Here is a 104,474-nt window from a genome sequence, read left to right as displayed (position 1 = left end):
AATATTCAATTCAGGAGGAAATGTAATGTATAGGTATCTGCTTCAATGTTTCAGTGGTTAGCTTTTGCGGGTCCGTATTGTGAGGTTCAGAATTCGAGTCCCGGTCGAGCTAATAAATTGGGCGCTGTTTATTCATTATCAAACTATTTTAACGGCCCGGCCTCCCTCCTTATAAGAGAGGGGATAGCAACCCACCACGCTGCTGCCATGCGGGTTGGCGGGATTACGATTAGCTAATGTAGGAACAGACGTTAAAATAACGGCCACTATCAGGTTACCAAGGGTAAGTAGAAGTCACAGGACATAGTCTTTATGTATTAAAAAAAAACGGACTGTCGAAGTCGAAGATGGAAGCGGGCTAACTTATTAGGAGGAGGATGAAATTCTACACCCCTATCGGTTTCTACACGACATCATACCGGAACGCTAAATCGCTTGGCGGTACGTCTTTGTCGGTAGGGTGGTAACTAGCCACGGAGAAGCCTCCCACCAGCCAGACCTGGACCATTTAAGTAAACCTCAATCGGCCCAGCCGGGCATCGAACCCAGGACCTCCGTCATGTAAGTCCACCGCGCATGCCACTGCGCCATGGAGGCCGTCGAATTCCTGTCTTTGGTTCCGAGCTGAAAGAGATTTGAGGAAGTTACGCAGGACCAGACTAGCCCCTGTATGTAGCCAAGTGGCACGGCGGCGATTCTCTTTCTACGATCGCATACTCTTTGAAAAGTAGAGAAATGTATGGGATTGACAGATCTTGATCACGTGACCTGTCGATAGCAAATGTCATTTCTATAAATAAGTACATTTTTTTAGTTTTCGAAGCGTATGCGATCGTAGAAAGAGAATCGACGTGCCACTTGGTTACAGGTGCTGGGACAAAAGCTGACAGTAGACATACAACGGAACGATAATCACTGTCTAGATTCTTATCTTTCTACGCTGGAATCTTTAGTCTGTGGTTTTTATTTGTGTGCGCTTTAGATAAATAATAATTGTTTAAATTTATATATAGGTGTCAAAGAATTTTTCATTCTATTTGATGGAAAGTTTCTATTTTTCATCTTTAAATAGTTCTACAATTTTATTCTGCAATGTAATGTCAAACTGGCTTGTCTCAGTTTCTTATGGTTGGCAACACTGGTTCGCGCCATAATTGCGTGAAATGTCAAGAATAAGAATGTCAAATGTCAATTGTCAAACAATTATTGTTTTTTGTCGTCGACTTCAAGTTTTGTAAATTAAAAAAAGTACATGCTTAGTCTAAAAGTGAATTTATCGCAATAATTATTGTGCGTTTTCTAATAAACGGTAATATTTAGTGGTTAAGGTTAGTTTAGTTTTGTAGATTGCTTCGATGATGGTTTAGTGAATAAATAGTACTGTTTGTTTGTCGCTGGACGCCTTGATGCTTTATGCCCGGCATAATTGTACCAGTACCAGAATATGAGTACCTATACAAAATATTATTAGTCGTTAATGTGATTGCCTTACGAGTGTTCACTCGTAATTGACAGTAGTTGAGTGCACTTCTGTTAGAATATGTAAAACCAAATCTTTAACCTTGCACCGCAGGTAACAAATAAATGTTTTGTGAAACAGTACTGTTTTAAACAAGCCAAGTCCGTGTCGGATTCGCCCACCGAACGTTACGTACGATTTTGTAAGTTACTAGGAAAGACTATTTTGACTGATTTATTATTTAAATAATAATTAAATAACCAGGCCAGATATGTTTGTGGCACTCTAGCTATTAGCTACAAGTAGTAATTTTCTAATCTAGACACATCATTTTTCATAGGCCTTTTCTGCACTTGGCCATTAAAGCTTTGCTGTTGTATGTAGGTCCATTTGGTGCTGGTCCACATAGGATACACTCCAGCCAACACTAAACACATATTTGACATCATGTCATCTTCTTCTTCCTTCTGGGCCATTTCCACACTTGGCCATATGATTGGCCATTGTGCATGACGGACACAGATCCTTCTGTGTAGGTCCCCACTGGATTCACTCCCAGCCCAGGTTGCCGATAGTCTTATTGAGTGTCACTGAGGAACTTAGATAGGTTGCTTGTTGTTCTGTTACACATTACAACTGTGCATAATGTGTAGTGGTGGCCTGTTTTCATCAAAACAGGCTTTGCACAGAAGACTGTCAATGACATTAAAGTAATTAAAACAATTATTTTTTTCAGATCAATTTTGGACCTTGCCTTCTTGAATTAGTCGCCTAGCTTATTAAATAGTTGTAACAGCAATCAAATATTGTACTTTTAAATTTTATTATTGAGTCATGCCTGAAGAGTGCATGACAGAGCGTGATCTGTTGGTAGTAGTCAATGATTTGGAAGACTACACACTCAACATACAAAATTATAAAACTCTGCAAAACACATTAGATGCAGTGGATCAAATTACTGCACAATCAGCGGAAAAGTTGTTGTCACTATGTATTCGAGATGGGATCGAAGACTTGAAGTATGCAGCGCATACTATAAAAATTATTACAACACTAATTACAAAAACAAAGGTAAGTTTATTTTTGAAGAGTTTCAAAAACTATAGTAGGTTACAATGTAAATGAAAATGAATGTTGGACGCTGTAAGTGTATATTGTCCATTTAGGCATACAGGTGAAATCGAAAAAAAAATGTGTAAGAATCAAGATATTTTTTTTTTTGCAGAACGGACAATGCTCCTCATCACCTAATTTTGTACCTTCAGCAGCAGCATTAGTAAATTTACTTAAAACCTCCGCATTATGCACTACTGTTGAAGCATTGAAGACTCTTTGCTTTGAGACTCTTAATTCTTATCCTGATGAAACTCTTGTTGGTCTATGTGTAAACCATTCAGATGAAATATTAGAACTTCTTAAATTATACAATCAGCAATTGATACCACATGAAATCAGGGTTATGGTAAGTCAATTTATACATAATTATTTTGAATAGTGAATAATAATTGAATTATTTTGCTATTAAATGAAATTCCACAAAGCAACTTAAATAATAACTTGCTAAGCAAAACTACTTTTTAATAAAATGAAATGGATGAAGAATAAAATGTTGAAAATAAATAAATTTATAACTAATAAAACAATAACAAATTATAAAAAAATAATTATGTTATTGTGGATTATTTTGTTAAAAGTAATTGTTGCTTACAATTAATTACAATTTATTTTCAGCCCATAATTCTAATAGGAAAGCTCCTCAAAATACTACCCACAAATGAAAAAGCAACATTTGTACAACATGGAATTGATGTCTGGTTTACACAATTTATTCCAATTGTAGTTCAAATGACGACTGAAACAAAAAACATGGCAATATTGGAGAGCCTGGAATTGTTGACAGATGAACTTGTAAAATATGATTATCAAAAGAATGAACATTGGCTTAAAGTGTTTGAAAATATTTATACACCAATAAGGTATGGTGGGACAGACCATCTATTGCTCAAACATTTTTTATGAATTTAATAAGTATTTATTTATATGTTTTAAAATTTCGTTGTGTCGTGTGGCAGATTATTATTGTAGATATTTATAGACATCACATATTATGTGCTGGAGCTATGGAGTGTTGAATTTGAAAAAGAATAAGCTAGTTTATTTATGTTATTCTCATGAAATTGCTGTGGTTTATATTAAAATTTTAGTTCTTCATGGTTTATATAAATGTAATTTTTTTTATTTAATAATTTTCATAGTCCAAAACAACTATAGAACTTATTGTATGCATATTAATATTAATTGATATACATATTTTTAGGTATCCAGCCCTAATTAAAGACATCTTAGAAAAAGGCTGTGATTATTGGCATAGATTGTGGATAATTTTCATAAAATTGCTAAAAAATCAAATAACAATAAGCATTGCAACTGCTAGTCCTATCAATGTATTGCTGGGGTGTGTAGAGATGGCCTTCAAAATGGACATTGCGGAGAGGCGCAGAGCTTTCCTATGTTGGGATGCTTTAATAAATGTCTTCTCTAAGGAAACTAATGAGGCTATGCTCAAAAAAAGGTTAAAACTTCTGATGGTACCTCTCACAGCTAACAATGCGAGGGTAGAGGAAATAGTGCTGGCAAAATTTAACACTTGGTGGCATTTGATTAGGAGTTTTGAAAGTAAAATAGATAAATTCTTGGAAGTTATACTCATGCCCTTCCTAAATTTCTGTTTTGGAATGCCAGGGAATGTTTTCACACCAGGAAAGATTTCTGAAAAGGTTAAAATTCGATGTGTTGAAGCATTTATTAATATAGTCGGACACACAGAATGTGAAGGATGTGTTCCGTTGCCGAAATTGAATGTAACGGTTTTTAATACATCACTATTGGTAAATTATTGGAAAAAATGGATTAATTACCTCGGAAGTGCTACAAAAATTTGTGTAGAACAAAAATTAAGGCAACAGAATCAAATTTCTGATGTACAAATCAAGTGTGTTTGGAAATCATTCATATTGACGATAGGTGATTTACCAGAGAACAATGTAAGAAGAGATCTTTTTAATGAAACACTATTATTGTTGGATTGGATAACAAAGGTATTAATAGAAATTATTATACCTACTTATATTATTGAATTTCAAAAAAATATTAAAAAAAAAATATATGGCAAATATTCTTTTTTTTTTTTAAAAATATTGAAATGTTTATATTAATTAACTGGTTTGAAAAAATTAATTTTTTTAATAGTCCAAAACTACTATTTCTTTGTTAAAACTATGCAATAAATATAACTTAAACCTGTCCACAAAGTTACTGAAATCTCTGTCACAAATGCAGTTTGCAGGACATTTTTTTTTGCATCATTGCAAAGATAAAATGATATTCTCGATTTTTCCCCTATTGGTTGACAATATGTCTTTCTCGTTCACGAGATATCTCGTGATGCAAATACTGAAGAGCACACCAACTACTGTAAAATGAGACTGGTCCTAATTTGTATCTTATGTCTAAATTTCAGGACTATGATGGTCGATTTATAAGTGTGATTGTAAATTTGTTGACACCAACATTGTTTGAGAATAATGAGAAGATTCAATCACTGATGAAGTCGAAAGATGAACAAAACGCACCGGCATACAAAATTATCAATGTACTCAATAAGCTGGAGCTCAACAATGTGGAAGACAGGTTTGTATTGCCTTTCTACTACTAATACCTCTGGAAGTGTTAATGGCTCAACAGTAAGAGCGGTCAGACTTATCCCCCAGGGGTGGTGGTTCGATCCCTGCCCGGTTAGTACATTGTCCCACCCATTCCTAGCAGTCCTTCCTGATATTCTTTAAAAAAAAATAATTATATAAATATGTTTGTTTGTAAAGATGGATAATAAGGGCCAGTGCTCCAGATAAGTGTTTGATAGTTTAAACGTATGTTTTGTCACATTATTACTTTATCTGTATGTGTTTTTTTTATATTTTTAATTGATTTCTGAATATAATGACAACTATGATGAACAAAATCCGTCCGCTAGTATCACTATTAGAATATTTGCCATAGATTTTGAATATGACCAATATTCCTATTCCCCACCAACTAGTCGGGAAAGACTGCATTAGGAGAGGGTACGACAATAGTCCAATGGGTCAGGGATTGAACCACCACCCATTGGTGATGAATCTGACCGCTTTATCATTGATCTATATTAAGCCTCATACTGTAAGTGAGTGAACAAAAAGAAATTAATCAATAAAACTCTTGTTTCAGGCGTACAGTTATAAACAATTTAAAATTACTAACTAATTGGATGATGCAAGATTCCATTAAAACATCGACCAAAAAGATTGAGTGGTATGTGAAGACATTGCCGTCCCACAGCATGGTTCAGTGGACTGCCCTGGCCGAGTCGATCAGGTCCTGTGACAGATGGTGTCCAAACGTGCTTACCAAAGTGCTGCTCTGGCCATTGAAGCATATGAACAATTTTGTTACAGTAAGTCGCTAGTTATTAAAAAAATAATTAATAAAAAATACAACCGACTTCAAAAACATAAAACATACCGACTTAACTAATAAGCGAAAAATAACATCAAATTATGTTACATTATCATTATCATATTACCTACTGATCAGTTTGAAGGCGGTGCTAACCCGATGATGTATTAATTCAAGCCATGTATGAAAGTTAAAGCCTGTATGACCAAGGTTTGGTAGAAATATGTACTAAGTCACTAGGATTAAAAAAGCTTACCTCTGCAGCTTTGAAATGATCTTTAAATAGTTGTTCCTCATGGGTTTCATTTATAATATTGGATTTTGAGTAGAATTCAAAGATAAAAAAGTGTTTTATATTATAATTTCTTATTTTAGATAGAGGAAGCAACAGCTGCTTGGCACCAGCTACACAATCTAAGGCCAATGTTGGAACAATCATTTGACAATGAGGTTGTCAAATTAATGGGCCAGAGTGTGGATCAACAGTCATGTGTATTTATTTCGATTACTACAATCGCTATACTGCAACAAAAACTACAGAAGGAAGGTTTGTTTCATGATGTTAAAATGTATGAAATCAAAATCCAAATATTTTCCATTTTTTTTTTGTAAGAAAATGAACCTAATAAATTTTTTGACATAACCACATTGACAACTGGCCAATTTTGTTTTGACAGTTTTAGAATTATTGGTAAAGAAAATTATACCTAAAGGCCTTTAAATATAGTCCAATCTATACTAATATTATAAAGAGGTAAAGTTTGTAAGTTTGTCACATTTTTTAAATGGGGTAATCTTCGGAACTACTGGTCCGATTTTAAAAATTCTTTCACCAGTAGAATGCTACATTATCAGGGAGTGCTATAGGCAATATTTTATATTGGTATCATATATATTAGCCGAGTTATCACAGTTTTTGTCATACAGGTCGGACTGAAAATTCTCTTAAACAGACATATTCGCATGCGCTGCCTTAACTATTGTGTAAAATTGAAATTAATGTATGGAGACTTTATGTATCTTTAAAAGTTCTACAAAAAAGTCCGCGACACCATATATCTATCTTCTATATATTAGCAGATATAGTACCTTTTGTGTTTTAAAAATTATAAATTTTATATACTTAGGTTTGCGTCATTATTTATGCTACTTAACTTAAATCCTTATCAAAATAAATTATTTAATAATCACAAGGATATTATGGAGATAAGATTTGCCCTTTACAGTATGTTAATTAGTTAAATAGTTTCGGAGATAATACAAAATTTCTAAAAGACGCAGAAATTCCGCTATATGACGCCCGGCGCTTTCATTTACGTAGTTCCCGTTCCCGTGTGAATATGGGGATCAAACATAGCCTATGACACTCGCAAATAATGTAGCTTTCTTTTGGTAAAACAATTTTCCAAATCGGTCCAGTAGATCCAGAGATTACCTCCTACAACCACACGAACTTTACCTCTTTATATTATTAGCATAGAAGTCTCTATTTCTCTTGGTCATACCACCACTCTCGAAGGACTGGACCGATTTTGCTAAGGGTAGGGTACGGGTAGGGAATCGTAGGGGTGGTGTAGGAGTAGGGTAGGTTTAGGGCCGGGTTTAGGGTAGTGGTAGGGTAGGGGTAGAGGTAGGGTAGTGGTAGGGTAGAGGTACGGGTAGGATAAGGAAGTGGTAGGGTAGGGGTAGGAGAGGCGTGAGATAGGGGTAGGAAAGGGATAGGGTACGGGGAGGGTAAGAGTAGGATGGGGGAAGGGGTAGGATGGGGGTAGGGTGTAGGTAAGGTAGGGGTAGGGTAGGAGTAGGTTTGGGGTAGGGTAGGGGTAGGGTGGGGTAGGGTAGGGTAGGGGTAGTATTGACATCGAAATTTACGCGGACGAAGTCGCGGGCGTCCGCTAGTATTCAATAAAATCCCAAAATCAGAGTAAATTCAACCTTGAAGATTGAGTTTAAGGTTGAATTTGCAAATGTGACTACTTGAATGGAGTGCCAAGAAGTTGTGTTTGACACTAATTGAGTGGGGACGTTTTTGGTCGCAAAATATTAACCAATATTTTTTTCGTAGTTAGTCTTTATTATTATAGTGTAGTGCGGATTGCAGGTGTCATTTTAACGTAAATAGAGATTAAAAATATTTTGAATAAACTATGGTTTATGTCACTTGGTATTTGACTATACTCTGCGCCACGAAACAAGTCCCATAGTTGCGGTGCTAATGTCTAAATGGTGATCATTGTATTTGGTAATGGCTGCCTTATTGTCATTTGCCATGTCAATTTTAGTTCAGGTTTTAGCCGCGGGATTTCTTTCGTGGCGCGGAGTTTAGCACTTACTTTTATTGATGTTATTTAAAAATATAATATAAATGAGCAATATATGATTAGAAAGGCGTGCTGAAATCACTGCTAACAGTGAAATAAGCTAGAGATTACCCACGACCCGCTCATTGCAATCTTGGTGGCTTTAGCTGTTATCTACAGACCATTGTAAAACCAATGAGACATAGATGATAAATAACTAAATTTTTACATTTTATTAATAAATTTATTTTAATAAAAAAAAATCCAGATAAACTATAACTTTGTGTAACATAAATTCATTCATAGTTAATTTGTAATTTTTTTGTTATTTCTTTTGAATTTTTGACAATTTTTTTTTGTTGTTAAGTAATTTATCTTTTTTTATTGAATTTTTAAATGTAACAGTTTAGTAATATCTTCAATATTTTTTTGCTTATATAAAAGTTTCTGATTATGAGTTTTAAAACAGAAATTTATAAGGATATTGTACAATTTAATTACAATGTGGCAACTTGGGTAAGGCTTAATCACTGTGGTAGTAATGTGATGTATCTTTAGTAATATGATATTGCTCAAAACCTTACCATTTATATATATATCACTGTTGGTATGTCATTGTATAGTGTCTCATTATTTTTTAGATACTGATTTGTCTGAAGAGTTAACATTAATTATTTCGTCGACGGGTAATATGAATGGAAAACAAATGGAAGAAATAATTCCATCGCTTTCTAGTATTATAATTATGATTCTGAATAGATTGAAAAATAGTGAAAATATCAAGATAGCAGAACAAATAATATCTATTATTAACAACATAATGAAAGTATACAGTTTAATGATGAAGGAACAAACTGATAATGTAAGTAATTAATAATTTTGCATTTCATTACTGTAATTCAAACAATGCTTTTTTTTACTCTTTAGCCCTTGACTACAATCTCACCTAATGGTGAGTGATGATGCAATCTAATATGGAAGCGGGTTAACTTGTAAGGAGGAGGATGAAAATCCACACCCCTTTCGGTTTCTACACGACATCGTACGCTACGCTAAATTGCTTTACAGTACGTCTTTGTCGGTAAGGTGGTAACTAGCCACGGCCGAAGTCTTGTCCACTCCACTGCGCATACCACTGCAACACTGTGACATCTTTATATATTTATATTTTGAGCTTTTGCCGTCTAATTGCATTTGTTTACATGATTGGACTTAAATTTGGTATACCTCCTTGAGTATCTACGACAGCGCTATAATGGATTTTTCCAGTATAAAATGCAGCTTATGTTCTGCTCCAAGGTCCTATTTATCCCTATACCAATTTTCATCCGAATCAGTTCAGTAAAAAGGTAACAGTTTTTCGTTCGAATTTATAATATTAGCATGATTATAATATACTAATATTAGTAAAGATTATTGATATGACCAGTTTCCTTTTCCCCTACAATTAATTCTATAGACTGGATTGTCTACGAAAATAGTTTTACAACTGTGGATTGAACCCAAAGATTGTCGACATAAAATCTGGTTACCTATCCATTAGCTATTTTAGAGCTATCACAAAGAAGTCATATATGAATTACCATGCACATTTAACATTTTTATGTATGCTTAGGCTTTGTTTTTTTTACATTGTTTTAAAAAGTACATGCTTGAATAGAGGAAAAAGCAGATGTCTTTATTTTAAATATTACGGTTTTGCAATTAGAACTTGATATATATAATATAAATACAAGTAATAATAGTGGAAAAGGTGACATTCATTACCATTGACATAATTATTATATACTAAATAGCTGTGCATGTTTACCATTTACTAACCTAAGAAGGACTAGCAATAATGTAGTTGTTGATTTTTCCAAATAAATAATAAACATTGTTTATTGTTTCAGGTTAATCTCGTTAAAAATCTGGAAAATATTTTTAATTCATTACAAGCTACCTTGAGCTTAGAGGTCAACACAAAACTAAAATCACAACTAGTAGATCAGTTGAAAGAATGTGCACCATATTTCAAACATGAAAAAATGCTTAAGAAACATATTTTATCCATTTATAAATTATCATCAAATAAAGACATTCCGGATCATATTGCTAGAGAAGTTTTACAAGCATTTGATATTGTTGGCGAATCGAGTACTCCAAATCAAACCCAGAATCAAAAAGCAGAAATAGATAAATTTACAATTCCAAGTGGTAAAGTTGGAAAAGAAATAAAAAAAGAAGCAAGTATAATAAATACTGTAGTGGAAAACGGAGAAGAGTTTGTAGTTGTTAAATCAAACTGGAAATTCAATCCTAGAAAATTAACAGATAATCAGAAAGAAAAACTACAAAGAAAAAGAGAAGATATACCAGCGTTATATCAAGATCTGTCTCAGTCACAAGATCAGTTTAAATTAACAACTTGGAAAACAGATTCACAAGACACAAATACTACTTCAAGTAAATCGACAAATACGGTGGATAATGAGGATGTTTCTTTGATCCTTAAAAATATTCCTAATTCTGAGTTTATACCCAAAATAATAGAAAATGTCCTTGTCAAACCAGAATCAAATGTCATATTACAAAATAATGAAAAGCAGATAAACGCTAATAATGATAAACCTGAAAACAATAAGACAAAGAAAGTAAAAACTAATGTTAGAGATTCTAAATCTCCGCGGATGGCATTGAAAGATCGGGTTTTTCGTAATATGCGTAATTTGATGGAAAATTCCAATTTAAATCATGACTCCAATGTTATAATTTCCAATAGTACAGAAAACCTCCTAAAAACTCCTTTAAGTAACAAAGAAAGGCCGTGTACGAATGTCACAAATTCTGCACCTTCACAAATTAATTCAGATAGACCTTCACGAGTAAAAAGGAAGCCTAAAAAGTTCGATGACTTACAATTGATCTCTTTGGGAAAAAGACGGAATTCATTAATTACAGTCGATAATGGTGCTGACAGTAATGATAACGTGGATACTTTAAGTAAAGGTGAAAAAAATGAAGTAGAACAAGATCAAGATGTAAAACATCGTAAATTGATAGATAACTCCATTAAAAATTCTTCAGTTATTATTAACGGTATCGATTCTCCAAACCGCAATGAAAATAACAAATCAGAAGACAATACTAGTGACACCAGTGATTATGTTACTGCAAATCGAACGTTAATAATCAAAAAAGAACATGAACATGATTCAATTAAAGCAAATATATCAAATGTGCTGATAAATGAAAATAATAAACCAATAGACAACATTTCCAGACTTCATGATATAAATAATATTAACCCCACTCCAACGGAAACAATATCTATTGACGACAAAGATGAAGAGCCTTCAGTTCCACACAAAACCAATAATAATAAAAATGATTTGATAAGACCTAGTAACAAAAATAATGATATGTTTACACCTAACTCTGAAATAGGAGATGCTAATGAAAAAGAAAAAAGTGAACCTGATATTATACAAATATGCAAGGATGGTATAGAAGAACCGACCTGTTCTGGTGATAACAGTAACAATGTCGATAAATTGTCAAACAAGCAAGTACATTCAAATAAAAAAATATACAAATCCCGTATTGAGAGAGAATTGGCAATCGACATGGTTGAAGGGCATCCATTTTTGAAAGCTCAATCTGAAAAGCGGTCCACGAGAAAGTCTTTGGTAAACTCTCCCAGGAAGAAACGTTTATCATTTAATTCAGATAATGCTAAACCTAAAAGAAAAGTAAGCAGTAAATTAGAAAAAAAAGTAAAAGATAAAGATAAGGGAAATTCAGTGACAGATAGTCAAAACAAAGAGGACATTTCTGCATCACAAGATTTTATAGAAAGTTCTCAAGATTCAACTGTCACTACAATATCTGTTAAACCTTTCAAACCCCAAGAACAGTTGAAAAAGATGCCTATGGTCGTTGTACACGATGTCGAACTTTTAACGCTTACAGGGACGCAAGATTTTACAGATGTTCCAGTTGATATAGATATAACAAATATAGAAGGTAACAGTGATATTGAATTATCTTCTAATAAGACAAACTTGGCTAACCTTACTGAAGAAATGGATACACAACCTGTAAATTGTACTGACTTGAAAGAAACAATTGATTTAAATGAAGGTGCTGATATTCCGATTGTTGAAAATGCTGGACTTGTTTCCTTAGGAAAGGACACTCAAAATACGCCTGATGCCGATACACAGCCTGTTGATCCTGACACGTTTTTGAAAACGAATGTATCCTATTTGTTTGGTGCAGAAGAAAATGCACAAGTTGTTGATATTTCCAAAACAAGTGATATAAATGACAAAACTACAGCAACTATGGCCGTGAACAATGACGTTAATGTGTCACCAACAGCAACGGCTGAAGATTTAACTGAAACTTTATCTGCATCTGTGTTAATGGATGTCGAGAAGGAGGACTCTAGTTCTTCATGTAATAATGAACAACGAAAAAAGGACTTTTTCGATAACACATTACAAATATCGCCAATAAAATCAATGAGCCCCGTTCGAGAACATGAATCGCCGTCACGTGAAACCAGTAGCGATTATGTTTTGATAAAACTAACTTCACCAGTACAAAGCAATGGTGAACCGTTTGAAATTTGCGAATCCCCTGAAGTGTTCACGGAAGACAAACTGTCACCCGATAAGAGAGACTTATCACCGCCACGGGAAGAAGTTTCCATAAAGAATACAAGCCCTAGTTCAGCTTTGTCATTGAAAAGAAATAGACCCACAATGAGACCCGGTGGTAGAGCGGCACAAATGTTAGGCCTGTGTGTACCAGATAGATTACAAACGTTGATGACATCAGAGAAGCCCACAGAAGCTGAAGAATCTAAAAGGAGTCCTTCACTTAATACATCTGTGAAAAGAAACTTAAAAGCTCTATATCATAATAGTACTAGTGGAGAAAACAACGATAACATAAATGATACTGATGACAGCAATAATTTTCTCAAATTTGAAAGAAGTTTGCCTGCTACAGACTGCAGTCCTTCTGGACCTATTTTAAAAAGAAAATTAATGGACATCACAGATGAAGCCACTGCGTCACCGGCAAGTAAAGTAAGTAACAATTTATTTTTCTTAACCTTTATTATATTGTACTTATTTTGTGATTAAATTTCCTTACTCTGTTTTGTTATTTTAGAGAAAACGTGTGAGTTTCCACGATCCTCCCGTCTCCACAACTATTTGCGTGAAAAAGTATTTAGAACCTAACATAGTTCGGTCTCCACAAAATTCAGCCGCCAAACGATTAGAAAGGCAGGCGCGCGCACAAACAGCGATAAAATCAGTTAAAAGATTGGACAACGCTTTTAAATTGGAGTCCATATTAACGAAAGCTGTTGAAAGTTTCTCTGAGGCAAACGAAACCCAAATTATGACTGACGACACGGAAATGAGTTCTCTAGAGGATACGCCAGTCGTAGAAGTGATCAAACCCAGCGACTTGAATGATACGGAACCAATTTGCAAGGAACTTGTTGACTGTCAAGAGCAAATAAAATACATAGCAGCAGAGCTGTCATCACCTGCAATGAAAGACCTATTGGTAAAAGATTTTGAAGGTAAAGTGGAGACTATTGGGGACTTGGCGAAGATGACTGAGCTAGAGGTCAATCGGCTTTGCATTAAGGCACCCAAAGTTGAGGTCGCAAAGACCGCTTTGTTAAAATATTTATCAACGATTAGTGAGAATAAGGTTAGTGAGGAAATAACCCCTAACTCTGAAGTAGCTGTCAGTGAGTCGAATGACAATATTGAAAATAATTGCACAAAGACACAGGTATGTTATTGTTTTATAATTCATACATAAATTTATAAATGCAAAAATCTTTTTTGGCTTATAGCCTTCCTCAATAAATAGGCTATCTAACTCTGTTCGAATCTGACCAGTAGTTCCTGAGATTAGCGTGTTCAAGCAAACAATCAAACTCGTCAGCTTTATAACATTAGTATAGATTAAGTTTGTAACTTAACTTTATTTATTTTCAGGAGCCAGATGTAGTTGAATTATGTGATACATTATTGGAGAAGATAAGTAACGGAGACGACATACATAATATGTTGTCCATTCTAAAGGACAAAATGGTCAACACCTTGCAATATGATGATCTCATGTCATTCTGCATCAGTTTGCTATCCCAATTACATGACAAACATAGACTACTAAAATAGGTTTCTTTTGAACCGACTTCCAAAAAGGAGGAGGTTCTACGTTCGGCTGTATGTATGTTTTTTTTTTGTTTTGACTTTAAGTTTTAATATTTGACCATTAAATTGATTTTATGGTTGTATTTGTTTTTATGAAATTTACGAATGTATTGTGGGGTGTAAATGATTTTTATTATATTAATATTTGTGGTAGGCTTAGGATTCGCTACACGAGACGTCTCGTGACGAGAGATTGTTGAACAATTTGTTGAGCTTCGGAACGAGATAATGTACCACGCAATTTGCAGGACATTGTGCATATTTCCATACCATCAAAGCTAGCTACTCAATTTACAGCGTTACGACCGGTTGTATTATTAGCTGCTTTTGTGTGTGACTGTCGCGTCCCAGCATGACGTCCGGACGTATCTCCCAATTGATTTACAATTTAATGAAGCCTGGAATTGGTGCCAGTGACTAAATAGTTTCGGAGTAAAATGTTAGTTTGATTTGGACCTATAATTAAAGTCAAGGAGATAAGGAATATGCTGATACTATTGCAAATGATAACAATGTTTACGTATCTTCCATACGGTCAGCTTTTCATGACTATTTAGTTTTCGAGACGAAAATATTTGACCTCGATTCGACGCATTTTTAAATTCAGTTATCAACGAATGCGTATTGGTTGTATCGACTAATTTTTTATCCGACTAGCAAAAAAAGGAAGTAGGATTTAGCCGTCCGTGTAAGTTTGTGTTTGCGTATATTCCACATAGTCAAGTATTGTCGATTTTGATGGGTCAATCTGAATATTCTATTCCACCATAGCATAACAATTATGTCGAATTTTGATGTGTCAATCTAGAGCTAACTAGTAATTTTGTTTTCTTTTATATTCTCTGTCTAACTGAACAAATATACTCTCTGTATACTGTTACACAGAAATATGGAAATGAGGCTAATATATTGATTTATGAACGTCATTACTAAAATATAATCATAATACTATCTTGTTTTAGTTTATTATAGTATGTCTCGCTTGCTAGGCTTTCCCAAGGATGCAAGTGAGCCCTAAGCATTTTAAATTTGTCTACATACTTATATTTTGTATGAATTTGTCTGTTGCGGTGACCCGCTATTGGACTCGAGCTGGAGTGATCTGATCTACCTCATTTTATAAATGCTGAAAGGGTGTAAGCTCATGTTCTTACCATAAATAGGCAAGTGTGGAGTTTGAGTCTTGGTGAATTTGGGAAGTATAGTCGAATGCAATCTTTATGACTTTTCCGAAATAAGGTGCGGTGGCGTGCACGAGGTTTTTAACTATGTTATGCACTATAAATAAAAATTTGAAAATTCCTTGTCCAACTAAATCTGTGGTCCTACGTAGATTTATATTGAGTCTTTAGGGTAGGCAGTGCATTTTTGCATCTATGAAGTGCGCGCCACTGCCTACGCGCAGGTTGTACAAAAACTAAGACGCGTGAGGCGACTTCGAGTGGGCTTGGGATCGCGCGCGAGGTGTATACCTACCGCCGCGCTCCTGCGTAACCGGTTATGCCTAAAATCTTGTATTTCGCAGCTTAACGATGTTCGGAAATGTCACAAGGATTGTATCCGACTCAGGTTTCAAGGTTCTGATCCTGAGTAATTGTCTAAGTATAAAAGGAGGTGGTCCATAATTGTAAGGAGCCCAGGATTAGATCATTGTACCCTGGCAGAAATAATAGAAAATGAAATTTTTAACTATTTTCGATTACACAAATCTACGAATTTAATTTATTTATCTCCCAAGAAATGCAACACTAATATGGGTAACAATGGCGGATTGATGAGGTTTTCAACGCAATAGTCGTTTTGACGTTTGGTGTCAAATGTCATGTCATAGTTGCTTTAAGGGCGCCATCTTGATATAACTCGAAAATTTGGGTTTTAATTTTATTTAGAATTTCCCCAACAATTTCCCCGTATTTTTTAAATTTAATGATACGGGGTACAAGAGTGGACCTAAAATGGACCATCTCCTTTACTTTTTATATTTATGTTATGGTAGGAATACGGGCTGACCAACTTTCAGCTTTTACCAAATGAGAATGTTCTGGCTCTCGTAATATATCGTAGTCTGCAACACGTGTTTTATGATTGCTATAGTCTTTAATATTGTAGGGTAGTAACGAAAAAAAATGCAAACCAAACGGCAGCCAAGGATATTTTTTCACCACTGTTGATGGCTCGTTTGTTTGAAATTTAAAACCAGGTACAACTGATATTTATTGTGTCATTTATATATTGTCATGTCGTTTACGGATGATGCAAATTAAAACGCAATAAATGTTATCAAAACTAATTTTATTTTTATATAAAACAATTCAAATATTTACAATATTCAGTCATGAGTTGCAATCGTGTCTGATCACGATATCATACATAACAATGGGGTTGTAATAACAACAAATGCAAGGCAATATCGTTACTGTATGAATGAGCTCTTTGTAAAATATAGTAAGGTAGTTATAGCTTATAGATATTAAGGTTGATTTTTTTTAAAGGATGATTTATGCTAGACCTTATTTTACATACTTTACATATATTTTGTATGAAATTCATATAATACCAGTCCAGAGAAATCTCAGAGTCCATAGAACGGTATCGGCCCGGTCTTGGCCCGCGTAACATGAACGCCCTTCTGTGCTACAGACGCTAGATGTAATACTTAGACTAATTAGATCAGGACCTGACTCGCTAAACAATATCCTTCTGTCAAAGTACAAGATCAATGATCTAACACGTTTATAAAAACGTTTTCTATGAAATTTATGTTCCATTGTTGTAATCGTCGTGTAAGAAATGATCAACACCTAGTTTACTAATAAATGTTTACTATTAGTAACGAGTTACGTTTCATTTGTATTTCTAAACTTACTTAGATTGTAATAAAAAAAAAATATCTAAAAATAATCGATTCTTTAGCCGAACAGCAAAACATCGATCAAGTAATCTAAATAATTCGGTGTAACCAGATTAAACGATGGGTTCGTTAAAATTTTATTAGTGTGTGTAAATTTATAGTTTGTGTGTGTGTAGTGTTGTTGTGTAAAGACACAAAGTTCTTATATTTTATATCGATGTGAGTTTAACTCGTCCTCTTCAAAAACCACATGCAATTTTGTTGGTGAATTTGGATGCGAAACAAGTCCATATCCAATTAGTCTAAGGTGTAAAATAGACTGCGCCACAAAAGAAGTTCCACGGCTAAAACCAGAACTAAAATTTACAGCGCCAAACACAAATGACAAAAAGGCTGTCATTACCAAAAGACAACTGGGCACGGCTCGTTCCAGCCACGTAGCATAAATCATTCTTTTCTCGAACGGTACATGGCATCGGCAATGTATCACAAATAATATAATTATATACAGCGATCTCTAAAATACAGGTAACGTTAAAGCTTCGTATATCAATGAAAACTTATAATTACGATTTATACTTGAAATACCCACAATATTTACATTTTTCTAAGGTACATTCCCTATATTGTTTTCTAAAAATAATTATCACACTACAGAAATGTTTCTATCGAGATATCAGTTGCCGCGGTTATCTGCGATCAATATTCGTTATTGTAACTATTTGTTAGCATATGCATATTATATGACAAAAAATTACATCTATATTCAAAAACATTGTGAGCTTTGAATTAATGTAATATAATATGCGAAATTGTTATACATTTTTCCAAAATCATGTAAAAATTGTATAAAAGTAACATATTCTGGGATATGAATCCCATTTCTTTGACGTTTATCTTGAAATAATGCATTTATTGCAATATTAAGTTAGTGTAAGTTTGATGACTGACATCATGTAATTTACACGTTATGTTTAGGAACTTAAGTTTAAATAAATTATTATGAAAAACATTGCTAAGTTTCATTATGTCTTGTTTGTAATATAAAATACCTATAATAATATTATACAAATATAGGCCTAGCGTTGAATTACCCTATTAAAACGAATATGAAGTTCGTTAAAATGAACGAACTTTAATGACGTTACTGTCCAGAAAACAATTTTTGAGCAATTGGCTAGGCATTTATAACTCAGAAAGAACAGCAAAGTTAATACATCATATAACAAGTTCTTAACTAAACAAACACACATTTATGTCACTTGTGAGAAAGGATAGTATATTAAGTGCAAGTTCACAACTTAGCGGCAGCACTAAGCGTTTGCGCGGTAAGCAGAAATTGCAAACATTTTTAACGCAATCTCAAACTAATGATGGCAATAAGAGCCCTTTGAAATAAACTGAAATTGGCGATTTTGAGATTAATCAATTTTTATTACCGATGACATTAAATAATATCAATAAAGTACAATTATAACATTTATATCGCATGGATATAAACATTTTTAATGTCAAATAAAAATGTTTAGATTAATATGATTTTGTTAGTTTAAAGGCACGGACTAATAGGTGGTCTGTGTCTGAAGGGTTGAACTTTTCTGCTGCTGTGTGATATTTGCGCTCTAATGAAAAAAAAAACGTCGCATATAGGCGTTAGTATGCCGCAAGCGTCATTATGCGTGAACAAGCATTTGGGCTATTTTATTCTTGCTTTTTTCCTTCCATGGTTGGCTCTGCTGAACCTGCCTCAATTCTACTTTAGATACTAGATATACATTTTACCAATATTTAATTTTTACTTAAATTTATCATTTGACACTTATGCACTCTTCATTTTTATCAACACAATCATTTTATGATTTGCAAACTAGCAACAGGTTGCAAAGCAATTTTAAAACTTCTTATCCTAAATTGACTTATTAAATTAACTGTCCACACGTTCTAATAACACTGAGAATACAGTTTTTATTCGTCCACAAGAGAAATTTTAATACTTTGGTCCACAATTGAGCACTTGGTTTAACGCCTGTAGCTAGTAGAGGTTGTACGGTCAATGTCAAGGAAATCGCATTTCTGCGACGTAGTCTAAATGTTCGAGATTTTGGTGCGAGTTTGTGCGTCTCGGTGCTCTTGCCCTGTGGATGTTGTGGTGCGAGTGCGTTCGCATTACTCTGTACGGACCATCTCGTTGTGGACCTGTGTCGCTTGTTCTCCGAGCCATAACAGGGTCCTCGACTCTGTGCCCTGGAGGGCTTCTGAGGTTTTCAAAACGCTCGCGGTGGTTACTTCCGCGTCTCTGCCTGTGCCAAACCCGATCGGTCTCCGGCCCATACAAATCTAACTCGCCGGACGGTTGGAATTGACTTGTACTCTGATTGTATTTCTTCCATCCATCCACATATTTCTTTCTCGTGTTTTCGTCACCGCTGATCTGACGTCTTTGTGACTGATTCGAGCTACTTTCACTGGTGTCTTCGCCTGATGTTCCTATGCCTAAATCTTTATCGTCCCCGTATATTTTGTAAACGCCATGCGGGCTTATATTCTTGCCATTGTAAATCTGATCATTAAGTACTAGTTGGGGATGGGGTAAACAGTACGGATTTGGAAATATCTTTTCGACTTTCGATATTTTTAAATCTTTCTCATGTCTGGTACAAGATCCTGGACCAAACAGAGATAGTAACACGGGCAAGAGGAAGAGGCCGTGCATTGCACCAAAGAAGATAACCATGAACACCATTTTAAAGAACACAGAGAAAATGTAGCTATCGGCCAGGAGCAACGCAACGACACCCAATATTGTGCTGAATGATCCTTGAACGATCGGTAATCCTAAAGAATACAGACATTCGCTGACTCTTTCTTTAGGGTGTTTCGCTTTAGATGCCATGTACGCGTAGCAGATGTGAGCTGTGAAGTCCACTGAGAAACCTATGCACATGATTAGGTTTATCATTGATATCGAGTCCAGATTGATATCCCAGAGGGCCATATAACCCACAACGCCGACTTCTATGGATATGATGCTAAAGGCTACCCATAAGGAGCACAGTATGTTGGGGATGAATATGAAGGATGTTATCATCATCATCAGTGCACCATAACAGAGATTCTGTATTGAAGTCGGCCTTACAAGCTCGAACTGTAAAAAAATAAAATTATGTAGATTTATTTTAACACTTTATTTGTACACAAAAAAACAGGGAAATAGACAATATAACAAACAAATTCGAGAGAAAAATAGAAGAAGGATACAACAGGTGGCCATTAAAAAAGTAGATTCCTTAAACAACTTGATATTATATTGCTTTAATAAGATTATTTATGCTATTTACCTGATCGAAGAATACGAAATACGGATGAAACACGGAAGCATTTAAAGGTGACTGGGCCACTACGTCTCTAAGAGCTTTAACCATTTCTTTCTCATGGTTAGTTCCGCTTATGTTGATCGCCTGTATTAGGAACCTTGAAGCTAGAATTTGGTTTCCGGCTTCGTTGAGCTTCACATCTAGTGAAAAAGGGTTAGCCGGAAACAGCCATAACTGAAAATTAATAATGAAAACTTTGGTAAGAATGATAACTTATGCAATATTGGAACTATTGTGAAATGAAAAAATTCACAGCTTTTACAGTAATTGTGTAGGCATTAGGTATAAGTACTTACTTCTTTAAGATTATGTATGAAATCTTCCTCCGTGTCGATTGATACGTTTAGGTAATCGTTATTTCTCTCGACATAATTAACAAATGTTCGCAACCATGACTCTGTGTACAATGAATTAGATATATACGACGTATTTTCTAATCTTTGCGTTAAGGTTTCCACTTCTTCTTGAATTTTGGGGTCTGAGTAGTTATAGTTGCCACTAATAACAACCTGAAAAATAGAGAAAGTTCATCAGAAATCTGGAGTATTTTATATCAAGCATCTATGGTATTTTACTGTCTCTTCGCAATGTCGTCGAACACGGTTGTTATCGCGTTCAGTTTATCAGCTGATTATTATCGTTACTTTAACTTGGAAAGTTAATTTAATTTATGTTCTAAATGTCGTTATCGGATTTTAAGGAAGTCAAACGTTAAAAGCTGCACCTACGCTAATAAAGAACGTATTTTGTGAGACTAATGATGTCCGCATTAGTATGTAAGGCAAGCATAAATTTTACCTGTATTCTGTACGGAAATTCTCTATAATATAGATCTTCACGATCAAAGAACACGACAGAATACGAATCTACTTTCGATAGTTTCCTCCTCTCTAAGCCCTCTTGTAAGTTAGTGACTCCGTATCCTGCGCCAGCCAAGTACGCCAAAAATACTAGGATAACTAGAGCCTTGATCAAACTGTTGTTGAGACAATCCGCCATTGTTGTCCTAAAGAATCCCATGATGCAGTGTTCTTTGTTGTCTATTGGGTTGTCTGGGTCTACGTGGTCAATGCCGCCGCTGCAGAAAATTCTGTATATCCAAGACTTTTCTTCTGAAACAAATATACATTTCTATGTTAGATTTCCGTATGTACCTAAATATTATTGAATTTGTGTGGGCAACCGTAACTTACACGTTGCGTCAAATCATAAAATGGTGTATATTTATGTGGGTATATAATTATTATGATGATGAGTCACGGTCATTTGATTTAATCCTATGTAAGTACTTACCTAGCTCATCAAAAATAGTCTTTGGGAGAAATATAAAATGTTTCTTACCCTTTCTGGCTCTTGATTCTGGCAACACTTTTAACATTGTGATAGTATGCCGATTCTGTTTCTCCCGATATCCTGATACAGCTACGCAGCCCGAGAAGAATGTGAGATGCCAAACAAAAGTAAAGCAGACAGCCAAACCTATAATTCAAATAAATAATGAGTATAATAAATATTAAGTGCAATACTTTGCAGACCTCAGACTAATTAGATAAAGACCTGCCTCGCTAGACATTATTTTTCTGTCAAAGTATATGATCAACGATCTTATGCGATTATAAACACTCTCTACATTATCGATGTTTCATAGTTTACAATCTTGTCCGTCGGTTAAAAACCTCCGTAAAAATACCTTTTTGTGTAGTTAAATGGTGTAAAAAACGAACAAAAACTGCTAGTTTAGTATAAGATATGTATGAAATCTAAGCTCGTTTTCCTTAGAAAATGGCAGAAAATTTTGTTCGTGAATTTGGGTGCTATACTAGTCCTTATGTATTTAGTCTGAGTTGCAGACTGACTTGAGATTTAAATGGTACTTAAATTGTTTTAAAGTAAGTATTATATTTATTTAAATTTACCAATAGATGGTGTTTTGCACCATCGTTAGGCAAATTGCTTTTCTTTGTTTCGCTTTTTAACGTAATTAGCTTGCTTGCATAAAAATGCGTACCTACCTACTCCAAACAGTTGTATTTGTTTAGGTCTTTTTCATTTTACATTAGTCATCATCTCGAAAATACGATGAGTAAACATTTAGTTTAAAAATACTAGCGGATGCCCGCGACTTCATCTGCGTTACCCTACCATACAGAGGATGAGTAGGGATTCAACCCTACCCCTATTCTACTCCTACCCTAAGACGGAAGCTTGAAAAATGGAGTAACTTCTCCCGTTTTCCCAACATTTCCCTTCACTGCTCTGCTCCTATTGATGCGTATGCGATAGCGTGATGAAAGTATACTATAACCTGCCCAGGAGTATGAAGAATAATAGTAGCAAGTTTCTTTAAAATCCGTCGAGTGGTTTTTGTTTCTATAACGAACAGACTGACAAAAATTTTACTGATTGAATTTTTGGCATCAGTATCGATCATTAATAATCTGTAACCTCTGATAGTTATTTTGGAAATATATTTCATGTACAGAATTAACCTCAACTCGTACAGATTTATTATAAGTATAGCATCTACGGATTGAATATACCTGAATACATGCAGAAAATCTGCACCGAAGGGAAAGGCGAGAAAATTCCGATGAAGAAGGATAGCATATCCGTCACGGACGTGATTGTAATGGACACGGCCGCCTCTGAGAGCATTATAGCCATCCGCTCTGGCACTGAAAGCTTTGGCGAGGTGCGTCTCCAAGCTGCTAGCATTACGAACGTGTCGTCGATCCCGATTCCTGAAAAAATATTCTTAAAATGTAGGAGTCTAAAAATTTATCGCTTAAACTTAGTCAACTATTTTTCTTTTGACTGCTGAAGTCGGTTATCATCTCAACATCTTTAATGGCCTGGCTATTACATGGCCAGTTTGCTCTCCGTATAGTAAAGGGTGTTTGGAGATGTCCACCGCGCTTTTCCAATGAGGGTTGTCGACTTAATTTTATATTGTTTGACTTTGTAAGGATTACTGATAGTTGTTAATGATAATTAACGGGACGGACCGTTGTGATCTCCGAGGCACTGTAGTTGACACCACCGACTTCCACACTACAAGAATTTTTTGGAAGAAATATAAGCTCAATATTTGAAGCCTGATCCCAGGGCCTTTAATCCAAGACCTTACGATCTAAAGCAATTCAACTAACTAGGCAGTTGCCTAAGATTAGGTACAGTAATTTTTTTCAGCTATAATTAGTCCAAGAATTAATTTTACTTTTAGACTGCTTTATTTAGCACAATTCTAAATAGAAATCAAATAAACTTTTAATAGACTGGCCCTACCAAATTACTTACTCGTTTAGTGTCAAATACGTACCAATCATTAAGAACGGCGCGGCAAGATTGATCCCGATGAAAGATATGCCTATATAAATAGCACAGCCAAAAGCAGCCGCTGTCGCCATCACAGCCGATATATTCCCCAATAACCCTAACCATGGTTTCGATCTGACCCAGTCACCCATCATACAGGTAACTATAGAGAAAATCCCCATCAAGATGAACGTGGAACTGAAGAATGGTATCACGGTCTTGGTGTTCTTTTCGAGCTCGTGGTCGAGTGTCCGAGATGCGAACCGCGCTATTGATATATGCTTGAAACGTCCCGTGTCTTCTGCTATACCCACAGCGTCTAGAAATGCATCTTCCCATGCTGCACCTCTGAAAATAGAAACGATTTTTTCATTTCTCTTGCTCAAAAAGTCAAAGTAAAAAATATATAAGTATTAAGCTTTAGGATATAAAGTATTATTTTGTCTGTCATCATACATCATAGTCGGATGAAATCTATTTAACGTTACGGAACATCGTGCGTTAAGCTGCGTAGATTTTAGATATAAATTCGTACTACCTGTATTATATTGTTGCTGATCACATGCAATGAAACAGTAGATATTGAAATGCAGTTGAAATTATCTTTACACTTCGTAAGGTTATGAGTATGACATCATTTAAGTAGGTAACATTCTCAAGTACTTACTAAAACTTTAAATATAACTTTAGAACACAAAGTGTAACCCATTAGCGCAACCAAACAAAAAGATACCAGAGCAATTATAAAACTCATTAGGATTTCAACGGAGAAGACAAAACAACGATTAAGAAATCATGGCCTACAAATCATTCACTATCATCAGTGTTGGACCTTTCTATTCGTATTCTTGTCGATTATTACAGCGTGATTTGTATTCTAAAACGTTTCCCAAACCGTGTCAAGATCGGTGCCTATTATCTAAGATATAGAGTCACTTGTTTACTAAGTGTTGTCGCTATTCAAATTGAAAACAACTCATAAAAATCCGAATGTAAAAAGAATGGTCGTAATCGTTGACAATAACTCTGAAGTAACGTACTTAAAATGTCTGAAAGCATAATCTCGCTACAGGTTTCAATTGTAGACTGTTGCGTGTAAATTGAGTTACTTGTGTAGGTAAGTACATAGGTCTTAGGTAGGTACATATATCTAGCGGGTGTTCTGTATATTTTGTAAAGACAAAAAATATATTGTCTCCATTATTCTATAGGTGCCTCGCCTAAGAACTTTTTCAAACATCACCTACATTTATAGCTTAATTGTTTAAGAGTTGTGATGGACTGGGCTTCGTTATGATATAAAAGCTGAAACTTTGTCAGCCTATGTTCATGCTGTAGGTTGTTCTTACCTGACTCTACGATAAGCGACTATAGGTAGAGTTTGGTTCATGAGCTGCGAATGTGCCTGGGGAACTTGGAGTTAGGACATGATTTCTAATATAATCTCGAAGAAAATACAGAAAAAAGCTTTAAACTTAGAAGATTGGTGCTTTGGAGCTTCGTATCTGCTACTTCCAAATACAATTATTCCAACTCCATTGTTGCTTATCTTATTTATCTATGGCAGTAGTATGTGCTGACAAACTTTGAAGCTTTTAAGCTCTTGGTATTACAGTCTCTTGTTCTATAAGTCACTTACTATTGATATGTACTTAAAGCTATCGTAGTTACTCAGTGAGCGATGGAACGAGCTTTGCTCGGAGTATCTGCGTGATCAAATCAGAAAAGAGGAGATCCGCAGAAGAACCAAGTCACCTACATACTCGTAGTTCAACGAGTCGCAAAGCTGAAGTGGCACGTAGTTCGAAGAGCTGATGGTTTAAGGCACCGAGATGCTGGAATGGCGACCCCGCATCGGAAAACGCAGTGATGGTCGACCATTAAATGGACCGAAGTCATCAAGCGAGATGTAGGGAGCCGCCGGAAGCTGGCGGCTCAAAACAGTGTTGTTTGGATGTCCTTACAGAAGGCCTATTCAGCTGTGGACGTCCATCGGATGATGATGATGATGATGATGATGATGATGATGATGATGATGATGATGATGATGATGATGATTATATCGTATTGAAAATAGGATAAATATAGAAACCTTTCTTGCTGTAGTTTAGTGTCAGTCCTGAGGAACCAGACGAGCTGCACAGCTGGCACGGAGACGATGACGTCATCCACAACGGTGGAGCCGCCGAAGAACACGGGAAACGCGTGAGCCTCCCACGTCACGGGGTTGAACATTATAGGGAATGTTAGGTTCAACTCGCCACGTTCCACCTGCATTACATGATAACTTCAATGTAGGTAGTAAGTAGGTAGCGAGGTATACAAAGAAGTACAGGTATATAGATGTGCCAATCTTCGAGTCCGCTCTGAACATGAGACGTTCTTAAGTAGTAGGTACGCACAGTGTACAAAAATTGTTCGGCGTGGTTGACGTGTTGCAACTTCAGAGCTGACTAGATGTTTGGCGCATACTATATTATTGTAAAAGAACACTATAAAGTGTTTCTGGTACTAGAAGATTAGTCATCATCGCTATTAAGTGTGGCCCAAGCAATTTAGAACATTGAATATATCAGGCGTGGCTTTGCAGAATTACGTTCATTTTGAATAGGGAATATTTATTCTTCGCAATTATTTATTTATTTTAATAAACTTCTAAATAAGGAATTAAAAAATAATTACAATCTACAACGTTATAAGACATCCTCCTATTTATAGATTTACCTAATGGTTTTTTGTCGGGTTTAGGTAGAGTTGTGGTTTGGATATAGTTGCGCGACAAAATAAACCAATTATTCTTCTTTGTTTATAAGAACCTCCGTGAAGTAACACCTGCTTCTATTGAACGACAGCTCATGGCTTAGGTACGCATCGTAGGTTTTCACCGATAACTATCTGCGGTTTTAGTGGCCGTTACTAACAACATTAGTGCCCATTGTCCTATTATGTACTAGGAGGACGTAGACACTTTATAAGGGGTGTTTAATAAAAGTTGTAGATTTTCTGTTTCTAATTTATTTAAGTGGCGGTAGAAAAATTCTCAAAAACTTAGCAGTGCGAATAACAAGCATGCGAGTCACCTGCTCTATTCTATGACTGGATCGTTTGAGTCATGACTTCGCATTAATATAGTTTGTACCATCTTTCTACCTTTATGAAGTACCTATCTAGTATCAAGTTAAAAAATATGAGAAGTAGGTACTTTAGATTAATGAAAACCAAGATGTTGCAGTAGTTTATTATGTACAAGCTCGTGAAGGATATCATCAAGGTGACAATTTCATCAACTTATGTTCTATAATTTATGTTCTATTGAACGGTTGAACCTAGTGTTTGTATTGTTTTCAGTGTAGGTACCTATAGTAGGTATCTATAGTTGGTTAGCCTATGGCTTCTTCGGATGACAAAGTCTTGGGTTCAAGTCATGGATCAGGCTATGTATGGGGCTTACTTTATTTCAAATTTTCAGCCTGGAAGTTGGGAGTTTGGTGGTGTTACACCCCTGTGCCTTGGAAAGCAAGTTAAGCCGTCAATCCCTGTCATTGCCACTAACAACAGCACGGCTATTCTCTAGCGATGTTTTGTATAACTCGCAAGTGCGAGTTTCCAATTCACCGCTATCTTTCTCACTCTAAAGTATCGTGTTAAACAGAGAGAGAAAACATTGTTACAGAATAGCCTAGCTGATAGTAATTGTTAAAAAGTCAAAACTTGGTAGCAGCAGCAGCGTGGTTCCATATAACCCCCTTCTATATGGGGGGAGGCCTGTTCGTGGTTCGTTCGTTCGTAATGAGCAGGCTGACAATGAAGGTAAACTTAGAGCTAGCCCACACGGTGCGTTGCGTCGTCGCAATGCTAATATTTTGACGCATAGCTAGCCACACAGGCGCTGCGTCATTGCAAAGTTACTACAACGCAATTGTAACGTTCCATCAAGCATTTTGTAAGCACAACGCACAGTCTGCGTATATCCTCTCTAACAACGCACAAGCAACTATGATTATTAGTATTTAAAACGACGGAACTTCACCGCTGCGTCGACGCAACGTTGTTGCAACGCGCCATGTGGACTGGCTCTTAGTGTAATCTATTATGTAATCAAGATTCTGCTCATACCTCTCCAATAATTTTGTCAAGATTAAGGATGTCATTCACAAAGCACTGTCCTTCCCACCGCGCGCATTCCTCCCTGTAGGAAAACGTGTCACCATTCTCCAATGTCACTGTGACGTTTTGCACGTATTCGTCCAGTTGTCGGAGCTCTTTCCATACTTCTGTGCGTAGCATGTTCGTGTCATTGTCCTTTGCCACGATGATAACGCGGCCGAATCTACCTGTGGGATAAGAGTCTTGTAAAAATGTCTTCATTAGCCGGTTGGGCTAGTACAGTACCCACCACGAGATATTGTGTTTGTGAAGTTAGCAACAAATGACTGCGCAATGAATCAATAACGGTACAAACGGCGCGGGCGCGGAGTGTACGCGTCTGTACGAATGCGCATACTCATTCCGCAGCTAACTTCACAAACATAAAGATGCGTGGCGAGCACTGTACCTACTTATTAAAAGGTGTAAATTAAGTAGGTTTCATTATTTTATGTCGGTTGTCACTGTTAGTTTTTTATCCGAGTTCTATTTATTGTACTATTCGTCTGTTTAATTTCACCGCCTACCACACCTTCCTTTCCTCTCTATGTATGTTTCTTTATCTGACTGAAATTAATTGATCATTAACTATCGAACCGAGGCTTATTTTTGTTTTTATTCTTTTCAAGTTAGCCCTTGACTACAATCTAACCTGATGGTAAGTGATGATGCAATCTAAGATGGAAGCGGGCTAACTTTTTAGGAGGAGGATGAAAATCCATACCCTTTCGCTTTCTACACCACATAGTACTGGAACGCTAAAACGCTTGGCGGTACGTCTTTGTCGGTCCCTACCGGTGAAGGCTTCGGCCGAGCTAGTTACCACCCTTGGTAACTAGCTCGGCCGAAGCCTCCACCAGCCAGACCTGGACCAATTAAGAAAACCTCAATTGGCCCAGCTGGGGATCGAACCCAGGACCTCCGTCTTGTAAATCCACCGCGCATACCACTGCGCTACGGAGGCCATCACTTGCTCAGACGATGCTTTTCACAGAGATTCTGTTTGGCAGCAGAAAAAAGCACATCGGTAGTAGGTTCTTTCCAGGATGAGCTGTCACAAAAAGTTCTACGTAGGTGTAGAAACTATGTACTGTGATGGTTACGATAGGATTTAATTGTATGTAGTGATTACACACCTGGCCTGGTTATCCTCCCGACGTTAAACCTGTGTGAATAGTTCACTTTGAAGTATTCTTCAACTATTCGCCTCTCCAACTTTCCTTGGCCGCTGACGGGAGAGAAGAGGTATTCAGGGTCCATTTCATAGTGCACTCGTTGGTATCCCGTGATCATGAGCAGTGTGAGGAGGACTGGTATGATGATAAAGTAGCCTGGCTGCTTGCCGACGACCAGGCCGAGTTTGTAGAACGACCGGTTCAGAACGTCGTCGACGAACGTTAGCTTGCAACCCATCTGTAACAAGGAGAAACATTTTGTTAATTTAAGTAGACATTTTGTTAAATTATAATAGTATGAGATCCGGCATCAGAAATATATACCCTCATCTGTTATTTATTTGGGGTAAGAGATAAATTATAGAAAATATTTAGATTGACACATTGCAAATAGATTGCCTAGTTAAATTCTGGCCAGATAGTTTATTTAATCTATTTTCCTCATTCGTAAATTAAAAAAAAATACATTAAAAGTGTGTAACTTCGTGTTTCACTATATCTCCAAATACGAAAGTTGGAATCTGCTAAGTACCAACGTTAAAAGAATATACCCAACAGAACTGAGGGCCTAGTGGCAGTTTGATACTGTTACTATCGCGTTAACGTAAACGCGAATTTCTAAGGAATTGAAACAGCGCCATCTAGTAGCACTACAGCACAACTGTTTCTAATCCATATAAATTCGTTTACGTTAACGCGATAGTAACAGTATGAAAATATTGAAAACTCAGAGCACACAAAACCCAACAGTGTTAACGTAAAAACTGCTTTCACATGCAACTGTGGAGTTGCTTTTGATTTAGTTAATGGTTTTTAGATTTTCTATGTCTTTCTATGTTTCTATGTCAGTCTGGCAACCAATTTAACTCGGCAACCTATTTGCAATCTATCACTGTGAATATTATCTATCATTTCTTGTCACTAATAAATAACAGATGAAGGTATATATTTCTGAAGCTGGATCTTAGACTATAACTATTTTTCTGTAGAACCTATTCAAGGAATGTTTTTGAAGTAAAACTTCTGTACCAATGCTTGAGTAAGAGTGGGTTACGAAAAGCGTAATCGTATAAACGCAAACAGACCAGACCGAACAGAGGAGGGCTTGGCCCTGTAATGGGCGGTAAAAATAGGCAGATTTTTTTTAATTTTTGTCACTTTGTTGTTGTTGTTAGGTATCACGTTACAAGTGCATTACAAGTGAAGCTATTATACTTGTTGGTAAACAAGTAAGTTACGTGTTGCGTGTCCATGGTTGCGTGCCCTCATTTCGTAATGTGAATAACTGGTCGTTTCATAAATCAAGCTCAGAGTTGATATTTGAGGTAGCTACGAGTAGGTAGTAAGGTTCTTGTATTAAGGCGGTTCCTTACCAGGATCATTTGCCGATTATAAAAATAATCCACAATTCAAAGAACTCATCCTCAATGACTAAAGAAGCTTTCCCTTAAGTGTTGGATCAAGGGTCAGATACAGAAAGCAGTGATTCTTGAGAGGGCGCTATTTTTTGTACAGGTTTCTCACTCTGGAGCCCTGACCACCGGTTGCTTGGGCACTCAAAATGTCCCGCAGCGAAGGGTTAATTTTTTTTCATTTTATTTTAATAGTGTTTGTATTCTATTTTGTATTTTATTAACCTTGTTAAAAATTTAAAAAAGCTAATAAATAAATGAGAGGAAAATTAACATTAAGTAATTTAAAATATAAACATATACAAATAACTAGGTAGGTAACTTGATAATAAGATCCCTATATTATTAGTCATCTACCTGAATTATTTTTGCTATACACAACACACATAATATTGTGTATTGTGTACATGAATAATGAATGAAAATGAATGAGCGCAACATGTCTTGTCAGCCCCCCTAGCCAAATGACACGTCGATTATCTCTTTCCACGATCGCTAACGTTTCGAAAACTAGAGAAATGTATGGGAATGACAGATCTTGATCACGTGACATGTCGATAGCAAATGTCATTCCCATACATCTTTCTAGTTTTCGAAGCGCTAGCGATCGTAGAAAGAGAATCGACATGCCACTTGACTAGGTGGGCAGTTACTTTTCAGGATGACGTCACATCCTCCGCTTCATACACACAAGCAAAATGCTAGTAGAGGTGCCAGGTTAAAATGATTTACATTATTACATTATACATAAACAGCTGGTTTAAAATATGAATAATATTGAATATTGAATAGAAGCAAGCGTTACTTTGCGGAAGTTCATTATAAATAGTGACTCATAGATTTATTTTGCTATTACCCGCGAAAAACCGACAAATCCAAACGATAACGTCACCCAGATGCGGCAGAAAATCCTTTACAAAGCATCGGAATGTAGAGATAACATGACGTTCTGAAGATACTACGGTTTAGGGTTGAAACTTGCGTAGAGGATTTTCTGAGTAATGGTAAGGTGACGAAGCTAAATAAATACTTTTAGCAGACTCAGAAGTCATTACAAAAATAAGAAAACTAATGTCGAACAAAGGTTACGAATCACAATATTTGTCAGAACAACTTAATTAACAAATCAAACTGTAATCAAAATAAGACCCTAGAATGGCACAGAATGAGTGAAGTCACGCACTTGTGAACGTTGTGTGTAGGGTTAAAGGTACTTTTGACTGTTAAGAAACACTCCCCTTTTCCACTCAAGGCACTCTCTCCGTCTATCCCAAGTAACCCATAAAGAATTACAACAAGAGATGTGGACGCCTCGAACGCCACCAGCACACTGAAGCCGTCCGTACCGCAAGTCGCTGCAACGCGGCGATAACAATACATTAGTCACTATTTGCGTATAATATTTAACTAGGTATGTATATCCGTCTGTATCCGTCGCGTGGGATATTTTTTTTCTGAACAACATTGAAAAAAGTAAAGACTACACGCACAAATAGATGCGTATGTTAAATAGTGCGTCAAAAGAAGCGTTTTTTTTACTTTGCCTTCGCAGGAATGAGTAAAGTTTACATTGTAAAAAAATAGCGACTTTACGAAGACAGGAACAAACATTTGCTCAGAGGATGTGTTATCCTTTTGAATTCTTACGCATAAAGAGTAGGTAGGTACGTCGCCAAATTCATCAAATTTTATTAAATTGCCCAAACTGAGTATCTTAGATCTTAGCTATTAGGATTTGTTCTTATCTTTATGGACACTTATTTACTATTAAATTCAATAGAACTTATTAACAACAATTAGGTAGGTACCTATAAATGATAATTTGTGATTTTTGCTCTTTAATCAATAACATAATTTACCAGGTATCGTAACCATCCGGTCAAAATAGACATTGTATTGCATACATTCTAAAGAAGCTGAAAATATTGATAGTTATAAATGTTGAGCCGTGCTAGCCTAGTGTGTATTACCTCTGCCTTCGGAGGTCGTAGGTTCGAATCTGGGCCGGGGCATTGCCTCCAACTTTTCAGTTATGTGCATTTAAAAAAATTAAATATCACGTGTCTCAAAAAAACATCGTGAGGAAACCTCCAATCCACATTGGGCCAGCGTGGTGGACTAAGGCCTAACCCTTCTCACTCTAAGAGGAGACTCGTGCTCAACAGTGAGCCGAATATGGGTTGTTAATGATGATAAAATAATGTTGGATTCCATTTAGTTTGGTACTATAAGCTTGGCAACTTCGTTCGTAGCACTCCCGATGTTCCGCGCGAGCCAGGGGGCGTGTAGTGATAAATTAAAAACCCACGACTGATGCACGTCACTTCCCTGCACGCACGATTTCACACCTGCGCAGTCTTTTCCCCTGTCGCCCGCATATCATGGGAGAGTTGTCAACGAATTTGCCAGACTATATAATATATAGGTATAATAATTATTAAAAGGCCCATCGAGCCCATGTGTGCAGAAAAATTTCGATCATTCATGTAAATTCTCAGCTTCTTTGGAATATGCAGTACCCCTATGTTAGGCTATTTTGACCGGACTATACATTCAAATGTCCCATAATTACAATGTTGCACGTATGATCCTTGGCGTAAAACGATTAATAACTGTAGTATAATTAACTTAAATTAATTGAAGCATTGATGGTTCGAGGTAATTCTATGATACTTCAGTATTCAGCGGAATGCCTTGACCGCCTCTACCTTTCACTTGTGTATTCATATTTTATATACAACGAAGTAAAATAAATGCGTTTAAAACATTACCCTTGGAATAAAGTAATGCAAGGGTGGGAACAGATATTTTTATTGAGTACACTGTCACAAGATCGTTGGTGCAAGTTCTACGTCGGGTTATGATTGATATGATTTACCCCGTAAATCTGGGGGGAAAACCCCTAAGTTGGGAACCCTGTTGTAACATGACGTCACAAGTGGTCACGCGACTGTTAGCGGGACTCGATATTTTTCGAATCTTTGAATGCCTATAAAATCCAAACTATTAGGTATTTTTGACTACAACAAAAACTAGTGTGTTTGTATACATACAGGCTTTACTGAGACAACATTTTAAGTGATTTGGCATTCCTAGTATTCATTATGAAATTCTCAGTAAAAATATTTAGCCTGTGCAGTCCTGGATAAGCCTATAATATACCTATTTACGCAATTGCTTAGGGCACTCCCGGCCAGGCCGGGAATTTGACGGCCTCCGTGGCGCTGTGGTATGCAAAATGGTATGGTATGCAGTGAATTTACAAAACGGAGGTCCTGGGTTCGATCCCCGTCAGGGCCGATTGAGATTCTCTTAATTGGTCCAGGTCTGGCTGGTGGGAGGCTTCGGCCGTGGCTAGTTACCACCCTACCGGCCAAGACATAGATACCGCCAAGCGATTTAGCGTTCCGGTACGATGTCGTGTAGAAACCGAAAGGTGTGTGGATTTTCATCCTCCTCCTAACAAGTTAGCCTGCTCCAGCTTAGACTGCATCATCACTTACCACCAGGTAAGATTCTAGTCAAGGGCTAATTTGTAAAAGAATAAAAAAAATCCCTTTAGGGGGGCACCAGAGACAAAAAACAAGCACACGAAAGTTAAAGCCATTTCATAATTCGTGCGTTTTTAACTGACGTTGATTGACACAATATATTCTTTGTTTAAACGTAATATTAGTTCGCGGATAGGAGGGCACATATAGGGGAAGATTGCTTATAATATAATTAACAAGTGCCTTTAAGGTCATTACTTTTTCCTTCTCTAAGTTAATAGGAGAAAAAGTAATGTCCTAAAAAGCATTTGTTAATTAGAGTATCAAGTTACCGTAATCCGGCACTGAGCCTGGGAATTGGAAAGTTACACGTTCGTGTTATGTCTGATGAGACTCCAAGGCAGACAGAAAGACAGAGGACGGAACTACTCTCTCAGGGCGTCTATTATGAGTCTCGGACCTCGGCTTAGAGAGCCATTCGGGAGGGGGTAACCGTGACCTGAGTGAATCAGTCCGGACGCCCCCAAGATTGTGAGTTATAAAACCCACGTCCCAGTAGGTGTATTCAGTAACGATGTTTTTATATCTCGCTAGTGCAAGTATCGAATTTATAACTCGCACTTGCATGTTATACAAAACATAGTTACAGAATAAATAACCCTACTATAGTTGTCGTTACAAGATTCATACATTATTAGGTACCTACCTACTCCAAGCCTGCCAACATTGGCGTATCTAGGATTATTTCCTAGGGTGGGCCTGGCCCCAGACAACTAGTCTATTAATAGTATCATATTCCATATCGGTAGGGTGGGCACAGGTTCGTTCTAGGGTGGGGTCGGCCCACCCGGCCCACCCGCTATATACGTCTATGCCTGCCAAACCACGTTGAAGTACCGTGGCAGGTCTAAAAACCATATGCCCTCTCAAACAAGGAGAAGGCCTGACCATGTAGTGAACCGTCAAAAATAAGCAACAAAAAAAAACATTAGCCGCTTACAGTGATTGATGATTGGGATAGGTACCTACCTACATGTAAGAGAAATAAAAATAATAAAAAACTGCAATTACTACGTTTTTACAATTATAAAGAAACTAGCTGACGCCGCGCGGTTTCACCCGCGTGGTTCCCGTTTCCGTAGGAATATGGGGATAATATATAGCCTATAGCCTTCCTCGATAAATGGGCTATCTAACACTGAAAGAATTTTTCAAATCGGACTAGTTCCAGAGATTAGCGCGTTCAGCCAAACAAACAAACTCTTCAGCTTTATAATATTAGTACGTATATAAGGTAAGTAAGTATTAAAACAAAGTATATTACCATTGTAGAAAATAAAATCGATTAACAGAAGGAAAAATCAACGCCTTGTTATATATTACACACATAAGAACACGTCACCTTAGAAACTGCAAAAACTATAAAAAGGTATGTAGTTTTGTACTCATAGCCTGATTCTATTATGGGGTGAAAATTGGGAGCTATAATAACATGTAGTGTTCATAAATTCAATTTGTCATAGCAACTTTATTACAATCGTAATTGAACAAATCGATTTAAAAGCAATTTTATGGCAGTTGGTAAAATGGTGTATAACATTTATGTGTGCCCAATAAAAATATGAAAGTTCGATTTCAGGGACCACTTGGAAAAATTTAATATTATACTACTCAAAAGTGATTACAAATATAAGAAAACCAATGTCGAAAAAAGAATATGATTCACAACACTTGTCATGACAACTCAATTAACAAATCAAACTGTAACCCAAATAAGACCCTAGAATGGCAGAGAATGACCTTGAGTGGAGTCACGTACTTGTGAACGATGTGTGTAGGGTTAAAGGTACCTTTGACTGTTAACAAACACTGGCCTTTTCCACTCAAGTCACTCTCCCCGCTTATCCTAAGTAACCCATAAAGAATTACACAACAAGAGATGTGCACGCCTCGAACGCCACACTGAAGCCAACACGAGATCGAGCGACATCATATCCGTCACAAACTACTATTTCCAACACTAAACGGCGATAACATTAATTTTAAAAAAAACGAAATATACTCTAATCTCATATCATTCTGTGTATAGATAGGTAATAAAATAAACGGTGGATTTAAGAATACGCGTAAACCTTACCATACCTATTAAATATTTTTCCAAGTCGGTAAAAATAACAAAGTTATGTTAGTCGGATATTTTTTGCTAGAAATACTTCTTATGCGACAACGTCAGCCAGGTCCGACAAAATACTCTCGACATACGTTTTACCCCAAAACCGGAGCATCCTCGGGAGATGTTGATGCACAACGTGCTTGCAATTGCAATTGCACGTTGTAGTCAACTTTAGAGGACGTTGTCTCATGGGTTCGTCGGCTTTTCGCGGATGACAGCAAAATAAATAAATTATTATATATTCATGATGAACTTCCGCAAAGTAACGCCTGCTTCTATCCAATATTCATTTATTTATACTTTAATTGTACACCAAAGTTACATAAACAAAAGAAAACAGGATACAAAAGTAATCCATAACGCTAAGTAGCGATTTCTTCCAGGTAACATTTAGGCTTAGTAAAACATGAGGATAATTCCCATAATTTCTTAGTTTTTGTACAAAGATCTACCGGCCTAGGGCCTGTAGCCATGTGGCACATCGATCCCCTTTCTACAAACGTCAATGCTTCGTAAATAAAAAAATAGGAGTGACATTCATTATCGACAGGTCACGTGATCAAGAAGTCGATCGGATCTGTCATTCCCAAACATTTGTTTGGTTATCGAAGCGTTAGCGTTTGTAGAAAGGCAATTGATGTTATCCGTAGCTACTGGTCAGGGTAGATACCTACGTTTTGAAGCATTAGGAACTGCGACATTAGGAAGCATATAAAATAAATTATCGAAATTCATGTCCTCCGTGGACTTTGCCTCCGAAATATCGCGCACCTCTACGGATGTGCTCGTTACATAAACGACAATCTGTGTCAGGTCGTGTCACAGTTTGCAATATGTCGTTGTCCGTTTAACAAAATTTATCCGCTTAAATAATTATCGCGTTTTTTGTGGCCGAGTACGCAAAATACGACTATGTGACTAATGAGTGTGCGAAACCAATTTGTATGCGTCGAACACTAATGAAGTGTTTACTTATATACTCGTAAGTGTGCGAATTAATTGAAGGCATAGAGTAATAATAATTCTAAATTAATATTATAAAGAGGTAAGATTTGATTTTACGATTTAACTCAAAAACTATTTTTAAACTTATGTTTACCGAGTATCATAGAATACATAAGTACTTCTTATAAAAAAAAATCGAAACAGCAGTCCGCAAGTTAAACTATTTTTTTCATAATAATCATCATCATCTCCTTACCCTCCCATTTAAGTAGGGTCGGAAAAATGTGTCAATCTTTTCCATTCGTCTCTATTACTCGTCAACTCATCATCCACTCCTTTTACACACATGTCCTCTTTCACACAATCCAACCATCTCTTCTTTGGCCTTCCTCTCCTCTTATGTCCTTCCACTTGTACATTCAACATTTTTCTAGTAATATGACTTTCCTCTCTACGCATTACATGTCGATACCAAGCTAACCTTCTACTCCTCAATTTTTCTGTCACTGGCTCCACCTTCAGACTTTTTATTATAATAATATTAATTATAAATTATAATTAATGATTAACGAGTTAGTAATAGTCCAGGGAACGGGGTAACTTTTTAAAATTGATTACTATTTTAATTTTCAAAAATCCTCTTTTGCCTCTAAGCCTTTAACCTACACGTAGGTATATATCTGGTTTAAGATCTTTATTTTCTCAAAAGAATTACATAAAATTCGCTTATATGAGAAATACAATTAACTCACTCAACTATCACGTTAAAAAAGTAAACTTTCGTTTATGTAGGCACATATCTTTAAGTAAGTTATTTCAACATTGCTTAACTTAGAAAGCCAGAGAGTTTAAAGATAGATACTTACTTTATTGCTTTTATCTCTCATTTAAATAACTGTGTTATCTGTCCTGTCTTATTTAATTTATGACAAAGAATCCCGTGAGCAAAGTAACACATTTTTTAGAGATGCGTGTATTTGGTAATACGATGCAGCGTGGGTGTATCTAATTATTTGTAATATTTGTTCTATGATTATACTTATTATTTACGTAATTATTTTCATAACTGTTGAAACATTTATCATGAAACATATTGCCATTTATCATTATCTAAACTAATATTATTATACTATGATTATATTTATTATATTATCTTCGTTCACACTGGAATCAATGTATCAATTTTTAACTGTTAAATACAAACAAAAAGCAATGATAAAACGAATTACAAGGGGAAAAACGTTTTTATAAATGTAATATTTTTTATAAAAACACGACACCAAAATTTAAATGAAGGTCCACCATCTTGTATTGTAGTAGCATGTTAAAATCAATGGTTGATACAATATCTATTTATTTTATAAGGAAAAATCTATACTAATATTATAAAGCTGAAGAGTTTGTTTGTTTGTTTGATTGAACGCGCTAATCTCAGGAACTACTGGTCCGATTTGAAAAATTCTTTCAATTTTAGATAGCCCATTTATCGAGGAAGGCTATAGGCTATATATTATCTCCGTATTCCTACGGGAACGGAAACCACCCGGGTAAAATCGCGCGGCGACAGCTGGTCATTTATAAACTTCAATTCACACCACGCTAAATAATAATATATTAATTGAAATATACTTAAAAACCGTTTAAAAAGTAATACGCTACGATTTGTTTCCAATTTTTATATTATTCTTCTTCATGTATATTTTTTACGTCCGCTACTTAGGCAACGTGGAATTATACACTTCGAATTTCAGAAAGACCTAATACAAAGTTTTCTAACTTGTCACTATATTATTCTTTATTTTGTCTACCTTTTATAAATGCCTAAACGGACTCAAAAACAGTGTGCCTAGTGGGAGTTTTCAATATTTTCATACTGTTACTATCACGTTGACCAGTGTTACCAACTCTCCAAAACATTTATCCCTAAAGTTTGTGTCAAAAACCCCTAATATCGCCTTAATTATTGAGTTGTCCCCCTAAAAAATTTAAATTCATAATAATTTAGAAATAAAATGCTGTAATATGTTTCAAAAGTCTATATTTAATACAGACAAAATATTACGTCTTTATCTGAAGATTCAGATATTTTTTGAAATCATACATGTTGACAATTAATAAATTTAACAATTTTTTTACTCGATGAAAATTGCCGCCAGTTGCCTCAGAGTTCTGTTTTGTGTTGTAGAATAACGTATTATATGTCGTTATAAGTCGCTAGGTCAAGAAAGAAATATTAAAATTATCATCAATTTAAAAATATTAAAAAGTCAAAAAATCCCTGAAAATATCCCTAAAAATTTCAGAACCCTAATAAAATCCCATGTCACTTATTTGCCCCCTAAATCTGGGGGGAAAACCCCTAACCCTGGAATTCATAGTCGTGAAGTGAACAATCCCCCACAAACCAATATTCAGTATTCACCCAGGGGCTGACTATTGAATCATTCTTCATTGCATTTCATAAACAAACTACTAGAGAGCCCCTAGGTGACTGGAGTTTCAAGCAAATGTTGTCTATGATTTTACATTAGATCTTTGAAAATTCTGTGACAGAACCACAGAGAGACGTATTTTGTTAATTCTTTGACATTTTACAAAATAATTGAGTTTCTATTTTCTAATATTTTCATTTACTTTTTGTTTTTATTTATCATAGTAAAATTTAATTCGTTCAAGAGTACAATAGATCAATTTTATCAAAAAGTTTCTTTCTCACAAGAAGGAGTTGTTAGAAAAATATTGAAGATATGTGGACGAACATGATCATAATCAAAATTATCAGCCGATGGACGTCCATTGCTGGACATAGCCGTCTTGCATGGACTTTCAAACACAACGGTCTCGAGCCGCCAGCGTCCAGCGGCTCCCTGCAACCCGCTTGATGCCCTCGGTCCACCTAGTGGGGGTTCGACCAACACTGCGATTTCATCGGCTCTTCGAACTATGTAGCCTGCCCATTGCCACTTCAGCTTAACGACTCGCTGTGCTACCTATGTCAGTGACTTTGGTTTGTCTGCGGATCTCCTCATTTGTGATTCGATCACGCAGAGAAATCCCAAGCATACTACCTATTTACTATATAAGTAGTTTGATATTTCATACTTTTGTAATGTGGAATCCTACTTGAAATAAAAAAAAATATTGTCAGAGGAAATTTGTTTATTTTACTCAAAACCACCTATAATTACCTGAAATAATTACAAGTAGGTACTATTATGCTGCATTTTTTTACAATTTATAGTAAGTGCAGTAAATAAATATAAGTGTAGCTTATCCTTAGGAATAGTGGTAAAATTGCATTTCACAAAGCTTTAGATCACATAATATTATATAGGTATGTATTTAGTAGGTAAGCTTGGCCTGGTAATGGGCTGATAATAATGAACCACACACACTTATTGCAATTCTAAAATCAAACCTATATCCTTTTGATACAAAGTATAATTAATAACAACTATAAATACATAATTTACATATAACTTATTGTTATTATTGTATATTTTTATAGGGCCAGACTTAAATGAAAAATGCAGAAGTAAACATTTAATAATTATCTTTATTAAAGATGTGAATCAATAAATTTTTATTTTCCATCATTCATTCAATTAAGATTTGTATATATTTTCTATTGTTATGGACTTCAGAGTGAGTGACCACCTTACAATACACTGCACTCACTCCTACTACCTCGATATTAAATGCTGCTGACTTTTCAAGGTATGTGGGTCTTCCAATTACTGTGATCTGAAAACTCAGATTTTCAAGGACCAAAGTATTCTCAGTATTCTTGGTAAAACAGTATACTCAGAGCTCATCACTGCTATTCCCTGCCATGATAGCCGGTTTCTTTAAATCTGTGTATAGGGTCCTCCGGGGTTGTTTATATGTATACCTATGCGTGACATCAATACAGCTTGACTTTTGGCATTTCTGTTATTTCATAGAATGCTTGATGGACTGCACCTACAGTCTGAAAATAAACATTATGTTAGTTACATTTATGTAGGTTATATATTTCCTAAATCAAAACTAGATAGGTATACCTAACATTTATATAGGTTAGATTACAAACAAACAAACTAATTAAATTCTTCATCATGAGTATGTTAAGCATGAGTCTCCTCTCAGAATGAGAGGGATAAGCTCCACCACGCTGGCCCAATGTGAATTGGCAGACTTCACACATGTAGAGACAATGTTTTTCCTTCACCGTATGAGACATGTAATATTTTTTAAATTTTAATTTTACTTTAAATTACATTTTTTATTTTAAATTACATTTAAATTCATAAAATGCACATAACTGAAATGATTTGGAGGTGCATGTTTCAGACAGCATTTGAACCTACACCCTCCGAATAGAAGGCAGAGGTAATATCTACTGGGCTATATGGATTTTGACCTACTCCTAATTTATCTATACTAATGTTATAAACAGGAAAAATTTGTTTGTTTGTTTGTTTTGAATAGGATCTGTAACTACTGAACTGATTTGAAAGATTCTATCACTGTTGGGAACCTACACCATCATAATCAAAGCCAGAGGTCATACCCACTGGGCTAATTGGTTTTATATCTACTCCTAATTTATCTTTTCTAATAATAGAAACAGGAAAGATTTGTTTGTTTGTATGTTTTGAATAGGCTCTGGAACTACTGAACCAATTTAAAAAATTCTTTCACTGTTGGGAAGCTACACTATCCCCGAGCTCTATAGGCTATATTTTATCCCCATATTCTTACGGAAATGGGAACCACACAGGGTGAAACCGCGCGGCGTCTTCATGAACAAAAAATTAATGATAATGAACAAAGGTACGTGCCTGATAACATCCCGTTTCATAGAATCGAAGTGCTGCTAGAATGTATAATACTAGCGGTATTGGTATTCCTCTCTTGGTCTTCTGTGTTCATTCTTCATCAAACAGAGGCATATTATGCCTAATATGAGAATCTTTCGTACATTCCATATCGCCATAGTATTATACTGGGTTTACGCAATTGCGAATATATATCTTGGGCACTGATATAACTCGCTGTTTATAACTTCACTTATAACGATCCGAACGTCCACTTTCTAATAAATAAATCACGAATAACAACAAAAAAAATGTCAGGGGATGGTTTGGCTGACAAATATCGGTAATTCAGCAGTCAGCCGCCAGCTCCTGTCAAATGAGGGGTTTCTTTTGTCTATGAAACGCGTAGGGGTTGAATTCGACACATAGCGGCTGAATAATCCCCTTAGGGGCCCCCTACTACGACTATGAATTCCACCGTAAGTTGGGAACCCTCGTTGACGTTTACGCAAATATGGAATTGAAGCAGTTGTGCAGTAGAGCCACTAGATGGCGCTTTTTCAATTCCTTAGAAATTCGCGTTTACGTTACGTGATAGTAACTGTATCAAACTGCCACTAGGCCCTCGGTTCTTAACTTCTCACACGCTAACACTATTGTCAATGTCAATAGTACGAGTGGATAACGTTACAAACAATGATACAATAGGTACAATAGCATGAACTTTCTTTCCGAGCTTATGAATTAACAGTATTATTGCAGGTAAGTACTGTACTTAATAAAGTTCCCAGAACATTACCGTTTGTTGGGTTTCTCTCATACTTTCTAAGGTAAGAGAAAGAGCATGTAATTAGTAAAAGTGACTAATTAATTTTACTATTGTTGTAATATTTGTGAACTTGATTTCTAACTATACATAGACTAAGAATTAGTATTCAGAATAAGAGCTTTATGATTTTTTTCTATTTTAATCAACTTACGAAATCGGTTTTTCGAATATACGTAGTTTCAAAATAAAATTTACAGTCATTTTAAGATTGGCATTACCTCGATGGCTTCGTCCGCGTGGAATTTAGTTTTTCGCGAATCCCGCGGGAACCATGGATTTTTCCGGGATGAAAAGTACCCTATGTGTTAATCCAGAGTAAAATCTACGTCCATTCCAAATTTCAGCCAAATCGCTTTAAGTAGCGGCGTTTAAGAGTAACAAACATCCAAACATACATCCATACAAACTTTACCGTTTATAATATTAGTAGGATTATCACCTTAATTAAATATACTTAATCTAATCAAGCCTGTTCACATTCGAGCAGTGTTTAAGCTGCATTTCTACTCTCACGTTTATTTAGTTTTCTAAGCGTTAGCATTTGTAGAAAGAGAATTTATATGTAACTTGGCTAATTTTTAAATACTTTTAACCGCGGCTTTGGATTCCAGTCATGATTATTATCTTGGCCTTCGATTTTGAAGACATTTTTGAATGCAGATTAGGTACGAGTATGTACCTTTTGTCTTATTTATACCTAACAAGTTTTAATTTCGAGTTGAGATCCGGTTACGATTTAATATTTACTAAATTGTATCTGTGTATCTTGATAAATAATCTTGTACCTCTCCCAAGTCAATCCGCTATCTTTTAATTTTATAATGCATCTTCACCTATCGTCAGGTAAGAACGCAGGCAAGAGCCCATGTCATTAGTTGAGATTTTAAAAATAATTTCTTAGCTACCAAATAATAAAATGCTATAATTTCCCAAGTCCGTTTCCAAACCACCCAAATTTTCTTTCATAGAAAATTTTTTTTTTATTCCTTACAAAATAGCCCTTGACTACATTCTCACCTGATGGTAAGTGATGATGCAATCTAAGATGGAAACGGGCTAACTTGTTAGGAGGAGGATGAAAATCCACACTCCTTTCTGATTCTACACGGCATCGCACCGGAACGCCAAATCGCTTGGCGGTGCGTCTTTGCCGGTAGGGTATTAACTAGCCACAGCCAAAGCCTCCCACCAGCCAGACCTGGACCAATTAAGAAAACCTCAATCGGCCCAGCCAGAGATCGAACCCAGGACCTCGGTCTTGTAAATCTACTGAGCATACCACTGTGCCACGGAGGTCGTAATAATCCTATCCTACTTATAACTTTTTACCCGTACCGCATAATATGATGATTTACTTACAGTTGATTATAATTAAATATCACGTGTCTCAATCGGTGGAGGAAAACATCGTGAGGAAACCTGCATACCAGAGAATTATCTTAATTCTCTGCGTGTGTAAAGTCTGCCAATCCGCATTGGGCCAGCGTGGTGGACTATTGGCCTAACCCCTCTCATTTTGAGAGGAGACTCGAGCTCAGCAGTGAGCCGAATATGGGTTGATGACTTACAGTTGATTATGGTTATTAATCAATACAATTAGGTATATAGACATAGTAATTAGTAATATAACATAATATTTTGTTTTTAAGTATATTTCTAACGTAGTAGGTATTGGCATGCCTGTGAGTAATGTTGTACTTACATATAAATAATATGTCGATAATGGACGTCAAGTCAATAAACATGTCACGAAATCCCTCATTTGGCACACGCTGGTGTGTCGATGACCTGATCATCACTTTCACGTTGCATTTTACAACTACATATACATACATACATGTATGATATATGATATGCGGTATAGCTATAATCTAGATTCTTGAAGATATAGCAGTAGAAAGGCAAACGGCGCGAAGATATCTCAAAGATGTATAGTTGTTTCATTGCCTATTTATTTATTCATTAATGCATGACTGAGATTGTTGCAGATGCCAAAAGATAATGTAGTTGTAGATACTTTGTAGACGGAAAATTCAAATCATGGATTATAATCAATATTTCAAATCTTAGTTATTTCGACTACTACTTTAAACATTATTATTGTATATCAAGATGCAAAATTTATGAAAATTTCACCCTCTGTTTTATAAAGTCTTATTACAAAGATCGTATGGCGAAAGCAAGCTATTAAACGCAAAAAAAATTTGACGGCCGCGTGGCGCAGTGGGTAGTGACCCTGCTTTCTGCATCCACGGCCGTGGGTTCGATTCCCACAACTGGAAAATATTTGTGTGATGAACATGGGTTATTTTCCAGTGTCTGTGTGTATTTATACATTATATAAGTATTTATATGTAGTATATGAATGTATAAGAATATTATAATTATAATATCAACTATCTTAGTACCCATAACACAAGCTGCTCTGTATGCTTACTTTGGGGCTAGATAGTGATGTGTATTGTTTAAGTATATTTATTTATTAATCGAAACTATGTATAAAATAAGTAGGTAAGTACCTATTCGTTAAAATTTCTACATCTAGACAATACCTACTGTGATTTAGATTTGATTATCTACATTGTCATGTACACGTTTTGTTCCAATTTAATGTTCTGCTGTATTAAATATTTATTCGAAATTAGCTTAACTCGTAAGACTAAACCAAGAATTTCTTTTTAGTTTCATTTCTGGAACGAGTTAGTACTTGTTGCAAAAATAATTTGGCTACAATTTAATACGCATTAGGGTTACCACACAAAAAATGTTCTTAATTCCAAAAGAACCTTCGTTGTGGATGGTAGCGAGTCGTTACCAACGTTAACGTTTAGACAATAGCGCCTTGTTAATCGTCAATTAGGAACAAGTGTCATTGTCGGTTTGCATGCGAACCTTGACACGGGTCTTTTGGGTCGTTTAAACTTGAACTGTGGTTAATTGTAAGTTAAGGTTTATGCTCATGCAACGTTTTTTTATTGTTTACAAGTTAGCCCTTGACTACAATCTCACCTGATAGTAAGTGATGATGCAATCTAAGGTGGAAGCGGGCTAATTTCTTATGGCTACCTAAGGTAGATCCTATTTAATGTTAACTGTCCTGTTTAAACAATAAACAATTTCAAATTACTTCATCATTGAAAACCCATATTCGGCATATATTATTACAGGTTGGTGAGCTTAGAGTGTTCGATTTTGGACCGATCATTATCAGAGTTTCATCATCGTTATCAACCCACATTCGGCTCACTGCTGAGCTCGAGTCGCCTCTTAGAATGAGAGGGGTAAGGCCAATAGTTTACCACGCTGGTACAATGCGGATTGGCAGACTTCACACACGCAGAGAATTAAGAAAATTCTCTGGTATGCAGGTTTCCTCACGATGTTTTACCATCACTGTTTGAGACACCTGATATTTAATTTCTTTAAATGCACACTGATTCGAACCTACACCTTCCGGAATCGGAGGCTGAGGTTATATCTACTGGGCTATCACGGCTCGTTTTAATCATTGTAATTATTAGGACTTGTTTGCGATGTATTTATTTCAAGTAGATTACGACATACAAAGAAGGATGCTTATCTTATTATAGGACTCATAGGTGATTACAAATATATGAAAACTAATGTCGAACAAAGGAAACAAAGGATTCACAACACTTGTCAGGACAACTTAATTAACAAATCAAACTGTAACCAAAATAAGACCCTAGAATGGCAGAGAATGACCTTGAGTGGAGTCACGTACTTGTGAACGATGTGAGTAGGGTTAAAGGTACCTTTGACTGTATACAAACACTCCCCTTTTCCACTCAAGTCACTCTCCCCGCCTATCCCAAGTAACCCATAAAGAATTAAAGGTACCTTTGACTGTATACAAACACTCCCCTTTTCCACTCAAGTCACTCTCCCCGCCTATCCCAAGTAACCCATAAAGAATTACACAACAAGAGATGTGGACAGCTCGAACGCCACGAGCACGCTGAAGCCAACACGAGATCGAGCGACGTCATATCACTAAACGGCGATAACAATCTAAAGGTTTAATTTTTTAGCAATAGTGTTTAGTTTACCAACTTTATAGAATCGAATACTAAACCTTGATTAGCAAAGTTAGTAAAATTGCCTCCAATAAATTACGTCATCATTGGGCGTCAAAATTAAAAATTATAATGTATACGTCGTAGAACTGTTAAGATAAATTTTGTTGAATTACGAACTTAAAATTAAGCAAATAAAATATTGAATTGACTGTCAATTTTATTATTGGGTAATAAATTAACTTAGCAAATTCTGCCATCATTTTCGTGGGTTTTTTTTTATTTATGGCTTTATAAATAGGTGGTAGTCATTTATGATTTAGCGCAGTTATCCAAATATTAACCAGTTACCTATATTTATTGATTACTAGTGGACGCTCCGGGGTTTTTCCGTTTTTTTTTCGGAAAACGGAGATAAAATATAGTCTACTAGCGAAAGCCTGCGGCTTCGTCCGCGTGGAATTAAGTTTTTCGCAAATCTTGCAAAACCCATGGAATTTTTCGGGGTATATGTCTATGTGTTAATACCGGGTATTATGTATCTTCATTTTAAATTTCAGCCAAATCGGTTCAGTAGTTAAACATCCATACAAACTTTCATCCATAAAAGCGTTTTTAACATTAGTAAGATGTCACTCGCTGATAATGTTACATCACTTAACATCAGGTCAACTAAAATTAACCAACAAGAGCAAAAGTAAAGCTGGGGATTCTACTTCTTCCGAGCATGTATGTGGTGTTGTAGGGGGTTATGTCTGGATCTACTTAACTAATTATGAAAATTCTTTTACCACTAAAAAGCCACGTTTTTTGTGAGTGTCCTAGGCTATATTTTATTACCGTATTCCCACGAGAACGGGAACTACTCGAGTAAAACCGCGGGGCGTTAGATATATTATGTAAGTACTTAGATACCTACGTAGTGCATGTTTGCATTAGATAACCCGTTTAGGTCGAGGTAGTTTACTTAAAGTTCTAAGTAGAAACACAAAGGATGTCTTAGTTTGTATTCAGATAATAATTAGCGATTGTAATTAAACTGTACAAATTTGTACTGGGCAGTATAAGTTTACCTTAGCTTATCTGCTCGTAGGTACTAGAGCAACAATAAAACAAATATTTTGTATAAGATTATAAGCAAGACTTTACTATGTAAAAGTAAGTTTAGAACAGTGGTGTAACTGACGATGCAGGGCTGGCAAAAATAAGTGGCGTCTGAATTAGACGCTAATTACGGACCAAGAGGCCGTGTTTAGCGTTTAATCTTACAGTTTTAAAAATGCATTATAAATTTTATATAGTACGTACCTACCTACTAAAATTGATTTTGCTATAGGCCTGGAATAGTATAGTTATGCAGTGGCGTAACTACGGTGTAAGCTTTACACTGTAAAGTTTTGCTTTTATTACAATTTTTTTGCTTTCTTCTACTTAGCTCAGGAAACCACTTGTGCAGGTTAGCACAAAATAGAACGGAGTGGAAAAGACTGGAGGACGCCTACGCCAACGAGCACTCAGAATTACTCTATATAATATATTAGATGTGTATTATTCAACTTGTGAATTTCGGAATAAAGCGCTTATTATTACTTAGCACAAAGAAGTTCAAGTTTTGACCGTAGCCTAGTGCTTTGCTGATGACGATACGCCGGTTTTGGTTGAATACAGTTTTGAGTAATTATTTCTGTCTACTACTCACTATTTCTGTCTACTACTCTACTTCTCACTAATAAAAACTACTCAGTAATTATTTCTGGCACAAATCTATGTATTACTTCTAATACTCGGGTTGAAGATAGATCAAAAGCATTGAAGCCTCGGCTTATTTAATCCACATCGACAAATCTGAAAATTGCCATCCCTAAAATATCTTCTAAAAATTTCAATACTTTCAATTTAGTGTGTCGCCATATTACGTTACGCGTTTTCATTAACTCAGAGGTTATTATAATAAAATATAATAGCAAACGAATATTGGTCGGTCATTATGGCATTACCACTGGACCGTGGAACTTTTTAGATAAAAATCATCGCAGCTCCAATAAATATGAATAAGCTTTCATCATTTACTTTCCGTTCCAATAATTTGTGCACCAAACATGCTTATATTTTCTATGAATTCGTGAATCTCGCTGGTCTAGTGGGTAGAATGTTCTGCTGAAAAGAAATGAATCAACCAGATTTTCATTCGCTGGGAAATGCATATGATTTCCTTCCTTCGGTTATATGGCTTTAATAAGCTTTTAAGCTTTTTTTAAAAATATTTAACTTATCTATCTAATATCTATGTATCTATGACAGTGTAGCCATAGTCAAAGGATATACCAGGTTTCTAAATCAATCATCCAACTAAAGGTATTTTTAATTTATTATTTATTCATTTTACTTATTATTGAAATAAATTAATTTTGACTTTGACTTCATATTTTCTAGGATATTATTAGATTTTTGGTTTAGTATTTATTTACAGCGAACAATAACTTTAATTTTCAGAAACATATATACGGAAGTTCGATTTCACAATTTAAAAGTATGGGCATATTATTATACCATAATATTATTCAAGATGATCGATAACGAATTTTTAATAGCTTCTCAAAAACTGGATTTTAATTAATTACGAAATAAAACCTTCCTAGCGAGTGAGTCCGGCGTCTGTTTCCTGACACATACAATTGTATACCTTCAAGGCAAGACTGGCATAGGCATAGGCAAACGTGTTTCATCTTAGACCTCATCATTGCTCACCATCAGGCATGATTGTAGTCGCTCTGAGTTCTGACAGTACATGACTAGCTAAAAAACGTCATTACAAATCCAATATGGCGGTCTCCCCAAGATGGCAGACTGGCTGTTTGAAATCTACCCCCATGATATGGATATCAAATGCAAGGGTTTGCTGTCAGGAATACCAAAAAAAATTGTCACGTGACTTAAATCCAATATATGGCGGACGTCCAAGATGGCGGATAGGCTATTTGAAATGCACCCCCATGATATGGGTATGAAATGAAAGGGTTTACTGTCAGAAATACGAACAAAATGGTCACGTGATTTAAATCTAACATGGCGGACATACAAGATGGATTGGAGTTCGAAAGTAATCGGATATACAAATAGAAAATACTCCAATCAAACGTAGATTACCCTTTTATTAAAATCGGTAATGTACTTATTGTTTTAAACAAATCTGCATAATTCTTAATTTTAATTTGTCAATAAATAACCTTAGAGTAATCAAGTAAACGGAAACTGCTTAAGGCCGGTCTAATGGTAATAGGTTGTATTTATTGAATGCCGCAAGTTTAGAGGATGTTTGTTGCCTCACCTTGTCGGATATCCATCCTCGATCGAGATGTGTGAACCATATTATGTTAGGTATACAATTATACATATCGTAGTTATTCAACGCGAGAAGTGATATTTATTAAATACTGACGCAGCGTGGTTTCACCCGCGTGGTTCCCGTTCCTGTAAGAATACAGAGATAATATATATCCTATAGCCTTCCTCGATAAATGGGCTATCTAACACTGAAATAATTTTTAAAATTGGACCAATACTTCCTGAGATTAGCGCGTTCAAACAAACAAACTCTTTAGCTTTATAATAATAGTATAGATTTGTTAGAAGCAGACATTTTAAATCATCACAACGCACATTCGGTTCACTGTTAAGCACGAGTCTCCTCTCAGAATGAGAGGGGTGAGGCTAACCCACCACGCTGGCCCAATGCAGATCGGCAGACATCACACACGTAGAGAATTAAGAAAATTCTCAGGTGTGCAGGTTTCCTCGCGATGTTTTTTCTTCACCGTTTGAGACACTTAATTTAAAATTATTATTAGTTTATATTTTAAATTATTTTTAAATGAATTTTAATATCTGTATTTGATTAATATAAAATTTGCAATATCTAGTACAATAACAAAAATTTACATACGTATTATTGAAAATAGTTTCATTACAACTGAATGGACTTTTTATTCAAACATTTGTAAGTTTAAACCAAGGTTCTTTCGTTACATATTTCGTAACCTCACCTAGTGTATAATTTAAAAGTTATATTATCCACACGTCATGTTAGGATTTACTAACCAGCAGCAAGGTTATATTATGAGTTTTACTTCCATAATATTATTTAAATCAAATTAATTTATGCAATTGCTTTTATTATTTCAATTGAACAAGGCTTTTAAAGTCATTCACTCTCGTAATTCTTTAAGTCAGTTCACTTAGTTCAGAACTATATTTAACTTTATTATTCACTTTAAGAGTTAATGTAAGTTACATTTAAAGTCACTGTCACTGACTCATTTTTGTAATGGCGATTATGACTAGATAATGGTATGTATTTGATAAGTGGTGACTTGTTTTGAAGATTCTTGAGGTATTGTATATGGCATTCTTTTTCTTTATATATCTTCTTTTGTTTTCTTGTGACTCATAATTTCATCCTACGAACGAACCTCTCGTTCATTCTCTTCTATTATGCCTACTCTATCACACACATCCTCTTCCAAGCATCCAACTATCTCTTTTTTGGTTTCACTTTTGTCCACATAATTCACACTTGTCTGGCACCTTAAGATCTCATTCGCACAAGAGTTTTTTTAAGTTAGTCTGGCAAGTTCGTAGATTACACTCTCATGATATGCGGGCGACGTGGGGAAATACTGCGCGGGTTTGAAATCGTGTGTGCGCGGGGAAGTGAGGTAATAAGTCGTGGGTTTTTTATTCATTGTTACACGCCCCCCGGCTTGCGCGGACCATTGGGAGTGTTACGAACGAAGTTGCAAAGGTGTAGTATAAAGTTAAATGAACAATAAATTCCAACAAACAAAATTGAAAATGCAACGCTGCTCGAAAAAAAAGCATTGTTTTAAAAACGCTGTCGTGTAAACATCAATATATCCTTGGTAATGCATTTGCTGTATTTGAACGCTTTTTTAACGTTGGTTAAAAAATCTCTCGTGCGAATGAGGGTTAAAACAGTGTGGCATTTCTAAGTTATCTACAATCAGACTTACAATAAGGAGCTGTGGGTTTTTATAAGACCAATATTCCCGACCCTCTCCAATATGTCGGAAATACTCTATTAAGAAGGTACCTACTAAAATCCACCTACCTCCAGCAAACGAGGATAGAACTTATGACCTGTCAGTGTTAAGTCGGCTCCTTTACCATGGAGTTATAGCTCCACGACATTTTTTTATTATTTTTTATTATTTACAAGTTAACCCTTGACTACAATCTCACCTGATGGTAAGTGATGATGCAATCTAAGATAGAAGTGGACTAATTTGTTAGGAGTAGGATGAAAAACCACCCTTTCGGTTTCTACACGACATTGTACCGGAACGCTAAATCGCTTGGCGGTACGTTTTTCTCGGTATGGGGGTAACTAGCCACTGCCAAAGCCTCCCACCAGCCAGACCTGGACCAATTAAGAAAACTTCAACTGGCCCAGCTAGGGCTCGAACCCAGGACCTCCGTCTTGTAATTCCATCGCGCATACCTGCGCCACGGAGGTCGTAAAAAATTAGCTTGATGACTTTATTTTTATAGCTACATTTTGTTATTGTCGATACAAATCACTCATTCACTTACGATTCAAAATATAACCTCGTTACCTCATGCAATCGAGGTAAGAAGGCCATGCGTTATAATTCCTATAATAAATTTTAATTTTTAATTGCTCACACGCAACGTTAGGAAACCCACGGATCTGCGCGTAACCGAACTGTGCCATGTCCTAATCAATAAGTACTAACAAGTAATTTATATGCGAAGCGGGTTGCGGTAGGAAACGAATTTGATTGAAACATCATTGACGGTCTTAACCTTTGCGATGAAGAATGGATCGATTCACACTTCGATGAACTTGCTTGAACCTACACGGAAAATTGTGCGAAAAATGACACATGGCACGGGCACTAACCGAAATAGAGGATTTTTTGTAATGTGAAAGTAATAAACTGTGTATTTTTAATCGACTTCAAAAAAAAGAGGTTCTTAATTCACTCGTATTTTTTTTTAATGTTTGTTAGAATTTCGTGATTTTCTAACCAATTTTGAAAAATTTTTTTTTGTTTGAAAATGTATACTCCTGAAGTGGTCCCATTGTCACCATGTCAAGATCTGATGATGGAATCTTGAAAGAAATCTTGGAGAAATCGAAGGAAACTTTCAAAAATTGTAAGGAAAACTATAGCGTTTTATATTTTTTCCATTAACCTTTTAATCGCACTACAACTGAATGAAGGTCTGGAGTCGAGCTGATGATGGAGTCGAAACACACACTCTTTAACGGTTTACAACGGATAGGCCTTCAAACTGATCATCAGTTAGTACATAATATGATATATAGAACTTAGAATAATATTATTTTTCGCTTTTTAATTTAGTCAGTATGTTTTATGTTTGTGAAGTCAGTTGATTTTTTTTTATTAAATTTTTTTATTTAAATTATTGTTTATTACCTAAATAGGTACGTATTATATTCTATTTTCAAAAGATGGATGTTAGGAGCGCGAGTTTGTGTGTACAAAATAAATGGACGTCAGCATAGCAGAAAGTAACTGAACTAAATAACTGAAGTTTTATAAAATTTGGTAGTTCGGATCGTAGACAGGGGAACCCAATTTCCTCTTTGTAGAAGGTCAAGAGGAAATTGGGTTTCAGGGTTACTTATCAAGGTCTTTTTCGGTGACGGTTAGCTATTCAGCGTAGACCGTAGCCTATTTTTATGAACCGGCCTAAAAATAAGAAAGATTATTTATTTACATTTTTCGTTTTTGAGTTGAAATGTATGTTTTTCTTATTATTTGGAATACTTACTCGACAGCCTAATCGTTTGATGGGTTACAAATTAGTCAGTTTACAATAATTACTATATGATTCGTCACAATGGAAGTGATATAGGGTATCATCTAATGGATTTTCATGTGTTTCCCATTTGAGTTTTTGATTATGTGTTACAAATTTCTCGATTGAGGGTGATATAAACATTCATTATTTATGTTTTGTGGAAGGGAGCTCTCAGTGGGTATTTGATGACTTGAGCTCAGTTGTTTGTTAGGCAGTGTGGACACCGTCACGCTGCTAGTCGCGTTAGTGATTCTGTGCAATGTTTTGTGTTGTAATTATTAATCATAAATCGTTTAGAATATCGGGAAAGGAAGGCGAGTGTTGATGCATTCTAAAGGGATCCCTTAAGCCTTAGACCTGCTCGATGTGTTTCCTCTACCACAAAATATTGATACAATCACTGTCACGGCTACTCCTCACGTCACATATGTATTGAAAAATGTTTTTCGTATATTCCCAAAGAGTTATATGACTTTGATTATATTAAAAGTTAAAACGCAAGACCCAAAAAGATTTACCGAGTCAAAAGTTAAGGCCAGTAATTACTTGAATTGAATTCATTTATCCTCGGGAAAATACTAACTTGTTTTGCTATATCACTATCAAGGTCTCAAGTAAAACGTGTTGTTATAATTGTCAAACCTTTTTACGCATGTTTCTATATAGATTTTTTGGTCGCAGTTTTTTTAAATTAATCATACTTACAAATATTTATACTCTTTTTGTATATGTATGTACATTGAAGGCTTAAAAATGATTTCCGTATAATATGTGTGCAAAAAAATGCACGTATTTAGCTATATGCTTGGCAATACCTGAAAGACCGGTAGGCGTGAAACACTCGTCCAAGTCGTACACACGACCTAGATGATCCTATATCGTTACTACAAGTCAAGCATACTTTTTGCTTTATTATTTTTTGTCGGTACATCTTAGTGTATAATTTCTCGTTGTGATAAGTATATTCTCGTATATGAGTATATAGATAAACTTAGATTGGTTCAAACAATGAGGTCCAGGGTTCGAATCCCGGGTCAGGCCAACAAAAACAAATTGGGATTTTTCTTACAAGAAAAATCTTAATAGCAGCCTGGAGTTGGGAAGTTTGCGGTGTTAGTACACCCCCGTGCCTCGGAGAGCACGTAAAGCTGTCGGTCCTGCGCCTGATCTCTCACCGGTCGTGTCGGTCTGCCGTCCCATCGGATTTCGAGAGTGAGGGAAGAGAGAGTGCACCTGTGCTTGCGCATACACTTGTGCACTATAATATCCTGCGTACATGGTTAATCTCACCATGAGATTAGCCACCATGACCGAAACGTCGGTCGGGAGCATATTATTATTATTATTATACTTAGATTAAAGTCATAGTAGTCCCGATTGACTGATTTTTCAGCGCAGAGTTGGACTCTGTGATGATAAATCAGCCTATCTTGCTTTTAAAATGGATTTACTTCAAAATAAAAGGAACCACAAAAAAAGGATTTTGGCTACAAAAACGCTAATTTTGTATGCAAATCTTTAATTGCAGATTTTCATCTGTAAATTTTTATAGTATAAGTATACCGTATATTAAATGTAGGTAATTACAAATTAGTTATTTGTAATCTTATACCAAAACAGCATTTCTGTCTCAGTAGCCACACATAAACTCACATAATTCCACACACGTTATGTGTGTCGAGCGTAAATAAATTATTTATTTGTATTTCGTTAACCACACTCCCGTCCTCGAAACTTAAACTGTGACATATCGTATAAAATAACCGCAATCACCGATTGTCTTCTGTCGAGAATTTTGACCTACTTGGATTTATGAATGTAAAATAAACAACTTATACAAAGATTTTATACCATTAGATATGTCACTAGCGCGTCGAAACTGAGGCGAACAAACGTGGCTGATTGTCTTCATTTCATTTGTTTAAACATCGAAAGTTATTTAAACAAATAATACCTAAATAGTCTACAATGTCGAGGTGTGTGTTTAAGAAGTGTAAAAACTATAGGTAGATACATAGGTACATTTAATATAATGGAAGTAGACACAAAATTGTGCATGTGTGCGCTCAGTGGAGTCGCTAAATTCGGATCACTTATTGCGGTGATTTTGTAGGCACGTAACATATCTATGTGGAAAAAAATATCGTTGCTGGAAATGGACTAGCAGTGTGTACTCAGGGTAGGCAACGCATTTTTGCATATATGAAATGCACTCCATTTAACCGCCCACGTAAGTAGTAGTAGAGAATAGACTTAGTTTGTTAGACATAGTTTGTATATAGTAGAGCTTTTAGGGCCAGTCAGTCAATTCACTAATTTTGACGTAACTTAAATAACTACCCAATAGAATTAACATCAAATTAATAACAACCGCGTTGTTCGTATTCCGTAAAGCTCATTGTTATCAACAATCACAATTCAACTGGGAAATATCATCATAAATTTTGATCAGTTAGCATTAAATAAATAGTGAATACAAAATCACGTGAATTAAGAATTATGAACAATTAGCTACTTGGTAAGATTTTTATGTTAACTAACATAATGTCAAAGTTAGTGAATTGGCCTGGTAAGCTCGTGTGTTCCGTCTGTACAAGTTGGAAAGTTCGTTGATGATACTCCCATGATATGCAGGCGACGGGGGGGAAGGACTGCGCGGGTGTGAAATCGTGCGCGCGGGGCAGAGGGAAGGACCGAGCAGTTATGAAGTTGTGTCGTGTCGTCGTTGTATGTTTTTGAGCTTGGAAGAGTTACATGCTATGAGTTTCACTTAGCATTATCTATTGTGTACCATTGACTTTTACTTAAAACAACAATTTTAATCGATGCACATTGTTTTAAAGAAAACTAGCAAAGGAAAATTATTTTCAAATCGCATGGAAATAGCGTCGTGTCTACATTATTTTAAAGAAAACTAATGCAGGAAAATTAATTTCGTATACTAACAGAGACTATTTAGAGATGTGACAAGACTGCCAAGGCGTTATCAAGGCATCACCGCGGTATGCCAGCAAGACGGGAGGTTACCTCGAGGTTGCATAGGGCTTTCCTTATGTGGGGCTTCGGAAAAACTTCCTGCAATCTAACGCACGTGGCTCGAGCGATAGAGGCCATGACAGTTCAATTGATTTATTTAACTTTACGATTTTCCCTCGGGTTTTCCAGTCAATTCATTTTTATATACAGACGTTAGACGTATACCTACTACTATTTGCGATTTTTCGTCCCGTTTTCATATAAATTTTCTACTCACTTTTTTTATATGTTTAAGGAATTATTTTCTACAACTCTATTCCTAATTGACAATAGTTTTCTTTATTTTCGTTTAGTGGCCCATTTAACGGTAGATAAATGATAAATCATTGTCTATAAACAGAGCAACAATTCGCAAACCATGCAATTAACACCTCGTTACAAAGTGCTGCAGTGTATCAATGTGATTCATAGGTAAACAGCTTCAAATCGAGGTAAAAAGTCGTATAAAAGCGGTAGTAGGATGGCTGTATAGACGGATATTTGTTATTCAATCACGACAAGTTATGAAACTAGATGAGATTAAGAAAGATTAATTTAGCCTGAACAAACATACAGGCCTACATTCTTCATTACACTGATATTCTAACAGGAAGGGATCTACACAGTTGTAACGCGTGGCATAGCCAGATTTATGTACTAAAATAGCCCAAGATTTCTTAAAATTCTACCGAAGTAGACAGACGAACGAATGGAGTAACAAGCGAACAATGTCGTCTCGAGCCGCGATCGTAGGTCAAGAACAACTTTCACTGCCGCACGTAATGAGGCATGCACCTGAGGCTGCATTGACTCAATCCACTAGTGTTTATCTGACATCAATATTTATAGACTCTGACACTGCCAAACATTACAACAATGGTAATTTGAATTAACTAACGCTTATGTTAATTGAAATTATGGAATACTAACGCCTGTGTTATTTGAAATTATGGGATACTAACGCTTATGTTAATGAAATTATAGAATAATATCGTTTATGTTAATGAAATTATGGAATACTAACGCTTATGTTAATTGAAACTAAGAGATAGTAACGCTTATATTAAATGAAATTATGGAATACTAACGCTTATGTTAATTGAAATTATGGAATACTAACGCTTATGTTAATTGAAGCTAAGGGATACTAACGCATAAGTTAATTGAAATAATGAAATAGAGAAGAGTTTCTTGCTTAATTCAAGACGGGTAATAACTGCCAAAATTTATGTTTTCCTTCAGACATTTATTGTACACCAGTGCAAACTCAAGTTACGTAAAAAAATAATAAATAATAAGATCATTTAATTGCCTAATTGAAAGCAGGATACAGCTAAACATGATAAAATCTTCAAGTTCTTTCGTGCTGTTTTTGATTAGCGTGGGCAAATATTAAGTAATTGTGAAAAAAAACCTAAGTACTCGAGGCGATTGTATCGCCGTAATAGAATGTTACAATTGGATAATGTGTCCATAATGACGAATGATTGACGAAAGTAGGACGCCAGTGTTCGCTCTCTTTGAATCACTCTGAAACAATTTTCAATGTTTTCAGGATCTGAATCATGCTGTGTTGTGTAATTCAGAGTATTGTAGCAGAATATCACTGTAAGATTGTCACTACATATATGTTTTTATTTATCTCTCTAAATTAGTGGTTTAATAGAAAGTAGATTTAAAATTTGATGACTACCTAAAATTGTGATTGTATTACTACAAAGAAAAAAATGAACGTTCAGAAATAAAATCTACCAATAGGTATGATACTAATTAAATTAAGCTGATTGCAGATTGTCACAAAGCGTTATTATGTTATTTTTATTTTTATAGACCAGTGAAGTCAACAGTACTTCTAGCGAGCGTTAACGACATAAAAAGACGAGAAAAAAGCTTATTGTCGACCAATATTGTCGAAATAGAAAATATCACTCTCGTTGGATCCATAGCAACGAAAGAAAGGGTGATATTTTCGAGATGTACGTCGTCAACGCACGTACAGGCTATTGGTCGTATAATATTTAATCTAATGTCAGTGAATTCAATGCTTGTTACGCTTCCGTGGCTAAGGCTACTCCTACATGTCACCGTCTCACTAAATTACTGTCATACACTTAATAATAACACGACAATCACACTTCCGTTTATTATGACAATTCCGAACGGTTGCGTACCTTCCTTCGCAAACATCCAATTTAGGAGTTACATGCACATCGCACAGTGCTGCGAAACGCGACAACTTGTCAAGGAAGCGTCGTATACTTGAATTACTTGGTAGACAATATTTTTGACATTTAAAATAATACACAATAAAGAATACGGCAAGAACCGAAATACACTTCAACGGTACTACAATGGTACTACCAGGGGTATGTAATATAGCTTGTAGCTTGCAGTTTCGAAATAATATTTTTTTTTTCCGACTTTCTAACATGCGTATGTATGTTTTTACTTTTTGTATCTTCTTTATAGACATAAAATAAGAAGGGACATCTATTTTTCCATCCACTAACCAGATTATAAAAATGTTGAAAAGCACTTCACTTGAAAAGTTGCATTTAAATCTATCCATCCGTTCGTCAAGGTAATTTTCTGATAGATTGTTATTATCCAAATGGTGAGATTTGGATCTCTCAATTTTCTGTTTGCTGAATCAGGTCTAATAGTTATAACTGTTTTAAATTTTCAATAGCTTGGAAGAAATGGAATGCATTTGTAACAAAATTCAATTCTAAATCACCCTATCAAATACATATAGAAAATACAAAGTTAACTAAATAAAATAAAAATAAACCTATAGTTATAATATAATATATAGTCGTAGAGAGTTATTAAAGGTCATCGCCAGTTTCTTACATTCAAAGTAGTTTCACGTTTTATTTGTCAAGGTTCCAAGTATATTAACTTACTGGAACCATTATAATTACCTCGGTCCATTTTTATAAATTTTACGGCTTAGCGGTTACAGATTTCTTTTTGTTTATATTTTTTATCGGTCTTGACGTCTATGTATTTCTCAATAAGAGCAATTAAGTTAATTTTCATTGACAATAATAGTGTTAAATGTAGTTGTACACACAATTTTACATTTAAAAATATTCATAATAGGAAGATATGAAATTAAAAATAACTTAATCTGTTCACACTGTCAAAAGATGTTAAAGGTAATTTTTGTTATTTTGATGAGATAATAAAAAATGTGCTTAAATATAGCTGAGATATGCGACTAAGGTATAACTAGCACTAATAACACGAACTGCACGAACGAACAAACATAATACATATTATATGTAATTTTATTCTGGGAAATACTAAAAAATACCTTTAAATAACAAGTAGGTACTATTAACATTTTCATATAAATATGCATTAATGAAATCAAAAAATGAAAATCTATGAAAATTTTCAAAAACTTATAGACAAACTAGCGGACGCTCGCGACTTCGCCCGCGTGGAATTAAGTTTTTCACAAATCCCGCGGGAACCATGGAATTTTCGGATAAAAAGTAGCCTATGTGTTAATCCAGAGTAAAATCTATTTCAATTCCAAATCTCAGCTAAATCGCTTCACTCACTCACTTACACTGTTATGTTACAAAAACTTAAAACCATCATTACAATTCAGATCTACTACAGAGTGATCATGGTTCCAAAAACTAATTAATTTTAAGGTTACAATTACTTAATTACCTGTAGAATCTAATTTTGTAATTACAAACTGCGTGTATTACGCATCGATTGATATCTATTGCAAATTATAGATGCCTTTAATCGATTAAATAGTGCCGGTCGGTAAGCTCATAATGTTAGTTTATCATTAAAACGCGTACAATAATTATGATATTCATCGAATTAATTTAACCTAATTTATCTAATATTGTATTGATCATCACTATGGGTAATTAATTCTGCATCAAAGCTAAGTTTTTGTAAAAGAGCTCGTCCTCAAAAACACGCTTTCAAGTGGCACGTCGAGTCTCTTTCTACGATCGCAAACGCTTCGGAAACTAGAAAAATGTATGGAAATGACAGATCTTGATCACGTGACCTGTCAATAGCAAATGTCTACAGTCAACAGCCTAGTTGTGTTTAGGGTATTATAGCTTATGCAATTACAGTTACATGATTCTAAATACCTATGCTATAGGTACCTCAGCTTGGCAAAGCGGAGGCAATTCGCTAAATATTTCGAGCGAGCTTTAAGCTCCGGCCGAAATGGCGGCTGAATGGCGTCTGAGTGAGCGAGATGCAGTTTACCGTGTACATTATAGTGGCGACGTCGCCAAGTCTCCAGAGTATCCAGAAGCCACGTAGAGACCTGTAGTTCGTGGCCACGCTTTTATTTTGGCGATGTTGCCAAACCGTCGCCGTGTGAGTTAGTTAGTAGGTACCATACATTTCAATATTAACTGCTTGGATACGTAGCCGGCACGGCGACGTCGCCATGGCGTCTTAATGAGGCAGAGCTCTAAAGGCAAAGAAGGTCCTATTGCAGAAGAATCTTCCTCTAGACCTATATTAGAGTCCATTCCGTCCAAACAGTTACACGAGACGTTTAGTTTAGTTTAGTTTAAAGTGCTTTGAAACTAAGCATATAACGCAGTTTCGAATTATCAAAACTGAAATACTAAACGAAAATACAGGAGGTATGTAAAATTTGTTGTGCTCATAAAACGTACATAACAAAAACGAAATATTTTTAGGAATCATGTATACTATCTAAATAAGATCAAACATAAACATAATAATATAATGTACCGTGCAATCGGCTACCTGCTCGTAACGAGCTCTTTGTGAATTTTATTTCCATTGTCATAGAGCTTATTTTGTGGGTATTATTAAATTTCTCTGTCCCTGCGTACCAATCTATACAAATCGCGTGGCAGATCTCTAGCGACCAAGCGACCGTATAATTAGGCGTCATTGATTGTTATTTTCTGTCATATAAATAGATATCAAAGTATTTTTATTTCAGTTTGTCATTTTATTTCCATTTTTGTCGTTTGTATTACTCATATAAAATTATATTATATTCACTACCTACTTTGTATTCTTCGAATAACCAATCAACTGGTCAAGTTGTTTGGGGTGACCTCTGTTACTACAATACTTACAATACATAAGTAGGTGTAATAAGTATAAAACTGACGTGTTATATGGACAGATACATTCCAATACACACTAACATTTAGATATAGGTAGTGGTTAATTGCGCGAAAACAAAGATTTTTTCCAGTTGTAGGAATCCTATCCACGAGTCTGGATGCAGTTGGTGGGTCACATTTACTGCACACAATTTGGAGGCTTCGGCCGTGGCTAGTTACCACCCTACCAACAAAGACATACCGCCAAGCGATTTAGCGTTCCGGTTCGATGTTGTGTAGAAACCGAAAGGGGTGTCGATTGTCATCCTCCTCCTAACAAGTTAGTCTGCTTCTATCTTAGATTGCATCATCACTTATCATCAGGTGAGATTGTAGTCAAGAGCTAACTTGTAAGGAATAAAAAAATTATAATTAGACCATTACTTGTTGGTTACGCTACACTGGCTTTTGAGCTCTAAGTACCTTTTTTGTCTCGTGGACCTGCTCTGAAAAGCGGACCTTTAAAGTTTTTTTGTACAAAAGTAGAGTTTTTTCCTTTGTTCTTTTAACCGCCACGCCAAACACTGAAAGGCGTTATCCTTCAAAGTTCGTATACCTAGTACCACCGAAAGCACAATATCGTTTTTATAATAACTTCCTAGTTCCACTGGCTTCCGTAAGAGAATACGGCAATGTGCAAATTCATGCTGAATATGGTGTAAAATATTTAACTGGAATTTCTTAACTTTTGCTCTCGGATTCAAAACGTCTTAATTGTGTACTTACTCGTATGTACCATCTAGCAAGAAACTTTTTTATTCGTATTTACTCGTTTTATATACGAGTATTTATAAAATGATATGGCTTAAAAACTTGCTTACGCTGCACTGTATTGCGATTGTGTGTGTACTAAGCGATTGTGTTACTCGTGTATTCTGCAAATGCATCTGTATTCAGACTACTCAGCTATTACACTACGTGTGTATGCAGCGATTGTGGGTGAATTTGGCGATTAAGCTACGTGTGTACTTAGCGATTGTGCGTATACTCGGAGATTATGCGTGTACTTAGCGATTCTGCGCGTACTTAGCGATTAAGTGTGTATCCGGCGACTCCGCCTCGCTATCGCGGCATTTGCAATAAGGAGAATAACGAACGCCTACCTAGGTTAAAAGGTAAAGGTTAGGCTGCCTGTAAAAGTCAAGAAATCCTGTTTTTGGATTGTCTGGTATTTTAGATAGGGGATGGAGGAAATAATTGCTTAAAATTTTGCTACTACAAGTATTTCTTTACTTAAAAAACATTGCTGAAATTGTTATCGCTTGTGGTCCATCTCAAAATCTCAGCCGATTTACCCAATAAATAAATAAATTCCCAAATTTCACTTGGAATCGAAACACAGTAGGAACTTCTTTATATGACTAAAACGCGGACAAATCCGATGGCAATAAAAAAAAAGAAGCTATAAGCTGTTATAAACACGTAGGAAGGGGTATCATAAGGTCAAATCTTAGTAAATCATAAGTCTGTCATGACTCATTATTAAAAAAAACATTGATTGAAATTAATACATACCTACTTTATATTTAACCTTACTATCGAACCCTAAACGAAATAAAAACACGCTAATTCAGCACCAATCACTCGAACTTAGGTAACCTTGGTGTCACTACTTTTCGAAATAAATCCATCGAGCGAGTATGTGTGTTAATTCTTAATGATGTATAGTCGTCACAATTATACAAAAACACGTGTCTCGCATACTAATGATACGTTGCAAGTACCTTGACTATATGGGGTAAGATCCACTGAGGTTTTCACTATGAACTGAACGTCACTGTGATTGAGTAAGTAGGAGGTACTTGTGGAAAAGTTTTACTAGATTATTTTGTCTCTCTGGTTCAGTGGTTTGATTGCGCTGCTACTGACCATCTGGTCTTGGTTTCGAGTCCTGGCTATGAAATATTGTCTTCTAATAATAATTCTTGTCTTGTAATAACCCCGTGCTTCAGAATATACGTTACAACTCGTTGTTGATTATTAACATCTGATGATCGTTACAAATTTAAACATAGTTACGCCAAGCAGCATTGCATTGTGGGTTTAGGATCAAAATATCCTCTTTAGGTAGAGACACACAAAGTAATTATAATACAAAAATACGTGTCTCGCATACTAATCAATATGCTGCAATTACTTTATAATATGGGGTAAGATTCAATGAGGTTTTCACTATCAAGTGAAAGTCACTGCGCTTGAGTAAGTACCTAACTGTCTCAGTGGTTGACATGTGCGGCTTTAGCCTTTAGATCATGAGGTCTTCAGTAAAAGGCCTGGGTTGAGCTTTTTATGAGTTCCGAGTTGGAATGTCGGTCTTGTTACAACACCACCGTGCTTCGGAGTAAACGTTACACTTAGTTGTCGATTATTAACATCTGATGATCGTTACATATTCAAATCTAATGACGCCAAGCAGCATTGCGTGGTTGCCCTGGGATCAAAATATCCTCTCTAGATAGAGATACACAAAGTAATTTTAATACAAAAATACGTGTCTCGTAAACTAATAAATATGCTGCAGATATCTTGATTATATGGGGTAAAGTCCAATGAGGTTTTCACCATGAAGTGAACGTCACTGCGATTGAGTAAGTAAGAGGTAAGTACCTAATTTTGGAAAACTTTACTAGAACTTTCAAATATCTTCTCCTAATGCTCCAATAAGCTTTTCAGTAGGAGTACAGTTCCTGTAGGAATACGGCTCACAAATAACATGTCTTTCTATTGGTAAAAGAATAGATCCAGAGATTATCCCTACAACCTCACAAATATTACTTCTTTGAAATATTAGTAAATATAGATTAGTGTCTCATGTTCATCCCTTCGCGCAATTTTCTTTAAATTGTGTACAAAGTTTTCGCTTCACGTATATTAATATAAGGATTGCAAACTTTCTATTACGAGTAGGTATGTGCTAAACGCCAGCTTATTTTACTCTAGCTCTAGCTAGCGAAGTAAATTCTTAATAGGAACAGATTTACCAACAGCTATAAGCATAAACATAAGTCCAACATTACGACACGCGTAATATCTCGGCTCGTGTGCGATTTATGTAATGTTGTGATTATCTAACGTCCAACGCTGGTAGCTCGCTTTATTGTGGTATTATAATCTGCGACTACATTAACTCAATTCAAAACAGTGGCTTCCTTTAGATAGCTTTTTAACCGACTTCCAAAAAGGAGGAGGTTCTACGTTGTATGTATGTATGTATTTTTTTTTTTTTTTTTTTTTTTTTTCTGTTCTGTGTTTGAAACAGAGACAGGAGCAGAACTTTAGATATCGTCGGTTGCTATATGTTGTATGCAGTGGCGTCCACAGGGCTTTGATCCAGGGTATGCATTTTGGCACTAATGCAGAGCACAAAAGCATATATTTCGTGCTTCGTTTTTGTTAAATAAACGGCCTATCCTTACACTATTAGGTACCATAACCACAGGTACAGGATAAGCAGAAATTGTATGCCTCTATAGAATGCACGCCACAGGATAAAGATGCATTCGATATTCGCACTTGCTAGATATAAAAACATCGTTACTGAATACTGAATAGTCCTACTGATAATAATGATAATTACCGGGATGGACAGCTGAACGTACTCTTCAAACAAACATACAGTTTCAGTTGTTTCAGTTCTAAAAACTTACTTAACTGATGAAAAACACAGTCACTAAAAAGTACATCCAACACATCACAACATCACAAGGAACGCATCCCGCAATGCGTTGATCTTGCGCATGGCAGTTTGAAATAGGGCTGCCAACATGTTTTAATAAAATATAGTGTTTATAAGACTAAGCTATTAAAATATAATACATCACGTAAATAAAAAATAGTATTTTAATGAAAACGCAAACAACTGACGAAATTTTACTTATTTATTTTTATTATTTAAATATTTAAACTTCTTTAATTTTCATCACTTTTTAGTTAAAATAGAAGTGTCGCATACATTAATTAAACAATGATATACTCATTAATTTTAAAAAGTTTTTTCAATAATTAATTTAAAGTGCGAAACCGTCCGACAGAACGCAACAAAAAAATAATTTCGGATATGCTACATGTTATAAACATGTTACAAGAAAAGGCATTATTTTTTTAATGAAAGATTTGTTTGGTAAATTTCAGCGTTGAAAATACATTTTATTTGCGTACTATATATTTCTTCAACATTATTTTAATATGCAGGCTCGATGTACATACAGTACGTACTATAAATATTATAGAACCGTTGGCAACCCTAGCTTGAGGTGTCATAAGTCATAACTCACAAACTTCGCGTGCCTGTAATTTCATTGGCAATATCCTTCAGAGCGCAACACAATGCTACAAATATATGAATAGGTATGGTCCCATTACTAAGGCCTAGTTTGGACTACTTTAGTATTTTAGTCGAGTACAAACAATTTTGGCATTTACCGCCCAACAACTGTTTGTACTCGACTAAAATACTAAAGTATCCTGTACGACCTATAAGGGCCTCGTACTTCGTCGTAGTAAAATTTTTGCAAGCTTGCTTTTTTATATATAACTAGCGTACGCCCGCGACTTCCTACGCGTGAAACTCGTTGTAATTTTCAACTACTCCTATCCTACCCCTACTCCTACCCTATCCCTACCTACCCCTACCCTACCTGATACGACGATTCGAAAGTACCACGAAACGTTTCATAAATATACCTTACGCACCCCTGTATTGGCGACGCCCACTTCGCAACGGGCCGTGCAGCAGAAATCGTAATATTTTCACATACAAAGTTTTCCTCTTTATAATATTAGTATACATTATGTATACTAATATTATAAAAACAAAAAATAAAAGAAAACAAGCAAAACAGAAACATAAGAAAAAGTAGAATACAAAAGGCGGCCTTATCGCTCAGTAGCGATCTCTTCCAGGCAACCTTAGGTTTAGGAACTTATTAGGACAACTGTAGGTGGTGTGTACGTAATAATAATGTACATATACATACATACAAATAACTACACACTAATACATAAACCATAATACACAAATTATACAATAATTATAAATATCATAAAATAAACTAATATGTATATATATAAAAGATAGGTTATCTTCAGCTAATGTAACCTACCTAAGCTATAAAATAAAGCGTTATATATTGAAATTTAAAGTCAAAGCGTGGGCGACCTGCAATGGCTTCAATAATAAGGTGACATTAATCTCCTTGGCTCCCGTTGTGTCCAAGGGATGAAAGGATCCTATACTTTTTTTATTACCACTGCAGGTAGTACCCGTAGGTACAACGATCGAAGGGCTGCCTTTTTTTGCTAGACAAGGGATTCGCCGGGTAATTATATATTTTTTTAGTTCTATTGTTAATACTTGCTCTACTGAAATATAGTTTAAACGGTCATAATTTTTTGTAAGGATCATTTTCCAACATCGTCCTCAACGACTTAAGCCTATAAAATGTTTATGTCTGACGTCGGTCTTCATTGATCACACTAATAATAAAAAGGCGAAAGTTTGTGTGTGTGTAAGTATGTTTGTTCCTCCTTTACGCTTCGGCTACTGAAGCAATTTGGCTAAAATTTGGAATGTAAATATATTTTACTCTGGATTAATACATAAGCTACTTTTCATCCCGGAAAAATCCAAGGTTCACGCGGGATTTGTGAAAAAATTAACACCGACCAAGTCGCTGGCGTCCACTAGTTGAAAATATGCATTACCCATTGTTATCGAATTGATAGTTTAGATAAAAACTAAAAACCAAGTAGAACCATAGATTTGGGTCGAATATGGAATCTCCCTGTCCAAATCTGCCCTGTTATATTTTTTTTTCAAATTCTCATATTTTCATCATCGCATTGCAATTTACTATAATAATAACTATATTTTTCAATTTACTATAAATATAACTAATTATCCCATTTATGGAATGTATTACGGTTTGGGATGTTAGGAATCCACACAAAATATTTAGTCCCATACTTGTGACCGGTCACGTTGTGCGTTGGCCTTAACAGTTGTTTATTGATGTGTACTCTCAATAGATATTTCCCGTTGTACTGCGTAGGTTAACTACCTACTATGAATGCCAAACATACAAAATTCATTCTTATATACAGAACCATACAGTTTAAGATCGTACTTAAAAAATTATCTTCTTTTAACATCAAATCTGACTAGGGTTATCAGGTTTTCAGTTTTAAAGTGGGCGGCATAACTTTCGATAAATTCAAAAAGACTTGTTTGTAGTAAATAAAAAGTACTCTGGCATAAATTAATTATAATTATACAAGGAATTCTTTCAAAACATGTCACAAGACTAATTTAAATCTGCGTTTACATTTACAAAATTGTAATGTCGATGATAGTAATATAAAATGAGTTTCTATTTAAAAACATGGAACAATGAATTACATTTGAAAAGGTTTGGTTACTTAAAAATATTGTTGCTATATTATAACAGATAACTATAACAGATAACTATATACAGGCACATATTTCAATATGCATCAAATCATTATTTATACATCCACATTTATTACGGGTGCGATTTCACGATATATTTTATTAAACGAAAACAAAAACTCTTTTTGGGACAATCTGTATAGCACGTCATGCCTGTACTACAGTATCAAACCACATCACACCAACAGTATGTACACATCACAATATAATAATTAATATGCTTTATCCACTAATGATTTATATTATAACAAGCAGTGCACAGTCAAACCAACTACAGTTGAAGTTGGATTATGGTAAGGCCTAATTTCAACGTATTTTTGTAGAATAATAAATAAATATTAAAAAAAAGAAAAAAAGATTTTTTTAATTTTTTTTGTCTTTTGACAACCCTGACTTTAAAATGAGCCTATTCGCCAACTCTTTGAAGCACAAAGAAATGCGACACCTGTCACTACACCGTCGTCTATTGGCCATTGTCATCAACAAAGAGTCAATTTGCTGGCCTTCCTGAAAGCGTTCATCTTCCTGCCAGCTTTTTGGCTCATTGTTAGCCGTTTTAAATCCATAAATAAAAGATGAGTTGACTTGGGATGTTATCCCTTAGTATTTACTATATTTCTGTGTAGGTATTAGGTATATCAATACATATAAATAAAGTAAAGTCAAAGTTTCTTTCTGTGATTTATAAAATACAAACACTTTTTTTAAATTTTTGGTCTGTCTATCGGTTTGTCGGGATTAACCTTTGGAACGGCTGAACGAATTTTACTAGGACTTTCTTTAGATGATAGAGGAACTTCTCTATTTTCTAATCATATACATTCAATCTTAGCATGGCTACGTTTTATCCCGAAAAAATCCGTGATTCCCGCGGGATTTTAAAAGGCGCAGGCGTCAAGTAAACAATAAAACTGTAGAAACAGTTGAAAAATAACACAGTGAATAGATGATTTTTTTTATCAATCGACTTCAAAAAAAGGAGGAGGTTCATAATTCTACGCGTAAGTTTTTTTTTAATGTTTTTTACCTCATAACTTCGTCATTTATTATACCAATTTTGAAAATTATTTTTTTGTTTGAAAGAGTATAGTTCCAGATTGGTCAAATTTCATTTCGTTTCGGGTAAGTAATTAAAAACAGCATAACTGAAATATCGACGTCTTTGACGCCGGTTCCATTTTTATGTTTAAGAGATTATTATTTTAAATAAAGTCGTACTCGTCCGCCTAAAATTTGACTTGAAAAAAGCATGGTGATAAAAATTTCGTTTTGGGCCCAAGGAGTAATAAACCTGATACAGAAGCAGGGCACAAAAGCTAGTATGTAATAAATATTAATAATTTGTATGCTGTCGGTAGTTGATCGAGGTTGTAGTATTATATACGGAAAGCGTTACACACTTTCTCTGTAACTAATAATCACTGGGATATAACGCGGTACCGTCAGGTAGGCACAGTTTGACGAACCTGCATTCTACTCGCGCTAAGAAAGTAGACAAAATAATTATATAATGCTAAATTATAAGTTATTTAACTTAAAATATAACTTATAAGTTAAATAACTTAAAATTTAACATGATATATGGTGTGGAATATTGATCTGAAATATGATTTTTTTAAAGAATCAGAAAATCAGTGATTTTCTTGCCCGCTATTCTCAGCATAGGTATACCATACCTATTACCTTCCAAACTTTACTAATACTAATCTCAGGAACTACTGGTCCTATTTGAAAAAATATTTCAGTGTTAGATAGCCCATTTATCGAGGAAGGCTATTATCCCTGTATTCCTACGGGAACGGGAACCACACGGGTGAAACCACGCTGCGTCAGCTAGTTTAAAATAAATGAATTTAGATTTCTTTTATGTTAAGTTTTTCTTTCTTTCAAGAAATTCTTTGTAACAATTTGATATTGGGAAGATGTTGTATTTCTCTAAGAAAGCATGTTAAACCGTCAATACCGGGTAAATAGCAAATTAGATATAACTACTAATCATTATAAATTTACGAAAAGTAACGCCTGTTTCTATTCAAAACAGATTAAGTCATTTTTTTAATCGTTTTCATACACGGTTCATATAAAGACTAGCGGACGCCCGCGACTACGTCCGCCGTTTGACCTCTTTAACCCGGCCCTTAGTGGATACCACTGAAAACTACCTCCTTGCCAAACTTCAGATTTGTACCATAAGCGGTTTTCGAGATTTTGTGATGAAATAACCTTTCGCATTTCGTTAATAAAAAGTTAATTTTTTCTTTTCCACATGGAAATAAGTATTTTATTTTCAAGAACAACAATTATTATTAATTAAAATATAAGAATTAACAGTATATTGAATTTAAAAGGTTGCAAAAATTGCTTTGGAATTTGATATACCTTTTTTTTTATTCTTTACAAGTTAGCCCTTGACTACAATCTCACCTGATGGTAAGTGATGATGCAGTCTAAGATGGAAGCGGGCTAACTTGTTAGGAGAAGGATGAAAATCCACACCCCTTTCGGTTTCTACACGGCATCGTACCGGAACGCTAAATCGCTTAGCGGTACGTCTTTGCCGGTAGGGTGGTAACTAGCCACGGCCGAAGCCTCCCACCAGCCAGACCTGGACAAATTAAGAAAATCTGTCCAGCCGGAGATCGAACCCAGGACCTCCGTTTTGTAAATCCACCGCGCATACCACTGCGCCACGGAGGCCAATAAACCAACTTATATTAAATATATTCACTGAGTACTTACGTGTAAAAGTCGAAGGGACCGACGTTTTTCATTAAAGTTGTCCTACTTTGAATGGAATTTAAGTAAAGTCGACTTTGAAACGGTCGGAGTATAACAATTCGTTAAGGCCGCACACGTGAAAACGATTGCAAAGTGTGGAATAATATCTGAATTATAAATATAAAACATATTTCACGGTGCCGGATATGTGTTAGGGAAATGTGGAGAACATAAAACAATATTCAACCGTGAAATGACTACACTACGAATAGTTAGAGTATTTTGCGCTACATTATGTAGCAAATTGTTGAAAACTAATATACTGTGTGGGAGCTACTCAATTAAACAGGTAAATCAATACATATAAATAAAATGACAGAAGGGCTGGCTCATTTTTTGCGCAAAGGATCAGCCTGGCTGTCCAGCGCGGAAATGCAGCCAGTATTCTTGCCACCATTCCACGTGGGCATGATTTGTATAGTTATTAGGATAAGTTAGCTTAAGTTCCTTATTGTATTCTTTCTCAATAAAAAAAAAAAAATAAAATAAAATTCATGTGTCTGTTTGTGATTTTAAACTAATTGTGTTTTCTTAAGTTTATAGTTATACTCATCGATACTAAAACATAAACGTTATATTTTTTTTGTTTGTAATTATTATTGTTATTTTGTTTTGTCCATGTATTTTTCTTTTTGCACTATCCATACGATTGCATTTGATTACGTATATCAATTCCTTTATCCAAAAGTTGTCTGGCAAATATTGCTTTAGGCAATAAGACCGCGTTTGCACATACTGTTCTATGTTTTCTTCTGTCTGTTTTGTTTGTTGTTATTTTTCTTTTGTGCAATAAAGTATATGTGTAATATAAATAATTAAAACAAACTAATTTTAATTTTTTTTCCGTCTGTCTAGACTTATCTCTGGATATTCTTCTTATTAAATAAATAAATCCTGGAATCAATTTTACTGGAACATAGGTTATTAAGCAGCATATAGGTTACTTATTATTATGGAAGATTCAAGGTTCACGTGGTGGTAACGGTAAGTAATTAAAATTCACGCAGACGAAGTCGCGGGCGTCCGCTACCTACCGCTAGTAATGTAATGGATTTTGGTTTCGATCGTACATAGAAAAAAATATATCAAAATATTTAGTACAATTTAAAACCAAAAAATAATTAAAAATGTTATTATCAGTCTAATAATAATATGAACCATACGCGCCGAATGATAAATTTTCCTTTATGAGTGTCAGTGAGTAAGTTTCTACCTAAATAAATACAATAAAAACTCAAAAGACTCGCCAAACCCAATACTCCTAAAACGCACTGCTAAATTTAACTGAAAATAGGCCAATTGATAACATTGACTTATCGAATTCCAAATTAATTAAAAAAAAATGTCAATTAATTGAATTGAATATTTTTTGTATACTATACTATACACATATTTATTTACGGACCTACATAAATAAAAATAATAAAAAAACTCAAAACTCGCCAAACCCTACCTACCCAACTCTAGAAACGCACTGCTACATTTTACTGAAAACAGGCCAATTGATAACATTGACTTATCGAATTAAAAATTAATTAAAAATATATTTCAATTAATTAAAATTCATAATTTTTATTATTAATTTATAAATACTTTTTCAATAAGTTACAAAAGAAAATAACACGAAGTTTCTTGCGATGTTTTTCATTACACAGCCACAGTTGCGACAGTCATCGGTGCATTTATACCTATGGTAAATAAAAAAAAATCGTAAACATTTTTATCGTAATCTTACGTAGTTCGCCATTCTCCGTGAAAGTACTAACAAGTGCGGCCGGACGTACATGTTGAAATTGGGTACCCGCAAAACGAAACCGCAACGCAATACGTGCATTAGTTAATAAAAAATAAAAAAAATATATACCTTGACAGATGTGAACTACACGTAACGTATTCCAATCCTTAACACACACAACACAACACAAGAAAGTTATCACCTCACTGAAACGGTCAACATTATGTCGGGATTGTTTTGAGTTGCGCGAACGCAGCGTTGTCTGCTGCGGTAGAGTTCGGAGTGCGAGCCGTTCGCTCGCCCCACTCTGTAGAGCTGTTGAAACTTTTGATAAGGACCACCTCCACTTGTCGCTTCCCGTCGAGACTCGAGACCCTAATCCTTCCCGAGCCTACAAACTTTTTGTCAACCAAGAATTCTTTATAACATTTACGTTGTGACGTAGCCCGACGGTACCTACGCGTAAACCAGTTTGGGGGTTTCGAAAACGTAGTCCGAGAGAACAGTTTCAACACTGAGAGTATCATTACGATTGATGTGGATTTGAAGATGCATTAGCGCGCTGTAACATTGAAATAGATTTTCTATTTTCGCGGTCGACGTAACTGCATCGCAAGCCGTTTCCATTTGAAGATGTTTTCAATGTTAATTGTTATGCGTACACGTGTATAAACTGCCTCTGTATTGGCTGGTCGGTTTTATTGCGAATTCTCGTGTTCAAATCAATAGGCTATAAAAAAATCTCAGTGCAAATAGCAGCGCTGTGTGTTGTGGTTCAAAAATCGAGTAAGAAGATTCGGTAAATGCCTTAAACCATTAAAAAGAATGGACCTGTTTCGCACCCAAATTCACCAACAAAAAAGTCTGTCGTTTTTTGAGGGGGACGAGGTAAACTCACACATTGAACAACAACAACACAGGTAAATGCTGAAGGCGTTTCCCAAAAATCATTTCTATAACTATTGAAGTAACTTGCCATATTTTATTAAATTTTCCCTATTTGTATCAATATTGAAGAAGGAGCATTGTACCATAAGCATTACGAAAAATGGAGTTTTATGGCTCAATGGCTCTACATGAAATATAAAACGCTTAGTATATAAATTATGTATTGTAGGTACTCATGTATGTATCTGTATCAATATCAATAAAAGATTTTTTTTAGTACTTACTAACTATCTTGGTAGGATAATAACTTCATTACATAAATTATGCACATTTATACATGTCATTAGGTATTTTTTTTTAATTCGTACTAACTTAATTGATATTTTATGATAATATGGGAGTAGGTTAAGAGTGTAAAATGAGTGGATTAACACGTGCAATAATAAATATAATGTTAAAAGCGAGTGACAAATGGGACCTAATCAAGAATTGAAACAAAGGAGAAGGATGAAAGGGAACTCGAAAAGTAAAAGAGGCGCTGGTGGTAGGCTGAATGGCAGGTACGTGTTTGGAGGTAGGAGGGTTTTTTAGCCGATGGAAGTCCGGAACAAACGGGGGTAAGTGTGGACTCCTACGAAAAAAAATATAAAAAAACACGTGCTGTAACCATTATGGATGGGCAGAATGAGCGATGGTTCCCATATCAAAAGACCGGCGGAACTGCGAGCGTGTTTGAGGGTTTATAAGAAACTCAATACGCACTTGTTGTTCTAGATTTCCTGTCAACTAGGTGGGTGGGCTAGTTAGATTTCGCTGATGATTTCATTCGTATAAATATAGTACAGTGTACACATAGATATTATCAACCCATATTCGGCTCACTGCTGAGAACAAGCTTCCTCTCGGAATGAGAGGGATTAGGCCAATCGTCCACCGCGCTGTCCCAATGTGGATTGGCAGAGTTCACACACGTAGAGAAATAAGAAAATTCTCAGGTATACAGGTTTCTTCACGATGTTTTTCCTTCACCGTTTCAGATACGTGATAATTCATTTCTTAAAATGCACACAAATGAAAAGTTAGAGGTGCATGCCCCGGACCGAATTTCACTACGCTCTCCGGAATCGGAAGCAGAGGTCATATCCACTGGGCTATCACGACTCACAATGATGGTGTACTTACACATTACATTTACACGAAATTTGTATATGTTTCGACACCTGATTCAGACTTTATATCCTTCTTCCACGAAATTCTCAGTACTAACCTGAAATTTAGAACTGCCTAAATTGGTGGAGAGTCGTGGGTTGAAAATCTAGTTTTAAGCTAAATAACCATAAAATATATTAATATTTTTTCTAAACCATTCACTGCTATAACTACAATCACGTACAATTTTGCCAACCTAATGATTATGACTTTAAAATCTGCATATCCGGAAACTGGAGTACAAAAACCAAGCGATTATAAATATGTACCTACCTATAACAAAATATAATAATGTCAATCATTCTTTTTGCTGTCCTATTTAGATTAAAATGAATAATAAGTAGAAGCAAAAAGCTTAGTTATAATATTGCCCATGTAAATATGACACCTGAAATTATTGATTAAACAGATTAAAATTATCCTAGATTGTTTTTGTACCTAAAATATTTTAAGTTTACTTCCGCTTAACTACATATTATTATAATAGAGTAAAATATTGGTAAAGAATAATCTTTTATTTGGTAAATGATAATATCCTTAACCGCTTTCAATCATTTCATCCCGGTTTTGATTATTATTGAACATATTTTAAAGATGTTTTGGTACTTATCTAAAATATTTAGGTATGTAGGAATCTAAAATTGTGATATTTTGTATATTGACATTTAAAAAAAACGTACGCGTCGAATTGACTTCTTTTTTTGAAGTCTCCTCCTCTTTTTTTTTGAAGTCGATTAATTAACATTTGAAAACAGTACCTGTCATAATTTTATGTCGAAATATGGCGAAACTATTAGGGTTCCTTGTGGATTAACCCTAAAAAAGCATAAACAAATAAGGTAGGTACCTTAGTTACTAATCTACGATTTTTTGTGCGTCTATAAGTAATTATTCGTTCAATATTACCTACCTAATAATGTCGTTAAATATTTTATGGATTATAAATTGATTGAATATATTTGGTTAATGGACTTTCATAAACCAAGGCCTTTATTTATTAATATATCTGTGGGAATTGTTAGCGGCTTTGTTTGCATGTTCTACTTATTGACTTCATAATTGACAGCTCCTGTTCTTGACGGTGCGGTGTACAGAATAGGTGCTTAGAACTCATTTGAATGTCTAATCAGACCTAAGGTTTGGTCGGTCGGAAGTTATTAGCGACCAAATATTGATACTCAGAAGTGATTACAAAAATAAGAAAACTAATGTCGAACAAAGGTTATTATATAAGACCCTAGAATGGCAGAGAAGTCACACACTTGTGAACGTTGTGTGTAGGGTTAAAGGATCCTTTGACTGTTAACAAACACTCCCCTTTTCCACTCAAGTCACTCTCCCCGCCTATCCCAAGTAACCCATATTTTCAATCTTGTAGAACGCAAATGAATAATTTAAGACTCTAAAAAAAAGTGTCAACTAGCCTGTTAGACCAGGATCACCCAGAATAATTTGTTATTGGTTCAGTTTTGACACGCCTCAATTAACTACGTAGGCGTTTGTATACGAAGCTCGGTGCTCCAGTTCACAACGTTATGAGCTTACAAGGTAAGCCGGTTCAATATTGGACTTGCCGGATCAGTTTTAACTTTTAAGAACAAAATGTAACGACAAAATCTTGAAGGTCCAATTAAAACTGACCTGTCAACCTGTTTAAAAGCCAACTGAGAATAAAATCATTTGTAACAATATCCGTTTTAACTTGTCAATGGTTTCAGATTATGTTTCATTAGCAAGTTGCAACTACCAGTCTATGTATATGTAAGTCTTAATTTCTATAAATCCTGTATCCTTTAGGATTGTTAGAATAGTTTTATTTCAAGCAGAAAGAGTTTAACAGAAATCAGATCTTTAACATCTTAATGACTGAAGCTTTTTTAAAATTTTCTATGAAAATCTATCTTTCTAGCTGCTGAATTTTTTTTTCTATTTTTACTAAATTTTCTCAATGCTATATTGAGAAAACTTAGTAAAGATAGAAAAAATTGAAAAATCCAAAAATGGTCACCATAGGGATTTTTGGAAAACTATTCAAATAAGTTTTAGATAATTAGGTGGTGCATCGACAATTTGCATTTTATCCATTAATTACGGGACATCCTGTATAATATAATAAAGTAGGTAAAGTAATTAATTATAATTAGCCAAGTGCCAAATTATGTGGTTTCTATAAACTACGAGTGATTTTCGTGAAGTCCATTGAATATTACATTAGAGCTTCCAAGTTCCAACTACTCTACAGGAATGAATGAAATGAATGAATGATAAAGCTCTTCGTACAACCCCTAGATATAATCAATTGAGATGTCTTCCATAAAATCAGGTCAAGGTTATCTAAACCAATCATATTCTTATCATTGTCGGTCAGACTAAAATTGTCAGGTGTCTATAAAAATTCCTGACATACAAAGGATGTGCATCCTAATTTACTAAATGCGATTACTAATAAAACCTGACCTTATATTTGCAGAAATTGCCCGGATACAAGGCAGTAGGAGCAGCCAGTGAATTACATCTAATACATTTTGGCATGCGAGGTCACTCCCACATTAGGAATAAAATAATGAACTTGGAACAGAAAAAATGTCGTGTGAGGAAATCTGTGCAAATTCAAAGAACTTGGAGTTTTCACAAGTCACAACTGAAAATGAAAGTTAAGTAAGTAAATATTTCCGTGAGAAACTTAGACAGGTATTGTGTTTCAAATACACATACATTAAAATGATGTTTCAATCAGTGCCATAATTAAAATCATATCAAAATCAAAATATATAAAACTAGCTGACGCTGCGTGGTTTCACCCGCGTGGTTCTCGTTCTCGTAGGAATACGGGGACAATATATAGCCTATAGCCTAAATGGGCTATCTAACACTGCAAGTATTTTTCAAATCGGACCAGTAGTTCCTGAGATTAGGATAAAATATAGACTAAAGCACTCGGAGATAGTGTAGCTTCCCAACAATGAAATAAGTAGTTGAGTTTCTTGCCGGTATCTTCTCAGCAGAACCTGCCTTCCGAACCGGTGGTAGAATCTTTACAAATAGTCAACTGACGTGTCAAAAGTGCTTGTAAACTGAGCCTACTAAATACCATAAATGATTTTTGATTTTTGATTATTCAAATTGGTTCAGTTGTTTCAGAGCGTATTCAATGCAAACAAACAATGAAATATTTTCTCTTTATAATATTAATATAGATAATTAAGGTATATCTACCACAGATAGCAAGACGTTGTTTATGCTAGATTAATTGTTATCAGATACATCTAAAATTATTTTAAAACCTCCCCATTCGTACAAGAGTTTTTTTAGCGGACGTTAAAAAAACGTTAAAATACAACAAATTCATTCCCAAATATTCGTATATGTTCACACAGCGTTGTCAGCGTTTTTAAAACACTGTTGCATTTTCAATTTTGGGTGTTGGAAATAGACCTTCATTTAACTTCTGCGTTTTTAACGTCCGCTAAAAAAAACTCTCGTGTGAATAGGGGCTAAGAATGACAAGGAATAAAGTGTGTAGAGATTGTAAAAATTTTAATTTCATTGTTTCTTTCTCTTTAAAAAAAAAATTAATATTTGAAATATATTTTAAATATGACCATTTACTAATGACCTCAAACTAGCTGGAAAAGGCTGTATTAGGAGTGGGTATGACAATACTCCATCAGGCGGGGATCGAATCACGACCTCTCAGTGGTGAGTCTGGCTTATTTAATATTGAGCTACTGCACTATAGCACTAGCACTATAGCTTTCTAGCACTATAATAGGTTAAAAGTTAATAATAGTAATTGTTGTCTACGTTTTTGGCTGGTGCGAGGCTTCGGCCGTGGATAGTTACCACCCTACCGGCAAAGACGTATCACCAAGCGATTTAGATTTAGAAACCGAAAAGGGTATGGATTTTCACCCTCCTCCTAACAAGTTAGCCCGCTTCCATCTTAGACTGCATCATCACTTACCATCAGGTGAGATTGTAGTCAAGGGCTAACTTGTAAAGAATATAAAAAAAAAAAACGTTAGTGTTTGTTAACTCTTAAATTCTTACTAATGCAACTGTTTCATTTAGGACGCATTATGTTGGAATCCATTTGCAATGAACCTGAATTACTTTACGATAACAAACAACAATCTTTAAGTATTCGATTATGTTCAAGTAATTAATGTCAATGACAAAAGGGATAATTACCGGCTTACATAAAAAGGCTAATTTACTGACTACTCTATCTACTAAATAAAAGGGAACAAAGGGTTTACGTATGCATTCCTAATGTGACAGATATGTACAACTGAGAAAAGAATATTACGAGTATTTTGATGACGAGTATGTATTTTGTATTTGCCATGTATTTTGTATACCATACAGAGGCGAAGTTCGTACAGGCCAATTCCCGCCGGGTTACCTTTAAGAAATCCATACAGATATTCATTTTTGTATTTAATAAACGAGTAAATGTATGGATGTATCAGAAACTGGAGTTTGTATCGAGCAGTATGAATTTCCTTTGGGAACTGCGTCAAAATTCCATCCTTCGCCACTTATATAATAAATTATATTTTGTTCACCTTCTTTGTTAACCGTTTTCTTCTATATTGCCTTTAAATTCTTTCTATTTTGGGTTATAAAAACCAGTTATATTCTTGGCAATGGTATCCATCCACCTCATTTATGGCCTTCATACTACTTTACTGGCGTTTGCGGTCCCACGGTCGCCATTTTAAAACAGTCTTGTATGAATCCATTTTTCAGGCTTACATGTCCTGTGAACTGCTATTTTCGCACTCTGTAGTGTTTTCTGAGCTACTTATTTGTCTTGTGTGACTCTCACCATTTTCTTTAGGATCTACACTAAACTTTAGAGAACTTAATCTGTATTAAGAAGATCTGTATTGCAGATACCCAAGTTTCAGCTCCCGTTAATCTTGAAGCAGATACGACAATAGCCAAATTCTTATCCAATTTCAAGTCTATGGACTTTTATCATGGCGTGAGGGTTAAATCAAGTTCGTTTACTTATATTTTTTACAAATGATATAATTGTATTATAATAACATCTACTTATGCGTTTGTTAATGACCAAAATAATCTCTTTACGCAATCTCAACTAGACAAATAACGGGTAAATAATTCGGGGTCGTTTACCATAATAGGGGGTTAGAGGTTAATAATACATATGTCCGCAGTTTGTTATTATGCACGCGATTTCGTTGGCAAACTTTGTAACTGTATATCCGTTATTTTTCTACACAAATTACATTCTGACAACCGGTTGCACACGACTTCCTTCAAACCAAATTCATTATTTTCTGGTTCACTAATATTTTAACTTACAATAATTGTAAAGTTTAAAAGTAAAGAGGTGTTCAATTATCCTATCTGTGTATCAAATCAAAATTCATGAAAATTGGTTAAGTACTTTAGTACTTCATCTTCTCCAACCAACTAAACAACTAATAAATTGGACACCGATATCATCATATCGTGATTCCCCTTCGATTCCCCTTCTTGCGTACAATCAAAAAGTTGTCCAACTTAAGTGTAAGACTTCGAAATTTAGTCGGCCAACTTATAACTTGTCTGTGGGTATTAAAACAATTAATACACAGACAAGACAGGGACAGACTTTAAAAACAAAGTGGAAATGCTACCAATACCCATCTTTAGCTTATTTTCTCTCCTTTTTTTAATTTTTACTAACGTTATTATTCATATAAAATGTACTACAAAGAAAATTAACCCTCCCGCTGCGGGACATTTGGGTGACTAAACAATCGGTAGTCAGGGCTGCAGAGTGAGGAAGTGAGGAATCCTCCTCACAATACGCGCTCAAGTCTCAAGAATCACTGCCTTCTGTATCCGACTCTTGATCCAACAGTTAAGCGAAATCTTCATAAGGTGTTGGTCAAAGCTTTCTATAAGCATGGCACATGGCGGTAATCTCGTGAGCAAGGTCTAAGTACCTTTCATTATTATTAGCGGTGGGGTTGAGCTGGTTATATTAAATTAGTTAATGTACATATAGTATGGTACTAAGATCCTCCAGAGTCTCTGCCATAATGTCTACATTGTCGGCAAACCGTAGTTGAGTGATTTACTCACCATTGATGTTGATGCCAAATCGTTCCAGTCCAGAAGCTTAAAGACATCTTCCAATGCAGCGGTAAATAGCTTTGGGGAGATCACATCTCCCTAGCACACTCCTCGCTGCAATCACTGACATAGCTCAGCGAGTCGCGAAGCTGAAGTGGCAATGGGTGGGCCACTTTGAAGAGCCGATGGTCCCAAGGTGCTGGAATGGCGACCACGCACCGGAAAGCGCAGTGTTGGGCGACCCCCCACTAGGTGGACCGAGGATATCAAGCTGGTTGCCGGGAGTCGCTGGATGCTGGCGGCTCGAGATCGTTGTGCTTGGAGGTCCATGCAAGAGGCCTATGTCCAGCGGCTGATAAGGTAAGGTACATATAGTAGGTAATAGTTAATTTAAATATTTTTTTAGTAGTATAATAATGTCAACCATAAGCTTTAAATGTAAATTAACAGTAAATGGTGATGTTACAACACTATAATCGCCTACGATGTCTGCACGAGCGACAAGTATTACAATGATGTAATGTAGGCAATAACACTCGGATTGACCGACAGAGTCACCCGGAAGCCGGTTATAAACGGCCATTTTGTTTTATATTTAGTCTAATAGACACTCTCACAAACAGCCACTTTACAAGCTCTAATTGAATGTTAAAAGACATCTTTTTAACCCCCGACGCAAAGAGGGGTGTTATAAGTTTGACGTGTCTGTCTGTCTGTCAGTCTGTCTGTAGCATCATAGCTCCTGAAAGGATGAAGCGATATCAATTTAGTTTTTTTTGTATCAAAGGTGACTTATGAGCGAGTGTTGATAAAAATGGGTTGAGCAGTTTAAAAGTTGTGGCGATTGAAAGTGGGGAAGAACAACCGAATGTCTGCAAATATACTCGAGTGGGGTCTCAAATGAAAGCGAATATTGACGACTTGATCGTGAGTGTAATTAATAATTTCATGACATTCTGGGGTTTTTCAAAATTTTCAATTTATTATATTACAACATTAGTAAAAATTAAATGTAATTTTTTTATAATATTCTGTCTAACGACATAATTATGTTCGATTGTTAACGATTTGTCATCAGAAATTGTTGAAGATGCTTTGGTAGAAATTCATATTTCACCATATTTTAGCATCATTGGTCACAATGGTGAGTTATTATTACTGTCTCATATTTTTAGCAAGTTGGTCCCGTGGTTAGCCTATGTGGATCGTAAGGTTCTGGGTTCGAGTTTTGGGCCAGTCTATAAAATACCGAGCTTTTCTTTCATCTAAGAAATTTTTAGAACAAAATTCAGCCTAGGATAGGGTAGTGCGCGGTGTGAGCATGGTAGGCAGTGGCGTGTACAAGATTTTAACTTGGGTAGGCACTACATGACTACATGTATCTACCTACCAGTTGTACAAAATGGAAAATTCAATAAAGGTTCCTAATAATTCCTCAGGGTAGGCAGTGCATTATTGTATGTATGAAGTGAACGCCACTGCTTGGTAGGCTTAAACTACGTATCTGTTCTACAAGGAAGGAGGCGTAGCCCCGTAGTGGGCTATTGTTATAGACTGGTAACAAAAAAAATGAATTATAGGCTCTGGTTGGAGAAAAAAAAAACTATTCAGTTCAACATTCAGTCAACCAGCAGAATGGGGATGATGACTAGGTTTGAATATATTAATTATTATGATACATTCGGGTAAATAGGGTCAATGTTAACTAATTTATACATAAAAAGCAAAGATTGTCTGGGTATTTGCAAAATAAATGAGATTATAAAATTTCAAAATCTATTAAAAATATTTTATCGTAATTAGATGAAAATTCATACAGTTTTAGCTTCCTTACATTAAATGTGACATTTTTTAATACATGAACTATAAGCATAAACGCACAAATAACAAAGATATTGGTAATTTTGTTTGAACGCGCATACAAATCTAACGATCATTACATTGCCTATGACGTCATCAGTTCGAGCCATTTTGTATGAGGCGTTTTTCAGGGATCCGCGGCAGCGTCACAAATCTGACCCTTTAAATCCCTGTAGCTCCGAAAGTAATGATCGCAGATACCCTGTTCCTTTTACAAAATTGCTTTACTATTAGTATACTCTTAATTTATATACAATTTAAAAAACTGTCATCATCCCTATTAGGCCATAGTCGCCATACCTAAACTAGGACCCTCTTCATATAACTGTACACAAAGTAGCATATTACTAATCAGTTAGTCACCTCTCTCTTTTAAAGTCGGTCAAATACATATATGAAATCATCGTTTATTAACTAAGCAATCTTGAGGAAGATTAAATTATTATGATTGCGTATCTTGCTGTTTTTGTGCAATGTATTTACATTACACCTTATTGCGTGATGCTATTACTCGTAGTAAGCTACCTATCTTCATTATAAATTGGTGGTTTCTTTTAATGATGGCCAAAACATCATCTAAAACGATTAGTTTAATATCGCTAGAGCTAGACTATAATAAACATTCGATTTTATTTCATTTTCCAAAAATATCTCTCATGTGTTATATCCCTGTAAAGTTTTTAATATACTTAGGTACCAGTAATTGCGCCTCGAAGTTTTACGTGCATTTAATTCCTGTGGGAATATGGAGATACAAAATAACCTATGTATTATTAGACTAGGTATACATTTTTTTATCAAGTTAGCTCTTGACTATAATCTCACCTCATGGTAGGGTTGTAACTAGCCACGGTCGAATCCTCCCGCCAGCCAGACCTGGACCAATTAGTAAACATCATTCGACCTAGCCGAGGATCGAAACCGACCTCCGTCTTGTGAATTCACAGCGAATACTGTTCCACGGAGGCTGTCGAAAATACGGTAATAGGGTAAATAATAAGGTACATACACGAACCGTTCGAGTAATTCTCAATGGTAGTCAAATTGTTGACTGTAGACAGAGTAAAGATATCTCTAGACTGCCAGTGCGGTCCATGTATGTTGATCACTAGCTAACTGCTCGAGCTGCCGTGTATGGCCGGCATTAGATATAATTAAATTCTCATAGAATTCTCTAGATACCCGGCGCAGCGTAGCGCAAGTGCATGCCAGTAGTTAGTGAAAGTGAAGAGGAAAACGCCGGCTGGCACGACGCGTTCTCGCTTGCTCTAGTAAAATCTGCACACTGGTTTTCCCTGTTTCAATGAATGCAATCGCAATTTATATTCTCGATGTCTAACATACAAAGATTATGATTATGACCAAATACTACGAGTTAATAGGATTACTTTCCACTCAGGATGTTCTTGGCGGGCGGATGAGTTAAGCGTCTTGAGTAAACGAACATGGGTAAAGGCCTACAACAATACGGTAGAAAATAGCTGAAGAAGAAAATAATATGGCCAATATTTCGGTAAAAGAAACCATTTTTATTAGCATAATGTTAAGCTCATCATCATCATTATCAACCCATATTTAGCTCACTGCTGAGCTCGACTCTCCTCTCAGAATGAGAGGGGTTAGGGCAATAGTCCACCACGCTGGCCCAATGCGGATTGGCAGACGTCACACACGCAGAGAATTAAGAAAATTTTCTGGCATGCAGGTTTCCTCACGATGTTTTTCCTTCACCGTTTGAGACACGTGATATTCAGTTTCTTAAAATGCACACAACTGAAAAGTTGGAGGTGCATGCCCCGGGCCGGATTCGAACCCTCACCCTCCGGAATCGGAGGCAGAGGTCATATTCACTGGGCTATCACGACTCGAATGACAAAAATACTCGAGTTTTTCTCTTTCAAACTACACCTAATCAATATATGGTACATCAGATCCGTACAGCGGTTCAGTTCGAACAACTATACGAGCAGGTATTATGTGGTTTGAGTAAATGTACCTTAAAACTTCGTATCACCACTACCTACTACTAACTAAGCCCAAGATTTGCAATGCCCCATGTTTACATTGCACGTGTACGAACATGCACCCAGATGTTGGCAGTGTCGAAGCTCAACAACATTGTTGCTTTGTTGTCAGACAATATTGACCGGTAGGCTAGGGTTGCCAGTCGTAATATACTATAATTATTGTGTTTTGGTTCTGCATACTACTTTTATCCGACTGTTGAATAAATACACGAGGGCTGCTATTTACGGATCAGGAACTGGCCAATACATAAATAATATTTAAAAAGTAATTACTGCATTTGAAAATGGAACTCTTTGGGTGTAGAATTCCATTTGTCTCATCCAACTGTCAATTGTTTTCATTAGGTATTTCGCGCGTATTTAAAAATTGCGAGTTAACACATTTATTTATCATTAAGGAGAATCTACCGTTAATACAATAAAATTTGGATTTAACTCGAGATAATTTTCGTGATATTACGATCTTTGACGTGGTTTAACATTGAACAACTTAGTTTGACTTTTGGGGATCAAGCACCAGCACTGTGTATCACTGGTTTAGTGAGTAAAAAAATACTATATTTTTCTGATGTCTATCGTACCGTGCAGTACCGGTACGGTTGCCAACCCTACGGTAGGCATCAAGCGTGCACGAACGCTGCCAAATTCTACTGAGTGCAGACACGTGGATTGCAACTTTGTTGTTAATGTATTTTGGTATTTTGTTGTATCTACGGTTTTCTAACATACATGTAATTAGTGATTATTATCAAACAGTAATATTATAATTTTTGCCTAATTTAATTAACACGGATGAAGCTGCGCGATCATCTGCAGGTTTTTGATAAAAGGAATTTGATTTCAACATCCCATATTATCATCCCATCATTAACAACCCATATTCGGCTCTTTTTAGGCTATTAGTCCACCACGCTATCCTACTTATTTGATTTCACATCTACCTAAATTAAAGTATGTAAGTTTAACAATATTATTACAAAATTTTCATGTATTTCATACAAAAATAAAGAATGTAAGAAGGATATAAAGATATGTCAGAGTTAGATATAATAATAATTTCTTGGAGTACTTTGCTACCGTAATGTTTTTTTTAAATCGTTACATGTAAATAAATATAGTAGAACTGAGCAGTAAAACCTAACAGTATAGTAAATTAACCTAACAATGTATTATAACCGTTATTTGAACATCGAGGAATTAGTACACGGCACTTAAGTACCACGGTAATGTTTGTTACAGAGAAAGATGCATCATTCAGGTATAAAGGTACAGATAATAAATACCATGACATATTTTTAAAGTCCTTTCTTAATTTTTATCTGTTGAGCAATGAAAATTAGTGAACTAATAGTACATTATGATATAAATGTGGTAAGTTGAAAATATTACAGCCGAGACGATATTGCAGCTCGAGCTGAAGGCGAGAGCTATAGTAAGGTAGCAGAGGTTGTAATTATTAAAGCGCACGTGTGTCGTACGACGTTTTATAACACATTTGCGAGGAAATTTTAGTTAGTAATTTAGTAACATTTCGATACGCTTGTCATTTTTGCACAGTTAATAAAGTGTGTGCATTTTTTTAGGCAAATGCACCACATCCAATACTACTAATAAAATATATTAATATTTTTGTGTTTCTGATACAGATAAATGGTTGTCATTGGAGTTTACTCTTTTCAATAGCAACGCCTGAAAAGTGAAAGGTGCGCAACCGAGGTGCAGCGCTGCGTGCGCGCCCGCCAACAGCGTGCACGTGCGTGCGGACGCGCTAGGCATGTGCACGCTATGGCGGTTACGTACGGTGAAAGGTGCGCAGAGTAGGTTGCGCACAAAAAACGTACCGAGGGGTATAAATGAAAAATCGATTGTTAAGGAGTAAACTCCAATAAGTTATGAAATGACATGCGTTACGTTTTTTGTGCGCAACCTATTCTGCGCACCTTTCACCGTGCGCTGTGCCGCCAACAACTTGCACATCGCACCCATGTGCACGCTGTAGGCGGGTGCGCACGCCGCGGCCTGCTGCACCTCGGTTGCGCACCTTTCACTTATAAGGCGCGAGTATTGAGACGTGCTTCGAGCTAACTTTTTGTTTTTTTTAACATACACACTTTTTTTTGTTGGTAAACAGTGCACATCGAGTAGGGCTTTAGTAATACTTATGTTAAAGAAGACTAAATGTATAGAATTGTAAAATAACTAATAGACTTTATAATATACTTCACATTATATATTTTACTCTTACAATGATGTAATCACTAAACAAACAAGCCCAATAACATATAGTATATAGGTATAGTCGCCTATACAGCATACCCTATGTACGTCTCAATACACTCACAGCTAAATTAGAAAGTTGCGCACTAAAGGTGCGCACCAAAAACGTGACACTTTTTCGTTAGTTCAGTTGGTTTTACCCCTCGGATTTTTCTCATACCGGGCGCCTTATATATAAAAAATCGATTCTTAAGGAGTAAACTCCAAAAAATGAGATACATTACGATACTGAAATTGATGAAATAAGCGATACTTTACGAGCAAATTATAAAAATTCTTTAGGTTGATGTTTAAAAGTAACATAATAAAAGGGTATGACCGAGCCAAATAACCCCCAACCCCGCTTCCATTTAAAGCGGGTAATTTTTGTGCAAAAATTGTCACAAAAGTTCAAAGAAGTGACGTAAACTGCAATTTGTCACGGGTAAAGCAAAAGGAGCGAACCGTGAGGAAACAGTGTAAAATATTCTGGGTCACGCATTCACCCATTTACCTGAACCATTAGTTCCGCACCAAGATCTCGTTGCCTAAGAAACATTGTGGACATTTTTCCACTATCATCTCTACAATAATAATAACGAACGGTTTCAACGACAATTATTATAATTTTTTATTATTATTTTTAAAAGCTTTCATTTAAATTTCCTTGTTATTATTTAAGGCAATTAGAACCACTTTTTGAGTTCGTTGGTACTCAGTTTATGTACTTACCTATGTTTGCGTATCTTGTGGCAATGCAATATTATGGTACCTTTGCTACTGACGGTGCGCGGTTTCACCCGCGTGGTTCCCGTTCCCATAGGAATACGGAGATAATATATAGCCTATAGCATCGATAAATGGGCTATCGAACACTGAAAGAATTTTTTTAAATCGGACCAGTAGTTTCTGAGATTTAATTCACGGAGTTTCAGCTTTGTCATGACAAACATCTGCTGATGCTACAATGTTTTCAAAGCACTGGTGTGTGTCAAAACATTTGTACATATTATAAAACAATGTATATTTAAATTATGTCTAAGTACATATTTTAATTATGTATAACTAATTAGTGGGAATTGTAATTTGTTTGACTGTTGAAAAATAAGAAAATTACTGAAATAGTTTTAGTTTGGATAATTTTTGAGGAAACGGCGACGTCGCAACGGATTAACCGTTAACGTATCGTATGCCACATCGTTGCAATATAACACAAGGCGCTGATGGGACATCGCTCTTACTGCATCACACAAAAGGTTGAATAGATCTTTTGTATCGGATACCTTATCCAGGTTTGTCAATTTTTGTGTGTGCACTCAAATCTCTGTAGCGAACTTCTGCTGATATATTAATAAAAGTACACAACGCAATGTGAAATCATTTGGCATGTAGAGTGCCACGTGCGAAGGGCAATGACTGTGAATTGTAATTACGTGTATTAGAACATACGTACGAGATGTATACAATATATCTGAAACATGGAATGTGAAACTACAATTAATTTTAATACATGCAATTTAAGACTAATTTATTTTAATGGCAACATATTTTTTAATCTTCGTACATTATTCAATATGTAAACACCTATTGTATATAATCCTTTGATGTCGAGAAGAGATTGTCTCCCATTAGGATGGGTTTTTTGTTGTTTAAATGTTAATTTAATCGTCGTCGTTATTAACTCATATTCGACTCACTGCTGAGCTCGAGTATTCTCTCAGAATGAGAGGGGTTAGGCCAATAGTCCATCACGCTAGCTCAATGCGGATTAACAGACTTCACACACGCAGAGAATTAAAAAAAAATCTCTGGTATGCAGGTTTCTTCACGATGTTTTTCCTTCACCGTTTGAGACACGTGATATTTCTAAAAAAAACTGAAAAGTTGGAGGTGCATGCCTCGAACCGCATACGAACCCACACCTTCCGGAATCGGAGGCAGAGGTCATATCTACTGGGCTATCACGGCTCTTTTGTCTGTCTGTCTGTTTATTTCATTTGAAGATAGAACAGGTTTGAGCAACAAATAGGCTATAGGTATTAGGTACTTTTTATCTCGGAAACATCCACGGCGCCCGCGGGAGTTGTAAAAAACCGAATATCTCGCGGACGAGGTCGTAGACATCTGCTAGATATCTACATATGTTGCCAATAAAAATACAATCTATACTTATAATAAATCTGTAGAGAGGTCAATTCTGTACATGAAATATATTTCCAAAATGACTATCAGGGGGTGATTAGTGATCGATACTGATGCCAAAAATGCAATCAGTAAAATTTTTGTCCGTCTGTTTGTATGTTCGTTATACAAACAAAAACTACTCCACGGATTTTAATGAAACTTGGTACAATTATTCTTCATTCTCCTGTGCAGGTTATAGTATACTTTTCGTGATGCTACGATCAATAGGAGCAGAGCAGTGAAGGGAAATGTTGGGAAAACGGGAGACGTTACTCCATTTTTACAGCGATACTACTTTAAGGGCTGGATTAAAGAGGTCTAAGGGTGGACGAAGTCGCGGGCGTCCGCTAGTTTTACATAAAAATGTTGCCCAGATTGTATTTACTCAAGTAAGGTGCCGTCTACGCCTCGAACGCCGTCCCCGATTCGCGGCCGAGCATGACCGCGCGCTGGTTGCAATTGCAACACGACGGACATCATTTTCTTTAAATTGTATGTCGCTTAAAGACTCTTTGCAACGATGTACATTCACTGTTTATTTGTGTAGTTACGTCTTTCATCACCATCGTCATTCGACATCAGTATACTACAACATGATAATGATTTCGGAGGGTGTAGGTTCGAATCCGGTCCGGGCATGCACCTACTTTTTACTACTTTTACTAATTTATCAGCTAAGTGCATTTTATATCGCGTGTTTCAAACGATGAAGAAAAAACATCGTAATCAAACCTTCATACCTGAGACGTATGTGGAGTCTGAAAATCCGTGTTGGAAGCACTTTTGAGACGTCAAGTCATGTCATGATTTGATATAAAATTTAAGTTACGAGGGTTCCAAACCCGCCAATTTCCAAACTCATTCCAAACTCATCCACGGTTTATTTTTTGTTTACTACCATTTTACAAAATTATCTAGAATTAAGTACACAGTCGTATAGTGTTCAACACCAAGCTTTTTTATCATTTAAATAATCACTAGCAGACGCCGCGCGGTTTCATCCACGTGGTTCCTATTTCTGTAGGAATACAGGGATAGGGATATAAAATATAGCCTATAGCCTTCCTCGATAAATGAGCTATCTAACACTGAAAGAATTTTTCAAATCGGACCAGTAGTTCCAGAGATTAGCGTGTTCAACCAAACACAAACTCTTCAGCTTTGCTATAAGCTTGCGTTCCTATAACCAACTTTTATACCAGAATTTTGAGATTACATCGTCTAAATACATGCCTACAGGCAATCTTAGACTCAGTAATAGATACGGAGTGTGTTTAGCAAGACGATCTTCTCAGTCCTCTGAACCCGTGAGTTCATTCACTACGGCGTAGTGATTAGATTAGGGAGAGCGGACATTCCCAATTTGTATAATCCCCCCCTTACCGCCCCCCTCATTGCGACGTCGCTTCTCGGCACGTGTAAATAGTTTTAGGTGCCCCTTTAAGGTCTCAAGGTCTAAGGGACCCCATACGTGCAAGCAATACTACTCGCAAGAACAATTTACAAGTCTAAAAAAAGCGTTCTTCATTGATAATTATTAATTGTTTGTTTAAGTATTTGATACCATTCAGCATAAAAAGTACTCGATCGATTTAAATTCTTTCACCTTTAGAAAGCTAAATTTTCACAGTGTGACATACATAGGCTATAAGTATTTTATCTTCGTATTCCCTCGAGAAAGGGAACTATGCAAGTGAAACCGCGGGGCGTTTGCTAGATTACAATAACTTGGACGGTGCAATAACGAAGCGTTTTAGTCCCAATTTGCACGAGAGCTTTTTAACGGACGGACGAAAAAAGCATTCAAATACAACAAATGCATTCCTAAGTAGATGCTTGTAGAAGTAGCGTTTTTAAAACACGACAACATTCTTGCGACCAGTGTTGGATTTTAAATTTTCGGACTTGGAAATATATAACTTTTATTTAACTTCATATTAAATTTGAACGCTTTTTAACGTCCTTTAAAAAAAAACTCTCGTGCGAATGGGAGCTTAGTGGCAGATAAAAAGATAAACAATAGGTTAAATATTAAATAGAAAAAGGTTTTTACAAACGCAGGTTGCAAAATGAAAAGCAACTGTTTTCACAATGCGGCGTAGGTAAATTAGGAGTGCATAAATTACACCTGTAATAAATTTTTAATAGGCAGTTGTGAAATCTAAGTAGACAGTGTAGTGAAAAAACCATTTTGCAATATTTGGTGAATCTACTGAATGGAAGATACTTTAATAATAATTATAATGCACACAAATATGTACAATTTTGGACCATATCCTTTGAACGCTTTGGAAATGAGCATTATCGTTTTATTAAAAATTAAAAAAAAAAAAAAAAAAAATTTAATTATCCTATCTTTTTAGAGATTGCTTTAAACAATAAGGTCACCTTTGCATGCTCACAGTTATTTCCTTTTGTTACTGTTTTCTTTTTTCTGTTATTATTTGTTTTGTGTGCATTAAGTTTTTCTTCTTTTCCTACTTATATTGGATCATTAGTATTATGATGATGAATTAGCCACAACAGACCCGTATCGTTATAGGCCAAATCTTACAGTCTACGTGGTTCTAACATCTATACTAATTATAATTGCGAAAGAAAGTCTGTGTGTCTGTCAGTCTGTTACCTTTTCACGGTCATAACCGCTTCACCGATTTGGATGAAATTTAATATGATGAATTGGACTTTGGTTCAGAACATAGCATACCTTTTATCCCGGAGAAGTCCAAGGTTCCCGCGTTATATTTGTAAAAAATACAATTTCATGCGAACGAAGTCGCAGTTGTCCACTAGTCTATACTTATAATAAATCTGTAGAGAGGTCAATTCTGTACATGAAATATATTTCCAAATTAACTATCAGGGGGTGATTAGTGATCGATACTGATGCCAAAAATGCAATCAGTAAAATTTTTGTCTGTCTGTCTGTCTGTCTGTCTGTCTGTCTGTCTGTATGTTCTTTATAGAAACAAAAACTACTAGACGGATTTTAACGAAACTTGGTACAATTATTCTACATACTCCTGGGCAGGTTATAGTATACTTTTCATTACGCTACGATCAATAGGAGCATAGCAGTGAAGAGAAATGTTGAGAAAACGGGAGAAGTTACTCAATTTTTTAAGCTTCCGTCGCGTGTACAGCCTTAATGGTTAAAGCTACATGGAAATCATGTATGACGGAAATGTTCTCCTTAAAATTATCTATAAAAACACCACAGCATATATATGTCTATCTTTTATGGTTGACTCACAATAACACGTGTAACTCCCGATAGCTTAGCAGTTCGGAGCTTTCTAATTATATTTGTCTACTCTTATGTTTATAACACTCATCACTCATCCCTAACTAAAAAAGTTAACATTATTACCTATTCAATAAAAAAAGAATCATAAAAATCGGTAAAGAAACACCAAAGTTATACAAGAAATACGCTAAGCCATCGCGCGTGAATACTAATTCATGCTATATGGATTATTTTTCTGTAACGGTTGCCGCGCTCGATGCGACTCCCGGGGGGGGGGGGGAATAAATAAAGAAGTGCAGCCTTAATGAGATGAGTAGGGCAGGGGTAGGGTAGGGTAGGGTAGGGGTAAGGTAGGAGTAGTGTAGGGTAGGGGTAGGGTAGGGGTAGGGTAGGGTAGGGTAGGGTAGTGGTAGGGTAGGGGTAGGGTTGGGATAGGGTAGGGTAGGCTTTCACGCGGACGAAGTCGCGGGCGTCCGCTAGTTTTAAATAAAAGAGACAATAAATTAGGGTCACTAGACAACCACTTATTTCCTTATAATCTATCTAGTGTTATATTTCAAGCAGTTAGCTGATTATAGGCTTCTTTCGACTACAAGTAAGACGAGATGCCTTGTTTCAAGACAATATAATGGTGCCTACTCATAAGTTACCGTCCACACAAAAACCTTACTCGTCGACGATTATTATCATCAAGTTTTGAGGCGTCAAAAAATTACATTAAAGGAATATGGAGTTAATAATTAAGGGAAAACAATACAAAAAAAAAATAAAAGTAACAAAATTAAACAAACACCAATTTTTTGGAATTCCCAAAATTGTGCACGACGAATCGAACGATTATAAATGTAATTGATCGTGTATTAAAAACTGATGTACCTAACTGGTGTGCATCTGCATTGTGGGCCCAAATTTTAAATCTTCGCTAAACAAAACTCAAAAAATTGTTACAACAAACAAACATTTTTGGAAGTACCATAATTGTGCAGGACGAATCAAACGATTATACATGTAATTGATCGTGCAATAAAAACTCGCAAGATTTACGTACCTAACTGTTGTCTTTATTGACTGATCTTTAGTTATGTGTAATAGTACAAGATCCGACATAAGAAATATATACTCTCCTCTGTTATTTATTTGGGATAAGAAATAAATGATATAAATATTCACATTTAAACATTGTAAATAGGCTGCCTAGTAAAATTGCGGCGGAATTTATATTTATTTTGATATTAAAACTATCTTTCACACTGCAACTATGGGATTGCTAGATATAAACAGTTGAGTATAATAGTTATTTATATACCGTCATCAGTATTCAGTCGTCTAATATGTCAATTAAAGCTTATTTTATCTTTAATTCGACGGCCTCCGTGGCGCAGTGGTATGCGCGGTGGATTTACAAGACGGAGGTCCTGAGTTCGATCCCCGGCTGGGCATATTGAGATTTTCTTAATTTGTCCAGGTCTGGCTGGTGGGAGGCTTCGGCCGTGGCTAGTTACCACCCTACCGGCAAAGACGTACCGCCAAGCGATTTAGCGTTCCGGTACGATGCCGTGTAGAAACCGAAAGGGGTGTGGATTTTCATCCTCCTCCTAACAAGTTACCCCGCTTCCATTTTAGACTGCATCATCACTTACCATCAGGTGAGATTGTAGTCAAGGGGTAACTTGTATTAAAAAAACTGTATAAAGTTGTCTTTGATCTAGTTCATGGTTTCCCAGATTTTGTATAGGTAATGTTGTGTCTGGTCACAATTTAACTAGGCAACCTATTTGCACTGCGTATATTGTATATCATTTATTTCTTATCACTAATAATTAACGGATGAGGGGACATTTCTAATGCCGGATCTTAGACCATAATGTACTTGCAGTGTTTACGACGTAACTGTGCCGGTCAACGGCCGCGTGCTATGATTGTAGTATTTCTAATCATCGAGAGCAGCTATTATGTGGTTATTTTTCTAGGATAAATATATGTGCATAATGTTGTAAATAGTCTAACGGATACTAAACACAAAATACCTACTTTACTTCGCATCTCTCTAAATAAATAGACATAACTCTTCACAATAGGAAAGTTAACATAGGTACGTTGGATGAATTCCGTTGTATTTTGACAAGTTGTTGGTAAGTAAATAAACTAAACCTGGAACCACCCAACAAGTTAGCGTGTCTTATGACTTTTAATCATAGCAGCTATATTGAAATTTATAGGAAAGTTTAATAACTTAGTGGGCGATGAAGAGTTCGATTAATTCAATCAGAAAACAGAAACTTTGAGACAGTGAACGGTAGACACAGGCTGTGGTGACTTCAAGGAGACGAATATCTGACCATTCCATGGCTTTACTGTGCGAATTCACTGAGAGAAGAGAAGAAAGCGGAATCCAGCATTTGTAAACCGGGTACAGCTTTAAACAATTTATTTATGACAACACTCCCCTTCTCTGCACATGTTGTTCACCCTGTTCCGCCAAATTTAGCAGGATAATACTAGAGCAGTTTTGGATATAATATAAAACTTGCAGTTCTCGTGATCCACAGTAACATTACAATAGTGTTCTAAATGTCGAAATAGATATATCTTCTAAAATTTTATGGTGTTTTTCATACGTTTCCATTAATTTATGGGAAAGGTGCAGATTCATACAGTGAATAATGCTTACTTGTTTAATTTAACATTAACCCTGCTTAAGCAATGAATTTTATTGTGGTAAAGACCCCCCATATCCACCGAGTAGTATCATACATGAAAACAATATAAATAGTTGTTCCAATTGCTTCACCACAAGTAGGTATGGTAAGATGTTTTTCACTGGCTCCTCCCACATCGTACTAAGTTACTGTGAAGTGGTCATTTGAAAGGGATTGCATTGCATTCATCGCTGAAGACGTGATAATCAAGATCGAAGCTCGTTTTAACATTCAATAAGGCAAGAGAACAGCCATATAACAAGGCGCGCCATTTCAATACTGAAGGGATGCAAAACTCATCTAATGATTTTAAGGTTTCTAAATTCATACTCGTTCACACTTTTATAAAATTACGAAGTTCTGGCTAACACTGACTCTCAATCTTAAAGATGCCCATTATTAAAATATAAAAATAATTATTAAGTATTGTTTTTTACTAAAATTCGTTTGTTTATGATAATTATCTTACCGCCCTATAATTAGTATGCACATGAGAAACGTGTCATAAATCTGACATTTCGACATTAACTACCTCACAGCTGCTACCTCCGTAACCTCTGGTAACTTACCTCAAGTAAACGTACAAGGTTGAAGTACACTTTATTACTATCTATTACGAAATATTTCCTTTTCCGTGTTTTAATAAAGTTACAAAACAGTGGGTAAGCCCTCATTCGCACGAGAGTTTTTTTTAACGACGTTAAAAACGCGTTCAAATACAATAAATGCATTTCCAAGTACACGTAAACGTACAAGTACGAACGTACGTAAGTCTCCTGTTGTCGGAGTTTCCTCACTGTGACATTTATGCAGATAATTGGACCAAATTGTGCAGGGATATCTTGCAATTTTGCGAGAGGATGTAATTTAAATATTTTTTTATTCTGGAATTCGTTATACTTAATGTAATTGTTATTTTAGTTAAAATAGTCAATAAGCTATTTCTGTACCTATGTCATTCGTTTTTTGTTTAATTTTTCTTATTCTTGTTTATTTTTACTGTGGTGTTTTGTTTCTTTTTCATTGTTATGTACCTTCTTAATTAGTCATTAACACTAATTTGTCCGTACGTATATATTGCGTACGTATACGTATAATTAATAATAAATAAATAAATACATAAAAAAAGTTTATGTCGTGTACGTATCCAATCGTTTGTAAGCTAAAATGGTGTAGTTACACGACTTCATTTTACGTTGCTAAATGACTCTATATTTAATGATAATTTTCTAGTTAATATTTACCCACAGATTAAAGAATAATAGGCAGATAGAGTACACGGAACTCGGAAATGATGCAGCCATTAAAAATACAAAATCAAAAATTTATACATTCTCGAGTCCGTACGACACGAAGCGTCGCATTAGTAATTTTTAATACTATTCAAGAAAAATGGCGTCTTGTGTTTTCAAATATTTTGAAAACTGCTCAGAAAAACTAAAACAAAATAAAATGGAGTATTTTTGTATAAGTAATTATTGATTTTAGTCTATTATGAATTATGATATCAATTTACGTAATTGTTGTCAGTGTTAAATGACTAGCCGATGATGTTAGCCGTGGGAGACTAACATTCCGAAGTGAATTAATATTATGACCTAACAAATGAACTTACTAAAAATGACTATGTAGTTAGTCTGTACACCGTAGAAGTAGAGGCGAGAGGATTACCAGCAAAATCTCTCTATAACTTGCTTAAAGACCTTGGCCTCTCTAGAAGTGCAGCTAGTTCTATATTAGAACAACACGAGCAGAGAAGGGGAGTATTGATCGATCGTCAAGGAATTCCTTAACCCTACATCCTGTCCAAGTCCTGGACTTTGCTAGGTGTTATTCTCTCTACCACGCGATGAACCCGGCACCCGCACGGTGAATATATGGAATGCTAAGATATTCGTCTCTCTCTTGAAATACAAGTTATATGAAAAAAGATCATTTAAGCGAATGAAGCGCGGAAGCGGAGACGCGTGACGTTTGGTTTTTTATGGGTTTCACCGGCCTCACCGCGCTGCTTGTAAAGACTCATTCTATATCATTCTTTATTCTGTGTATTTACCCTGGAACTTATCACGTTAACGAGTTACTTCATTTAGATAAGTTGCGTAGTCAAGCATTTAGGCTTGCTTAACATTACTCAAACACTGGAGTGAGGTGCGGTCACTGTCATAAAACTAACTCTAAGAACGTTAACGCATAAACACGGCTTAATTAATTATTCGCATAGTAAAAAGTTGTTTTCAGGGTTCCGTACATCAAAGGGAAATTAACAGAACCCTTATAGGATTACTTTTTTGTCTGTCTATATGTCTGTCAAGATTAAGACTCGTTATCTAGGGAATGCATGGAAGTATCGATTTGAAATTAAAACCATAGTAGGAAATAATAGTCTGAGACGGATATGACGTCAGGTGACGCGACTTGTTTTGTAAAGAGTAGGGATTTAGAGAGGGGAAGCGATCGGTTGGCGGGAACGACTTGCGATATAAGGCGCTCGTCGTACTGTCGTGTCGGCTTCAGTACGCTAGTGGCGTTCGAGCCCTCTACAGTCCACATTTCTTATTGTATAGTTCTTTATAGATACTAGGGATAGGTTAACCGTAAAGGACGTCCTTAGCCCTACACACAACGTTCACAAGTGAGTGACTTCACTCAAGGTCATTCTCTGCCATTCTAGGGTCTTATTTTGATTACTGCTTGACTTGTTAATTAAGTTGTCTTGACAAATATTGAGAATCATAACCATTGTTCGACATTGGTTTTCTTATTTTTGTAATCCACTTCTGAGTCTGCTAAAACTATATTATACTTAGGCCTAAATTACTATAAAACTGAGAAAAGAATAAACTTCTAAGTTGAAATAAGATAAGGGCGTACATAAATTACTGTACTAGCCTAATAATTCTTGTTTTCCAAAATAAACCCTTTCAAAATTCTGTTCATACGAGTACTATTTAAACAGCATATAGCTACTATTATAGCTAATACTACTACACTATACTACTGATAGCCATAGCATACTCATTAGAATTCTTACTGAAACAATACAAACAACTTTACACCATTTACTTTTAAACTAAAGCACGTCTAAAACACGATACAGATTCATATATAATTCAAATATAATAAAATATTTTTCAAGTTAATAAATATTAAGATCATCCATGCGAGCGAACTCCCGGGCTTGTTATATCTACTGTGTCCCGGGTAAGGATTATTATCTATACTTATAATAAATCTGTAGAGAGGTCAATTCTGTACATGAAATATATTTCCAAAACCAAAATACCTATCAGGGGGTGATTAGTGATCGATACTGATGCCAAAAATGCAATCAGTAAAATTTTTGTCTGTCTGTCTGTCTGTCTGTATGTTTGCTATAGAAACAAAAACTATTCGACGGATTTTAACGAAACTTGGTACAATTATTCTTCATACAGGTTATAGTATACTTTTCATCACGCTACGATCAATAGGAGCGGAGCAGTAAAGGGAAATGTTGGGAAAACGGGAGAAGTTACTCCATTTTTACAGCGTTATTACTACCTACTGTAAGGGCTGGATTAAAGAGGTCTTACAATAAAATAAATAATACCTGCGAAACAAGATAATAACACTAAGTATTATCTAACCGAGCTCAGCCGCATTACCGTTCGTACAAGTAATGAGTTTGACACACTTTGTAATGCGATGGAAACAATAACAACAAGTGACACTAATAGTAATTAAAACCTTCGCAATCCACTGCCTATAAGGGTTGATGAGACATAATAAGCAGTTGGTGTTTAATTCTATAATATTCTATGTACGTAAGCGTTTAACACCTATTTTAGCTAAAACATGTTTAAGCGTGTCCACGCTATGTGTAAAATATGCTTAAGCGTGTCCACGCTTTGTGTAAAATATGCTTAAGCGTGTCCACGCTATGTGTAAAATATGCTTAAGCATGTCCACGCTATGTTTAAAATATACTTAAGCGTGTCCACGCTATGTGTAAAATATGCTTAAGCGTGTCCACGCTATGTGTAAAATATACTTAAGCGTGTCCACGCTTTGTGTAAAATATGCTTAAGCGTGTCCACGCTATGTGTAAAAAATGCTTCAGCATGTCAACGCTATGTGTAAAATGTGCTTTTTAAGCGTGTCCACGTTATGTGTAAAATATGCGTAAGCGTGTCCACGCTATGTGTAAAATATGCTTAAGCGTGTCCACGCTATGTGTAAAATATGCTTAAGGCACGAGGCTCCGAGACACGGGACTGTAACAACACTTCCCAACTGGGAGGCTCCCAGGCTGAGACTTTGTACTAATAATTTCTAGAAAGAAAGAAAGCTACTTATATAATAAACGCGAATGTTTGTATGGATGTATGTTTGTTTGGATGTTTGTTACTCTTTCAAACCGCGGCTACTGAACCGAATCGCCTAAAATTTGAAGTATAGATAGATTATCTGGATTAACACATAGGGTACTTTCCATCCCGGAAAAATCCATTCTGAACACATTTAACACCAATACTTCAACAATCTTGAACAGTGTGTGTTATTAAAGAATGTTTTTTATGCCAGTTTCGCGACACGCTGAACTATGCCAGTGACTTTGGTTCTTTTACGGATCACCTCATTTCTGATTCGGTCACGCAGAGAAACTCCAATCACAGCTCTTTTTTTTTGTTTCTCTAGAATGGGACAAGCGATTTGGAAGCATATTTATAGTCTTCTTCTTCGTATAGTGCCATCTCCTATCGGAGGTCAGCAATCATTAAGGCTAATTTAACTTTGTTCACTGCTGCCCGAAAGAGTGATCTGGTACTCATATTAAACCATTGGTGTAAGTTCTTGAGCCAAGATGTACGTCTACGACCAGAGTATATTTATAGTAAGTAGGGTTAATAGTTCCAACTATGTATGTATTTAGTAGCAACAGCAAAGTAAAGCGTCCTTGCGACCGCGCAGGGTTGCACAATACAAAACGAAACTAAAATCACTTGCCACCGGCCGTCCATTACTGGCCGCTCACTTTGAAATGGAAGTGTTATGAGATAATCAAATTGCTTAAGCACACAAAGTGTTACAACTAGTAATAGTAAATTTTAAACTACTTAAAAATAACGTCCAATAAATTTAATAGGCGATAGTCTAATGTATTATCTACTACTGAGATGTCTTTAATCGGAGATTAAAGGTAAAATATGTGGCATCTGTGAATAGTAATTTAGCTACTAGGTACTTTTAATTTGATTGGTAAATGATATAACTTGGTAGCTAACTATGGGCCTTATTAGCAGGCTCGAAATCACTCAGCGGGCGAAGGAGCGAGCTATGCTTGGAGTTCCTCTGCGTGATCGAATCAGAAGTGAGGAGATGCGCAGATGAACTAAAGTCACTGACATAGCTCAGCGAGTCGCGAAGCTGAAGTGGCAATGGGCGGGCCACATAGTTCGAAGAGCCGATGGACGTTGGGGTCCCAAGGTGCTGGAGTGGCGACCCCGCACCGGAATGCGCAGTGTTGGTCAACCCCCCACTAGGTGGACCGAGGATATCAAGCGGGTTGCAGGGTGCCGCTGGATGCTGGCGGTTCGAGACCGTTGTGCTTGGAGGTCCATGCCGAGGTCTATGTCCAGCTGTGGACGTCTATCGGCTGATAAGGTAAGGTAAGGTTATCTATAATATAAAATAAACATTAGACTCCTATGGTATAAGAAAAACAGTTGCCTCGCTTTGGCAAGCAATAGCTATCTTTTCTCATCTGCTGACCTTGACAACATAACTAGCAACCTGTAAAACCATAGTTAACGTAAGTTTAAATAATAATTAATTAATTATGCAATTATTGTCACTCAAACCTGTACAAACCCAGCGAGGCATTATTACAAAGGTCACAAATATTATCTAACAAATTGCAATTACATTTTGGTATCGCACGGTGTGTTTGAAGTTACGTGTTAATCGGACTTCTCTTTTTAATGTAAGGAAAGTGAGTGGGAAAAGGAACCCCCCCTTTGCCGGTCATGTTGGTATGGACCCACTAACATACTTCGGTTTCCGTCGTATGGTATAGTAATGTGGCCCGGCCCTTACGGTTATATAATGTTATGGCATACAAAAAGTTTCGTGATAGAGCAAATAGTTGCAAGTAGGGTGACCATCTCATTGGAACGATCAGTATAAAAGGGAAAAGTTACTCGATAGTTCAGAGCCTCAATAGCTCAGCTGTAAGAGCGGTCTGACTCATCACTGAGGGGTGGTGGTTCGATCCCCGCCCCATTGGGCTATTGTCGTACCCATTACTAATACAGTCTTTCCCGACTAGTTAGAAGGGAATAGGAATATTGGTCAAATTTAAAAAAAATATGGCAAATACTCTTGTTGTTAATTAAGTTAGTCGATAAATAAAAATATTTTATTCCTATCTAAAAATATAATAAAAACAGAAAGTTACTCATCACGAAATCTCGAAAAGCGCTAGATGTCGAAAGATGAAATACGACAGACGTAGTTTATAGTTATTACTCGTAGACGTCCACTAAGAACGGATTTCGCGACAGGGCCGGATTAAGAAAGTCCAAGGGTGGACGAAATCGCAGGCGTTCGCTATATTAATATAATTATGCCGAAAGATACAATGAGTGAGTGAGTGTAAACTTCGCCTTAGAGTTTACATACGTTTGTGTTTACATAACACCAACGGTAATACGACATAATGACCCGTTTAATGTTGTAGTACGAAAGTAACGTATTTTTATATATTTTCTACAATATATAAAAATACATTACTCTCTAACAATAATTTTAATAATTAGTTTAATAATTTGAGGGAAATAATCATCCCTGGATTAGCCCAAAAGCTATTTAAGCAATTGCTCAGGGCATCTCGTCTAGGGAGGCACCAGAGTCGACCGAGGAAAAAACAAGCACACGAAAGTTAAAGCAATATCGAAAGCCCGCGGGTTTTAAACTACTACAACGCATGTGTTTTCATAACTTTTTTATTTTAAATTATGAATAGCATTATCTATACTAATATTATAATGCTGAAGAGTTTGTTTGTTTGTTTGATTGAACGCGCTAATCTCAGGAACTACTAGTCCGATTTCAAAAATTCTTTCAGTGTTAGATAGCCCATTTATCGAGGAAGGCTATAGGCTATATTGTATCTCCGTATTCAAATGGGAACAGGAACCACGCGGGTGAAACCGCGTGGCGTCTACTAGTTCAAAATATAGTAACTATATCTAATTTTTTTATTAATTTAAGAACAAGTTAATTATAATTATTATTGGGTGTGAAATGACTAGCAATGTATTCCCCTTATTTTTAATTTGTTTGTTGGTAAACAGTACTCCTCCAGCATGGCTTTAGTATAGACAAACTAATTTTAATATCATATGGTTGTCTTATGCATAAAGCTTATTCAATTGCATCACAAATGAACATTTCCGAGTTAAAAACAAAACTGTATCATCTAATGGGAAGTTTAGCTAAAAACCGTAATCTTTATAATCTATGGTTTTACGCAACGTTACATTATGTAAAGTATTGACGTCTTCTCATGTGAAATCATCATATAACACGATAAAAACATAGAACGCGATATCAATGCACATAATTAGAAAACAACGCTGATATAACTATGATATGTGCGAAGTTCTAAAAGGAATTTATGATCCACTAGGTGACGTCGCGCGGTTTCACCCGCGTGGTTCCCGTTCCCGTAAGAATACGGAGATAAAATATAACATATAGCCTTCCTCGATAAATTGGCTATCTAACACTGAAAGAATTTTTCAAATCGGACCAGTAGTTCCTGAGATTAGCGCGTTCATTCAAACAAACAAACAAACTCTTCAGCTTTATAATATTAGTATAGATAACCAAACTAAGTAACTTTTATAATTTCCTACTTTCGAACTACTAAGGGTTCATTTACACGAGCAGCACGTTACCAACGGCAGCTGTCAACTGCTACCGACGACTGCCGTTGACGGCAGTCGACGACGTCTCGGCGGTATTCGACGGCAGTCACCGACGTCTCGGCGGCATTCGACGGCAGTCACCGACGTCTCGGCGGCAGACGACGGCGGTCGCATATTGCAGTCGACTGCCGTTGACTGCCTTCGACTGCAGTCGTCGGTAGCAGATAGTGCTCGTGTAAATGAACCCTTATAGTCTGGATCTGTCATCACAGACAGAAAAGTAACACTTCAAACGTTTAAATGAAGGATTCTATCCTAACTACTATTAAATCGTTTCATGATTGTTTATTTTTATGCTAAAAAGCTTTTTATTTATATGACATTCAGTTATTTTATCTTTCGGTGTCAATTTCGAATTATTAATATATGGGTGTACGATGAAAGCAGCTTATTTTTTCCACGAGTTTATTTTCGAAGATCAATATCAACATGGAATAACAAATGTGTGTAACAAATAACATATTTTAATTTTCTTCCAATTAAATTCCAACAGAACGCTAAGGAGCTTTTTAAGACTTTTGAAGTAAGAAAATAATTAAAATATTCATACAAGATGGCAGTTGGTGCCTGGTCATCATCTGATACAAAAATCTTCGAACCCCTTTTCAATTTGATTAACTACTACGTACAACTTATGTACGTGAAAGGCAAATGATTGACAGTGTAATAAAGGTCAAAAAGTTAACATCCTCTTTCACAGTTTAATTTGCAAGATCCGCATCGATATAATTTCTTCAATACGGAAGACATAAAGAAGCTTTATGTACGAGACAATTTATGTTTATCATTTTGTACGAAATTCCATTACCAACTCCATGAGAATTTAAATGTAGATTGCACTAAACAGACACACTGTCATTTAACATCAATAGATTTTATTGTTGAATTTAAAATAAATTCCCTATCGTGCTGAGATTATCTTTGTTCGACCACATTATTCGTAAACACTAGATACTTTACCTACTAATTTAGACTTGAGTTTATGTACAATTTGCGAAGATAATCTGTCAGTATGATAGTA

General features: G+C 35.7%; 2 protein-coding genes across 5 annotated transcripts; one reads left to right on the top strand and one right to left on the bottom strand.

The window, feature by feature from the left end:
* Positions 1 to 1,173: 1,173 nt before the first annotated feature.
* On the top strand, positions 1,174 to 18,843 carry LOC112043739 (telomere-associated protein RIF1). 3 transcript variants are annotated; one of them, XM_024079286.2, is made up of 12 exons: positions 1,174 to 1,309; positions 2,196 to 2,530; positions 2,685 to 2,921; positions 3,191 to 3,435; positions 3,777 to 4,557; positions 4,980 to 5,149; positions 5,726 to 5,951; positions 6,329 to 6,500; positions 8,895 to 9,115; positions 10,146 to 13,331; positions 13,417 to 14,055; positions 14,265 to 18,843. In XM_024079286.2, the coding sequence occupies exons 2-12, from the start codon at positions 2,294 to 2,296 to the stop codon at positions 14,445 to 14,447; spliced, it is 6,297 nt and encodes a 2,098-aa protein (XP_023935054.2). In that variant the 5' UTR covers positions 1,174 to 1,309; positions 2,196 to 2,293; the 3' UTR covers positions 14,448 to 18,843. The 3 variants fall into 3 exon arrangements, with proteins under 3 accessions (XP_023935054.2, XP_023935053.2, XP_023935056.2); XM_024079285.2 differs by having other exon boundaries at positions 1,175 to 1,328; XM_024079288.2 differs by lacking the exon at positions 1,174 to 1,309 and adding an exon at positions 1,397 to 1,661.
* LOC112043738 (patched domain-containing protein 3) lies at positions 16,759 to 73,505 on the bottom strand. Of its 2 annotated transcripts, none has more exons than XM_024079283.2 (11): positions 73,147 to 73,505; positions 29,306 to 29,582; positions 28,140 to 28,357; positions 26,116 to 26,294; positions 24,028 to 24,371; positions 23,249 to 23,449; positions 22,050 to 22,187; positions 21,507 to 21,820; positions 21,005 to 21,217; positions 20,673 to 20,882; positions 16,759 to 20,479 (listed from the first exon to the last, which is right to left on the bottom strand). In XM_024079283.2, exons 2-11 carry the CDS (start codon positions 29,580 to 29,582, stop codon positions 19,391 to 19,393), a joined length of 3,183 nt encoding a protein of 1,060 aa, XP_023935051.2. In that variant the 5' UTR covers positions 73,147 to 73,505; the 3' UTR covers positions 16,759 to 19,390. The 2 variants fall into 2 exon arrangements, with proteins under 2 accessions (XP_023935051.2, XP_023935052.2); XM_024079284.2 differs by having other exon boundaries at positions 21,507 to 21,817.
* Positions 73,506 to 104,474: the final 30,969 nt, after the last annotated feature.

Source organism: Bicyclus anynana, chromosome 5 (genome assembly GCF_947172395.1).
Source record: "Bicyclus anynana chromosome 5, ilBicAnyn1.1, whole genome shotgun sequence".
Taxonomy (NCBI): Eukaryota; Metazoa; Arthropoda; class Insecta; order Lepidoptera; family Nymphalidae; genus Bicyclus; species Bicyclus anynana.
This window is presented reverse-complemented; position numbering and strand designations above follow the sequence as displayed.

Bases quoted from the DNA above. Each gene is read 5' to 3' on its own strand.
- LOC112043739 (XM_024079286.2), top strand. From the start codon at position 2,294: ATGCCTGAAGAGTGCATGACAGAGCGTGATCTGTTGGTAGTAGTCAAT. The intron at 4,558-4,979 runs GTATTAATAGAA...TCTAAATTTCAG, and splicing joins TGTTGGATTGGATAACAAAG to GACTATGATGGTCGATTTAT. The intron at 13,332-13,416 runs GTAAGTAACAAT...TTGTTATTTTAG, and splicing joins CTGCGTCACCGGCAAGTAAA to AGAAAACGTGTGAGTTTCCA.
- LOC112043738 (XM_024079283.2), bottom strand. From the start codon at position 29,582: ATGGGTTGCAAGCTAACGTTCGTCGACGACGTTCTGAACCGGTCGTTC. The intron at 26,295-28,139 runs GTATGAGCAGAA...CATGTAATGCAG, and splicing joins TTGACAAAATTATTGGAGAG to GTGGAACGTGGCGAGTTGAA. The intron at 21,218-21,506 runs GTAAAATTTATG...TCTATTTTTCAG, and splicing joins AATTTCCGTACAGAATACAG to GTTGTTATTAGTGGCAACTA.